General features: G+C 40.0%; 2 protein-coding genes across 7 annotated transcripts; both read right to left on the bottom strand.

Moving 5' to 3' along the window:
- Positions 1-48,800: 48,800 nt before the first annotated feature.
- Positions 48,801-96,167, bottom strand: LOC121876028 ((E3-independent) E2 ubiquitin-conjugating enzyme UBE2O-like). Of its 6 annotated transcripts, none has more exons than XM_042380891.1 (27): positions 95,511-96,167; positions 93,042-93,215; positions 90,513-90,671; positions 83,741-83,899; positions 82,964-83,067; positions 81,873-82,057; positions 77,138-77,185; positions 74,829-74,867; positions 74,160-74,327; positions 73,475-73,641; positions 71,823-72,031; positions 71,153-71,312; positions 70,669-70,823; positions 69,278-69,442; positions 67,683-68,078; positions 66,270-66,423; positions 64,863-65,024; positions 64,628-64,750; positions 63,292-63,646; positions 62,012-62,059; positions 60,059-60,222; positions 58,616-58,783; positions 58,153-58,246; positions 56,483-56,684; positions 55,414-55,520; positions 55,263-55,304; positions 48,801-54,969 (listed from the first exon to the last, which is right to left on the bottom strand). In XM_042380891.1, exons 1-27 carry the CDS (start codon positions 95,718-95,720, stop codon positions 54,707-54,709), a joined length of 4,380 nt encoding a protein of 1,459 aa, XP_042236825.1. In that variant the 5' UTR covers positions 95,721-96,167; the 3' UTR covers positions 48,801-54,706. The 6 variants fall into 6 exon arrangements, with proteins under 6 accessions (XP_042236825.1, XP_042236824.1, XP_042236828.1 ...); XM_042380890.1 differs by having other exon boundaries at positions 90,504-90,671; XM_042380894.1 differs by lacking the exon at positions 77,138-77,185 and having other exon boundaries at positions 90,504-90,671.
- Positions 96,168-98,371: 2,204 nt separating this feature from the next.
- On the bottom strand, positions 98,372-110,736 carry LOC121876014 (sialin-like). Its single transcript, XM_042380861.1, has 12 exons — positions 110,288-110,736; positions 107,097-107,278; positions 106,268-106,381; positions 105,598-105,666; positions 104,154-104,309; positions 103,170-103,257; positions 102,723-102,943; positions 102,360-102,509; positions 101,627-101,759; positions 99,912-100,067; positions 99,410-99,495; positions 98,372-99,298 (listed from the first exon to the last, which is right to left on the bottom strand). The coding sequence occupies exons 1-12, from the start codon at positions 110,313-110,315 to the stop codon at positions 99,080-99,082; spliced, it is 1,602 nt and encodes a 533-aa protein (XP_042236795.1). The 5' UTR covers positions 110,316-110,736; the 3' UTR covers positions 98,372-99,079.
- Positions 110,737-112,500: the final 1,764 nt, after the last annotated feature.

The raw sequence follows: 112,500 nt of genomic DNA on the forward strand, positions 1-112,500 counted from the left end.
ACACACACGGCGAGATACGCACATGCTGAGACATGTACACGATGTAGATTTAGCACTTTACCACACGATCCGTACACGGCCTTGTAACACGTACACACTGTAGGACATGCACATGCAACGAGACACATACAGTCATCTGACACGTACACACTGTAGGACACGTACACACTATAGGACACGTACACACATTAGGACACGTACACAGTGTAGGACACGTACACACTGTAGAACACGTACATACTGTAAGAAACACACACACACACTATCAGACGTTCATAAAGGTGTATGCCCCGTGAATGCATGGTGAGAAATGCAATTTACATGACACCTGCAAGTTGCATGGCGCCCACATGTTGCATGACAACTGAATGTTACATGTCCGGTTTACACAGCAGGACACACAGACTATACTTGACACAGAAGACGTATTGTGTATGTGTGGGGTACAGGCGTCGTGTATACATGTTGTATGGCTTACGTACACAGTTACACACACACACAGTAATAATCAATGTACACCAAGAGACGGTAATACTTTATGACTGTGTACACTTTATGGCAAGACTACACACGCTTCCAGAGGCGAAAGACGACGAAGACCAGAGTTGAGGACAGACAGACAGACGGACAGACAGACAGGAATGTGTTAAGTGGTGGTGCTGGGTTAATGACCTCCAACAAGGCCGCCTAATGGGTTATGGCAGCCGGAATGGGGAAGAGAGGGAGAGTGGGGAAGGGAGGGTGGATGGGGAGGAGGTAGCAGCTAATGGTATGGGGGAAAGGTGGTTTGAGAGTGTGTGGGGGGGAGGCAGTTAGGTGTGGGGGGATATGTGGGAGAGGCAGCAGTGAGAGGCATTAATGAGGGGTGATGGGGAGAGGCAGCAGCGAGAGGTGATGGGGAGAGGCAGCAGTGAGAGGCATTAGTGAGGGGTGATGGGGAGAGGCAGCAGCGAGAGGTGATGGGGAGAGGCAGTAGTCAGAGGTGATGGAATAGAAGCAGGAACTGGACACCATCAACCAGTGACCACAAATAGCTCTCCTGCAGCAGTAAGTGGCCACTGCCTCTTAGGGAAGCGTAAATTGAAGGCCACTTTACCTATCAAGGAAAAGTAATTGGCCACAACTTTCCTCATCATTGAGAACTAGAGCTTGGCCATAGGAATAAATGGCAATAAGTGGACAAAACGAATAAATGCCACTTCCTTGACAAATGCCACTTACTTAATAATGTCTCATGGTAAGTAGTAAGGGGTCGTCATTATTGGGAGCAGTAAGTAGTAGGGGGCAGTAGCATTATTTTACAACGAAAGCCAGTGGCTAAAACGTATTAAAGGAGGTAAGTAGCTGTCACTGTCTTAACAAAGTATCAAGGAGGTGGACTGGACAGGGAGAATATGTGCCACTGTCTTAAGAAAGTAGGTGGCACTGTCTTTAGAAAGTACCAGGGAGAGGGACAGTAGATGACGGGGACTTCACAAAAGAGACTCATCAATATGGAGATCGAGTCGCCGGGTTGTAAATGACTACTTAATACTCAGTTAGGTAGTCATCCCCCCCACCCCTCCACATACCCTTCCACCCCTCCACACACCTCTCCACCCCTCCACACACCCTTCCACCCCTCCACACACCCTTCCACCCCTCCACACACCACCCCTCCACACACCCTTCCACCCCTCCACACACACCTCCACCTGATCCCGAGTGGTGGTGCAGGTCTGAGGACGTGTGAGGGAAACCTGAAGGAGGAAGGATATAATCAGATGAGGGAGATGAGGGAGAGGGGGTGTGAAGGAAGGGTAAGGGGGGTGAAGGAAGGATAAGGGGGGCGTGAGGGGAGGGGAGGAAGGGTCAGGGGTCAGGTGAGGGAGACAAAAGGAAGGGAGGGAGGAAGGGAGGGAGGCTGATGAGAGGGGGGAAGGGAGGATAGGTGAAGGAGGTAGTAAGGAGGAAGGGAAACACTGAATGAGGGAGGAAGAAGGGAGTGGCTCCCTTTAATGCCATAAAGGGAGAGGGAGGGAGATGAACTGACAGGGAGGGAAGGGAGGCTTAGTGAGGGAACCTGACAAGGGGGAAATGAGGAGGGGGAAGGATTCTGTCTCCATCACCAACACAATACACACCATCACCAACACAATACACACCATCACCAACACAATACACACCATCACCAACACAATACACACCATCAACACAATACACACCATCAACACAAAACACACTATCACCAACACAATACACACTATCACCAACACAATACACACCAACACACACACCATCACCAAACACAATACACAAACCATCACCAACACATAACACACACCACCACCAACACAATACACACACCAACACAATACACACCATCACCAACACAATACACACCATCACCACACAATACACACCAACACAATACACACCATCACCAACACAATACACACCATCACCAACACAATACACACCATCACCAACAATACCACCATCACCAACACAATACACACCATCACCAACACAATACCACCATCGTCACACATTCATCTTATCAGAATCGAAGCTGTCGAGTACAATGGTTCGACTTTACCTCCCCCTCTCCTGTCAGTGTGTTGGTCTGTCAAACACCCAATATAAACTCCAGGTGTGTGTGTGTGTGTGTGTGCATGAAGGGTAGTGAAAGTTTGAAACAATACAAGTCACACCACCACTATTATCATTACTTCTGACCTGACCTGACCTGACCTGACCTGACCTAACCTAACCTAACCTAACCTAACCTGACCTAACCTGACCTGACCTAACCTGACCTATCCTAACCTGACCTGACCTGACCTAACCTAACCTAACATCATATCTCAGACAGTCAGGAGAGGCGAACGCGAACTGAATATCGCAGTCACTGATCAATAATGGTTAGGTTAGGTGAGGGCATAGATGCTCTGTCCTCAGTCGCCCCACCCACCAAACTCCCTCACCCACCCACCCAACCAACTTCCTCACCCACCCACCCAACCCCCTCATCCACTCACCCACCTTACTCAATTACAAAACTAAAAAAAAAATCACAATTCAAGAGAGATGAACTATAGTTGTAACATTAACTAGCTACATCCCCCAATCACGGCACAATCACAGAATAATCACAGCGCAATCACAGCGCCAATAACTTCAACAGTATTGTAATAGTAATTAATTTTCCAATGCTAGGGACCAGGGGCCATTCTCACACCCTCACTTCCCATAACGAAATATTACCTAGATATTGTTTTGTTTTTTTACTTGGTACCATAAGTACAGTGCCAACCCCTCTGAGTACAATACCAACCTCTTGATGCCAACCACACGAGTATAGTGCCAACTCCTGAGTACAATACCAACCTCTTGATGCCAACCACATGAGTACAGTGCCAACTCCTCTGAGTACAATACCAACCTCTTGATGCCAACCACACGAGTACAGTGCCAACTCCTGAGTACAATACCAACCTCTTGATGCCAACCACATGAGTACAGTGCCAACTCCTCTGAGTACAATACCAACCTCTTGATGCCAACCACATGAGTACAGTGCCAACTCCTCTGAGTACAATACCAGCCTCTTGATGCCACCACACCAACTCCAGTGCCAACTACCAACAATACCATGACCTCTTGACTGAGCACAATACCAAGTACAGATGCCAACCCTACTGAGTACCATATGAGTAGCAGTGCCAACCCCTCTGAGTACAATACCAACCTCTTGATGCCAACCACACGAGTACAGTGCCAACCCCTCTGAGTACAATACCAACCTCTTGATGCCAACCACATGAGTACAGTGCCAATTCCTTCGAGTACAGTGCCAATCACTTGAGTACAGTTAACTGGCGGCGATTAAAACATCCTGACCCCGTGTGTGATATTCCTTGTGTTAGGTTAGGTTAGGTTAGTACGAGTGAAGCTGTGTATGACCCTCGCTCCATAGACTAATAACATACTGACCCGGTTCTTTGATTCAGTTATTGTCATGAAGCGAGTGTTTTGGTTATCATGGTGAAGGGGAGGCTATCGTTGACTGGCTGGAGGTTGGGTTGCGTTGAATCCGCCAGCCTTTCCAAAGAATATTTAGGCCAGCTTATAGGTTCGTCTCTCTCCCTATTGTACTTGGCGCGCGCGCGCGCACACACGCACACGCACACAGAATAACGGAGCAATCATTAGCTAGACCACCCACTGAGTCGCTCTTGAATACCTCCTCTTAAGGTGGTGGATTAAGGCCTCTAGTGTCAACAACATTCACGCCGACGACCCCACCGCCTAAACACACACACACACAGACACACTTTCTTATATTTTACACCATCTTCCCTCATTACCCAACTCCCCCTCCCATCGTCCACTGCCTAACCCGCCACTTCCCACCAGCCAGGGATGTTAAAAGTCTTCCACAGACGGAGGAGGGTCGTCCTCACCACCAGGGGCGCGCTCCCATCTACCGCCTTCTACGGTAGCGCTGCACCAAACAAAAGCCAAGTCTTCAATAAGTACTCCCCGGGACACAAGTTCGCTCGCTGCCTCGCCATTTCATCATAAGCGCCGTAAACCGCTATCAAAGCGTCCGAAACCCGGTGGAAATGTGTGAGGATCAACGGGCGTAGGCTCTCCCCGGGTAGACAAGAGGAGAGGTTGGGTGTTGGGAGTCGGGGTGGGGAGAGGGGTAACGGGGGGAGGGGGTGTAAATGGTGTATGGAGGACACCGGGCCAATTAACACAGTTTGTGCTAAAGTCCCTGCCACCCACCACCACCCTCCTGCCACCCACCACGATACACCCCCACCCTCCCCGCCCCCAACACACAGAAAGCACCAACACGGGAGAACAAATTACCTTGAAACATTAAGCAATTCAAAGACAAATTTCACCTTTAACCTTTACCTGTGACCTTCAACTATCGTAACAGAGCCTCAACTTGTACCTGATCTCAGCACTTTAGTCAGACGAGATGCGTATTTAGGCGTCACACACAATGAGGCTCACCCCTCACCCACAGGAGTAAACGCCTCGGACAAGCATCAGGTCGAGACAGTGGCATCAAGAACGCATCCCTCAGTAGAACTCTCCACAGCGAAAGGCCCAAAGACACGTCAAAAAATATGGGAAATTGACTCTTGAAAGATTTAACTGTAACGTCGTGTTCTTTATGTGATGATTATGGCTTGAAATAGAAAAAAAATATTATCGATGATGGAGGGTAGCGTGTTGTACCACAGCTCACGCGAAGGACACACACACACACACACTACTACGACCACACACAAACACAATCAATAGCGGTACAGTCATGACGGTATCATCAATAAAGGAGCCAAAGCCTTAACACAGTGATAGATATTAAGTACAGCCAGCATGTGTACCCGGCCCTACACACCCTGTATCATCAGCCACTCACACACACTGTATCATCAGCCTCACACACTGTATCATGTATTAATGTATTCACGGTGGTGAAGGCGGCCCCGCACACCACCTGTAGTGCTCGATCTATACTGGTGACCCGCCTCGCTCACCACCACTCCCTGTACTGGTGACCCGCCTCGCTCACCACCACTCCCTGTACTGGTGACCCGCCTCGCTCACCACCACTCCCTGTACTGGTGACCCGGCTCACCACCACCCCTGTACTGGTGGCCCTCGCTCACCACCACCCCTGTACTGGTGACCCACCCGCACCACCACTCCCCTGTACTGGTACCCGCCTCGGTGACCCGCCTCGCTCACCACCACTCCCTGCTGGTGACCCGCCTCGCTCACCACCACTCCCTGTACTGGTGACCCGCCTCACCACCACTCCTTGTGCCTGGTGACCCACCTGCTCCCACCACTCCCTGTGCCCTGCTCACCACCCTCCCTGTACTGACCCGCCTCGCACACCACCACTCCCTGTACTGGTGACCCGCCTCGCACACCACCACTCCCTGTACTGGTGACCCGCCTCGCACACCACCACTCCCTGTACTGGTGACCCGCCTCGCTCACCACCACTCCCTGTACTGGTGACCCGCCTCGCTCACCACCACTCCCTGTACTGGTGACCGCTATATAAACATTCACTCCCGAAGACCACTTTTACGCAACCTAAAATAGACCGAACGAAACCTAACCTAACCTAACCTGACCTAATGTAGATATAACACGCTGTAAACAAACCTAACCAACTAATCACCATTAACAAAAAACTTACCAATAATATCCCCACATTCAGTCAGTAGTATTATCTTATCGGCGACAACATCTACAGGTATAGTTACTCAGAGTGTAATACATAACAAACCTCACCAATTTAGCCTACAGCTGACGGAGGAGAGGACACAGAAGGCCTCACATAACAAGGAGAGGAACCGTGACGTGGCAAAACTCTACGGTCTCCTGTCGCCACGTTTCACAACCAACACCCACCTGAAGAAGAGGAGAATGAGAGGTTTAATTAATTACACCTCATACCTGGCCATACAGTAATGAGTAAAATATATATCATGAGTTTTATTTCATCTTAGAGTACAAGAATTATTACGTTGTATGGTTTATTTAGGCTTTAATCAGTAAGGAAAAGTCTAATTCGGTTTATATAAGACTAAAACAATTTAATTAATGGTAGGTGAAATAATTATCTTCTGGTGTGACATGACTGGTAAGGAGTTGATATATCAGCCAGTGTTTACAGAATTAATTATTGTTTTTGTGTTTTTGGGGGGAGGTGGGGGAGGGAGGGGGAGGGGGAGGTGGGAGGTGGGGGGAGGGAGTTAAAGTGTTGACAGGCCAACGACCCCGCGACCTCAACCACACGGCGTCCAGCTCCCAATGGGTTAATTAAGGTGCACACAACTACGGCTCATGGCACTGAAGGCATTATTAAACTTTGTCAACTGCGACGCTCACCATCACTCGTCAACACCCATAAAAACATACCTACACCAACACTCAAAACATCCACCACCACTCACCAACACCCTACACCAACACTCAAAACATCCACCACCACTCACCAACACCCCCCATCAACACCTAAAACATTCACCAACACTCGCCAACACAGACCTGCACCCCCAACACCGACCTACACCACCAACACCCACCAACAATCGCCAACATTCACCAACACCCAGAAAACACATTATACCTCTGCGACAATTTTTTGTTTATTGCAACACTGCGACAGCCCACCACCTAACACCCTTCCTCCCTCCCCCCTCTCCCTTCCTCTCTCCCCACCACCACCACCTAACACCCTCTCTCCTTCTCTCCCCACACCACCACCTCTCCCTCCCCTCTCTCCACCCTCCCTCCCTCCCTCCTCTCCATCACCACCTAACACCCTCTCCCCCACCACCACCACCTAACACCTCTCTCCTCCTCTCTCCCCCCACCACCACCACCTAACACCCTCCCTCCCTCCCTCACTCTCCATCACCACCTACACTCTCCCTCAGTAGGAATAAAGTCTAATCATTGTGTATCTTCTCCAGACTTTATTTCTAGTTATTTTAAGGTTTCTATTTATTACAAATCTTAAAATATAATAATTATTTAAGGATCTCGAATAAAAAAATAACCATATACAGTAAAACTTCCATCTAACGAGCTATTTAGATATGAGAGTCCGCTATATCGAGGGTCCGTCTGATTTGAAACCTCCCTCTAATAGCTTATATGGAGAGAGAAGTTCGTTATATGGAGGTTTAACTGTATAATATAAAAGGAATAAGGAACCATTTGTGGAGTTGTTTACGGGTCGATATGTGCAGGCGACAGTGAGGCTCAGGTGGTATACAAGTCTTTTATTAGGGATAGGAACCAACTTAACTTAACCTAACCTAACCTAACCTAACCTAACCATCTTAAAATAGTCTTTAGTTAAATTAGAAAAGGTTAGGTAAGGTTAAAATGGGGTTGGTTGGGGCGTTTTGTTGGTTTTAAAAGAAATTGAGTTAGAATTTCTAACCAAAACATACTTTAACAACAAAAACACCATAAATAATAGTTCCAAGGAAGGATATTGACAACTTTGAAGGTAAAAAAAAAGTAAATACACAAAAGCTTTTTTCGTTCATACAAAAAGTTTCTGAAGAACGAGAAATTATTTACCTTCTATTATACACAATTACAGGGTGCGGATGACGAATGGATACATCGCTCACCTACCGTCCTAAGGGTACCTGGTTCGATCCCACATACACACAGTATACAGAAACATACATACATACATACACCTCCCTCCAATCCACCCATGTGTAAAAAAAAAAAAAAAGTCCCTAACTTTACCAATTAGGAAGCAAAGGTGGTCGAGTGCAGTACCGGCCATGCTGCCTCCTTGTGTACCGAATGTGAAGTATATATAATGTTTAGAATCAAGACCAACAAACACTACAAACACACCTTTTAATTAAACCACTAAAAACAAACAAACAAACAAACACAAACATCAAGACAATATGATTTCAATTCATTTTGTTAACGAGAAGCAAAGTTGTTATTCTTCGCCCGCTACACCATTACAGTATATAACACTCGACTCCTAACAACTATACTGTCTGACAGCCTCCATTAAAACATGTACACAACCTGAGAACTTTGGTCATTGTGAGAGGCGGCGAGGTCAAAGGTCAAAATGAACACACAAAGGTCAACATGCCTATTAAGATAATTCGCAGCACAACACAGTACAACACATCACGGCACACTACAGCACAACGCAACACGGTACACCATAACACAGCACATCACAACACACCGCAACACAACTCACAACACACCGCAACACAGTCACTCTGGCCACAGTTTGCTCATCTCATGCTGAGGATTAAATGCAAACAAAGAAGATTTTTGTGGTGGCGGGAGAGGGTGACCTGAGCCACACACACACACACACACGTTTACAAAGTGCGTGTGTGTGCGTGTGTGTGTGTGAGGGGGGGGGGGTAACACTGCAATCTATTTACTGCCGAGCCCAACACTAACAACACCTGTCATTAAATTAAGGTAATATTTATCAGGTGAGAGAACAAGCTGTCGAGTTTCTTGACTTACCTGTCACTCTCTGTTTTATCTGCCGTCACGATATTATTCTGTCATTTATTGTGCTGTACATATCTACACACGTACATACATAAACGTACACACATATACACACAAATACACATACAAACGAGTCCTCAAACACCATCCACACACACACAAACATGTACACTCACACACAAACCGGAACACACACACACCTTCCCCAAAACACCCCTAACACACATACACGCACATATATATCCCCTCTCACACACACACACTTCCCACCCAAACACCTCCAGCAACACCCACCCCCCCACCTCAGACAGGCACCAGGGTGAAGGGAAGATAAAGACACCGAACTGTTGAGTGGCACCAATTTGTCGAGCTTTACGCGCCTTAATAGTTGGCGTCTGTGTAAGTTCATCCCTCATCTTCCCGGAACTCTTGTGTTATGCAAATCAGTTGAGAGATTGTCTGTTTCATCTGTAATATGTGTGGGTAGGAGGAGGAGGAGGAGGGGGGGGAGAGAAGGTAGGTGGGGTGGGAAAGGGTGGATGGAGGGAGCTAGAGAAGATAGGGGGAGAGGATGGAGTGGAAAGGGTGGAGGGGAGAGGGTGGAGGGGAGGAGAGAAGGTAAGGGAATAGGGTGGAGGGGAGGAGAGAAGGTGAGGTGAAGTGAAGGTGGGGAGAGAGAGAGAGAGAGAGACGGATTAAGCCAACAAGGGTGAGAGAGGAATTAGTCACAGTAGTGTTAAAGCAGGACTAATCTTACGTCTGGCAGCATATATAACAATCTTCTGGTATAAGCAACACCCCCACGAGTAAAAACTTCTTCAGATAGTCAGTTGGTAAGGGTGTGTAGCCTGCTAGTGTAGTGTGTGTGTGTAAGACTGTACCGTGGAATATGTGTATGTGTGGGTGGCATGTGTGGGTGGCATGTGTGGGTTGCATGTGTGGGTGGCAGTGTGGGTGGCCAGATGACCCAGCAAATTAGGCCACACTCTATAGACAGTGAAGCTTACTACCTGGGTCTTATTTCAGCTTACTCACACCACCTTACCAGCCAAGAGTCGCAAGGTACACACACACACACACACACACACACACACACACACACACACACACACAAAACTCCCTATCTCTCAGAAATAAACAAATCGCTGACGCTGGCAATAGTCTAGGGTTTAAATAAGTTGGCATTGTATATTAGAAAATCTCCTCCCTATGACCCGGAAATATCAGGAAAAATACGACAGATGTACTCAATTCCCCTTCCACGAAAAAAAGCTCGAGAATGTTGTTATTTGAGTCTAGTGGAAGAGATGTACTCAATTCTCGTGTTTCTCTTCCACAACAAAGGTTCGATCCCCGGCACTATCCCTTGTTTTAACCCGCCACCTTACACCATCACCACACAGCCATTGTGCCGCCAAGCTTTCCAGTCATTCAGACACACACACACACACCGTTGCCTCTGGGATGATCAGATTTCTTTAAAGTTCCTTCATCCTTTCCTTTGTCTCTGTCTCTCTCTCCCTTCCTTCGACTGTCTCTCCCTTCCTTCCTCCTTCCTTCCTTCCTCCTTCCTTCCCCTTTTCCCACCTACCTCCCTTGCCATCCTTTCTCTTACCTTCCCTCCCACCTTTCCTTCTCCCTTCCTCCCCCTCACCCTCCTCCTGTACCCGTGGTCACTCAAATACCGCCGGGACATAAACGCATTACAAAGACATAACTCAATACAGAAGCTACAAGAGTCCATTACAGAGATTACAGTGTGGTACAATACTTAGAGGTGGAATACTTAGTACCAGAACAATACGTGATAGATATGAACAATAGGAAGAAGAAACATGAAAACAATAAAAATAATAACAAAATGGACAAAAGAGAGAGAGAGAGAGAGAGAGAGAGAGACTGAAGCACTCGAGAAGAACAGCAAGAGAATAAAGGAAACAGAAAAGGAGAAAGAGAGAAGAATAAAGAAGAGAACGCATGGAGTGAAAATGACTCTAAAGAGGAGGTGGTGATGAAAGAGGTAGATAGCACAGATGCAAAGAATCAAGAGGAGATTATAAGAGATGAATGACAGGTAGGTTAGGTTAGGTTCTCAGGCTTCAGACAGGTAAACTCAGGGCAATAAAGGTGACTGCTCGGGTTAATGTAAGGGAGGACTCGCTTTGCCCCAAGGATTTAACACACCGTAGGATATCCTGTTATTGCCCCAAAGGATTTAACAGAGCGTAGGATATCCTGTTATTGCCCCAAAGGATTTAACACACCGTAGGATATCCTGTTATTGCCCCAAAGGATTTAACACAGCGTAGGATATCCTGTTATTGCCCCAAAGGATTTAACACACCGTAGGATATCCTGTTATTGCCCCAAAGGATTTAACACATCGTAGGATATCCTGTTATTGCCCCAAAGGATTTAACACATCGTAGGATATCCTGTTATTGCTCGCAAGGGGTTATCACAGCTTAAGATGAGGATGGGGATAATAATGAGGAGTCGTGGTGGAAGGATTGGAGGATGGACGAGAAAATATCCTCCTTCCCTCCCTTTCCATCCATTCTTCCTTTTGTCCCTCAATTCTACCTACCATCCTTCCATTTCCTCTCTCTCCTTCCTTCCACAAAGAAAAAATAGTAGACAAATATATCATCTTTAAGTCAATAGGGAAGGAAGTGAAGCTTTAATAGGGAAGGAAGTGAAGCTTTAATAGGGAAGGAAGTGAAGCTTTAATAGGGAGGGAAGTGAAGCTTTAATAGGGAGGGAAGTGAAGCTTTAATAGGGAGGGAAGTGAAGCTTTAATAGAGTGATTAAAGAAGCATCCCACACGACTCTCTCCTCTTCCTCCTCCTCCTCACTTCCGCCCCCTACTGATCCTTCTCCCTCCCCTGCTTCTCTCACTTGTCCTCCCGGCTATCTCCCTCCCCCCCCCCAGGCTGGTGCTGACGGCGACCTCCCCAATACCTTAGTTTAGACATAAATATTTACTTAGCAGTGCCACACATAGTAACATCCCGTCAACCACACCGGCTGGGGGAAGGAAGGAGGGAGAGGAGGGAGGGAGGAGGAGGGAGAGGGAGGAGGTCAGACAGTGGGGAGGGATGAGAGGAGAGGGAGGGAGGGAGAAAAGATCACATACAGTATACACCCAAGTGGAAGCAGTAAATAGTGGTGAAGGGTGGCGATGCAGGGTGGCGGAGCTGGGTGAGTGGGGAGCTGGGTGGTGGGAGGCAGGTTGGCGGGGGCTGGGTGGCGAGCTGGGTTGCGTGGCTGGGTGCTTGAGGGGATGGGTGGCGGGGATGGTGGCGGGGATGGGTGGTGGGATGGGTGGCAGGAGCAGGTTGGCGGGGCTGGGTGGCGAGGCTGGGTGGCGGGGATGGTGGCGAGGCTGGGTGGCGGGGATGGGTGGCAGGGGGCAGGCCCTAGTGGCAAGCTGGTACACACAATGATTTTTAATGCTCATTAGTGAGCTCTACTACAAGTTTCATGGATGGTCAACCCTTGATTGTTGGTCTGGGGAGGAGGGAGGGAGGAGGGAATGGGGGCTGTGGAGGGGGACAGGTGTGGTGGTTCCCCCCCTCCTAGTTACGTCCAGGTCTGGCTGCAAGAGAGGTGGTTACTGCCCCAATGCATTTCTTACCTTTCCTGGGCTGATTTTACTGTGTTAGGGGAAGAGGAGGGTCCAGGGCACTATTGACAGGCCCCACACCACACTCCTACACACTACCCACACTATACCATCCCCTCACACCACCCCTACAGAACACCCCTACACACCACCCCTACGTACCACCCCAACTCCCCCAGCTGCTGACTGAACAGACCGGTGACTGTCCTTATAGACTACCGACTGGTGTACACTGACCTACACACACACACAGATTGAAAGTGTGTGTGTGTGTGTGTGTGCCAACATGTATGATAAATAGCGAATCATAGCAACATTTACCGAGCGCTGAGGGCAATGATTGGCCCAAAATGAGGTACAGTATTATACTAACTGTTTCACTTTATTACATTACGTAGTGTAGGCTGCCGGCGACATACTGACTGACAGACAGACAGACACTACCGTACGTATCAGACCATTTATCTCAACGTGTTTGTTACCACCGCATATGAAAACCTTAACTGGAGAATATTCTAAAATGAAAATGAAAACAAGTCGACAGAATTTCGAAGTATGTAGGTGGAAAAAAACAGACACACACACGAGTCAAAAATCGTGGTGGCTGGCTGGACGGAGGCGCTATGGATTTTTCTTCTACGGCCACCCTAATAAAACACGTCCCAGGAACACCAGTGACCTTTCCCTCTCCCTTCTCTCTCCCCTCCTCTCTCTCACCCATTTATTCAACCTAACTAACATTTCCTTCCACTACACAACTCACCACACTCCTCGATACGGTGACCACTTATCGGCCTCCTAGAAACTTTCTCCTCCGACCCATCACGGTTGAGAGAGCCCCTGTGACACCAAGGGGCCTGTGTGTGTTAGTCTGGGGGCCCCGCAGTACACCAGACACGGGAGAGGGTGGGGGGTGGAAGCTTGAGGGTGGCCTCGTGGGTGGGTGGGTGGCCAAGAGAGTGGGTAAGCCAGATGGGTGAATAGCTGGCAGGTGGGTGGGTGGGTGGGTGGGTGGGTGGGTGGGTGGGTGGGTGGATGGATGGGCAGAAGAGTGGGTAGGCCAATTGGGTGAATAGCTAGGCAGGTGGATGGATGGACAGGCAGGTGGATGGCCTAGTGGAATAGAGGCTGGCCAGGTGACTATTGGGTGGCCACCAGCGAGGAGGAGAAGAACAGGATAGAGCAGCGGACACATGGCCAGAAATTTGACCCCTAGCCGTGGGGAAATATCAGGCAAATGGGCCATAGTAACGACATCCAGCCTTGATATAAGAAGCTATCAGAGTAGGTAATGGGCTGTCGCTCCCCGGTAATTACACTAACGAGCTTCTCTCTATAACCGGGTCACGCTGTTGCTAGAATGGGGTTTACAAGTCCTCTCTCGGGGACCCAGTGATGATTCGACGTGGCAGTGACCAAAAATTACCAACCCGAGAGAGAGAGAGAGAGAGAGAGAGAGAGAGAGAGAGAGAGCGCACATCCACTTTCCTCAGATAAAAAATCAGTCTTAGTACAAAAGATATTTACCAAAACAAACAAAAAAGTAAAATAAAATAAACAAAAGCATCAAATCTGCCCCACAAAAGACACCTAATCAAGAATCAAAACAAGAAATAACGAAAAAATAATAATAATTCACCAGAAAGATTAAAATAAAACAATAATAAAATATTTCTTGGATCACCTGAAGCTTAGTTCCCAGCTTATATCACCTGATCATTAAACACCCTCAAGCTTACCTCGTGGGTTGGGTTAGGTCAAAATCAAATATACTGCAGTACTTGTTTACGTCACCAGCTTATTACACTATATATACCCAGCACCATAACATACCGCCACGGGACGTCTTGCAAAACACAGATGACTTGTGTAAGATTTCTAAAAGGACGTCACCGCTGCCGCCTCTGTCTCTCCTGGCAAACAATACCAGCGACTACATCACGATAAATCTTGGCAGGAAGCGTTTCACCGCGAACAAAAGCCACTATTGAATATCTCTCTCTCTCTCTCTCTCTCTCTCAGGTAGGAAGCGGCCACATTAGTGTAGTGTATATAGAGTTACCACCATCATCTGCATCCTTCATTAGGTAACTCCTACAGGTAAGAGACTCCTACCCACTATAGTCTATCCTACCCATTCCTCCTTTCTCTCCCCATTCCTCTTTTCTCTCCCCACTCCTCCTTTCTCTCCATATTCCTCCTTTCTCTCCATATTCCTCCTTTCTCTCCCCATTCCTCCTTCTCCCTCCTCCTTTCCCCTCCCCCGCCCTTCCTCGTTAGCCTCCTATTGCTCAACTACCCCCGCCCTCCTTCCCTCTTAATACACCATCTCTTCTCCTGCTTTCCTTTCATCCTCTTCCTTCCTCCATTCTATCCTCTTCCATCCCCCTCCACATCTAAGCCTTCCCTCTACTTGCCTCCTCCCACCAACCCCGTCGGCCCCTCCCCCAAGCCCTCATCCGTCACCTATGATACATCACCTTACCACCATCACTCGGTCTTAACAACGCCTCTACAACATTATGCACGTGTTGCGCTCTTCATGTGCCACCCCCCCCCCACCTCAAAGGCACAATCAAGCTACCATGTATTGATTTAGAGTCTTAAGTTAATCTGCCGTCACACATTAATTGCCTGATCGTGTTGTAGTGAACATTGTTTACTAAGTTGACGGAGTGACATTCTCTGAGGGACGATGGCGGAAGGGGAAGGTGGAAGGGGGAGGTGGGAGAAGAGAAGGACATCGTGTGACCCTAACAAATAGTATTGCAATTCCAGGTCGCGTGTGTGTGTGTGTGTGTGTGTGTCATGCCAACAAGTCGTAAATTAGGTCACTCTGGCAGCACTTTTCTGATCACATCATATATGTATGCACACGGTGGAAGCGCTTTCCCCTGGGTGACCACCACTGACTCACCACTCGCCTGTCACCCCTCTAACACCACTCGCTTTTCTAACACCACTCGCCTGTCACCCCTCTAACACCACTCACTCTTCTAACACCACTCACTCTTCTAACACCACTCGCCTGTCACCCCTCTAACACCACTCGCTTTTCTAACACCACTCACTCTTCTAACACCACTCCCCAATCGATCCTCTAACAGTCTAACACCACTCACCTCTCTAATACTTACTACCAGTCCCCACACACAGTCACCCTTCTAACTCCACTCACACTGGGCCTCTCTACCGTGTGTGTGTGTGTGTTGGTGTGTTGGTGTGTGTGTGTGTTGGTGTGTGTGTGTTGGTGTGTGTGTGTGTGTGTGTGTTGGTGTGTGTGTGTGTGTGCAGCAAATCGTTAGAAACAGTAGACGCTCTCATCACCCACACGACAATGTTACCTGGTCCACTTTGAGCCAATCAGGGGAGTCCTTTGAGGAACATCCACCTGTAATGAGGCTTCTCACCTGTCCCGCCAACTGTGACGTGATTTGTTGTGTTTGTTTGTTTGTTTTTGTTGTTGCTGTTTAGGGTAAAGGAGGTTATGACTGAGTGGTTCTTGTTTACGGACTGTGGCCAACTGAAGACCCTGGCCCAGTGAAGATCCTGGTCCAGTGAAGATCATGGCCCAGTGAAGAAAATCCTGGCCCAGTGAAGAAGATCCTGGCCCACTGAAGAAGATCCTGGCCCAGTGAAGAAGATCCTGGCCCAGTGAAGAAGATCCTGGCCCACTGAAGAAGATCCTGGCCCACTGAAGAAGATCCTGGCCCACTGAAGAAGATCCTGGCCCAGTGAAGAAGATCCTGGCCCACTGAAGAAGATCCTGGCCCACTGAAGACCTCACACCCTTGAAAATTCTGACCGCAGAAGCACGCACGTAAACACACCAAAACAACAACAACAACTGAGATATTTTACTCCTAGTGTGCGTGTCGAGGCAGGAGGAAAGAGCGCCAAGAATTCTATACGAAGTTGAGAGAGAGAGAGAGAGAGAGAGTTAAGTGGAGGCAACATAGGCTCCAACACCATCACGTTTCCAGGTAACTTTACGCGTATTTTGATGTGGTTGGGGTGGGGGGGTGGGGGTGAGGTGGGTGAGGGTGAGTGGTGGTGGGGTGAGGTCGACAGTAGTGTAAGCTGAAGTGTGCTGCAAGTGACATTATCCTACGTGGCGACCCTTGTACCCATTCCACCACCTAGCAGAGGGAGGTGGAAAGGGGGGGTAGATGAAGGATAGGGGAGGTTAAGGGGAAATGTAAGGGAAATGTAAAGGAGGAAAAGGTGGAGGCTGGTAGGGCGAGGATGGTTGAAGGTAGAGGGAGGGTGAGGAGGAAAGTGGAGGGTAAGAAGGAGGAGGAGGATGGAAATGAGGGAAAGGAAAAGGATGGAAAGGGGAAGAAGGGGAAGGAAGGGGAGGAGAGACCCAGCCACCCGCGCCTTCAGAGCCTCAAGTATATAAGAAGTTGATTGAACGGGAATTTCGCCAACTTTCCAACTCTTTAACCTGCAACAAAAAACCCCCCTTCACTCCCTCCTTCACTCTCTCCTTCACCCCTCCTTCACTCCCTCCTTCAGACCTCCAAAAAAGGTGTTTCCGAGTTAAGAAAAATTTACCGAATTGTGAGGTAAAGATTGTCAGAGTTAGTGTGGTAATTAGATCATAATATTAGCGGTATAATATCTGATGCACCTGGGGATTAGACACCCCTTTTCATCTGACGATTAGACACCCTGACATACTTTAACCTGACCTGACCTGACCTGACCTAACCTGACCTGACCTGACCTGACCTAACCTACCCCCTCTAGAGGCATTGGGACGTTTAAATCACCTGCTGAAATAAAACTAGGGTGCCTAATCTTCACCTGCTTCTGTTTGTATCCTACTCAATGGTCAGGAATAAAAAAATAAAAATAAAATAAAAAAGCAATATTTCCTCAAACTCTTCTTAATATCTGTCAGTGAAGGCGACCGACCTGACACACACCCCTGATAACGAGTGAATGATGGCCCCAAACACACACACACACACTACACACACACACTACACACACACACACACACACACACACACACACACACACACCCCATAATACCACAGTGTACGTGTTGTGTTATTGGTCATAATTTAAGCTCTCAGTTACCATAATAATTCCCTACTAATCCCGGGTATGTGGGTTCGAATCCCCGCCAATATACATGCCATGTTGAATGTTAAATCCCGTTTGTATTGGATTTTAAACCCTCCGAGGGGAAAAAAATGGCCAATGGCATAAAACTAGTGACGGCTTTACCCTATTGGCTGGTTTTAATTCTCCTCCCGACCTATAGGAACCGATGTGGTGACGTCATTGTGATGTAACAGCTGACGTCATGTGGAATTGCCAGATCTCGCCAGTACAGATTTTTTTTTTCAATTGACAAAGTTTATTCATGGAATCTGTCACTTTTGTTGTTTGTTTACTATATTTCGTTTATTCGTTCGAATCGTTTTTTTTGTTTTGTCTTTGAGGGAGATATAGCCTTTATATAATATGTCAGATGGAGTTAAGGGGTAAAATAATATTGTTTCACTATACGAACCTTTGAGAGTACACACACAAGCACACACACACACACCTTTTATATTCAACCATACAGTTTTATCTGACGTCGGGAGGAAGAGAAATGGGGGGTGGTAGGAACTTTCCCCCCCTCTTCTCATGTCCCTCCCCCACTAAATTCATCCATCAATTTCCTTCCCATCCTCTCTCTCTCTCTCTCTCTCTCTCTCTCTCTCTCTGTCTCTCTCCCAATACAAGATAATTAACGGCAATGTCAACACCAGTGATATGTGCTGATGAAGTGTGTGTGTGTGTGTGTGTGTGTGTGTGTGTGTGTGTTACTATTTACTACATTACCTGAGAGGACTATAGTTTGACCACAACACACCTGTACACTGCCCAGGTAAATTATCACGGTATTTTGTCCACGAGGAAAGTAATCAAATGAGGATAACCTACCTGTTTAAGGGGGTAAGTAAGTTAAAGATAGAGAGAGGAGGGGGGAAAATGAAGAAAGGAAGGAAAAAGGAGAGGGAAGAGAAAGAACGGGAAGGAAAAAAGAAGGAAAATATAAAAAATAATGGAAATTGTAGGAAGGGAGGGTCAGAACACCCAAAAAATTGGCCACCTGAGGTACAATTTAATCTAAGGTGTAGTGTTATTGTTACAGGTGTGGTGCTCCAGGTGTGTTGTTACAGGTGTGGTGTTGTTACAGGTGTGGTGCTCCAGGTGTGGTGTTAGAGTGTGCTATTACAGGTGTGGTGTTACAGGTGTGGTGTTACAGGTGTTGTTACAGGTGTGGTGTTACAAGTGTGTTATTGCAGATGTGGTGTTATTACAGGTGTGGTGTTATTACAGGTGTGGTGTTACAGGTGTGGTGTTACAGGTGTGGTGCTCCAGGTGTGGTGTTACAGTGTGATATTACAGGTGTGGTGTTACAGGTGTGGTGGTGTTACAGGTGTGGTGGTGTTACAGGTGTGGTGGTGTTACAGGTGTGGTGGTGTTACAGGTGTGGTGTTATTGCTGTAAGGGGAGAAGACACCCGAGTGACCACTGCCTTAGTGTCATCACTCAGACACAGGTAAGCCACAGGTAAAAGGTCCATTACCAAAATGAGTGTGCGTGTGTGTATGGATAAATACGTGTGGAAATATGTGTAGGAGGATGGTGTGTGCATTTAAACCTCAAACTGACTGACACACACACACACACAAATTATATAAAAAAAATCACCATACGTTTAATATACAACAAACGACCATAATCACCTCAACACGACTCCATCCATAACCACCATTTGTGTGACGAGCGGCGTGAAAAAATCCATTGTTTCTACTAACGACAAAAATTAAATAACTCTTACACATCATAAACTACGAAAAAACAAAACACAAAAAATAGCGAATTAACACAAATCCTAAACATTTCTACAGCGAGTTAATTTTTATGTAAACATTTATAAACTCGTGCGATACTTTAGGACAATTTAGCTGGAGTAGGTTAACAAATGGATTCGAATCAATTATATCTGAACTATTTACTAACATAACTCTACCCAATATATATACGTGTGTGTGTGTGTGTGTCTTATGGATTAATACACTCAAATGTTGTTATATTACCTACGAGTACGTTAGGTAATGTTGAATTAGAAGCACTATTTAATGTAACTTGGCAGGACGCTATGGTAAGGTATTTGCAGGAGGTGTAAGTTAAGTTTTATTTTTTTCTAACTTAAGTCGCTATTATTTGGGTGATTTCGTTTAGGATTACTGTATTAACATCTATCGCTTAAAGGAACCACCAGGATAGTCTCAATGGTTCCTTAGCTAATTTTTCCTCTTAACTGGCACACACACACACACACGCACACATACTGTATACTTTGGCACGAGTTTTAGCGTTATAAATATTAACTGTTTAGATTAAGGAATATAATCTATTGGGTTAAAGCGTCATACATGTTCACACTGGGTTCATCATGTATACAAAGGAGGTATATATAGAGAGTTATATAAACAAATGGCGTAACCAATGATGTCGTTCACTAGTTACTAGCGTATTACTATTATGGTCTTTCATATTTTGAAGAGAATCGTACGACACATACTCAATTTAACCACTACTACAGATTATTCCACAACAAATAATAATGAAAATATACTCACTGTACCTAAAATGCATTCAATTATTACGTGTTAGTTAAGAATGCTGACCGTCGCGAAATTTAAATCCTACTAACCAACAAGCCATCTTTCCTGGACAATGCTGCTAGATCACACAAATCTTCTATCCATAGTTCCCGATTAATTCTTCTGTTTACTTAAGAGTTTAGAATTTGTGATATTTATGAAACACAAGACCTAAAATTCATCATCCAGTGCCTTGAATTATGAGCAAGTAATGGCCATGTTAATGCTGTGTCACCAACAAACTCACCTCTGTTCACTTCGTCGACCTTCTGACCATATCCTATTCCTCCGCCGCTTAAACATTACTAAAGTATGTATCATTATCGTCACTTTCTTTTGTCCTTCAGTCATTGTATATATAAAAAAAATCACTGGGAATTTATTTCTTTAATTATTTTCCCTTTCGGTATTGTGTATATAAAAATATTCCACGGAAAGAGCACTAGACAATACTACACTGTGCACCCTAGCTTACCTCGACTTGCACTGACGCTGTGTAAGTGGCTGAGTGTGTGGTTACCGGTGTTTCCCGACGATCTTACATCAACAACAATATCCCTCCTCATGATTGGTCATTACTACTACTTTAATAGGTAACTGGTAACTTTCATTAGTTCTGATTGGTCACTGGTACCACACATCAGCCCTGATTGGTCACTGCAGTCACTCTCGGGTTAATGCACGTCCCCACAAAACTCGTCCATTCCTCGTTGTCAAAAGTAATTACATCGTTTCTTTGACTTTTATTAATATAGGAAATAATTTAAGTAACCAGTGTCATCTTTTTCATGTCTTTTCGTAATCTAGAACACCTTTCATGACCATAACACACACACACGCACACACAGATACACACACACACAGGGGCTTTAGAGACAGCGCTGTGAAACCTCTTTGACAGCACCGCCTTAAGGCACAGGAACTGAGGAAAGGTTGGAAGATGCAGGAAATCTAATTTGCCATCACGCCAGACCCACACCATCACCTCTTAATGGATACTGGAGAATAGACGTTGTAAATAGTATGGATAGGGACGTCAGCACCACCACAGCCTCTCCACGTCAGCACCCCGTCCTCGCTACTATTGCCGCTCCAAAATAAACCACGTCAGCACCCCGTCCTCGCTACTACTGCCTCTCCAAAATAAACCACGTCAGCACCCAAAATAAACCACGTCAGCACCCCGTCCTCGCTACTATTGCCTCTCCAAAAAGAAACCACGTCAGCACCCCATCCTCGCTACTATTGCCTCTCCAAAAATAAACCACGTCTCTCACACTATTAAACAAATTAGCATATACCTTGCGAGTGACTTAACCCATTTACAGGGAGCTAATTACCCAGCCTACCTACTGCTATCCCGTTGACTGAGGAAACTCTCTCAGACAACTTCCCTACTACTACTACTTACGGTACTTATCTCACTGTTGCCTACGGATTAAGTCTATGTGAGAGAGAGAGAGAGAGAGAGAGAGAGAGAGAGAGAGAATGATAAATATTCCTCACATCTGAATCAGATTTACAAAACAACCAATCTTTCTAATCACTGACACGTTGTTAATTATCTCCAGGTGAACGAATAACTACACCAGTTCATTGTAGACCACGAATTAATCTTCACTACACAAGAGACACGACACTCACACCATTCGCTAAGATAAACAATGTCCCCGCGCATTTCTATAATAAACATCATTATCCCGGTAATGTGAGGTAAACATCATCCCGGTAATGTGAGGTAAACATTATCCCGGTAATGTGAGGTAAACATCATCCCGGTAATGTGAGGTAAACATTATCCCGGTAATGTGAGGTAAACATCATCCCGGTAATGTGAGGTAAACATTATCCCGGTAATGGTAAAATAAACAATAACATCTAAAGAACAACAATAATATGGAGAAAATCCGCTAGAGGGCCACGCTGCTAAGGACTTGAGGGAGGGGAGGACTGAAGAGGTGAGGGAGGGGAGGACTGAAGAGGTGAGGGAGACAGAGGGAGTAAGGTGAGGCTGAGGGAGGCAGGGAGGGAGTGAGGGAGTGAGGGAGGAGAGAGAGGGAGGAGAGAGAGGGAGGAGAGAGAGGGAGGGAGGGAGGCGACACTCACATTGTAGCTGGAAACGATGAATTAACAAATGTGTGTGTGTGTGTGTGTGTGTGTGTGTGTAAAATAGCGAGTGATTAAGCTTGGAAATGATCGTGTCACTAGGAAAGACCGCGAATTATTTTTAGGGGATTAGAAGATAACAAACCAATCCCTCAAAGCAGCACAATACTCGTTAAAGCTGTACAGAACTCGTTAAAGCTGTACAATACTCGTTAAAGCTGTACAATACTCGTTAAAGCTGTACAGAACTAGTTAAAGCTGTACAGAACTCGTTAAAGCTGTACAGAACTCGTTAAAGCTGTACAGAACCCGCTAAAGCTGCACAATACTCGTTAAAGCTGTACAATACTCGTTAAAGCTGTACAGAACTAGTTAAAGCTGTACAATACTCGTTAAAGCTGTACAGAACTCGGTAAAAGTCAGACCCGCAAAGAAGCCAATTTCATAGATAGAATTAAATGAGTGACGAAACAAGACATGAGAGAGAGAGAGAGAGAGAGAGAGAGAGAGAGAGAGAGAGAGAGAGAGAGAGAGAGAGAGAGAGAGAGAGATGTCTTATGATGTGTTTATCAAAAATTATCTGAAGGAAATCATTGTAGATTTTATTCTCTAATATATGAATTCTTCCTTCATATCTATACACTATCTTCTTTCATCACTATACTGCTTCTTTCACCATCACACTATACCTTCTTTCACCACCACAGACTCGAAACCTCCACCATTATCACCAACAGTAACTTTCTACCATTTTATCTTCACCATCACCACAACTAACACCATCAATATCACCACCACAATCCCTCCACCTCCACCATCAATACTTCCCTCCCCCTCTACTTCCACCACCATTTCCCTCCCCCTCCACCCCCACCACCACTTCCCTCCACCTCCACCACCACTTCCCTCCCCCTTCTACCACCACTTCCCTCACCCTTCCACCACTCTTCCCCTCCTCCCCCCACCACCACTCCACTTCCCTCCACCACCACCACTTCTCCCACCACCACACTCACTTCCTCCACCACCACACACTCACTTCCTCTCCACCACCACCATTTCCCTCCACCATCACACTCACTTCCCTCCACCATCACACTCACTTCCCTCCACCACCACCACTTCCCTCCACCACCACCACTTCCCTCCACCACCACACTCATTTCCCTCCACCACCACCCTCCCTCCCCTAATATTGATACAATCAGCGTAAAATTTCAGAAAAATATCAATTAACCGTCAACAGATGAATCTTTATCGCAAGAACATGATATACAGTATATTTTTTCCAGTACAACCAAACATCATCGTAGAGTAAGCTAGGCTACCACACACTCTAGTCATTACTAACCTAACCTAACCAAACAAACTATGGTGGGTTATATTATAGAACAAACATAAATAAAAAAATCTGTGTTTATTAAAAGAGTAAAAATAAAAACACTCCATTATATATCATTAATAAATATATAAAATTCAATAAACCTTAATTTTTTTTTCAGCGCGGTAAAGCCAAAATTTTATTTTCCCTGACGCTGAAAAATTCCCGGCGAAATAGACTGAAAGATTAAACACCTTCGCTTATTTCACGTGATGATTAAACTCCCTAACACAAAGCTACCCTAACCAAACCTAACCAAACCTAACCTAACCTAACCTAACCAAACCTAACCTACCCTAACCTCACCAAACCAAACCTAACCTACCCTAACCTAACCTAACCTCCTCGGGTAACGTTAAGGTGCGTAATCATCTGGTGAAATAAGCAGGAGTGTTTAATCTTCAGGTGAACCATTTTTTTTCGCTAACAATGAATCCTCCATTTTCAAAACTATCCACGGCTTTATCCTATTAAGTATCTGAGACTAACAGGCCAGTTGGGTGATTTAGCCAAGCATATCAGGTCAACTATATAAGGTATACCCATCATTAAGGCACGGCTCGCTATCCCTGCCAAGCAACTGATGCCTTAATATAGCCAGCCGGGGCCGCTAAACATAGTCAACACCTCTAAACAAGCCAAACCAGTTGACCCATCTAATATAAACAAGACCGGACACCCCTTCCAACCCCTCCATACACCGCTCAACACCTCACAACCCCACCTACACCTCCCCTAGCCCCACCTATACCTCCCCTAACCCCACTCCCCACACCTCTTTCAACCCCACCTCCATGCACCTCTTCCAACCCCACTCCACACCTCCTCTTCCAACCCCATCTACACCTCCCCTAGCCCCACCTACCTCCCTCCAGCTCCACCCACACCTCCCCTAGCCCCACCCACACCTCCCCCAACCCCACCCATACCTCTTCCAACCCCACCCACACCCTCCCCAACCCCACCCATACCTCCTCCACCTCCACCTACACCTCCTCCAGCTCCACCCACACCTCCCCTAGCCCCACCTACACCTCATCCAACCCACCCCACACCCTCCCCCCCCAACCCCACCCATACCTCCTCCACCTCCACCCACACCTCCCTCCAGCCCACCCACACCTCTAGCCCCACCTACACACCCCCCTAACCCCACCTACACCCTCTTCCAACTCCACCTACACCTCCCCTAACCCCACCTATTCCTCCACCACCTCCACCTACACCTCCCCCAACCCCACTACACCTCCTTCAACGCCTTCTACACCCTGCAGTACTTGGTGAGAGAGAGACTAGACAACACCTGCTTCGCCTACACACACACACGACGCTCTCTAGTGACCCGTGTACCGTAGGGTCATGAGAACACTCGATTAGGCACCTCGATTAAACTAGTTAAATCACCCGAGTCAATTCCGTTCATCTCAACCAACCCATATGATCACCTGCCCAGCCTAGACAATAAACTAATCCCCGTCAACTAGGTCCTCCCCGACAACACTGCCAGCCCGACCTGACAGCACTGCCAAACAGGACCCGACCGCACTGACAGCCCGAAAACACCCCTAAACACGACCCGACAGCACTGCCAACCCGACCCGACAACACTCCCAAACCCGACCCGACGGCACTACCAACCCGACAACACTTCGATGAATTTCAAAATGAACACTGCAACTCCTATTGTCTCGGTAGGGTTGTCAAAATCCTTCGTCCGTTGTGTCATATTGTCTCACATATGAGCATATTTTTTGAGGAGTGTAGTACGTGGAACAAAGTATACCTTATAAGGCTCAGTGGAACAGTACATCCTTGTGAGGTTGGGTGATCATCTTAATTCATTAGTCGTTTTTACATTAATCTTCATAACAAGGGCGACATCTTTATTCTAAGCGGATCATCTGAAGATTACACACCCCAGGTTTTATTAATTTTCACCTGAATAGCCAATTTAACGCTAACCTAAATCACCCCTAGGTATCGTTAGGGTGAAATAAAGCTGGGGTGTCTAAGCTTCAGGTGATCCATTCTAAGCTACTGACTATGACATTATATCGATATCACATTGGAGTTATTTCTTGCTTCTGCCAACACCTGGTCCAAAAGACTTGACGATGATCACACAACTACAAGTGTCACAGTATATCATTATTAGGTTTAGGTGGATCGTAATTTACTGAAAGACGTAAACACAAAAATCATTACTGCGGTACCAGCGATCTTACACTAACGAGAACAAGGCAGTTAGTTATATAAAAAATCTGACCCCATGGAAAACTGAATCCCAGGTCAGTTTTCTAGTTTATATACAGTAGTTGCCCCCTTTGTGGAAAAATGCCTCTGTCCCATTTACATACATACACATGCTGTATAGATTACTGTATGTATATTTCATGGTGTAGGCACTATAGGCTAAATAGTTTCTGCTTTAATTTGTAGAATGTGCACATTGTTTAGATAACTAAGTATTAGGTTAGGTTAGGTTAGGTTAGGTTAGGTTAGGTTATTTTATGAATATTCTGTATCTTTCTTATAAGTATAATGAATAAACTGTGGATATATTCAGCTTTCCACAATAGAGAACTGACCCGTGGGTAACTTTTCCATAGGGGTCAATATTCTATCTGACACCGGCTATTGGTTTAATATTGACCTTCATTGTACAACAAACGCCCTTTACAATTGTTGCTAATGGCTTAACATGGTAATTCACAGCAGGTAAAAACTCAACCTTCCAGAACCACGAGACAGAAAAGTCAACAGCTAACGGGACTTAACACGATAAGGCAATGTCACTCTTATCGATCTTAACGCTAAGGGTGATATTATGGTCGCTCTTACCTTGTGAAAAAACATTAAATTACCCAAACACTCAATCCAAACGACCTTGCATATAGGGCTGTAGGGTCGCTATTCCCTTAACATGAAGAAAACCTTGAAGAAAATAGCTCGTGACAACTTTTCATTAATAGTAAGCACACCAAGCTGTCAATACTCCTCTCTGTGATTACAATTTATTACACTTAATGATGAGTTGCTTGGAGTACAGCGGTAGGAACGTCGTCTGCTATGGTCGAGCTTCACACACCACCACTGACGGTCGTTTTGGTAGTCTATACTAAAAACGCTACAGTAAGCTGCAACTACCACGGAGCATAAAGAAAGCCGCCACCTTAGCTTGAACTGGATGCCACCGCTACCCAGCTACAAGATAAACCTTCACCCACGACACTACTATAAAGTTCTTGAAAAGATGTCTACAAGAATCTAGAGACAAGAGTTCCATATATACTGTATAAGCTCTAAAACAGATTACCATCACCATCCGTAAATAATAAATGTTTCTGCAATACACAATCAGTCTCTGAAATGATACAGCCATAGACTCAGTTAATATATCGCACAATCAACTACGACGGGTCAACTACGACGGGTCAACTACGACGGGTCTTGGCTCAACTCATACGCCCATCAGAAGATCTACAAAGGGACCTGATTGTTTCTCTTGTTGAACACTTACATTTTAAAACAAGTGTTCAATGATGATTCCTGTACCCAGACAGAACGAGGATTCCCATTTGATGTTTTGCACATAAATTTTAAAACAAGACCTCTCAGTATTGATCAGTCTACAGTATCAGTGAACCTAACCTAACCTAACCTATTACCAGTACTAAGAGAGTGCGTCTGACTCACACAACACAGCGAAGCATACAGACGATCAGCAAGTCTTGAGGAAGAGGAAACAGTGATTATAATCGACTGTAGATTCAGTTGGTTGTGTCGTACATATAATCTACACCATCTCGTTACATAACATACTATATAATGTGACAAGTGGATCGTAACAAACATCGTGGCGTTTAAATAGCCCACTGGTAAACCTGAACAACCTGAGCAACATTATTTTTGACTTCTCAGAGAATCAGTCCAACATAATGCAAAAAGATCCACAAGTTGCAAATCATATGACAAAGAAAGACGATCTGTACCACAAAGACCAGAACCTCAGCTCTTTATAACCATTCTCACCCATCCAACACTCAACGTAATTTAGTAACATCCTAATGAAGATAATCCCTCGTTGATTATGCTTCCCAGTATCTAATAAGAGACTACTTGGATAAGCCTAACAGGGCCAATACTAGTTACGTATCTACTTGGTAAAGACACGGAGCTCCACCTCATTAGTGAATGGTTTCCGAGAAGAGTTACCTTACCCTCTTTATTACTTAATGGCTGAGTAAAGATGTATCTACCCACTGACGCATTAAAAAATAAATAAAATAACATGAAATAAAAAACCCGTCTACCTACTTCCTCCTCCCAGTGTAGAGCGAGATGTAGTAGGTAGCTCACTGACCAACTAGGCTCCTCGTCTACACCATAGTACTACTACAGTACTCTACAACCCTACTTTAAAGGTCCTAGTCGATGGTACCAAAGGCGTGAACTACTCTAGGAGATGAAGCACTTGACGTCGCCACACATCACTAGGGGGTTTACATGCCTTATTACACAGTAGGTTAACTTACCTCGCACATTGTGAAGATTACACAGTACTCGTTCGTTCCTCGCCTCCCGTTGTGCTCTAGATAATGTTATTCCTCCTTTAAATCTTCCACTAATATACCCTTCTCCTCCCTCGTTTTACAGCCTTATTTATATCTTTCTCTATTCATGAGTTCCTCTTAATGGACACTTGTGGTATTGCTTGATCATGTCGGATTATCACTCGAGATTATAACATCAAATTACACGGACACGAGTTTTGCGGTTGTTACAGTCCACCGAGGCATGATACAACAGCTTATTCTAGCACCATTACACTACATTGCTGACCTGGAATTGGTCGAGAATTACTGGTAATAACGATGAAGGCCACTTCGTTACCTTTTTATCAGACTGGTATCTATATATTTGATATCCGGTATGCTATCTAAGGAGCCTTGATATTTGCTGTGGAAGGCGAAACTAGGCAGAGACGGCCTGGCATTAGGTATAGGAGCCAGCTACGAGGTTATTAGTGTGCTTTAAGATATGTAGGCCTGGTAGAAGGCGAACTGCGGGAACGCTCACACCCGTCCTTGTCCTGGGGTCTCACCACACTGAGCCACAGCTGCTGGTTGGCTGCCACCTTCCCTTCCTCCTCGCCCGCTATAGGATGTCATACACACCATCTACTTCTCCTTCCTCTTTATTCATATTATCCCCATTACCGCACTCTGTTAAGTGATGATTTTACACAGATAAGGGATTCATTTTCGATAGGACATACGATTTAGAGAACTCGGAAGAGAGATAGGGGAAGAAATTGGAGTAAAGCCGTGAGTAGAGTGGCGTGGTGGTGCAGCCGGAAGCCAGGTGCTCATGCGCAGCCGGAGTATGCTTGGTAACACGGACGCGCCGCCCCTTTTTCACTCCATTGTGCAAGTGCTGCTACCCACTGCAGCCTCGAGGGTTCCCTGCCTTACCTTCTTCCTACCCACACTCCTTTCCTGACCTCCTCTCCACACTCCTTCTTGACCTCCTCTCCACACTCCTTTCCTGACCTCCTCTCCACACTCCTTCCTGACCTCCTCTCCACACTCCTTCCTGACCTCCTCTCCACACTCCTTCCTGACCTCCTCTCCACACTCCTTCCTGACATCCTCTCCACACTCCTTCCTGACCTCCTCTCCACACTCCTGCATCACCTTCTCTCCACACTCCTCCGTGACCTCCTCCACGCTCCTTCTGCCTCCTCCTCACTCCTTCTGACCTCCTCTCACCTCCTTCCTGACCTCCTCTCCCCTCCTTACAGCCTCCTCTCCCCTCCTTGGCCCTCCTCCCCAGCCTCCTCTCCACACTCCTTCCTGACATCCTCTCCACACTCCTTCCTGACCTCCTCTCCACACTCCTGCATCACCTTCTCTCCACACTCCTCCGTGACCTCCTCCCCACACTCCTTCCTGACCTCCTGACCCTTAACAAACTCGTGTCACCGATTTATTCTGAAACAAACCTGCGTCACCGATATATTTTGTAACATTTAAGGGACTCCCCGATATCGTTTAACATAATTCAATTTTTTTTTATTTCGTTGCATCAAAATTGAACGTTGACTATTTCTTTCAAAGTGGAATAATGTTTTGTGTCAGTTTTCATACATTTCTTCGTTAAACTTCACATCAGAGCTGACTTATTGAGCTACAGGAAGGACTTGACTCACCTACAGGAAGGACTTGACTCACCTACAGGAAGGACTTCACTCACCTACAGGAAGGACTCGTCAAAACAACCAAGATACAAAGGTTAACAGTCACATAATACCGACCCCTTTCCACCCTTTCCAACCAACCAAACCAAACAAAGGAAAATAAGCAAAGGAAAACAAAGGAGAACAAAGCAAAATAAAGCAAAGCAAAACAAAACAAAGCAAAATAAAGCAAAGAAAATCAAACAATATCCCGATAAACAATAGCGTAAGTCATCGTCAAGCAAACAATCAAACTGTTGGCTCTCATCCCAGGAAGGAGGACAAAGTTTTCTCCGTTTTAACCCCCCCTTCCCCCTCCCCCAACCCCCTTCCCCCCTCCCCTACCCCTGCCCCCTCCCCCTCTCCCCCCCAAAAAAAAATAGAATCGGGATACAGTTCTTTGCTCTGGTTCAATTATCGACAGAATAAACTCTCATGATGGGCAAGAAGTGGGTGGAAGTCTAAGAAGGAGGAGGAAGAGGAGGGGTAGAAGGAGAAATGAAGAGAGAGAGAGAGATACAATTAGACAAAGAGAGATGGAGAAACAGTGAGAGAGACAAAGAGAGAGAGAGATACAATGAGATAGATAAAAAGAGAGGGAGAGAGACATAGGAGACAGATAAATGTATATACTGTCTCAAGTTCTCTACATGTTACTATCTCTCTACAGATACCGCGCGGTGTATCATGGTTGAGGAAGACTGTACAGTACATAATGTGTACTACTTCAACAGTACATGTACCACGAGATTACAAAGTACAGTACATGTTAATAATGTTCCCAGAGTCACCGAGGTGGACCTGCATTATAAAACTTTAATTAGTGTGTGTATGTACAAGACTATACATACATACACAGCTACGTACACTCACATACATATACACACATATAGTACAGCACACACACACACACACACACACACACACACACACTCACTCACACTCCACACACACACACACATTAAGAGCCTCGCACACTGGTCTAGCGAACACAAAGGATCGACAGGAAATCCTTGAATGAATCTTTAATCGTGTCCCCCTCCCCTCCTTCTCCCCCCCTCCCCCCTCCTTCTCCCCTCCTCCCCCCTCCTTCTCCCCCTCCCTCCCTCCCTCCGCTGGTTGGTGAGGCTGTGGAATCCTCGCAGCTGCCTTCACCACGTTTAGTCTGGGTGAGTCAACGATAAAAGGCTGAAGAAAATATTAAATGATAATGAATGCGGATCTGACAGTAGGAGTGGTGTTAATCTCAGGGGAGGGGGAAGGAGAGGGGGAAGGGGAGGGGGAGGACAGGGAGAGGAGGAGGTGAGATGTGTGTGTGTGTGTGTGTGTGTGATTGATACAGTTGTCGACGCCTACAGTAAACAATGACAGTGTGTTGTGGTTAGGTTAGGTTAGGTTTGGTATTCAAAACAACAACTACTTTTCAATCTCAGGCTTAAATTTTTCTTCCATTCAATTTATATAAAAAAAGGGGAGACGAAATTTTGATCATCGGTTAAGTATATAATCCTGAGATGCCTTAAACATCCATCAGCCGGATAACAGAAGGCTCTCGGCCGTATAAAAGAAGGCTTTCGGCCGGGTAACAGAAAGCTCTCGGCCGGATAACAGAAGGGCCTCGACCGGATAATAGAAAGCTCTCGGCCGGATAACAGAAAGCTCTCGGCCGGATAACAGAAGGGCCTCGACCGGATAACAGAAAGCTCTCAGCCGGATAACACAAGGCTCTCGGTCGGATAACAGAAAGCTCTCATTACACTGGCTAAACACACCCGATCGAGATCTTTGGACCACATCATCAACAAACATTCCGTCACCACCGTCTTGTTCACACTCTCGGACTGACACACGAAACAGCTGACACATCAGAACCTCGTTGGCACTACAGCGTGACAACATCCCTCTCAGCCCCTCCTTCTGTCTCCTTACACCTCTCAGCCCCTCCTTCTGTCCCCTTACACCTCCCAGCCTCTCCTTCTGTCTCCTTACACCTCTCAGCCCCTCCTTCTGTCTTCTTACACCTCCCAGCCCCTCCTTCTGTCTCCTTACACCTCTCAGCCCCTCCTGTCTCCTTACACCTCTCAGCCCTTCCTTCTCTCCCCTTACACCTCCCAGCCCTTCCTTCTCTCCCCTTACACCACAGGAAAAAACAAAACAATATAACATAATCCAATTAGCTGGGAGGACAACAACCAGGGGAAAAAAATACCTTTATCATATTATCCAGGAAATGTGTCTTGTAGAAATGCCGTCGTTGAAATGTTTATAAAATGTTATCGGGAAAACATTAAATGAGAAATGTTTTTAATGTTATCGACCAGGAGTTCCAGTGAAAAGTATACCAAGTCTGTGAGGGATGTTTATTTGGGAAGAGTCACCAGAGAATATATGGAAGGATGCCTAGCCCTTTGAAGATGATGTTTAACCGTTTGAAGACAATGGCTTAATCCTTTAAAGACGGTGGCTTAAACTTTTAAAGACGATGAATTAATCCTTTAAAAATCAATGGCTTAATCCTTTAAAGACGATGACCTAACCATTTTAAAGACTACATGACTCAATCCTTTAAAAAACAATGGCTTAATCCTTTAAAGACGATAGCCTAATCCCTTAAAGAGGATGGCTTAACCCTTTTTAAAGACGATGCTTTAACCCTTCTTGGAGGCTCCCCACACACAGACTTTACACAATCAACAACAAGTGTGATGAGGTCAGTAACACGTAGCTTACCACCAGAGGAACCATCTGAGCAGAGGAAAGAGGAGAAAGTATCCATATTCGATACCATATTTAGGATGAGATACCAAAACACCTCAAAACATGACCACGTTACATTTCTTCTTCATCTATTGCGTGGAATTTTATTAAGAAATGATTTTTTTTTTTTTTGTAAGTCAAGATTGAAAAATAAACAATATCAATAATGAATAATATTTAATAAGGAATTTCTTATATTAAAGGAGATCTTTTTTTTCACGACTGTAGTTCCTTCAGTCAGATCGGTATCGTCGACCCAACTGACCTTCTTTGAATAGGAATTTCCCAACTTAGTTCCTCAGACACGACAAGAAAAAAAACTTTCCCGCCGTCGATGTTGCATCTCACGTCAAAGTCGAAACTCACTTTAGACAGAGAGACACAAGTTACGGTGGTGATGGAACGGAGGCTGAGACACATGCAAAACATCGAGATGCCAGTGACGGAGGGTGAAGACAGAGGAACGTGACGGAAGATGAAGACAGAGGAACGTGACGGAGGCTTTAGAGAGAGGAACGTGACGGAGGGTGAAGACAGAGGAACGTGACGGAGGCTTTAGAGAGAGGAACGTGACGTTGTAACATTTGAATCACATAAATGTTCTTATCTAATTAACAAGTCTATTGAAAAAAATAATGTTTTCTTGGAATCAATTATTATTTTCCAGCATTTCACATTACAGGTGTTATGTTATGTTATGGGCAAGTTGAGAAACAGTGGTAATCATGCTCATACCAACCACAAACAATTGTAGATTTCCAAAGAGGAAAGAGGAGGAGAGGAGAAGAGGAAAAGGAGTAAGAGGAGAAGGAAGAGAAGGAGGAGGAGGAGGAGAAGGAGGAGATAAGGGAGGAGGAGGAGGATATAAAGGAACAGGAGATGGAGGATGAATAGATGGAATAAGGTAGGCGGAGAAAGAAGTGGAGGAGAGGGAGGAGGAGGAGAGGAAGGAGGGCAGGAGGAAGAGAGGGAGGAGAAGGAGGAAGAGAAAGAGGAGGAGGAGGAGGGTCAGGACGAGAGAGAGAGAGAGAGAGAGAGAGCTGTTAATAAATACAACAACAGCCATTCCAAACTCGAGAGTAATTAACACGTGGACAATAACGAGGTCCCTTCCATTTCAAACTGCTGAGCAAAGTCTGGAACTGCGTCAGCGAATAACCGTGAACATCATTTAGCTGCAGAAGGTAATAATATATACTATACGCCCGCCCGTCATTTTCTCTCTCCCATCCATCCCAATAAACTCTACGGAATTCCCAACCATTATTTCACTTACTCTCATAATCACATATTTTTCGTAGTTTTAGTGGTAGGCTTTACATCTCGCAAGCCAAGAGACCCGGTTTGGATTCTGGGTTGTGTTTACAGATGGTGGGATAACCCTTGGGTGGACCAGTATCTTGTCAAGGTAGTGGAGTAACTAGTATCCCATCTTAACCAAAACAACTCCTTGCCACCGACACCCCGAGCTTATATTACCTGATGCTAACCTAACCTAACCAAACCTAACCTAATTAAACCCCCAGGTACCGTGAGAGTTTTTAATCATCAGGTAAAAATGAACTATGGTGTATAATCTTCATGTGATAAAAACTAAAAACTGACAAATTATAAGATGGACAAAAAAAATAGATCTCTAATAACATAAATGATAATGATGGTAAAAATAAAAATAAATAAATAACATTATCCTTTACGTCCAGAAACTGAATGACAAAATTATGAGGTGACACAATTAATACAGAGAAAATTTTCCGAGCTTAAATCCTTTGAAATTTCCTCGTTAATGAGAAGAGGTGAATTATTACACACACACACACTCACACCTTTCTCTCTCTCTCTCTCTCTCTCTCTCTCAAACATGACTATTATCTCTCTCACACACACTCTTACACCCTCCACCACCACCACCTCACCCCCTACCCACCACCACCTCACACCCTACCCACCACCACCTCACCCCCTACCCACCACCACCTCACACCCTACTCACCACCACCTCACACCCCCCACCCTCTCTCACCTCCACGACCTCACGCCCACCCTCTCTGATGAACTGGTTCTCATTTGTCACATCACGAGTCACCCCTTTGATGAAAACGTGAAGCCACTCTCGGTAAGTACACAAATCCGAATTATATTACATGGATCTATCATCTCCTCACTCTCCCCACGTCCCTCTATAATTCCCTCTCGTTTCCATACTATAACTACCCCCCTCCCTCCCCCTCCACCTATCATCATCTCCCTAACGATAGTGTGAGGGTGTTTGAATATCACGTCATCATCTTATACAGGAACAAGTGACAGATTACCACAACTAGACAGGAAAGACAAACAATGAAATTCTCTTCTTTTCTTTTTTTATGTCATTTGGAGAAACTATTATAGCAGTCTGACTTGAGAATGAAATCCCTGAGACAGATTACCCCGATATTTTTTCCAAACCTTTGAGGAGGACAAGTTTCAAGTTTTTCCTCACAAACACTTCGTCTAATTTCGTCTCGGGAAGGTTTAAATTATTAACACCTGTCGCTTCCACTCATCCATCATCACGTTCTTCTTCCTCCGCCTCCTCCTCCCTCTTCCTCTCTTATCACCGTTCATTTTATCGCCCCTCTTCCTTCACAACAAATCACCGGAATAAGATTTACGAAGGGTATGAGCTGGGTGATGGCCTGAGGGTGAGGGAGGGAGGGAAGGAAGGCGGGAAAGAAGGTAGGAGGGAGGGAGGGAGGGAAGGAAGGCGTGAGGGAGGGAAGAAAAAAAAGGAAGGAGAGAAAGGTAGAAGAGGGAGAGAGGGATGGACGGAGGGAGGGAAAGAAGGAGAGGAAGGAGAGAAAAAGGAAGGAAAGGAAGGAGAAAAAAGGAAGGAAAGGAAGGAAGGAGAGAAAGATGAAGAAAGGAAGGAAGGACGCTTAGGTTTCTTACACACCATTCATTTAATATCGGAGGTAATTATTAAACACCTTTATCATATTATCGTTGAGGTGATCACAGTAATCGACTCTCATATACTAATCGATCATGTTTCCCGTTGTCGCGCGTGTGTGTGTGTGTGTGTGTGTGTGTGTGTGTGTGTGTGTGTGTGTGTGTGTGTGTGTGTGTGTGTGTGTGTGTGTGTGTGTGTGTGTGTGTGTGTGTGTGTGTGTGTGTTGGACTTGAATATTTTGTTTCCATTTGCCTCAGAGATCATAGACGCCCTTTTTCCTACATCAAGTTCTCTCTCCGCACTAACATTCTCTCCCCATTCTCTCTCACCAACACACACCTCCATCACCAACACACTCCCCATCACCAACACACTCCCACACACCCCCATCCAACACACTCCCCATCACCAACACACTCCCCCATCACACACCAACACCTCCCCACACACACTCCCCATCACACTCCCCCCATCACACACTCCCCACACACTCCCCCCATCACCAACACTCCCCCATCATACACATTATTACCGTAGCTAATAAGTGATGTGGTAATACTGAACTTCACTAATGCGAGACTGCCTTTGTATTTTTCCCTCGTCAAACTTTTAACACGGAAAGTTGTTATAATTATCGAGATTCGTTGAAATCCGTGGCAGGAAATTCAAACTCAAACCTTAATTTAAATTCAGTTCCGCAGACAATTTAAATTTCTGGAAGTAGATCCCATTGAAAGTAGATAATTAGATTTTTTTAATATTCAGTGAAACCTCCATATAACGAACGTCTCTCTCCATATAACCAGTTAGATAGGGGAGGAGGAGGGGGGTTCACATCTAAGGGATCCTCGATATAACGAACTTCTATCAATATAATGCGTTAGATGAAGTTTTTATAAAATTGTAAGACTCGAACTGTATACTGTTGGAGCTCCTGAGGTAATGTTCCGCCCCAACAGTTACCAACACGGATATACTGCCTCGATGGTTATTATATTTACACTGTTATTTTGGAATTAGTTTAGTTTTCAGTTATATATATTGTTTTACTTTTTACCTAACACTTACACGGTCGCGATAATGTGTACTTTTATTCTTAGACATTGAGAGAGAATCATTGTTTTGATATGTAGCAAAGTGGCACTATATCTAATCAAGGAATTTTAGTCTCTCCAATACACACAAAGACGATGGGATACAAGTAAAGGGTAAAAATATGCTCACACGGTATATACCTGTTTATATACCAACCAGAGCTCAATATAAGGCTCGCAAATATCACACATGGGGCTCTTTTAGTTAGTTTGTATATACTACCTCACGACTCAAATAAGCTGGACTGATCACTTTACAAAAGAGATAGAGATGTAGTTTTTGTTGCACCTCATACTACAGGTTAATTAGTGTTCAACACAGATAAGCGGAGAATGGCTGCTACTTCATTAGCACTAATAACCTACCGCTTCACCAAGATACGGGCGGTGATCACCAGGGTGAGAAGCACTTGATCAAACCCTTGCTAACAAAGACAGCAGTTGTTGTCAAGCTTAATATGGCAAATATCATGTCCTAATTCACTATTTCTTAAAGAAGAATGACTACAAGACATGTACGCCAACCACAATGTTACTGACAAACTGTGGACCTGCCATTGTACTTAAATTAGAACTAACTCTACCGTATGCCTCGGTTCCCTCAGCGAGCACCTCTCAACAAAGCTCTGGCACACCCAAACCTTCAGATTTGTGATCTCCAGCTAGCAATCTTTTTAGCCTGTTTCACCAGCTGCAGGTGAACAGTGTCCCAGGTTTCAGAGCGAAGCCATTTGGCTGCAGTTGTCCCCCGGTTCGCTCAAAACTTGGCAAGCGGGTATGCAAATACAGTGAATATATTTTCCATCGTAAATAGCAGTAAAATGCCAACGAAGAACTCGCTCATCTGAGAGAGGCAGAGCAAGGAGACCAGTTTTGACTCTTTCTCAAGATCTTGAAATGGAAGAAGACACAAATGAGTCAGATGACAATAAAACAGTGTGTACGTCAGTGTAGTCTGGTGGTGTGCCAGTTGTGGGCGACAGGTCTTTGGAGATGATAAAGAAAAGTTTTCCTTGTGGAGAAATATTTGAATGCAAGTGAGACGTAAACCTAGTGTATGTGTGTTTGTGTTCGTTGCAGCAGGTGTGTGCTATTATTATTATTATTATTATTATTATATATATATATATATATATATATATATATATATATATATATATATATATATATATATATATATATATATATATATATATATATATGAATAAAAGTAAGAGACAAATTAAGTTCTCACATACAGTACTCGTTTTTTCGTTTTATTCATTGACACACAAAACAACGCCTGCAGTAGGGCTGTATGGCGCGCGCGCGCGCGTGTGTGTGTGTGTGTGTGTGTGTGTGTGTGTGTGTTTTCTGGTAAGTATAGAGTGTGCCCGGGTCTTCTCTGCACACACAGACTGAGGGTGTTGGACGCGGACTGATCTGGAAACTTTGTGTGGAAGTTACCGTTGACGACCTTGTGTTTCAGCTACGCTCTATCCGTTGAGTCCCTGAGTCCGGATGAAGGCAATGGAGTGTTGGGTAACCTAACTTTAGCCTTTATCTTAGGTGAAATAGACGGAAGATTATTTCATCTCCTGGTTAAACTTCCTCACGCTACCTGGGAGGTCGTAAGGTTACACTAGGTTAGCTTAAGTTTAGTTAGGATAGGTGAAGGGTAGGCGGTGGTGTGGGAGGTCGGCTACCACACCACTGGGACAGATGGTCGTCTACCACACCACTGGGGCAGGTGGTCGTCTACCACACCACTGAGGCAGGTGGTCGTCCACCACACCACTGAGGCAGGTGGTCGTCCACCACATCACTGGGGCAGGTGGTCGTCCACCACACCACTGGGGCAGGTGGTCGTTTACCCATTATCTCTGGGTGTCCAACATTCAGGGAAGGAAAGTTTGAGTGTGCTGATCAAAAATCAATAGTGAGAGCTTGCCACCCACCCCCTCCCTGCCTCCTGTTGGACGCTGTCCAAACCCGTAAATTCACCAGTCCAAAGGAACCTAGTGTCTGATAATTCCTCTCTGCCAGTCTGCGGGTTCTCACAGATAGGAAAGACCAATGTTTACCTTTGGTCATATGTGTCTTTGTTCTTCACCACATCGCTCGGGGCACCTCGCCAAAGATAGGACAACGGCCCTCATTATCTTGAGTTTAAAGCCATCATTTTTTTCCACTAATGGTCCTGCATCAACGACTACACGGCCCTGGTCCCCACACACTCAGACACCATCTTAATAAAACTGTTCACCGTCATTTCTTCAGACCAACAAAGTTTAAATGAGATCAACAAAATGTGTTCCGTACAGTCCTTCAGTTAGACAAGATAATCAGAAAGTTGTATCTCTTATTATCTTTTATTGTTGATGAACTAGATTAATTATCACTGCTGTTACACGCTTAAAGACCTTAGTTGTTGAAGCGTAGTAGTAACATTATAACTTAAACGACAGAATAACAACGAGTAGTAGTTAGTATGGGTTAGAGAACACCACACACACACACACACTTGTCTTCATTCACGATCATCCAGTTGTACTCTACTAGCTTTGTTCGTCAAGTAAAACGTTTAAATTACTTCAGAAAAACACATCCCACGACCAGCTCCATTAACTGACCCACGACCAGCTCCATTAACTGACCCACGACCAGCTCCATTAACTGTCCCACGACCAGCTCCATTAACTGTCCCACGACCAGCTCCATTAACTGACCCACGACCAGCTCCATTAACCTGCTCCATTAACTGACACACGACCAGCTCCATTAACTGACCCACGACCAGCTCCATTAACTGACCCACGACCAGCTCCATTAACTGTCCCACGACCAGCTCCATTAATTGTCCCACGACCAGCTCCATAAACTGTCCCACGACCAGCTCCATTAACTGACCCACGACCAGCTCCATTAACTGTCCCACGACCAGCTCCATTAACTGACCCACGACCAGCACCATTAACTGTCCCACGACCAGCTCCATTAACTGTCCCACGACCAGCTCCATTAACTGACCCACGACCAGCTCCATTAACTGACCCACGACCAGCTCCATTAACTGTCCCACGACCAGCTCCATTAACTGACACACGACCAGCTCCATTAACTGACCCGACCAGCTCCATTAACTGACCCACGACCAGCTCCATTAACTGACCACGACCAGCTCCATTAACTGACCCACGGACCCACGACCAGCTCCATTAACTGACCCACGACCAGCTCCATTAACTGTCCCACGACCATCTACATAACTCCCAGATCAGTGTGTTGTTCTGGCGCTTCTGTACTGTACAGTGTTGACAGGAGTGATGTCATTATCCCCCCCCCCAGGTTCACTTAACTCCTACAGTAACTACAGCAACGCATAACGACTTTTCCATGTTATATACAACGTTTTTTCAAGGCTGATATTATTAGCGTAATTTCACGCCAAGAAAAATCACTGAATATACAACCACTTTTTTTCAGAATGTGCATTTTTGCTTAATTTAATTTTGGAAAAGTTTCTGTCATTTGTTCGACCAAGCTCTGACGTCATTAGAGGTGTAAAAATAAATAATGTTTTAATATTTTTCACTCCATGTAGCTATTTTAATAATGTCAATATGATTATGACATCTGATTCATTTACATAATGTAGGTAACACTGTAGTGGAGGTAAACACGGATATACTCGTAAGTTATAAACTATCCCTCAAAAAATAAACCCGAGCAACGCCGGTACACCAACTACGGTATTAATGTTTGTCTGAATCAAATATGGCAGGGCGGGGCGGGGCGGGGCGGGGCGGAGCAGGGCGGGGATGTACCGAAGAGGCGCAGGGTTCTCACATGTCATCTTTTTACGTCATTTGCCTCTGTCTACCAAGCAGTAATTGGGAACCTGGATGTTCATCGATATGCGGATCGTGTTCCGGGGTAATGGTTAGCCAGTGTAGTTGGCGAGTTATCCGGTCTTCTCGGACTGTTTCTTGACACTGGGTCATGCAGCTCGTTAACTATAGGGTGTGGTTGTTGTGTTGGCGACAGCTTCTACACCTTAAACAAATTCACGCGCCTAGATGGCCCTGGAGCCGGCCATCTTCGTACACGAGGCAACCATTATATTTATTTGAGTTCTATTATTTTTCTTCCATCATCTAAATTCGTAAATGAACACCAAGTACCAGACAGTCATGTATCTCAGAAGCGTTTAACTATCACCAACCCTCAACACCACCTGTGGATAAAGTCGTTTGGTTTCACCTGTGTCTGTCTGTCTGCCTGTGCCGAAACTCAATAACAAATTATATCAGCACTATCAGGCTGACCAAGACGCACTATATTTATACTTTTCTTTCAGGGTACAAGTTTCAATAATAATATGCCGAGGGTGTGGCCTTCAGGTGCCTCCTACCTGGTGACCCACCGTGTTATGAGTGCTCGTGTCTCTCTACAGGTGTACTACACACACTCACCTGTAGCACCAACCATATACTGTACACTTACACACCATCATACACCCGCCACTGTAGCTACACCTGAATACACCCAAACGTCTAAATATCATAAAAAATATAATACACAGGTGTTGCCTTATCATGTATCTAATGCGGTCAGGTGTAGGTTACTTCATCGAGCCAGGTGTTAGTGTGGGTGTGTCAGGGAAGAGTTTGCGTGATGACCCTCTGATGAGTCTATTGCGTGTAGCCTACCTGACCCCACCACCACCCAAGACCTCCCCTACCACCCCCTCCCTCCTATCCCCCACATCACCCCTCTCTCCCTCCCCCACCTTTTCATCCCCCCTCTCTCACACACACTTACAATACTCTTCTCCATTACACCCTACCTCACACTTACCTCACTCTCCCTCTTTCTCTTCCACCTCGCCACACCCTCCACTATCTCCCCAGGTCACTAACGATCCTCACTTCTGGCTCTCACCCTAAATGAGGTCACCCACGACCACACCAACAGTAGGTCAGCAGCGACAATAAGAAACATTTAAAACCACTTATCATTTTAACACAAGAGATAACATCTGTCTTAATATATACTGTTTAGTTTAGCGACTTCGTTCACGTAGCTGCTTGAAGATTTGAGTTGTTGGAGGGCAGGAATATATGAAATACCTAAAACAACACTCACTCTAAGGTTAAGTTAGGTTAGGTAAGGTTAGGCAAGGCAAGGTTAGGTTAACGTGAGGGAGGTTATTCTTAAGATAAATAAGCTGGGCCTAATCTTCACGTGATCCAAGTTTTGTTTTGTCTCAGATTAACAGAACTGAAAAATGAGGAGTAAACTAGACACGCTCCTAACTTCATCTTAGTATAAATAATACCAACACAAACAGTGAGGCAGACCTGTATGTTTCGCTGCTTATACAGAGTTAACGTTAATACATCATCAATACTTTATTACACAATTTTATAAGAATATAAATTAACACCATAACAAAGCACTAACACTAGACAATAAAGGTCGTGACAAAAAAGACATCTAACAAATAAAACAAAAGACTCAGAATATCACCATTTACAAATAATTCGTTTCTAAAAAAAAATCCATAAATACTTTTTTAATTAATTTTTTTACAGATTAAAAGTGCAACGATATATCAAACACGTTTCTTTATTCACCGAGCCGTCCCCAAAGACCGACCAAAGATATTTAAAGCTGGATGCTGTGAACTGATGGAGGTTATATGACGAAAAACGCTCTGTGGCAGGGAGGTCCGGGGAAAGGAATAAGTTTTGGTGGTTGAGATTCTGGCAATGTACACTAAATAAACCAAGACTACAGTAAACCTGCCTACTGGATTCTTGGAACCTACCATGAAAATCTGTCGAGCCGTCACAGTGAAAAAGAGACTCTAAACTCTTTCTTTCAGCAACATCAAAGGAAGAAAGATGCGATGACACCTGGGAAGAGATGATGCTGGTGTTTGGTAGCGAGCGGCAGCCAAACCAACGTAACACGAGGGCGCACTGGATAATATCTGAAAAACGTATTAATAATAATAATAAATACATTACGCCGTGGTAAATGCCCGAGAATTGGTATAACTGCTAATGTCTAACTTCTCTTCAAAAAGAAAACAAAGTACAAGGTATACTAAGACATCTTAATCATGGCATAATGTTCAATGTTCATCATACTCGGCAGAATAACGAACACGAATACAGAATACAACAGCAGAGAGAAACGTCAGAATATAAGCGCTGAAAGTGAACTTGACCAAAACTAAAGTAATTTCAACAGGTTTACAACTGCCCAGGTAACACTGGAGGGCCAACAATCTGAATTTGGAGAATGTCACTGAATATACGCACCTCAGACAGATGGCATAACTAGTTGAAAATTAATTAAAGTAATTGTTAAAATAAGCTGGACTGGTTTGGGGAGCTAATCAATATACTATACTATGAACCAACATAACTCTTGTCCAAGCATAAAATAAAAACTATGAATCTCCAGATATAAACATTGTCAGCTGAATGTAAAATAATAGAAAATTCAATACTCACAAACAAATAGAAATGTACTCTGCTGTGGCCAATTAAATGAACAAGCAGAGACAGTTTAGGATATCCAAAATGCTTCATGTGAGGGACTCGATGAGCAGAGATGAAGACCCTATTGTTCTCACATCATAAGACAAGGGCAACCATCACCTCAGCACCTGACCATCACCTCATCACCTCTATCATCAGTGTATGCTGGAGGTGTGTGTGGTAGACTGAAGGACGAGCACCAACAGACACATCAATGCACACTGGCCTCTCACTTGTCGTATTTTAAGTAAGTGTAAGCGTCTTGAGGTAAGTGTGAGCATCTTGAATAAGTGTTTTGAGGTAAATATTAGTGCAGTAAAGTAGGTATGAACACCTTGAAGTACTGGGACCTATGTTGTTTGTTTGCTTCATAAATCATAAAGATATTCCAGACGCTATACACTCCTCTATACTAAAGTTTTCGGATGGCGCTAAGTTCTTCAGAGAAATTAAAAACCAAATGGACTGTGAAGCGTTACAGGATGATCTTGTCGGCTTCAAGAGTAGTCGAAGGAATGGCTGTTCTGGTTCAAAGTCACGAAATGCAAAAGGATGTGCCGAGGTCGTATCAATGGTAAGGAGGTGTATTACATGTCCCAGCGTGTCGAGGAAAGATAAGGTAAATTTGTATTGTCACACCGTTCACTTTTAGCAAGTAAAAAATATATTTTTCTAGTGCATTTGTGTGTGTTTAGACCGAATATAACCTTCATTTTTGGCGGAAATTAGCTGTTTTTTTGTTAGCGATTTTTTTCGTTTGACGTTTTCTGAAAAAAAAAGTGGCTAAGCGACTAAAAAATAAAAAAAAATAGAAAAACAAAAACCTAACCGAACCTAACTTAACTGACTCACTATATGATGGAATCACCTATTTCTTACCTTATTGGCCTGGTTCTTGTTCATCATTGCATTCTGAGATTCTTACCCAACGCCACATGTGTTGGTCTTTGCGATATTTACATTCAGTCTTGCTCTTAGTACACTTTACTGAGGTTGGAAGAACACCATGCAATCGAACAAATGCTATAGTTTCTACGTTTTTATCCCAAAAACTCGCAATCAGCTCCATATACTTTAAGTGACATGCATCGCAGACTTCCATGGTCGGAACTGAACTTGAATTTCAAAATATGAGACCCAAAATAAAACTCGATTTTGATTTGGCCAAATATTCTCTGAATTAAACCCAAAATAATTTTAATTGGTTCCAAAAGCAAAAACGCTTTTGACTGGCCGCGTGACGTGTACGGTTACCATGCCGTGATGATTTATGAAGGAAACGCGAGAGAGAGAGCAGTGTTGGGTGAGAGGCAGACGATAATGGCGGGAGGTTAATGGAAGAAAGTAGATTTTTTTTGGAAAAACTATCTCCGTTATTATACATTTCCGCCGGTAATGTAGGCTAATAGATGAAAATTATCTTATAATTAGACGTCTTATTCGAATATGATAATAGATTAGTGGTAGGAATGAACGGTGTGTAAATGCAATAATACCAAAGATACACTCTAGTCTCACTACAGGAAAACAAACAAAACTTACCTTTGGTTAACTGTAGATCCATCCCATAACGGTGGTGACACTGTTAAGTTACGGGACATGTCAAGTGTTATTATGGTGTGTAACTTTGAACTAATGACACTGTTCCTGATAGACGGTGAAAGGTGTGTTGGCCTTCCCTCGATGACACCCAAGCAAAGACTTTGTCACTGTCCAAGGCCCAAGCCAGAAACTGTACCACACACAGAAGGTACAAGGTACGTGCACAACCCTAAGTCATACCTCCAGCAACTAGTTCGATGGTTCTATTAAGAATATGATATCCAAAATTTACAAATAACAAAATGTCCACCATCAAACGAACAAATACAGCATTGTACAACAGTTTTATTAAGCTACTTAAACTATATAAAATGAGTTACTGGTATAATAATAAACATACATACCAGAATCACCTATTCACCAATAACGTGGTAACTGTCCACAATGATGAATTAATGAGCTTGTCTGTCACCTAAGTTTTACAAATATTTGGGTTTGACACTAACATGCCGCAATGGACTTATTAATGTTAATAAACTCAGTTAATGGCTTTTATATTTTGATAAATTACTTTTGTAACCAAAAATATATTTAACCAAGTCATATATTGTCTATCGTTGTTAGAAAGGTTAATGGGTGTTGAAGGTCCAGTGAGTGATGGTACAGTGTGCATCTCTCACTATAGTGTCCTGGGATCGAGTACCATCACAAGACACGGGTTGGAAGGCATATCCAGTGACACTAATAATTGCAGGTTTCCTCCTGTACTAACACTGAACAATAATGTTAATAACAAAAGAAGGGACCAACCGCCTGAACGGCTTGTAAACTGATTAATGGTAAATTAAATCTTAATCAGAGTACCGTCCTCATAATCTAGTTCTAGGGGTTGGCGACCACAGTCCTCCGATAAATGTATTGGGGCTGTTTACCAACCCTACAAGATTTTACATCTGTAGGGTTTTTGAATTTAATTCATCCATCAGTCCCTGCTTTCCCCTGGCCCTCCAACCCTCAACTTTACTCATTTTCTTTTTTGTAAGTTTCAAGAATTTCCCTTGAAGATTTTGCTAACCTTAGTACTTCATTTGCTTTCCGGTCTGTGTAAATTATTTGTAACATTTGCCTAAAACACATTTCAAAGGCCTTTAACCTCATTGTGCTGCATGGTAAATGTTATAAACTACAGGTAGATTATGCAGCCTGTCTGCATGATAGTGTGTAGACTAAAACTTATAGTAGCACGTAGGGAGATTTATCAAATAATTAGGTGAAAAAAATCCTAATACAACAGCCTTCTCAATCTGAAGTGGTGGGATGGGTCCTTGCTGCTCACTCTAAGAAGGTTTCAATAGGCCATTGTCACAATCTTTGTATTCATTCACTGACAATGTTCCTGCCCGGGGTTTTTTCATGACCTTTCATGTTGCTTCAGCGTGGTAAACGGGGAGTGCTTCAAGGACGAGAGAGAGGACAGGAAAGCTCCCCAACTGCCGTGTCTCACATATCACTAAACTCTTCAACCTCCACTGTGATGCAAATGACGTCAGTACACCTGGGCCTCCATCAGTGTTTTTTTATCACTCTGTATACACACACACTAAGTATATCGCATGGCTGCTGAACAGTGAATATTACCACAGTACACTTTTATTCACCCAAAAGGTTTCATGAGTTTATTATGATCAGTCTACTACTTCCTAGAACCGTCCCTTAGTAAAGAATCATTGGCTGGAGTGTTAGCCGATAGGTTCACCCGACACACCTGTACACTGACGGTTCAGTACATTAATAATATTAATTGATATTCAGTCTATTTGACCAAGCACAGCTAACAAAGCCATGAGAGGTTTGTTTCCAGTAGAGTTCATATGCCAGCAGCATCTGGTTTTTTTTAGGGCCAGGCAGTCTCCCAGCAAACCAAATGGAGCTTCCATCATGGTACTACTTGTTGCGCAATGAAACTGCTTTCAGGAACTAGCAATAGCCGCATTAAATGCTTATTGTTTGCCATTAAGTAATGAGGTCGTTTAACATATATTTTCACGTTACAAAGTAACATACGAAATAAACTCAACCAATTTATTATGTTATCCTAAGAATCAAAACAAGACCACTTCAATAACAACTATTGAAAGATTTCAGTGTACAACATCTGCAAGTTTTGGTATCAACAGCAATCAACGCTGACAACAATGATGATTTTTATGATAATCGGAGTGCCCTTATAGCCAATGGCGAGTGTTAAAATTTGTTTTGAATACACTGTAATAATTCCCAATAAATATTATACTGTAATAATTACATTTTAAATTACTGTACTGTATTCTAGTCAAATATAAAAAGAAATGTATATTCTGTACCTCTATTCAGTAATATCTCCGTTAGATGGAATCCCTCCCAGAACTCTAGGATAGCCGGAATTGAAATTTCTCAGCAAATTGTTCCCAAAGCCAGAATTTTCCAGCTTTAGGAACGATATTCTGAGGAGCACATTTTCCAAAAAATTCCGATAAAATTTTCCAGATACCTGGATAATTACATGGGATTTGTTTATTTTTGTGTTACGGGTTTGAGAAATGAAAATCAGGTGAATTTTCTGGAAATTACAAGAAAAATTTTATGGTACCCAGAATATTCCGGGGTTGGGGTATATTATTCTGGGTTCGAGAGATGATGTAATAGGCAATTTCTGGAAATTCCCAGAACATTTTCCGTTACCCGGAAAATTCCGGGGAATTTTTTTCTGGTTTTGAGTCGTCCCATTACCCGGAAATCTCTCATTACCGGAAGTGCTCTGCAACAATTATTCCGGCTAATGGAGATATCACTGCACTGAATATTGGTTATATTGTTCCAAGTAACGATTTGGCATTTTAGAGTGATGTGTTTGGCTATTTTCCTATAAAATCAACATCGCAACCCTGGCTCGAGCCACAAAATTCACCACACTTTAAACTAAGTCCCAAGTGTTATTTGCCATTTTGGCGAGGTTTTGTTGTCCAATTTCACCAAGAAAATACGCTTCAACTTTTTCACCTCTTCCAGCAAAGCTAAAACCTGTTAATAAATCTTGCGCCCTCAACTAGCTGATATCCTTAGCTTGCGATTGATCGGTATGTTTTAAAAGCGTAACTGTAATTGGCCGACTGGCCCGCAGGAAGACTCATTGTCAGAATTTATATTTGAGTTATAATACCTTAATAACAATGCAAAATAGTTTTGAGTATGAGGGATTTACAATGTTGTATGCAGTTTAAAAGTTTGTTACCATAAATCAGTTACAAGATCACCGGAATGTAACTTACGAGGAGTTCTGAGTACCCAGGCCCAGTTACTTTGGCATGTATTTATTGACTTCCTTGTGAGGATGGTTCAGTAAACAAGCCACACATAACCCTGTCTTTAATAGCTTGTAGAACATACAACCATGTTTGTCAACTGTTGAAATTATAAGGTTTTATTATGGAGAAAATTTATATAGCAATGGCATGATAACCAAGTTTACATTATGGCCAAGGTAAATGAAATATTATTATTATTATTATGCATATGACATTAAAACTGAGAAGAATTTATATACAGTACTCTGTATATATATATATATATATATATATATATATATATATATATATATATATATATATATATATATATATATATATATATATATATATATATATATATATATATATATATATATATATATATATATATATATACACACACACACTTATCACATCAGCTGCTTAATTTTGAAAGCAACTATCAACCTTTTTTCAAAAACCAACAGTTTTATGCTGTGACACACTGTCAATATATACGAACTATTGTTCCTTCTGGAAATGCTGAAGAAAACCATTTCACCTCAGGGTAAATTGCATGAAATTTTTTTGATAATAAAGTTACATAAAATGACATTAGTCTCAATAAACAGAAGTGACTTTCAAATTTTTTAGCAACTTAACTACAGTACAGTACTGTAGTGGTAAAATACGAGACATCCACTTATTTTAATTTATGTCATGAATCATAGTGTGTACTGTAGGCTGATGTATGGATGTCCAAAGACAACTAGTTCTGTACTGTATAATGGTAAAGTGATGTTCAATTAGTTACAATCAGTGAAGAAACCACATGCAACATCAATTACTTTATACAAATACTGTAGTGCTCAGTAAAGGAAACAATATTTTTACAATATGACATTACTGTGGTCAAATCTTCAAATTCAAAACTTATTCAGTGTATTATGAAAATAATTATATTTTTTTGTTTGTTTTTTACACGTATTTCTACTTGGCCAGAGATTGATATTTTAGGTCTTATTTATGAAAAAGAAAAACTCACAATCTTGTCTGCAAAGACAATGACACAAATTTACAAACAAATCTTACACACATTCACATATGCAAAAACATTACATTGACATACATATTCAGTAATTAACAAACCATATAAAATTACATTGTAATTGATTGCTTAAGTCAAGTAATAATATATTAGACCTCTGGTTTTACGAGCATCAAACTATTTAAATGTCAAGAAATTGTAGTACAGTATTAATAATAACAGGGATAAAAAATACAAACCCATAATGTAATATCACAACAATGACCACTGACAGTCTGTTCCCAGATACCTTAACCTATACTTCTCAATCGCCTTGACAAAGTCCCTCACATACAAATTCAATTCTTCAAAACTTTTATTGTGCATAGACATATACTTGCAGAAGCATCAACATACACTCACATTATCATTAAAAGTGGAAGTGTATTATTTCTCTTCTCATGTGGACACATATTTTTACACTGATCAGCATAGTTAGGTAATTTCTTCAGTATAGCAACCATATCTTACAATAAATTTTATTTAGTAAGACGTCCACTTGAGGGAGAGCTCTGACTAGAAAAATGATGGGCAACATAATGTCAGCTGAGGTTATATCATGAGAGCAGCAGCTGAAGATTTAAACAGATTTTTTAAGTTATTTGATCAGCTTGTCGTCTTGAAGGATGTAATTTTTGTGAGTTCTGGAGTAAGGAGAACAAACCAGTAAGAGGAATGCATACAGTGTAATGTCCAAATGTTCTTTCATCTCAAATATAGTACTGTATTCATAATGAAAATAATTTAAGGTTGTATTACAACTAAGCTCTAGAAATTGTAATTTATTTCAAAGTACAGTAATCAATAATTTGGATTTAAATAAGGAACCAATGTTCTGGCATTCAAATTATTTAATTATTAAATATACCATCTGGTATAACTGCATTTGCATAAGTACACTATTAAAACCACATGTCCCTTTATGAAATAGACTGTGTCAAACAAGATTTCTTGGTGCAAGATTACATCATATCTATTTTGCAAAGCAAATGCTTCACCTTCTTCTTCTACAAGATCTAATCTTCTTAAAACACGTTCTTTTGAAGAACTCAAACACAATGGATTAATAATGCAACATACAAGTAAGGCTTGTATGTATGAAAAACTACTGCATTCACTACTATGGCCTGAGCTGCCTTCTCCTCAGCAAAATCCATACCAGAAATTTATCTCAGCTTAGACAAGTTACACATACTGGAAATATGAAGTACAATTTAAGATGCCATTTGTTAATTCTCACCACTGTGCAAAAATTATGGGATTGTGATCATTTTCATGTGCAGCCTTAAAGTACAAAGTGGTATCTGTGCTGGCCCCGATTTAGTCCACAATGAATACAATGCAACATGTAGATAAAACAGCCAATCTAAGCCCTAATTTTCCCCTTCAATAAGACACAAGTCACTCAAAATATAAGACAAAGCCTAATGAGGGAATGACAGCTGGACTGGCTATTTTGGTTACAAATGTTCATGATACAAACATTAAACAGCTGTCATTTTGGTAACAGAGATTGCTAAATCTGAGTTCTATTCTTGAAATGAATGGATTGGAGCATTAAATCTTAAACTCAATAATTGTTTTTAATATAAACTTTTTATGACTATCAATTATAGCAAGTTTAATATCATGATGAATGAGGATTCAATCTAGAATCCTTAAAAATACTGGTATTAATTACCCTGTAAATATACATCACAGGATACACAACAATATAACTTTTTACAATACTGTATAGGCTTTTAAAATAGAATCTTATTACCACAACCAATTTTATTCTTAGCAATCTACCTTAATGCCTTATTGATAAATTATACTTATAATGCTCCAAACCAACAAATTTAGCACCTATAAGCAGTAGCATTGACGCTTCCCGACAATGTAGCACAAAGTAAAATGTCGAGGTCCAACATGCCCTGCCATTTTGAGGGGATGGGGTAGGATGGGCTCATGATCACTCTGCTGCGGTAGGAGATACCTATGTCCACAGTGAAACTTGCAGCTCGAACCCATCATGATACTCGTACGTTTTGTCATCAAATTCCATTCTTAACTGCATAGGATGACTTGACCCTAATGTGATTTGGTTTCATTATATATTTATCACAATTATCACACAATTTTTGTATTCTTACATATTGTAATCTAATTTTAATATGAATCAGTAATTTCGATCTGGAATATTAATTAAGTACTCGTACATTTGGGTTTACTGTACTGTACGAGAGCAGCTTAAAAAATTTTCCTTTACTCATCTCTTAACATTAATTCATGGTTATGTATGAGTATTTCTCAGTTCAATACATTACTAATAATTGTTTCTCACCGACTTTAATGAAAACATTTTCAAGTGGCCCAAAGAAAAATTTTGTTTTCTGATCAGTCATAGGATAATCCTAATAGACTCCAAACTGGCCAAATCCTACCATTAGGACTGATGCTCAGGTCTAAAGGGCCTCAATCCTTATGGTTAGATGTGGTTGGGCCTATTAGCACTATGGCCGAATGGAGCCGCAAACTTCTGATGTTTACACACAAAAACTTATTACTTACAGTAGAGCCTTCATTGAATGTGTTACTTTCTTGTATAAATACAGTACAACAATAACATTTTCCATTATAAAAGAAATCAATCTTTCCAATTAAATGTTACTGCTATGGGACATTATAATTATATTTTCCAGTATTTTTAAAACTAGATTTCCAGTCAAAATCAGCATGTGCGGTTTAATTAAGAAGTTTTAGAACAAGGCCACTGACGTAAACTAACCTGGTCAACATATGCCAATAATATTGATGGCGTTCATCATATTCCTCAACGACACACGACCTTATAAAACCGACGATAAAAACGTTAAATATTTTTGTCACTTAATTTCTTATGATGAAGATAATGCGTTCATAGGTTTGTCACTTTTCACCTTAATACCATTAATAGTAGCTAGTCACTTCAAAAATACCTGTTATCAGTTTCCAGGCTTGATTATTTTTTTCATTTAATCCCAATTTGCACTTTATCATACTAGTAATATTTAGTCAAAAGGCAACATGGATAAATTTCAGACAACAAACTGAAACTTCTGCACAAGTGACTAACAGTATCAAAATTTTGGCTTAATCCCAACATCCATTATTGTTCTTGAGGGGATGTGGGGAAGGCTGGAACCCATATCACCATGGATGTGCTCTTAATAATAATAATAATAATAATAATAATAATAATAATAATAATAATAATAATAATAATAATAAAAATATTAATAATAAAAATAAAAATAATAATAATAATCATCATCATCATCCCAAAAAATTACTTTTCTACACTTATAGATCACTCAAGAAAATTAAAGCAAACAAAGTTACAAAAGTGAATTTCCTTATTTCTTAGAATTGTTCCAACAAAATTACACTTGTCACCCATCCCCTTCCTTTTCAATGTATTTCATATAACCCTACAGGTGCAATATGTCAGTGCAGCTGTGTAAAAGCATATGATGTTGAACAACAATCTAGAGTTCAATAATTAACCTTAGGGATCAGCCATGCATAAGTCCTCTTTCAGCAGTTAATATCATCTCTCCCTAAGGCATATTACGAACCATAACATGACATGCAACAATGACTAGCTCTGGCTGTGGTGTTTGTTTGTAAATATCTATGTAAATACAGTAAGCAAACAAGTACAGTACATTAAACTGATTTATCAATTGTGGTCCTAACAAACACAAAAACTTTGTTAATTAGGCTATATATTGCCAATATCAGTTGGGAACACTATAGGTATTAATTCATGGGTGCTGGGGTTATGTGCACCAATTAGAGAAAATAAAATACATGTGCTTTAATAAAGACGAATTTAAAAAATAATAATACACATAAATATAACAACGGGAGGTTTCTAATGGCTGATAGGAGCAGGCACATTGATTAACAATGACAAAATATTTACGAGATATTGGTGGTATCCTGAATGCTTACCCAATTCATTTACATTTCAAATACTTTTAACGAGGTACAAATGAAAACACCAAGTGGTCTATAAAGCAAAAACTTAAAATACTGATAAATTCTAGATGTAACTTGTACTACGCAAGACTGGCTTCACACCGTGAAGCATATTAGGTGTACTGTACTGCCTCAGTAGTCTTCAACAATAATGACATTCTACCGGCTTTGAGATTCCTTTCATCATATTTACAAGAACGGATATGTAAGTAAAGTAATATACAAAACATCCAAATACAATAATCTTCCTGATAACTATTGCTGATGGTGGGACAAAACCTTACATAGACAGCGGCATCTCGATCATCAAGAACTCTATTCGCATTAACTGCATAAATCTCAAGAATCAAATTTCGTATATTATAAATTATACCCCAAAAATCTGACATCCTGCATGACAATAACAAGGATTAATTAAGTGTAGATGATCAAGACATTGCAATAATAAACAAATGAGGCACTTGAAAAGAATCCCTTCGAGGACGTCGATAAATAGTTCGGCACGGCAAATACCGGTAACCATAAAAAATTATCGAAAGTAAATAAATAAACAATTGCATTCAAAGAGTCAAGCAAAAAATATTCAATGAAGAAAACTTTGACATATCCCAGTTTCTCAGCTGTCTGCAGTATAATATTTGAACACTGAAGAAATATTTTTGGTCCTCACTTAAATTACAAAGAACATACACTCAGACCTTTAAGCCATACCACATTGTCAGAGCAATAAAGTCTGTATCAGCCATGATTCAAAGTGAAGAACTTAACACTCAAAATAACCTGCAACTGATAACTCATATCAACAACAAGTTAATAGTCCTTGGGCAAAGTGAAGCTCCAAATTTATGAAAACATCTACATCTAAGTCACTTCAAGTGATAAAATATTCCATTTCTAATTTCTTTCAATACCTGTATCTACAAGTCCTTGTTTGTGCAGGAGCTTTAGATACTGGGATACTAACTACAATACAGGATACACTAACTATAATACAACTCGGTTACTAAATAAATAACAACAGAAATATACCATATACTGTAATTATAAATTACACCAAACACACGTTATATAAGAAAGATCGTTAAGGAAAATAGTTCGTCAAGAAAGCTGAGCGTACGAAACTTTAAATGTTTTGGTAAAAGTTAAATATAGTCTTTGGAATAACAAAAACATAGCTGGGATGGCAATATATCATCTCCTTTTAGACTCATTACAAAAAGGATAAATATCTAAGTTATTACTGGAGAGGATCGGAATTTGATAATGTCCACAACTTGCAAAACCTAACGAACACCACAACCTGCACAGGCACTGAATATTAACATTAATAAATACATTAATAATAACTGGGATAAATGGGCTAGAATTGGACAATAGCTACGAGTTACGACCAACAATATTTTCTGTCTCCGTCTCGACAGATGGAACTTTGGTGGCTTTTACTTCGCTGTTAGGCGTGTTAACCGATGTTGTGGGCCTCTTGCCGTCTGCTATACTTAAACCAGGGGGTGCTTGATGATCCGTTGATACTCCAACTGAATCTAGGATGCCCTTAAACTGTTGAAGTGTTTTTCGTAAGGTGATACAAAAGCCTTTTGAAGCTGGAATTAGGGGAAACTCGGGCAAATCAACTTTGGTATCTGTGGGAGACAAATAAATTCATCAAAATTATATCCAGTTAAATAAACTTTAATACCTGCGTGATCATAAAATATTCTTAGACTTCAGGTTTGATTGTTTGGAGGAGCAGATTTTGGTTGGGTTAGGAATATTAGTGTTTGTTTAATTAAATTTAGTGTCTAATAATGCTCAGAAATTAAATGATAGATAAGTGTTTATTGTGAGCAGGACCAACCATTTAGTGAATTCATAATTGGTGGATGAGTGAGATAGAGAAAGATTAGTTTACATTTGTTTTTAAAATTAAACTTACCGTATTGCCGTGTGTGAATTTCATGTACGCCCCATGGAGTTCCTGTAATAAATTGCACCCGTGACCATAACAATACAACTGATAGTGTTGACAAAGATATGGAATACAGTACTGAAAAATTTTAAAAAGAAAGAAAGAAATGTTTTAATACCTGGATTATGTATCTCTCTGAAGGTGGTGGGAGTCGTTGGTGAAAGAGGGTGACAAATATTATAGTTTTCTGATATCTCAAGCCAGCACTCCAGCCTCTGCACTTGTCTGCAAAGAAATTATTGTCACTAAACCTTTACCTGTACTGTACAGTTCTAATATCAACATTTACAGCAACATGGTAGATGGAGAACCTTCTATGACAGCCTGGCCATGGACAGTCCTGAAAAAAGTATCATTACCTTTCTGTGTTTACAATTTGAAATGGTGGACGAAATGCTTTGATATATTCTCCAGTCCATTGTATCATGTTGATATGCCTGGTTCCCATGTTGGTAACAACAATGTAATAAACAAACAGATAAAGATGCAAGAAAAGATGGCAAAATATTGATATAGCAATATCAGAAAGATTGAGCTGGATAGAAGAATACTGTATGTGAAAAACAAGTGACTAGGACAGCACTTAATATTTACCAAAAGATGATTAACAGGTACAGTCTCCTTCAAGATCCTTCTAACACTGCTGGAGACAGCTGGCAACTCAAGGCCGTTTGTTTACTATAGTACATAGTATAATATAATACGAAACAACAAAGCCCAACCATTAAATTAAGAAACGGGGAACTAAATTACCAATCGCCGATCCCTTTTACATTTATTCATAATTTTTACTGCGTACTATAGTAAACAGACGGCCTTGAGTTGCCAGCTGTCCCCAGCAGAGTTCGAAGAATCTTGAACGAGACTGTACATCATGAAAATATGAAGGTCAAAAAAAGATAATGGTTTCCACTGAAAAGTGTGTTTTTCTACTAGCAGCTGATAGGGTAAGGGATGCAACGTGATACAGAGTTACGGTATTCTGTGAGGGAAAGACTATGACAGAGTACTACAGTATGTTGATGACTTATTACTGAACAGGATTTTTTTTCCAGGTGTATGATGTGAATCAGTATCACAATACTATACTGTACATGTGGATAGTAAATGTTTGTTAAGAAAAAATATATATATATATATACAGTATTGCTTTCTGATATTAAATGCAAGGGACCAATAAAACTTACCTAAAAGCTTTCACATGAAAATGATGAATTATTTCATTTTTAAAGATGTCTGGGGGCGCCTGAATCACTTTAGCCATTGCCTGAATTAGTTTGAGGACTACCATTTCGTTGTACATGCGAGAGTTTTCTCGTCCCTGCTGTGTGCCTTTCTGACGCTCATACCCGGCTTCATTGAAGTATGGTTCACTCACCAGGATCAAACCTAAGGGAAGAAAACAATTACAAAATATACAGTAAATCCTCTCAATAATGGAATTGTGATAATCGGTATTGGGAATGGATTCTGGTGAGAAAAGTCTAAAATTCCGTTTTAGCATAACCCTTTCCACAACCCACATGCATAGTTGTTTACATGAAACTGCCTGAGTGCCCACTAGTAGTCACCCTTTCACACCAACACTTCTACTGATGAGCTGCATAAGAGAAAGGTTGTCATTGGCTGCCTCATTACCCCTCACCCTCACCTCCCCAACATCATTAGTCTCTCTCTTTCTCTGTATGAATGTGTTAATACAATCTGCATATTACTGCATCATTTTTATGGACTTAACATATACTTTATAAACATTTCACTACTCTGCCTAAAGTGTTGCATAAGAGTGGTAAGAGGTTGGGAAAGGTGTAAACATATTGATGTGAACAAAGAGCTTGAAATCTTAGAAAACTCACTAAAAAAGTGCCGGTGAAAGATGTAAAATATAGAAAGGAAATATTAATGAAGCATGTTGCATGGACAGTGTCCAACTTATCGAGCAAGTGTACAGTACTGTACCTGTATTAATTTTGTAGTGCAATTAATTAATTTTGTACAGTACTGAAGTGAATTTATTACAATACATTATTGTAATGTGAAGACATGTATTTGGGATCTGTTTGTGTATATTATAGTACAGTATTACAGTACTAACTTTGGGAATACAGTACAGTACATTACTTTACTGTATTGTTTTATTTTTTCGGGAGATGTGGTATTGTTTTACGAGAACTTAACAGAATGTTAGTAGTTCAAGAAAACAGAATTTTTATGATATTTAGAGTATACAGATATCTCTGGTTACTGGAAGTATCCGAGAGGATTTAATGACCTGTACAGTATATAAAATGGATATGGATATTCACAAGTCACAATTTACCATTCTAATTATATGCTACACCCCAATCTGGCTCATCAACTAAGAAGCAGCAGGACGTTGTCATAATAATAATAATAATAATAATAATAATAATAATAATAATAATAACAACAAAATAAAAACGAATGTCGTAAAGGTATGAAGATATAAGACTGAGTTGGTTGGTTTGTGATATTAAGATGGTCAACAGATGCTTAAATTTTACTTTGAAAAATTAATCTACCCCTCAAGATATATCAAGATTTTATTATGGGGCAGGAAGAGGGTTGTGATACGATCGTGCAGCGAATGAGACACATCTTACAGGGAGACAAACTGATGGACAGCATCACTGAGTAAGGACAAAAGGGGAAGACCTTGAGTAAGACTAAGAATAGGTACATTGGAGAAACTGAAGAGAAGGTCATATAAGGAACAGCAGTATTGTTATTAGGATAAAAAGGATAGTGTGGAAGGCTGAAACCTGTAACTATGCAGAAAAACAATGAAGAGATCCAGGACACTGCTGCCCTAAAATGTCATACACTTAGTACTAACCCTGTATTGATATGATGACTTGGAGGAGGTTACTCTGGCTGGTCCACACTTCCGTGCCTTTGCCACTCCAGGTGCCAAGAAGAGATACACACACCTACAAATGAGGAAACGCAACCAATTCAATTTATGTAGAGAAACTCATATCAAGTAAATAATTTAAAAAGCATTACACAAAAATAAAATGCATTGCTAAATCTTTTTTCATATAATTTGGATTACGGGTATATAAAAAAAAAAAAAAAAATAGAAGTCACAAAGAATAAACTCAAAGGAAACCTATCTTTCAATTGATGACAACAGAGATTCCTCCTTCATCAAACATAATGTACAGAAATCTTTTAATGTCACGTCCAGTTTAAGAGAAACAATACTTAACTTTACATTCAAAATCTTCAGTCTTGCTGAAACATTTTGATTTACCAAATTAACCAACAGATACACTTGAGGCTTCCCCAAGACTTACCTTACCATCCTCATAAAGGTTTGGATTGAGTTTGTCAGAGCAATAAGTAACATAGTGACATAGTGGAGGAGCACGGGGGTAATCTGCTGAAAGTTGAAAGTCAAAAAAGAAGAGGCCATCTTCATATGGAGTTCGCTCTGGTCCTCGAATCATAACAGAGTACAGGTCCTGTCATAAAATAAACATCGATAAGCACTGCTTTATTTCAGGCTCTCAATTTAGTGAGTCTTAATATTAGTCAATATAAAGCATGCTTACAGAAATATGACATTCCCTCAAATACTGTTCTGTAACTTAAAAAATATAATAATAATACAACTATACTGTATAATAAAATAAAAGCAGTATAAAATTTTATAATAATTAAAAATAGACTCACAGTTGAATTTGTTTAACACGGCCCCCGGTGGAACAAAATTAACTTGAAAATCTCCTCAGGGTATATAAACAAACCTATAAACTTGACAACCCTACAATGAATACCTTTCAAAACAGTCTTGGGCCAGGTGTATAGAAATTCCTTACTTGTATAAAAGATAACATATCAACCAACTGGAGCAGTCTATTCCATCATCTCCATCCTCATCTTTTAAAGGTTAAGTGTCTCTTAACTTCCATAATTCACAAGTATTCAATTAAATTTCTGTACCAGGTTAGTTCATCAAGTAAGACGTGAAACTTCATTCATGCATCCATGGTACAGTTCATGCCACTTATAAGCCACAGAGTGGTAGCCTCAAAACCTCTCTTCCCCACCTCCCGAAACATACAAACCAGGCAATTAATCGGTGGTCAGCCAAGCTGTAAAGTCACCTGATGCTTCTAACATTTCCTCTTTCTACAGTGTTCTTAAGAAACACAGAAAAAATAATAAACCAAATAATGACCTGAGAAGAAAATTTTCTGCATTGCACATTTGCTGGGACATTCCTTTGTTTTTGGTAGTCTATAGACAATTATACAGTCCAATATCAGATAAGCTGCAATCAATAATGCTATCACAACACACACACATATACTCCACTCATCTATGAGAGCATCTGGGAGGGCACACATTATTTGTGTTGAAATTCCAATGTCCAACTCCCGGCCACATTGAATTTATTGTTATATAATCTCCACAGAGACTCTGTTTTCCTGATCTTTAATAGCATTCAAGAACTTCAGTCAAACAAGAACTTCAGTTAACAAAAGCTGCAGTCAAACAAGGGGTTCAATCAAACAAGAGTTTCAGCCAAACAAAGGCTTAAGTCAATAAGAGAGCTTCATTTTTCTTTAAATATGTGAGTTTACACCAAAGTGGATGACATTATTCACATCTAAATTAAAGTTGTAAACTACAGGAATAAGAAAATTCAAACATACCAAAACTGTGGTTATACCTAGAGATGAATTTTCACTGTGGCAAAAATATAAATAAATCAACTGTGAGCAAAAACCTACCATCCTGTCCTCGTAGCCCCTGACCCAGATGCCTGGTGGAAGGGAAGTTTTCAATAGTTTCATCTCTTTGCGAACTGTTCTGTAGAAATGTGGGGGATCGGTTGGCTGGAACATTGTCAGTTTAAACTTATGACTATCAGGTGCAGCTTCCAAAACCAAGAAACCTGAAAAGAACCAATACAATTCTTACTATATATTGTGCCCATCACAATGAAATAACTAACAACACAGATTCAACAAGTCTGATTTAACTTGCATCACAACACTGCTTCTGAAGAGGAACAAGAAAGTGTAAAGAAAGGAAGAGGATATACTGATACAGTATTAACATATGCATTATATACACAGTGGAAAAAAAAAAAGGTAAATAGTGTAAGACTGAAATACGAAATCCAATTTTATGGTTCAGGGGAAGAAAAATATGACTTGTGAAACCAGCACCAGCTAAACATCTCCTGGTCAAGCCTGCCTCTGATACAGGACATGGCATGTTTAATCACAGGTTCTCTATCTGCATGGATAAAGTTTTCACTGAAATGCAGTATTGTAACTCAACTGAAGCAGGGCTGAAGTTCAGATCCCATTTGATCCAATGATTATTTCAAGGACTCAATGAAGCTTAAGGTTACTGTATAGAATATTTGAGTTAACTATTAGAATCCCATGTTCTAAACCCCTTTGGAAATAAAAATTATTTCATACAAGTCCTATGATCCTGTCTCGTTATCAAATTTACTTCCTTGTGGGAAGTAACCAGGTTACTTGTTTCTTCCTTGTCATAATAAAATGGGACATCATAATTTAATCTTTCAACATTTAGACAACTGCAAGTTTTTAAACCAACTAAGCTATGTTGAGCTATCAAATGATGGGTGATAAGCAAACCCCAACTTTAACACAAACTGCAATGATACATACTGTATAACAAATGCAATGAGTCGCAGTAGTGTGGATACATACTGTACAGATCTTGTCTGCTGGTTGGATCAGTCAGATGAACCCGGCTGTGCTGTCTATGCAGCTGAACCTGTAACTCTTATATCTTTTACTGAAAAATCTCTTTGTTTTGTTTTTGCACTACCAGATACTGCTTCTAATGATCTACAACATATATAAATTGTCAAGTACGAATGACCATTTTTTCTTTAGGATGCAATGACAGGCACTCATGCTATACATTGGTTGATAACTATTCCCAAAAGAGAAATATGACTTGAACAATTCTACATTCACAATTCAATGATTAATGGTAAAGGGTGTGAAAATGATGGAGACATAATGGGTTGGAAGATCTGTTCCATTCAATACTGTTAAAGATGCAAAACATATAGTAGTTAAAAATATAATTATGTTGGGAGAGATGTTATACCCATCACACCTGAATTTTGTATGTTCAGGAATTCAAACTTGGCATGACACTTATTTTTAGACCCAAAAGAACCATCTTTTTTATGCCATGCATGCATGCACCCCCTCACACATAGACACAGACACATACACATTCGTTTGTAAACCAGTATCATGCCAACTTTGAATCCCTAAATTGACCTCTTAATAACAGAGTAAAGTTGACTTAGATAATAATCAGTGCAAATATTTTTTTTTAAGTTAATTCCAATATTAAACAAAACTATGAGCTCATTCTACATATCTCTTAAAAAATTAAGGGAATATTAAAGCTACTGTACTAATTAAGCTTCTATATGAAATAATACAAATATGAGAGGTATAAGGGGGGGGATGGAAAGATTTCCGAATATTAATTACCTGACTGCATAAGAACTCAACTTTGAGCAGGTTTGAAGAGACATCATCATTGAAAACAGAAATTACCGGGTAAGAGTTTATAATACAGTACTGTACAATCAAGCCAATGAAAGGTGATATGTACAGTATACTACAGTCTACTAGCCCAAGCTGCTACTCCATGAAACCACAATGAATAATTCTCACCGTCTGGCTCAGAGCTGGGAAGACAGTTCCCAAGTGCTTGTCCACAACCTAGGAAAGCAGCATGTGGAAAAGGTCTGCATTAAACTTTCTATTACACTAAGCATAACAAAAACTTACTCATATTAACTACAATATTTCAGTATACAATACAATACTGATTATTATTACACAGCAAGTATGTATGTTAGGTATATTCGTAGACAACTGTAATATTAATAAAAAAAGATAAATAAAACAAAAATTCTTCTTATGGTATTGTCTTCACCTGTACTCAAAGCAGAATGGAGATGCATGAAGTAGAACCTTTTTCAGGGTTACCAGAATTTTGCAAACAGTACTGTATTGCTTAGCTACGTGTACCTAATAGATGACACAGACTATATACCGAGTCATCACAATTAATGTAACTTCTTTAACACTAGAAAAAATACAATACAGGTATATAATTTGTAAATTGACTTGAAAAAAAAAAATATAAGCTGTATCAGAAGGTAATCACTCAAGATGCATTCCTGAAGAGAGAACTTTTGGTAAATCACCTGACAACAAAGCCATTGTAACTTACTGTATAGTATTTGATATGGAGATGCCTTCCTAACAACATTATTTATTACCTTTGAGTGATACATGATGGCTCGATTCGACTACTTGTGCACTTAAGAGAACTGATTAATGAATAAATCACGGAATATGCACTCATAGTACACTATACATTATTATTTATTTACACTACAATATTATTTACTAAGTGCTGAAGACAGATGTTGTGATAAGAATGGGAGATCAAGAAAACTATTAACATGGTGAAGGAGAGTGAGAGTGATCAGCTGTTCACATTTTGTTAACAAGGAATTTAATATCTTACAATGACTCTTCTAGGGTTGAGTGTGGGAATTTTTTGGGGAGAAGGCTGATTATTTTATGATAATGTTATATCAACCCGCCACCAAACGAACGTAAATAACATAAGAATTATGGTGAACTTGCATAAAGATGTGTTAAAACAGTCCTGAAGGAGGGAGCCACCCACCTGCACTATCTCCTGCCTACAGAAATGTGTTGTGTTTTAGAATGCCTGAAACAACTATGCAACACTATAATGTGAATGTATCCACAAAATGAACCCTAACCGATAATTTATTAGTGCAAATGATAAACAGCAGTACAAAGCGGTTTACTTTTACTGAAATAAGTAAAGTATGCCAATGAAACAAATCATTCAGCACTTACGTGACTTAAAATATAAAGAGTGCTCACCTTTTACTACATTCAACACTCACCTTCTGTTGGACTAATTGCAATTTCTGGACCACAGGTTTCAGTGGCAGCAGCAGTAACCTCTCCATTGACTGCTTCTACAAGACTAGCTAAAATGGCGTCAACAAGCTCGTCATTCCTCGAATCTTCTGAGGATACGTTTCTGTTGCTGATTTCACTATCATTCCCATTATTAGTTATTATGCTGCCATTTGTTGTTGGTGATGAAGTTACAGCTGGAGAAATATATGAAGGAGACAGTTCTGAAGCATCTTCAAAGTCATTCTTCAGATCATTTTCATCCTCTTTATTTTCTTTTTTCTCTTCTTTCTCTAATACTAAAGCTTCTGTCGTTGGCTTCACAAATTGCTGAATCCCCTGCAAAGAAAATACAACTATAACATTACACTTTTAATAGTATTGAATTAATAAATTATTGTCAAATATGTAAAAAAGTTCCTGCTGACTGAGTAACCTATAAATAAGAATTCAGTTTTTCAAGCTTCGTGTTTCAAGGTATGAAAACTCAATGAGTGAACTTCTATTTGATTTAATGAGCTCACAGTATAAATCTTGAAGCGGGGTTTGTCATGCTTTGTCCTTGGCTGAGTGGCCAGCTGGGCTATTGCACTCTCAGACTTGTTTTCTATAGTCTGGAGTGAAGTCGGTACAAACCTGCCTAACGAATGAGCCTACTAGACTTGTTTTTTGGGGTGCAGTTGTGTTGACTACATTACTGTCATCACTCAGAATGCATTGTGGCTTCTAACCACTTTAATTGTCTCAAAACAAACAAATAAGTGATGGTAGTGAGTGCAGTAGTACAAAAAGAACACAAAGTGTTGAAGGAAAAGTGGAAATGCAGTCCATGACCAGAATGGTACAGCAACCACAACAATTTATAACTTAAAGAAGAAACCTCTTAAGTAATTAGGATACAATATAAAAATAAATAATGAGTAGATAAAATAAGACTGTAGTATTTTGATCTCCATATAAAACTTAGTGGCCTGACTGGCAGTGGGTGACCGACATTGTTTACTGCTCACAAGATGATTGTACTGTAATTACAGAATTTGCTGGTACTTAAAAAAATGCTATAGATAAATTCAATTTAAATACCATTAAACAGCTTTAGTCTTTGTATTACAATATGCGGTAAACTGATGAGATTGTAAGTACTGTACAGTATACGTTTTTGTTTCCTGCCTCCATCTAAACATTCTGCGAGCTGACACATAAGTAGTGTTTTCATTATCTCTATCTGCTTAATAAATCCAGCACTGAAAATTTCTTGATGACAATCTTTTGTATGTCTGAGGATTATTTCCTGTAACTCAAATACGTATGTGATCTCACCTGTGCCAGAGATTCAGTTGTTGTGTTTTCATTAACAAGATCTTCAGCAATGAATATAGGAATGTTTTCTTTATTTTCACTCTGCAAGTTCTCCTTGTTCTCTCCATGAGCTCCTTCAGTGTCCTGCAGCACGAAAGGATAAGGGTATTGTTGTTTAATTTCCATCTCATATTTCGTATAGAATTAAATTAACAAAACACAGAAATAATTTATGCCCAACCAGCAATGTTCTCACCTGACATGCCTGCATGAGACTCATGTCAAAATGTCCACCAAAACGGAAAACAACTTCCTCATAAGTCTTTAACAGCTGAGCCTTCATGAGTGAGCAGAGTTGGGCACACATGTGGGATGTTCGGATTTCTTCTGTTACACCACTCAGAGTCTCAGATGATACCTGAAAAGACAGAAGAGTATGTCGAGTTACTTGTTATTGATAACCTGATGATTCATTTTAACAACCTTTCAACTATTTGGTTGCCCATATTATTCAGCCGGCCAAGATCATGGCTAAATCTTACAAGATTTAGTTATATATACACGGGGAGAATACTGTGGGGGAATTAATCTATATGGCATTCAGAGATAAGAATACTGTAGGCGACAAGACACATAAACAAACATACAGACAAACTTATGCATACCTACACTACAACTGATATTTTGTCATATAGCAACAATATTTAGAGTTGGAACAATATATCACAAACATTCTTTTATTGATGATGGTCTTCTGAAGCCCTACTGAAAGATAGATGAAGATGTGAAAATGATGGGCAGCCAAATATTTACCAAAGTCTGCCTATGTCATTCTGTCCAGTGTGGGAGGAATACAGTATACTCTCTCTATACTGAATCCCTTCTCAGATTCCAGTAGAATCTCTCTATTCCAAATGAATCTGCCATACAGTATACTGAACCCCTCCTCAAAAATTCAAATATAATATAATTTTCTAATGTGTCTTTGAAAATATAATACAAACACTATAAAATAAGAAAAATGAGTAGGAGGAAGTTAATTCAGTGTGGGAGAGGCAGATTGCTGGCTGGACCGCTTTAAAACGACAGTAGCTATGTAATTTCACCATAATTCTCATCTTATTTATGTTAATTTACTTCCGGGTTAATAAAATAATAATGTAAATTAATCAGTTTCCCCCCAAAAAACTATCCCACACTCAACCCCAGATGAATTAATATGTCCTATTAAATTCCTGATGCCTTATTTACATATATGAACAGCTGACCATCCAGCCATTGAGTCAGGGAGGCTGTTTATGTAATACAGAACTACATATTTGTACAATGTGTGTTACTGTACTTTCTGAGGTATTATGTATGATATTTAGTGTTTATTGAAGTCTTGAGTAACCAAACCTTATCTTATTATAAAAAGATTCTGAAAAAGTACTGACTCTATCCAAGCTAAAAATAACAAACTTTTTCACATACTATACCAAACAAAGTTCAGCATGGAGAGAGTTTTTTGGAATCATTTTATACCGAAAAACTCCCTATACCGAACTGGCTGCTCAACAATTATTTTGGTAGAGAAAAGTAATACAGTAAGTCAAGAAAACATCAGCAGAAGCTTATTGTAGTTACAGTACCTCTAATATTATTTTTTTCCAAGTTAACGTACCTTCAGATCATTACAACTCTTGGAGTCCTTTAAACGTGAGTCGGAATATGTCTTATCATGAAGGGTCATATCAGTCTCACTCATCCTCTTGTGGCGCAGTTCCCCTCCCCTACTACGCCCTCCATCAAGCAGCTTGTCTGACTTACTGGCTTTACTGAAAAATGGAATCATAAAAACATAAATACTGAGACATATCAATGGGGATATTTAAAGTAATTTATATATGTACATCTCAAGTACCTATCATGTCTTTTCTTTGTATTGCATCCCAAGTTCATAATTCGTTCCCATACAGTCATGTCTACTCTTATGATTCCTCTGTATGTTTTCATTTTATATTTCTTTAACACATTTCTCTCCTTAAATCATTTCTCAATCCATCCCTTATTTTCCTCACATCACCATAATGTACTGCTGGATGTATTCTACTCATATTGTCTCAACATTTTCTTCAAACAAAATTGTGATATGATTTATTTGTGAGACCATGATTTATGATGGACAATGATCTGTTAACATAAAACAGACACTTATTCTTTATATTTTTTGGTAATTCTTTAATACCATACAAGCATTTACAATTTATCATCACAAAGATTTTTATTGATTAACAACCTTCTTCTCTGAATTTAATTTCTACCTTGTCTCCTTCTTTTAGTTTTAGCTGTATGTTCATATCACAAAAGCATAATATACACTGTTACCCAACCTGTTCCCTTTTACAACTGCTCAGGAGTTCAATATTTTGTGCTATCTTCATGTGCCAACCCTCCCTCATGCTTCACGCTTAGGTGCCAATACCAGCAACCCTTTCTCGACTCATAAAATTCACATTTGACATTATTCAATATCTTTTATATGTTTGTACACTATTCCAAGCACTTTTACCCACTGCAATCCTATCAAACTTACATCACTTATATTTAACAGCCTGCAAACTCCTCTTTCCTTCCATTTTTCTATGACCACAAAAGCTGACACCCAGAGCACATTATATTTAGCTACTGCCTACCAACTCAGTTCACAGTTGAAAACATCAATAACTCTTACACTTACTAAACTATTTTTACCAACAAACTGTGACATGTAATTAGACAAACATATTCTGAAAGACACATAGCCTTTGAAATTCTTTTAAATTAATTTCTGAACATTCTAACTACTACAGTAGTCAACAATCCGAAGTATAATATAAAGGTGAACTATTATTTCTGCCCAGTGCTAGTTGATGTATGAATGCAGCCATTATGTCTCCTATTTACCATAATTAATTCTTCTTTTTCATCACATTATCAACCTGCCTATAACATAGGATACAAAAAAAAAAAAAAAAATCCAAACCTGTTATATTCAATTTGCAAAAATCAGATTTATATTTAAAAAAATAATTAATATCGATAAATTGATACAAACCACTGAGACAAGCTGAGGTTTGCCAAATTTTCTGACAATGTTGCAGAGCTGCTTAGTATAGCATTTTTGGAGGACAAGATGTCACTGTCTGCATTGCAACAGCCCCCACATTCTTTGCTATTCTTGATATCCTTATTGCTTGGATTACCTTTATTAGATTTTGCTATATCAAGTTTCAAAGCATCAGATTTTCCAGCATCAGGTTTACTTTCTTCTCCACAGTTCACTGGTGAATTGAGTGGACCAGCTTCAGTGTCTGAAGTTGAAAAGAGGCGGTTGATCTGTTCTGTCATACGCTGGGTGGTAGATGCTCGACCGCGTTCACGAACTTTCTCTATGAGGCCCTGAAAATTACTTTCATGGAAGAAACTAGTTCCCATCAGCTTGTCCATGTATCTAGAAAGAGAGGTCAAACTAAAATAGTGTACATACATATGGTGGATTGATAAAATATTGCAAGCAAAGGAAGAGAATTTGTGTATTGTTCCATTTCTTTGCATTTTTAATACAGTATTGTTATTTTCATTACAAAACTCTTATGTATCACCAAAGCTGCCTATCTATTCTGTTCCTACCTTCAACTGTATTATCTCACGTACTGCATTTCACTCCTCTTACCACAAGCACATCCATGTAATCAAACTTTCATCAGGGTTGACAAAAACCACTTTTTTGTTTTTGTTTTAATGCTATTATGTTGGTTTTCATAAGTTTTAAGCAATTTTAGCCCTTTAAATAACTTTTTAATATGCTATTAATCATAAACATTACATATAGGATGATTTAGCAATCATCTATACTCTTTTCCGTCTAAAAAAATCACCGTGAAAGGCCCAATATTTGTCAAACACAAGCTTTGATCAGTCACCCGGACTCATCCTACTTGTTTAAAGACAAAAACTAAGTTTAAGTTCATCTTAATGCATGGAAAACTATTCTACTTTTACAGCTGAAAGTTTAAAGAATTCATTAAAGTATAGCTGGAGAGAGAGAGAGAGAGATGGGCAGTGACAACTTGGCTCCCCTGGACCAGTATTATACGTGATCTGAACAAATTAGAGTCAGCGTCTTAAGAGCCCAACCATTAACAGGTCTGGCTTAACAATAAATGGCCACACAGCTCTACTAAAAAGCAAAGTTGAACCATCTTGACAGATACACACACTTATGGATACAAACTAATTTTGATTACACAAACACACAAAAACAAGCATACATACACACTCTCTTCATCCTGCTTCCCTGACCAGTAGTTACCTTCAATTTTGTTTCTTTGTCAGTTGCAGTTTTAAGTTATACAACCCATGCAAATGTGGAAAATGATGATGATGGTGAACAGTGTGGTGCTATAATTGCACAGTATTAACATAACAATAATAATAACAGTAATTGATATTTAGTCTATATGACCAAGAATAGCTAAAGAGAGATATCAAATGTTTATTTCCAGTAGGGTCCTTATGTCAACAGCAAATGATGTCCCCAGTTGCTTTGCGTTGCTTAACTTCACTGGTCAGACGAGAAGCAGTCATACTTAATCAACTAGAAAGAAGTCATCAACCACCTACAGAAATTGGACTCTAGTGTCACCTCACCTGCACTCTTTATAACAATCCAAAAGTTGCTTCATGACAGCAGTTGTTTGGAGGGCTGGGTTCTGAGTGAAAATTTCTTCAAGTCTACTCATGGCTATCCGTGCCTTTTCAATGTTGGCCACCAACCTTGTCTTAAGCAATCCCTCACTTTCACTCTCACTTTCTCTGTTAAAAAATCTGAATTAGTATTAGTGTAGCAATTTAATTATTAAAATATGATGATAAATGAGTATAAAGAAACTGTGGGTTTGTAAAATGCCAACATATCAAAATATTTACAGGTTGATCATCCTTTATCCAAAAAATGAGGCTGGTTGCATTTAAATTTTTATAAATTTTTGGGTTTTCAGATATACTGTATAGCCCTAATTCAACTTATTACAGCTGTTGTTTTATTGCATTATTTGTAATAGTTGTGAGTTTAATATACTGCATAGGGGGTCCCAATGAATTGCGGGGGTTACATACAGGTTCAAGTAAGAGCCCATTGTATCTTCACGCTACATAGCATCGTGGTGAAAATGCATGGTTTTCTCCCATCCCAGTTTCCTCACAACTGGATTTTATATGTTAAACCTGTACAGTACTGACATACACACACAGCTTTTCACTTTTCTAAATTAATGATGTAAAGTTTATAGAGTATCTTTATCTTTTTATACAAGATACTGCATATATGTCTTTATGCTCACATACAGTAGGCATTTGGATAAAGGATGCTTGACCTGTAACAGATCTTATTCCTAATAAAACTACATACATTTAATACATATCCAAGTATTATCTATTGCCTAACTGTTGATGCTTATTGCACATTATGTCTAAATGAAATCTTGCAATGGATAATGAAATAATTTAATATTTTTCATTAGAAGGCTTCACAAAGATTCATTCAAATGTAGTTGACAAAAAGTACAGTATGGCTTCCTTTAGCTAACTGTATACATAGTATACATTCATCCTGGTGAGACACCTTCATTTATGAAATGCAAATGGATGTAGCAAGAGGTACAGTATTGGCTAACCAGCTGGCTATGAAGTAAGGTCAAGGATAAAGGCAAGATATGTTGACTAATCTGCTACTTAGGTAGGACTCACAGCCATCATTATAGCTCTGGTAGTGTTTCACTTTGAGCTTAACTCCTGAACAAGTATCTCAGTAGGCTACAGGAATAACCAATACACCACTGGATACCTTACAACAGTCTAAGTGTAACAGCACAAAGAGTAGCACAAACAGCGATTGCATTCTTCTCTTAGATAATACTTGTCACTTAACTATTATGCCCCATGATAAAGGAGGTGCTCTGGTCAATGAGTGATCACCAACCTGTGATCTCAATGTCTGAAGGCTGTAAATAATGGATGTTATAAAGGGCAGCAACACTTACTCTGCAATAACTGAATGTTCACTTTCAGTCTCCCAGGATTCATCTGAGGCCGTGTCATCCCATAATTCACCCTCATCCGAATCATATTCACCAACCTTGTAAAGATCTTGAGGGTAACACACCGACTTCCGTCCATCCACCCACCATACACTCACCTGTATTGGGATCTTACAGTTAGGCGGTGGACCACCACATAAATTACAATGACAATTCACACATATCACACATTTCAGTATTCAATTTAACTGATAGTCTAAAGCTTACATAAAATTTACCAAAGTGATAAGTTTTATAAAAAATTCAATTATGAAAAGTTTGACAAAAAGTAAACCTACTGAATCAAAAATTAAAGTTAATATAAAACTTTTAGGTAAAATTAATTCTTTGTAACACCAACACACAAAAAATCATTAAGTGTAATTTATATCCATAGCAATAAATTAATTTTAATAAAGTAAAAATACTAAAGTTAATCTGTACCTACTTCTCCTGAGGGAAAATTGTCCAGCACTTGTCCAGTGAAACAAGTTTGGTCATTTTCAAAGTTAGCTACCCGTATGACTACTGAGCCAGGGCGATAACGGAAGTCTGGGTGATCCCGCAGGTCATACACACTCATTTCTTGCTCACACAGGAACTGAGGTCTAAAATTAAAAATAAATTTTAAGATGAAAGGTATTAAACTATTCATAATACCTAGGTCACCTCTTCCACTCCACCTAATTGAAAATGAAACACTGATATTATAAGGAATGTAAGACTCTTTCAAAACACATAATGAACAACTTGTTCCACAATATCCCTAACACTGAAGGTGATGTTTGTCCCCCAACCCAAATTTCTAACTCAAACAGGAACCATAAACTCTGATAAATAGCTGAAAATGATGATTCTTAAGAGCTCGCTTAGATACTCTGAACATGAAGCTACCACCTAATATTCTACAGAAGAAAAAAAAAAAAAAAAAAACATATTAAACAATTATCTGGTTTGGCTAATCAAACAGCTTCAAATGTTTATTATCATGACACTAAATGAAATCAAAGCTTCCATAATTAATGCTCAATTTTGGAGCTATATACTGTACTAGCTTTGAAAACAAGCTTCATCCTTTTAAATGAATCATCTTCACAACATATTAAAAAGCTGCTTACCGTGGTTCACTGCCAGCAGTGTAAGTTCTAAACCATTTAACAATGGAAGTCCTTCCCCCATGATCAACCTTCTGAACAACACCATATTCGTGAGGATCAATAGAATCTTTCTGTTCCACTACAAAGTCTCCAGGAAAGAATTCTTGGTCATCTAAGTGGTGGATAGGGTAGAGCACTGTAGAAAGAATGGACTTTTCCAATGTTCCATCCTGCAAAGATAATATATACTGTATTCCCATTAAACATTATCTATTATTCAATATTGAAACACATACTCATGAACTTATATAATTACTTCTCTATTTACTGGTTCAACAACACAAACAGAACATCAGTAGACAGCTTCTATCAAGTTGGTTGACTTATTGAATGTGTCAGCAATATCTTTCTTCCTGTAATTCTCAGGAGCACATCATCCTGCTCATCAGTGTTTTACAGCCATTTTCCTCACTTGCATGAGTTAGATACAATTACCTGATGGTAATCTCCATCCTGCATGGTCTCTTGCAGCCTCCCTTGTCAGTCTTTTTAACTCTAATGTCATTCTTGACCTGCCCCTGCCCCTCATCCCCTCCACATTTAGAATTTGTGTATCTCTTGACCCAGTTAAGTCTCATCCACTCTCTCCACATGACCAAACCATCTCAACTTGCCTCTACGCAAAACTTCACCAACACTCTCAATACCCAGCTGCCCTCTTAGCTCTAAACAAGGTTTCTAGTGCACCCTTCACCTATATCCTTTTCTCCCTCCCCCTGCTGGGTCTTCCTCTTTTGCTTACCATCCACCTGTGAAGTATATGCTCTTTTACTAATCCTTCGTCCCATCCTCTCGGTACCTCCATAACACCTGTGGAGATCCTAATTCACTCTCTACCTAATGCTTCTTTTACTTCCAAGCTCCATTTTGTACATTCTATTCTCTTCATTCTATTTAATATATATAATACAGTAAACACTCATGCACATCATATCCATTGTTTCTCACTTCTTCCTTCCTCTTACGTTTAGAGTCCATGCTTCACTGTTACTGTCAGCTCAGTGTACAGTACACCATGTCCCCATCTTTGCCTCATTTATATGGTTCTCTCAGAATAGTTTTCAAAGCATCTATTTTTTCTGCTACTCAGTTCCATTCATCACAAAATACTGTATGTGCCAAGATAATCCTTCAGACAAACGTTTACTTCTCCCTGTCTCCCTTCTAAAAATAATCATTTCGTTTATTTACTTTTCCTCTCATTCACTATCAATTTTAAAAAAACACTTCCAAACTCTTTCACCGATAATTTTAACTCTTCCAAATTTCTCACTGCAGTCGAGTAAATTAATTTGCAAATAACATGACTCACCTTCCATTTATATCCCATATCATCATTCACTATCTTGTATCCCTCTCTCCTTTACTTTTACTTTCACCTCCAACTTTTACTTTCCCCTCCTTACTTTTATTTTCACCTCCTTACTTTTACTTTCAATTCCTTACTTTTACTTTCACCTCCAAATTTTCCATCCCCATACTGTAAATATTAGAACCATGGTGATATTTACACCCTCGTTGTAGATGTACTTTTACAGGGATCCAGTTTCCCTCTCCCCACTTTATGCAAGGGATAAATAAATACAGGACTAGAAATAGACCCACCCACCCACCTGCCAAACAACATCTGCCTTGGAGGTGGTCATCAGTGTTTCTACCACCAACTTGTCTCCAGGCTTGATGATGGTTCTCTCGTTTGATGACCTTCGCTTAGCCCGTTTTAGTTTACACTTCTTCATCATCCTGGTCATGAGTGCTGGACCCTTTTTGTTCCGTTTTCCTGTAGATGGAATTTATCAATCATTAACAGATCTTCTAACATCATTTTTTGTATTCTTGGTGCAAAAAATGGTAAGTCAACTTGCATCATACTTCACCTATGCATCATAAAACAATAGCAATTTGAAAAATATCTTATTGTACAGTACAGGTATCTCCCCATCTTAATCAGATAGTTAGATGTGTTGAAGACTGTAAGTTCCTCTCATATACAGTAAGAGTATGATGTGAGGAAGCCATCCATTATAAAGATGTAAATTAAAACCAAGTGCATTTCTTAAGATCAATGCAACTCTTTTATAGGTCCAAAACAATGTCAAAATTATTCAGGCACAAATGATATGATACAGGAAGGATGAGTAATTCTAAAGGTAGGGCCATTGTTATTTACATACTCTTTTAGTTAGGAGAATAAGTCATACACAAGCTAAGAAAATCAATTACATAACACTTTGGTTATTTTAAGACAAATAATGAAACTTCCCTCTATTATATCTGGTAAGCTGTACACACACTCACCTAGAGACCCTGTAGATGCCCCACTACTGATTGATGCTGTATCAGAACAGTCATCAGTATCTAAGTCAATATAACCATCACTATCAGCAGTGTCATCATCTTTGGAGTTTTCTCGAGGTACTCCTCCCTCAGCACCCCGGACTTCTTTACACACGGCCGTATTAGATTCTACAACAGGAGAGAAATTTTATAAATTATTATTCAGTACATTACTGCTATGATTATTATGATCTTCACAGCAGACAAACCCTGTAAAATCTTAACCAAACAAAGAGGTAAAGACAATTTTTCATACTACAGTACTACCTATATCATCCTGCCTGACAGCCCTAAGATACAATTATTGTACATAACTGTATTGACACTAAACAAGTGACCATATTTTGGGCGATTTTTATTTTATTGGAGAAATAAAGGATCTTTTAACCCCTAAAGTTTGCAAATCACCCCCAATAGCATACCCTTGGGTTAGGTTAAATTTTCTTCCCTTGCTTAGCCAAGTTTTGTTCTCATAAAAGCCTAATATTCTTCTGATATATTTGAGCTGTCCAAATTCTGATGAATGTGTTAGGATAAACATATACATGGGCAGAAATCCTTGAAAATTAAAGATCTGGTTAAGAAGACCTTAGAGAATGTATCACACAAGTCATTAAGTATGATAGCTACCTTCAGTTCCACTTGGTTGTGATGAAGTGACAGGGGGATCTGCAAATGAATAAAGGCAAGCAATAAGCCGATAAACAGGACAAATGCTCATGCAATATAAATTTGAGTTTAGTAATAAATTCACACTATGAATACTCATTACCATGCATTGTTTATTATTCATATACTGTACAGTACAGCACTATATTTCTACCTCAAGTAACACAACATTTTACATTTTCTATAATTATGCAACCTCAAAACACACACACACACACACTACTCTGCACTACAGGATCACACTCCTAAAAAAACACTGCGTATCCATGAAGGTGACACTCACATTGAGTGACTAAAATGGTGGATGAGATAATGACGAGTCTATCCTATCACTTACACCAAAACAACATTACTTGTCAACCTGAGTGTGTGTCCTCAAGTAAACAATAAGTTTATCCACTGACACTCAAACACTACAGTATTTATTTGACACATCTATCTACAAATAAATACACAGTACAGTATGTATACTATACTGTAAAACTAATCATGTCCAAATCTGCAATTTCCCATAATCACCACAGGGTAACTGAAATCACATTACAGTACAACATCTCCAGTCTGAATTCATAAGGAATGAGCAGTTAAAATTATTAATAGCTTTGGATTACAGATACAGTACTGATTCTTCTACTGTCCCAAACATTTCATCACTTAACAGTAAATTTTTATATTACAGTACATTATGTCCAATTTAAATGTTCCCTGTATGTAATACTGTACTGTCCACTATTTGTATATACCAAATAAAATGCAGTATTTAAAGAACACAAATTTTTAACTTATGATGAAACTGTTCAGCCTTTTCATGTAAAAGTGGCCAAGATATGCGTGTGCCTTCATCGTGACACTGCTCAACCCTTACACTGCGGCCAATGTAAAATTTCTGTGTTCTGTTTAATGGCAAGAGTACTATAACACTTCCTCTTCACTTCACTGAGTACCATCACTTAGATGCTTGTTGGTTGCCATTATAAGAACAGAATAAGAACAAAATCAAGTGAAAAGAGAAAAACATGGAACCAACCACCTGTAGTTCAAGATGGAACACACTGAATAAAAAACAAAAACACACAGCCATCTTCAGAAAGTCACATGTCATTTTGGTAGGATTGTTGAATGCAGACATATGAATCTTGGATGGTCATCCTACCTTGAAAATGGGGGGAAAAAACATTTCTGAAATATACTGTGTAACTGATGAGTCCACATCTTTTGAGAATAATTTTTTTCAATACATATAGTCAAAAGAAAATACCCAAGACAGAATAACATGCAATGAATAAACTGATATTTTTTACACTATCAAGTTGCAATTCCTATCTAGAAGACAGATGACTGGAATTGAACAACACACAAAAATGCTAAATTCTTATACATACTGTACTTTATATAGTACAATACAGCATAGCTACAGAATATTCTCTAATATTCAAAAACAACATCAGCAAAATTTCAACCTCAAGAAGATGCAGGTACAGTATACACAAACAATGCTGAAAGGATGCACAGTAATAATCTTTCGTATGTTTCACTTTTCTACAGATTACAGTAGCTGTATATGACAGTACAGTACTGTTATTAAAGATGCACTAATTATATTGCATACAATTTATTTTACACTTTTTTTTTTAAGAGCTTGGCCATGGTGTTCAGTTAAGATGCAGAAAAGGAACCTGGCACACTCTAAATCAAAATAGCTAAAATTCTTCCAATGAAAGACTGAAGTTTGAAATTCCATTTTACTGTCAATGGGAAGAAATGAATGAGCTACGAGATTTATCACCATCAAACACCCCCCCCCCCAGCCATCCCCAGGAGCTTGTACTGTTTAATGGCAGGCAACATCACCCGTGTGTTCAGTGTCATTGTTGTAAGCAGCTACTATACTAACCTGGCCATATCAGGATTCCAAACCTCTGATTAAGTGGTTTTCTTATTTGGTTAGTGGCTTGTGTATATAAACCACCCTAAGCCATTTCCAAACCAAAACCTGCTCAGGATATTTCTCTTGGCCATGAAATGTGACTTAATAATTTCAGTCCTTTATTTATGGTTCATAGGTCAACAATGAGTGATCTGATAATTTTAAACCTGCTTTGGAATGGGAGAACCTTTAAAAAAAGTTTCCACGAATGTACTATGTAGCATAAACTCCAGGCACTGGCAGGCTCTACCAACAATGTTTGATGGTGTTAGATCTTGTAGATCACACATCAAAGATCCTTTGACCTTAAAATTAAAATGAAAGTCATTGTTTCTCATCATACCTGTAGTTACTTTTACAGCATCAGCTAAAACAGACCGTACTTTTCTCTCTGAAAAGCAATTCATTAGGAAATGAAAACAACAAAATATAGAAAGCTTGAAAGAAGATAAAAAAATCAAGTCTAAAGTACTTATCGCAAAAAAATATGACAGCAATTTATAAAAAATATACAGTATATTAAAAACAAGGAGTGTGCAAAAGACTGTGATCACAAGGCATAAAAAAGTTGACAGCATACAGCAGAAAACTCAGATCCATCTTTATGCAATACATTTTCCATAATAGAAACACAATTCTATTAGTAATCTGAGAGTAAATAAAATAACTACAATAGTTCTTTAGCAGTGATGTGGGAAGTTGAAAACCCACAACTATCGGGTAAGTTGATATTCTGTCTGCATGAACAGTCAATGTTGCACCTACTGTACAAGTACTGTATACTATACCAGAAACTCGTCATCGTCCTAACATTCATTTTTTAAGAGCATCACTTTCTCTCTCTCCATCAAATTTGTCAAAAATAATTATTAATTATTTTTAATTAATATCAAAGCTATTATAACCTCATATCTCCCATAAAATAAAATAAAGAAGCATTGCCTTCTTGATGCAACACCTTGGATTTCATTTGTCACATCAAATCGCTGACTCAACTTGGACTAGACAGCTCATATAACATCAAATTATTTACCTGCTAGCACATCTTCTTTTAACAATACAGACATGGAGAAAGAGGAACACTATCTATGGAAGATTTAACTGTAATCTACTGTAACTAAGGGAAACTACTGTAATCTGTCATAAGATACTGAATACATGTATCTCTCATGGCTAGAGTACAGGCAAGAGTTTCAAAATCCTAATAGAACCAAAAAGAGCCATTCAAGGTCACTAATTCTATAGGAAAAATATCAGTAAGACTATTACCCAACTATGAAGGCCAGTCACAAATGTATATTTGACCCAAGTTAGGGAAATGGTCATTATAAAACCTCTACTTTAGACTAAAAACTAGATAAAGAGGGGCTCCAACAGTCACCAGTTTGACCAAAAATATGAATGAATTGTACTGTTGGATTCTCTCGATCCACCAAAGCTGCCAAAAATTCAACATTTAACAAGATCTTATAGTCTCAGGTTACAGTATACTGCAATTTCAACTGAGAACATAGGATTCCTAAAGTGAGCCACCAGTCATGGAGAAATTTACATCAGGAAGCATAACAAAAGTAGAGTGAAAATTGCTGCTGGGGATTTTGGGGGACACAGAAGGCTTGTGTGGGTTGTAGTGTAGTACTGTACAGTAATTTATTGGCTTTCAGAGCCTTTATATTTTTATAAAATCATATTTATGGGGTATGCACAAATTTCTGGGATCCAGGAACACAACCTTTTCCTCACATAGGAATTTACCTTCAACAGGGGATGATTTGCTTGAGAGTGAGACCCTAGAGAACCAAACCTTGGTCTCTTCCAAGGGCCTCCTGTAAATGAAGTCAAAGACTCTAATGACATGAGAAATTTTCTAAAAGGAGTAACTCAAACATTGCAACAGCTATCAAAAGATATACTACTACCATATTACTTATCATTAAAACAGTAAATTCAATGGTTGATTTATGGGCACTTTTTTTTTTTTTTTTTTAATGGGAGTTAGCTCACCCGGGCACAGGTCAAACGACCCACAACGGGGCCAGGGGGGGCTTTTGTGACTTCATTGGCAGAACACAGTTATCTTGTGCATTTAAACTTTAAGCACGCTGCCCTCTCCTGACCTAACACTTGGTTTACTGACCAATTCAAGAGCCAAACAGGCCTGGAGTTGTCTCAGCACACCCCTGAGATAGATAGAAATGTCACCTCCTTTTACATGAAAATATGAGCGAGGTGTGACTGTGTGGAAAGCTTGTTCAACCCAGATATAGTAATAAAAGACATTTCCTTGCCACTAATAATTTAAACCCAGGCACAATGAACTGGTGGGTCAGTGGGGAAACCATAATTCCTTATCCACTTCTTAAAAGTTATTAAACAAAAAAATTTAAAAAGGTTTACACCACAATTTTTTTTAGGGAAAACCAATGGATCCACAAATCAATAATATGAATAAAAGACATTTGAAAGTCCCAAATATTTGAGTAAAAAGTATAATTACCCAAGATATAATATAAAAGTAAATGGCAATGTCATTAAACAAGTTAAAAGCAACTGAGTACAGATGGTGATAACAGTAGGGAAGTGCAGGAGAGGATGCAAACATGAGCATTATCACAAAACAGTTGAAGGAAGTACCATGTGGGGATAGATAAAGAAATAATTGAAAGGAGACACACTGAATATAGTTACAGTAGGTGTAATGACATTAATGGGGGCAAGAATTAGGTACAGTATAGTGATATATTAATGGGGACAAGAATTAGGTATACTAGTGGCATTAATGGAAAGACAAGAAAAGACACTACAGGTCACAAAACAACTGGGTTAGAAAACTATGTGGAGTACAAAGGGAGAGGGAGGCTGATGGCGACAATGGAAAAATGGGGATGAAAAAGAAACTCAGAAGAAAGCTGGTTGGTAGTACAGTACAGTAGTTTGAAGTGGGTAGTACCTGTACAATGAACGGAGGAGGAGAGGCTGTCAAAAGAGAATAAAACTGGTAGTGGAGAGCAGATGGATGAGATAAACCACAAACAAGTTGGAGACACACAGTGAAGAAACTTGGAGAGGGCAGAGAAGTGGTACAAAGGATAGACGACAGTGGCAGAAGAGCAGCCAAGATGAAAAAGGACTGTAGAAGAGACAAAGTGGTCTGTGGCATAGAACCGAACACCAAAGAGAAACAAAGGGAAGAAGAAATTATTGCAAATATTTCTTGGGTGATCAAGACGAACCAAAATCAAAGGCAATCAAACCTGCAGTTCTTTAAGAGTAATAAGGAAACCACAGAGCAATTAGCACTGAAGAAGGCCAGCAATACTAGAATGAATATTTCACATTCTGTGGGAAACTGCATAAATAATGTTAGTTTTCTCGCTCTAATACCTATGATATCACTGCATTTTATAAGTCTACAAAGAACTCCTAAACCCTATCAACCAAAGGTGAATGTGCCTCACAGAAGCCTTCATGCTAAAGAGATGAGTGTTTACTAGTACTTTTAAAATATCAGTGATCATCCCTATCTTAAAGAACAAGAAAAACAAAATCTGCAATACATATTACAGTATAAAGTACTTTAGAATGAAGCATTTAGATTTTTGCAAGAATTCATATTGTTCATAAAATTAAATAAGTGTTTAAATTAAGTAATTAATGTGAAAAAGAGAGATGCCAAATACAGTACATCAAAAATGAAAAAATAAATAAATGTTTTAAAAATATAAAGATAAAAAGCAACAAAAACTCCTGCAATAAAAATACACATGTACAGTACTGTAGTGCCGACATTAACCCAAATAACTGGTAAGTGGCTGGCCCAGTTAACCGAGGATTTCAGTTTATAAATTATGTCCCCCAAACCACCTTAAAAAAAATTAAACAAATGGACCACCTTAATCCATTACAACCACCAGTAACCATTAGTATTATCTACAGTACAGTCTCCCATACCCCAAAATGATACCCTAAGATACACACACACACACCATACATCCTTTAACACCCTAACCTTGAAAATACCCTCAAATACCTTCTAAATAAACAGTACAGTACTCTAAAATGTGGGCTTAACCAAAATACACCCATAAAAAAAACCTAGTTAACAGAATCATAATTAATACAAGAACAGCTTCATTAGGTTAGAGAAATCTATATAAGAGGCACTAACAGATCTTCTCTTCCAGCCTTTCCCTCTATAGTGCAGGATGGCCAGAATAAAACAATCACATGCATACACATTCTCCCTTCACTTGTTATCCTTCAGTCATTCAGTCCTAGCATTGTAATATGTGTTCTGCTAGGATATTTCAATTCAACAATATGACCCCAAACAATCATCTGTTCTGATTTATCCGTAACTTCACACAGCCTACTAAGCATCATACATCAGAAGTACATCCTTCCCTAGACCTTACTAAACACTTTACTCTCCACTAAAACACACACACACACACACAAAATTGATGTTACCTGCATGTTCTAGTGCATTTTTCACCCCCATCTGTCAATCTCCTTGGTCTGCCACGCTAACTCCTAAATTATAGTACCATTTAACTCTTAAATTATATCATTCTTCACCTATCTTTCACTTCAAAGTCTCTTAATATGTCTTTACCGCAAGTTAAACCTGCATCCACTCTTTTACTAATACTTCTTTCACTTCCATATTCTTCTATTTTTGTATTTCTTATTTCCATTATTGTTAATTTGTTGCGTCCTTGTGCACTCAAGATTCCATGCTTCAAAACCATATAATTTCAGACACCCCTGACTACATTCACCTCACTTTTCCTCGGTTCACCTCTACTTTGCCCTTCTGCTCGTTTCACACAAATCCATGACATCCATTTTCCTTTCACTCACTTTAGTTCTCAATCACTGTTTTGGTTACCACTCTGATTACAAGCACAAACATTAAAACATCCTAATTTCCTTTGCTCTTTCTTCTTTTTTAGTAACCGAATATACGAGGATGGGGTTGTATGGCCCACACTCCTGGACCAGAAAGGAGGTAATGTACACCACAAAAACTAAAAATTTTCACGATCAAAAATTTTTGGAGATGGTTAATTTCTTACTGGACTTATTCTTTGCAGGTCGTGGTCGTAGGGGACAGGGATTAGTGTGGTCTGCTGATAGCTGGACTGCCATAAGCTTTCTCCATTGTTCCCGGGTCATGATTACATCTCCTTCTTTTGAAGAATAATAGTTACGATCACCTAGCTGAAGGGTGCAAGGCTCAAATACATTCAGCATTTTCACTCTGAAAAAAAAAAATATATATATATAATAAAAAATATATAAAGAGGACTGACACAATGAAGAGTCCTACCCACCTAAATCTAACCTAACCTCTGGACTAACTTTCTAAAACTGTCCTGAGACGTGGCACAATTAATATGAGATGACCCCCTCAAAAGGCAGAACAAAGCTTAGTAAGTTAAACAAATATAAGTACATATACCTGTACAAAATCTTTACTTTCTAAGGGTCTGTGTAGACTGACTCCCACACTCATTCACATGCTGATTAAAATGCCCTCAACATTCAAGTTTAAAATTAACTGGCTACACATTTACCTAACAAGCTTTCTTCATTCAAACAGAATTTAGGTAAAATACAGGTGCAAACTGTACAAGAAATTAAATAAATTTATTATTTTTAACAACTCACACTGATTTAAACAATGTTATACAGGAATAGGATTATGCAATAGGATTATACAATATAATATACCTGTACTGTACATGATCCTATGCAAATAAGAAGAGAAGAAGTGATGCTGTTATTTCAATGTGTTCTGAAAATGACAGGTTCTCTAAACTGAGTGACAACAGACAGGGCTCAACACTGTACAGGTGCCCAGGGCAACCAAAATGTAGTGCTGGCCATTTTTCTTTAACACTAAGCACTTTTTCTTTTTACACTTCAGCACTAAACAGTGGCTGAAAGAGTGAAGGATAGAGAGGGTGTTAAGATGATATGATTATGAGGAGAGAATGAAGATGCACAGGCTGGAGAAGAGATGTATGTGCAAGGTGAAAGGGAGGTGAGGGTGGAGACCTGAGTACAGGGTGTAAATAGAGAATAACGGGATGCTTAGGGAATCTCTGCATCTATTGACCAGCTGGATTGTGAGAAATGATGTCCTGGACACAATAAGATTTACCTCTTTAAATCTTCTCCTTGAACAAGATATTTCGGTTGCTCTTTGTCTACATTCGAGTCATTGGAAAATGCACGGCACTGCCAACGTACTCCAAGTTGCACCACCTGTGAAGAAATTTAAAGTCCAAATAAACAGTAGTACTGTACTATTTTTAATAAGGGCATCCAGGGTAAGAAGGTTTAATAAATTTAATCTACATATCTCATAAACTTCAGTGGAATAACAATAATAGTAATGTACAAAATAGAGTGAAAGCCTAGAAACCCAGCACTGCTGGGAACAAGAGCATGCCAGATCTGTGAATGCTCTCATTTTTGCCCCTCCCCTTGATATCTTAAGTATTTCTAAGTTCCTGGTATTAAGCGTATAGTTCGTGTGTTGTATTCTTGAAATGATCCACCACCCTTGGATAGTCCACGTGCAATGCAATGTTTCTTGTATTTATAAAAAAAAAAAAATCACCCTTACTCCTGTAGATATACTATTACTGATCAAAGACTAAGCATATGCCTAAACAAAGAACCCTCCTGGAAATAGACACCTAACAGCTTTGTCAGCTATCCTGGGTCAAGTTGCCTTACTGTTTACCATTGTCGTATACTTTAACAAGCCTTTATGCAATTTTACCATAGCTCTACTATATAGTACTGTATAAGACAGCATCAGCAACCTATATCACATCTTTCAATCAGAATATTTCCAGGCACTAGCCTGCCCCAAGTATTTCCATTCTAAATACCCTGTACAAAAATACTCTAAAATTATCTCTGTGCTTACCTGAACTTGTTCAACAGAGACCTTAATTGACTTATGAGGCTTGGATAACGCAACTTCCATCTCTCGTGTGCGGTGGATCCATTCCACATCTTCAAATGCCCGTGAGCATCCAACTAGCTGCTGTCCCGGGTAGAAATCATATCGCCGAAACTCCGAGTCCTTGGGGGAAAAAATACCAGAAGTTAGAAACAGTCACCATACATATAAAACTGATGAAGTAATCTTTCCAAACACAATCACAGAAAAAAAATCTAAACATTGTTTGAGTTTTCTTAACTGACAACAAAAACTGATAAAGCATCCTGAGAACTTCAGCAAGTAAGCTGGGGAATACTGTGATAAATAATTATTAAAAACTCAACTCATTTATTAGACATAACTATAAGGGCAAGTGAATTTCTACTGTGTAATAATACTGTATACCTAAGCAAGTGCATATTTTACTGTGTGAAGAACAGTGTAAGGAATCTTTAAAATTATTTCAGAAAGTAGGTTTTCATATACAGTGAACCCTCACCTTACGCGGTTAATTCAACCCACGGCGGCCCGCGTAAAGTGAGAAACGCGTAAAGTGAACAACCTAACATATGGGATTAATTGAAATAAGAGACCGGGCCTACCCCCAAACTCCACTTTTTCAGACACAATACCTACGTTGTAGTAAAAATAACTTCTTAATTTTATGATGGTATGCACACACAATTAATAATTAAGAGAAATATCAATAATATTAGGTTTTTTAACACTTACATTAGAAGAAAAGATGACTGGGCACACGGGGATGGGGGGTTGGTTCCGAGGCAGAGGGCAGATTACTGGCCCTCACCTGTATCACTTGTATCAATTGTATCACTATCCACCACAGAGGCTTGCAGGGCCTCTTTGTCAAACCCCTCAAAGTCCATATAAGTCCATATCCTCACTATAATTATCACTATCACTGACTTGGGCCGGCTGTGGTGGGTGGCGGGCGAAGAACTCGATAATGTTTTGATGACTGGGCGACCTTATGCGCACCCTGCTCGCGCCGCTTACACAACATGGCGGATGGCTTGGATCCAAAAATGGCGCGGCTCACCAGCCGCTCTCCGCATAAAGGGGTACACGCACCGAGGAATGTGAGCATTCCGGTTTCGGCAGGGTACCGCGTAAACGCGGAATGTGGGACCGCGTAAAGCGAGGGTTGACTGTACTGTATTGTGACAAAATTGTTTCATAATGATGTAATAGCTAATAATGAGTACAAGATGAACAGGTAAAAATCCCAGGAGGGTGAGAATAGTGTCTGTACTACAGGTATGCCTCACTATAGGAATGGTTAGATTCCTTGAAAACAATTTGTTAAGTGAATATTGTACAATATATCATAAGCTCAAAATAAAATGCAATAGTTTACATGATAGTTAAAAGAAATTCATTCCATAGAATGCATTGGAATCATTCACAGATAATTTGGTATTATAGTAATCTTAGTTTGTTAACTCATGAGTTCTGTCAACTCTCACAAAGTAAATTTATCTTTTCTCTTTCTGTGCAGTACAGTGTTATAAGTTCTTGAGGCTATGTTTTATACAGCAATATGAAGAGCTCAGAGTGCTTTAATCAATATTCTGTAGTACTAATTTGTTAACTTTATAATCCTCTCTTACATTTATGACACACATATCTGGTCCATTCACTAAAATGAACATCAAAATACCAAAAAATCTTGTAGGTAACACTTAGTTAAATTAAAGCAACTCAGGTGTCTTAAAGGGGAAGCATTCAAAACTAAAGAAAATTTAATAAAAAAAATAACAAATACAAGCTCAGGATAACCTTTGTTTTGTTCATGTAATTGTATTTTGTTTAGAAAATAAAATATTGTCAAGGAAGTCTTTGCTGCAGTTTCATAGTGATGGTACAAATTAATGCTTAAATAATAAAGAAAATATTCATAAGATTAAAAATACATGTCTTGTGGCACTGACAGCCATTAAAAGTATCAAAAGTTTCACTGAAAATATCGAGGATTGATTCTGAAATCCCTTTTTCTGGTGGGGAGCACAGCCAGGTAGCTCTTATAGTACAGGGTGTCTTACTAGTGGGCCCACAAACCCTTAGACAGATCTCTTAACACCAGTCAGGGTTAATTTGTAAATACATATTCATGCCTCAACCACACATTCTTCCCCACCGCACCAAGAGGGAAACACACCAGCTGCCATAAAAGACGAAATATTATTAAAGCCATGACTCCCTAATCAGAACTCAATGCTTAAAAGTTTATGCCTGCCATCCTTGAATAAAATAAATACGGATCAAACCACCCAGTATTTCAGTTCTGGTGCCTAATCGTGAACCCAAGGGAAGAGGGAGGGTTTCTGAGTTGTTAGCTATGGGCTTCATCAGAAGAAGGCATAAGGAATTTGAGGATCAACCCCTCCATTTCTGACTACCGCCCTTATGGCAGGCAGCACTTATAATACAACCCCTGTAAAAATAAAAAGGTGGAGGAGGTGCTAAAAACTTCCAGGACTGGACAGCCACACTCCCATGAGAGATGGCCTGCAATATTCACAGGCTAGGGAGGTTAATAACCCTCAATTCTCTTACAGTACTTGGTGATCATCAAAGCACTTGGTGTTGATCGAAATACCTGTCTTACTTAGCATGATTATGAGCACCTCGAACCACATACCAGGCATACTTGAAGTCATTATGAGAATCTGAGAGGCCCCCAGTAGTATTTACAACATCTGTGAGATGCAGGTATCTCACTGGCAAAATTAAGAGCACAGGTGACATCTATTATCATTTTAAGTACCTGAGGTCCTTATTAGAACCTATGGGACACCTGGTTTCATTATAAATAACTGTGTATCCCTTAGGGTCATTAATCAACTGGGGTCACTACAATCACCTAAGAGTCACTTGGTATTTTAAATACCTTCAACTCATTTGGAGGTGTCACAATAAGAACCTGTAAGTCATAGTGGGCACACGTGTTACTTGGAGTCATAATAGGCCAAGAAATTACCCAGTGACAGTTAAAATAATTGAATAAGAAAATTAATATTACACATACAATAAAAGCCGACTAGCATGGGACCTTTCATGGGTCGGATAATCGAAAAAGTCGGATAACTGGCCAAACAAATAAAACAAAAATCAAATAGCAGCATAATGTTCGAGTGTAAATAAAATGCAATGTAATCATATTTCAATTCTTAAGGGATTTTTTTAAGACTGTTTGTTTCGTTAAATATGTTTTTAAAGGTTACACAAATAAATATCAAATGAAGAGTCAATCAACATGAGTGGGTACATTGTCTGCTAGCAGAGGCCAGCAGGCAGACGCCCAACTACATCCAAGTCAAACAAGACTCAAGGAGTGTTATAATTTGTGAAAGTGTTTTAAAATGATAGAATTAGTGTTGAAGTGAGAAAAGATGATGTCTTAAGAATTGTTTATTTTATACTATTCCTCACTTGTTGTTTGACTAACTCCACTGTAACTTACCCTCATCCCCTTTGGTGTAAGAATATCATTAAATGTATCTTGTATACTTCATTTCTCAGAGAAACATTAAATAATTTTCATGCTGTTTGTTTCATTGTATAAATTTTTTTTAAGATTCAATAAATATATATAAAACAAAGACAGTCAATCAGCTGATGAAAACATAAGTTTTCCTGACCTCAATAGATGGCAGCATGGCAAGCAGGAAATCTGCTTGCAGATACAGTATTTAAAAATTACTGTACAGTAATTTGCTTCTTTGTGATCCCTTGCAACACATCACATGACTTTGTAGTACAATTCTTACCTAACATGGTTAAGGAGTTCTTATTTTTCAGACAAAAATTTATGCAACAAACTTGGGACGCACCGAGGTCGATTGTCTGGAATTTTTTATTTTTTTTTATCTGACGGGACATACATAAAAAAAGTTGGATACCCTGAAGTTGGACTAGTCGTTTATGTGGATGGTTAACCATAATGTTTATGAACCACATAAAACTCATGAGCTAGCACAATCATGAAAATTGGTATATACTCCTTCTGTGTACAAATAACCTGAAAGATGGTTAACACTGATTATTGAGTGTTCTGAACCATTAAAGGGGCCCAATATGTCAGCAGTAAAAAGTTGAAAGTGAGGGATAGTGTCAGGAACTCGCATGCCTAAACGGGAACACATGCATTAATGGGACTACAGGTATTACCGTACATCTTTTCTGGGACCTTTATCTTTGACGTAATTACACGGGTGTTGTCGCAACACGTCTTCTAGTGATGGTACAGTTGCCCGCGTATGTCATGTGCCTCGGTACATGTGGCAATACTGCAGTGATAGTCAAGGTACCACAACTAAAGGGGGGGAGTGGTGGTGATGGGGAGGGAGGGAGGATAACAGAGCTCAACAGCCTATCTGTAATAGAGACATATAACATCCAAAGGACAATTAATGTAAAGTCCCCACCAACCCCCAGTTGTGGTACCTTGACTATTACTGAAGTGTTGTCATATGTGCCAAGTCTCTTGTGAGGCGAAGAAGATATAACACATGCGGGCAAATGGACCTACAGTATTTATAAAATTTCACTTCTTTTCTTTTTTTACTTTCTTTTTTTACATCACTTAAGAAGTCATGAAGCAGACATTGTAAGTTTAAAAAAGATAATGCCTTTACATAATATGTTCCATTAAGATGGGTGACTAGAAAATAGGGAAGGATTCTGGAAGCTCTGGTAACTCTGGTCATATACGGTAATGGCACAAGGCTCGTATTACCATGGCCTTCCAATTGGACATCTTTTGATAAGAATCACATTTAAATCTAGTTATTGATATGTGATACTCCTGGGAACTTATAAACCCCTCAATTAGCTACATCTATAAAAAACTAAAATTATACCAGCAGCATATACACAGCTTCCACACCTACTCACATATGGAAATTTTAGCAAAGAACATTCAACACACACAGATCAAAACATCTCTTAAACACTTCTTCTTTTCCATGTAAAATCGAACAGTGAACAAATCTCTAATGCAGATCATCAAAAATGTAAAAAAAATTACAAATATTACTGCAACCAAGGATACATAATACTTTACAGTACAGTACTGTGCAAATAGAAATGAGAATGAAGGTCCTTTCAGTGAGAAAAACAAAAACCCTGCTCTACCATAATCAGTGTTTATAGACTGAGAATATACTGTACAAAATGACCTCCAGTACTTTGTGAGATAAAGCCCACACCTTGCAAAATTTTAATAATATTAACTCCTATTTAACCTTCTTTTATCATACATTAAAAAAAATATCAATACATTCCAATATAATGTTTTGTGTGCTATAGTCTATCCAAAAGGTCATCAAATACAGTACAGTACTCACTCCCTTACATTGGAGCTTGGTGTAGACAGTGTAGCTAGCAAGCATATCATCATCTCACTCAACTAGGTATTGTACTGTATTAGCACACGAACGAGCCTGATGCCGTAGCAGAAACAGTCCCGAGGCTTCAGGGTGACCCAATGCACTAGAGAGAGCAATACGTCTTTCCTCCAGTAAATATGCCCAATTCTTCTCTGTCGTTTCACCTCTATGTATGCATATGGGTTTATTTATTTTAAAATTCATGTGTTGCTACTATCAAACCTCCCTCAGCAAAAATATCAATCTGCCTCCCTCCACGTACATATTCCTGGCACTCCATATTCCCCTACATTCCCTGACACTTCCCAATCACAAACTGTAATAGCAATATCTCTTTTCAGTATCACTTAATTTCTCACACTAATATTTTCAATATAAATATCCAAGCCTTCCCAGAACCTTAACCCTTCTTACTTTTCTCATTCCCTGGTGTGTGTGTTCAGTATACAGGACTTACTAACTGTAGCCCACTCTTCCCCTCCTACTTTAAATCTGATCCAAACTATTCAAGTAACTCCACACTTCATCACTCAATAACATGCTCTCATCCCCCTTTATATTATTTCAGACACCCCTCACCCAACTTGTCCTTACCTCACCTTACTTTAACTCTTAAAAAAAAAAAAAAAGTACAAGTTTTTCTGAACACTCTGGTGATATCCAAACATATCACACACCCTGTTTTTAATAGTTAATTTCTTTCTATTAAATGAACACTGTACAAGAAGGTGGAGTTACCATCCCAACACCCCCAGATTTGGATGTGGGATGACTCCAGCTATGAACAGATAATCTGCTCCAATGGCACCTACCATAATCCTTGTACAGTATACTGTATTTATTGAATCCCTTACTTAGTTATATGCTTTTCCATATGTTAAATGTCACCACTTGTACACATACACAGCTCCTCTGGTATCCCATATTACAAAGTACTTGTTTCAGATACTATAGAATATGAAACATCACAACACATCAATTATGCCAAAATATATAAATACTGTACAAGCTTAGCATAAAATAGTATGATGTGGAACTCAAAGTACATAAAATCTTGCATGAACAGTAATTCCTGATTCTACTTCTAAATCAACAATAGCTGTAAATGTTCCAACCACGTGGGTACCTATCTATAATATATACAACCTATCTGCCTTTACTAGCAGTACAGTACCATACAGCAATATGCTCAGTCTAGTTACACTAGGAGCAAAACACCAATCTTAAAACATCCTTAACACATTTTATAAGAAAATATAAAAGCAGCTTGGGAAGTACACACAGTGACATCAAGCGATATAAGTGAGGTTACCGTGAGCTTGATTGACAGTTACCAATCTAACCCTATCTCGTGTATCCCGCATATCATCCAACTCCAGAGCTTCGCCATCGGACATAATGCATCTTGAGCCATCAGCACACAGCATCACCAGCCGACACTTGACCATGTGCACCATTCCTACCCAGGAGTCTAAGGCTACAGCAATGTCTGTTGTAAACTCCTAAAAGACAAAAACACAAATCATATTAGATACAATAACTCATAAAAATTATAAATTTCCTCTTCTATAACACATTCAATGACAAGTTATCTAAAATATATAAAAATAATAACAGGAGTATGGAGACAGCATTTTCAAGAAGTACAAGATACCAATTATAAGTAGTAAATCTTCCTCCATAAACTATGTACAAGTAAATCTGGTACATTCTTATAAGATCTTCGCAGTTATCGAGTACTGTACTGTAAACAGAATCAAGCAAGGGTCCCAGAATGAGAGGGCAGTATGGCTTCACCTATGAATACAAGGCATAATTCAATGCCTGGATTGACATTCTACTTTGTGACAAATGCCCATAACTACTTAACATCATCAACTTAGATACCATGTATATAAGGTGATAAAGAAAAGAAGTAGCTGTGACATTTTAATGTAACAAACATCATGCTAAGAATCAACATCTATTCCATACTAAGTGCCTTAGTGCAGAAGAATGCAATCCTACAGGTAGATCAACTATGCACATACAAAAGGTGAATAATTATAAAAACTTCATGGGGATGAGGTTACTATAACATAAGTAAGGTAGAGATAAGCGTATGAAAGCACAGCTACCCTATGGTAACAGTAATGGAAGAGGACACATTTGTAGGCAGTGGATTTTTTCCCCAGAAATAGTCACTAAAATAAAACAGTGACAGTCTTGATGTATAAAAAACATATGAAGTTTCTTGTGGTAGGATCCTTGGCACTTAAAAATATCTTCCCAAGGCAAGCAGTGCAGGAAGAATAGCACATACTGTATACAGTAGTTAACAGTTTTGTAAAGTTGAGGTTAGTGGTACTTCATCATAAGGTTATCACAACTACCATCATCATCACCATTTTACAGCCATTTCCTACACATGTATGGATTATCTGAAATGCTGCATGGTCTCCTGCAGCCTCTCATCACGTTCTCATCTCTCGGGCAAATTCTTACAACCTCTCCTCATGTCATTCTTGGCCTCCCTCCATTCAAATTCATGCATCTCTTAATCCATTTGATCTCCTCCAATCTCTTCACAAATTGTCTACCTCTTTGCAAAACCTCACCAATACTCTCAATACCCAACTGCCCTCTCAGCTCTGAAGAGGGTTTCCTATCTTTCAATGTTACTTTACAAATCTATCTTGCCATTCTCATTCCAGCTAACTCAAGCCTGTGTATGCTATCCTCTCTTACAGCCCATGTTTTGCTGTCATACATCACACTTTCTTATGCCAGTTCCATACATACAATATTTCACTTCGCATCAAGACAAAGTCCTCTCACCACCAATAATGGCAGTAACTCCTTAAACTTTTTCCCACCACTTCTGACTCATGCAACCAAGTGTGGGAGTATTGGAGATGTGGTCACAGCAACTTCATTTTTAGTCAAAGTGAAGGTTGCAGGCAAAATGCATATCGGTATCTACCTCATGGTATGACAGACATCCTTAGTGTAGATCAAGTAGTCCTGGAGCATTGTGTGTATGATTTTGTGCAAATGGGGTCAAAGTAATCGTATTGAAATGGGAGTGCAAGGTAAGGTCAGAATGCAATTCTATCCAAAGGACATCACCCAAGGTCAAGAGAGTGAATAAAAGACATAGTTAGATGGAGAATAAGGCTCTAAATGCAAGAGAGAAAAGTCAATTAGAAGCTAATTAAATTACTAGCTTGACAGTAATAGCCATTGTGAATTGGATGCAAAGAATAGGCCTATGAAATATAAAAATTAGATGTGGATATGAAAGAAGTGCAAGAGAGAATGTCTGACGAGGGTCTGTCAAAGTGTTAGGAGCATATGGAGAGAATATCAGTTAAAGACTCGCCATACAGCTTCACAGATGTAAACCATAGATATGCAAAACTTTATACCTTATGATAACTGTTTCTTTTATTTCTTTTTGCATTTTCTGTATGTAGGATTGTGTATGCATGTAACCAAGTATAAAAAAAACAAAAACAAAAAAACAATTACATATACCGTATCTACCCAAAATTACGAGTTGAAAAAATACTTTAGCTATACCTTATGATAATTATTTCTTTTTCACTTTCTATGTGTAAGATTGAGTGTGTCTGTAAATGAATAAAGAAAACTACATATATCTACCAAAAAATTACTAGTACAAAAATAAGCATAACATAACATATAGTTAACAGGTGAGGAATGGTTGGAAAAATCCCCACTTCACCAGGGAATTACTTCTGGCGCTCATTTTAAATAATTTGTTCCGGAACATACGAATAAGCACACTACAGTATATTTCAACTGGTTAAAGGTATGAGTAGTACAAACTATTAATCCCACAAGAAAATCAAATGACGTTTGGGAAATACCTCAAGTGGAGTAAGGTCATTGCTGTCAACATTCAATATCACATGCTTTGTTCCCACGACTTGCACGCTGGAGGTTACGTGCACTTGGCGGCAGTAACCACGCTGAGTGTCCTTTCCTCGGATCAAGCGACGTACGACATCGCCAGGCATTAGTGACCGATCTGCCAATCCCACCTGCAAAAACATACATGGCAACTTGAGAAACATGTTCTATACAAACCTCAGTACAGTATTAATGAAAGAACAATTATTCATAAAACAAGTAATATGCCCCTCTTATTATATCTATAACCAATGGCATGTCTCCAGCAGGATGGTTCATACAGTCTCTTTCACTCCATTATATCCAGACACATTCCAAGGACACCTACAAAACTCCCTATTACAGTAAACCTTCGATAACTCGGCACGGATATGGTCTCAGAGTGTATTATTATAGCATAACTCGGGAAATGCTGATATATATAAAATTTGTTGCAGTAAAGTAGTAGTAAAATTTTCAAAGTAGACCAATGTAGATTAGTGAGTTAGGTAGAGTTTTATTTGGTTGGAACACTAATAGTTTTCCTAAATAACAACCAAATAGCCATAATACTGTGTACAAAAGACTGTCTGTACATAATTAAGAACAAGGGCCCGGGTTAACCAGCTAGCTACCAACAAAAAATATCTACGTACAGAAAACTTATTTCCTATATACCTAATGCACATGAACTACAACACTAGAAATTGTGAAATTGCCGACAAAACAGTACGAGAAGAGGTTGTGGACAGTGCCTGGCTGATGATGACACCACAGTGGTCATGTTTAGGACCACATAATACAGTAATGTACTGTACACTATCATGACATCCCTCAGTACAGGCTGTGCAGATTATGTGGAAGACATATTTGTGCTTGGATTTACAGTATACTATATATTTTTGAGTAATACTGAAGCAGATGGCTAACACCAGATGGAGTTGTTCGATTTCATTAATTTTTTCAACAGATGTTCTTTGGACGATAATAATAAAAATGATACATCTTTTTATTTTAATTATAAATTTATATATTTTAGTTCTTCTCTCTATCTACAATCACAAATCACCAGTAGTGGGCAGGGAACAAAGGATGAGGGATATTGTGGGGGTAAAACACAGCAAAAAAACTGATAATTCGACACTAAAATGATGTCTCTATGTGCTTTGTAAATGAAGAAATTAATTATTTGCCATATATATTTAGCCAAAAAATCTGCCATGTCGGCACTTGTTGTCATCAGCTCTTCATTTGGTTACTCTCGGACCGAGTGAGTGTACTCTCAAATGCACAAAAAAATTTAAATTACACCATGCAGCTTCAAGAAAGTTACTTTAATTGGTACCACATATTAAAATAAGTACTTTCTGTTTAATGTGGCGAGGGATACGATCCCCGGCGAGGAAGTTAGGTAAAGTTAGGTAGGTTTCTTTGGTTGGTTTCGTCAGTTTCTATTATATTCTATTAATATCACCTCGTTTAAAATGCTTACCATAATGATAAGATCATGTGGAAAAAGAGGAACAAAATTGAACAATGCCTTCTGGTGTTAGCCATCTCCTCCAGTATTACTCATGTATTTTGTTATGATTATGTTGTACAGTATAAGTACAACACACATCAACCTAACCTAACCTACCAAGTTACAAGATAGTATGGTTAGGTCAGGTTGGTTCATGTTGTCTGCAATCATAAATAATTTGTGAACATACCATCCCCAACTAACAGGTTCTGGCCAGTTTATAATCATCTGGCTAAGACAATTTATTTTATCATGCCATACAGTTTTAAGAATAAACCAATAACACACATGTCTGTTTCAGCCACTGGTTTAAATCATTCCCAGATGTTTCTAACTGTGCATCAATATATCTAATGGGTGTCTCTCAAAGATGTGGAGTTATAAATTTAAGTCATATCTATTCCTAAACTAACTGTACTATATAACATATTAACTACCCTGAGTCATAGTGTTACCAATATGTTCAGACCAACTTAGAATATATACTATCAAAAGTACTTTACAATATGTGTTTACATTATTTTTACATATATTTTATTTCAATCATACATACAATTAATTCCTAATAAATAAATCAATTAGATTATATTTTTATAAATCTGTTTCTATGACTCAACTCTCCACCATTGTTGTAACTCATGGTCAAACATTCCACACTTTACAGCTGTCTTAAACCTCACATATTATAGCTAAGAAAACATATTAATGTGTGGATGATGAGTTAGATACATATAATAGATTAATTAACTCACAAACCATCACTGGAAACACTAACTACCATCACTTACTTTTTTTTCATATATATACAATTACCACATGAAATATAATTAATCTAACGTTTAAATTAAGGTTCATTGATCATTCTGGTTGATCTTTTGCTAGTGTTAAGGTTAATAAGGGTTGTAAATGAGAGGATGTATCTTACCTTTCTTTCAGGGAGAACTTGCTCCTCGCCCTTGGGGTACCATGCCACCCGTATACTGCCTTTGGTCACCTTGTCTTCCTCATCTACATCAGATTCCTCATCACTGGATACAAATTCTGCATTCTCCAGTACCATACCAAGCTCCAAGTTTCCCTTTTTATTGAATCTGTAGACTTCATCCTCGTAAAAGTATTGATACTCCTGCGCCATGTTGGACTGAGTGTGTTTAGTCAACTGAAAAACTGAACTAGTAAAATATTTGACTTAAAATTTTAATTTGTTCTTTATTTACTCAATGGAAAATGTTAATATATTTTTCAAAATAAATATAACACCAAAAAATTTTTGACATAAAGGATAATATATATTAGGTAGGAAACTATAGATTCATATTAGGCAGCGAGTAGCAGACGACAGCAGCAGGTGACAGTAGACGGGAGGGACTGGCTCACTGTCCCCTCACCACACGTGTCTACTGAACACCTGTTTCTCTACGTGGCTATGAGCAAGGTCTACTGTATATAGACCTTGGCTTCGAGGGAATCATGATACATGCAAACAACACATCGCTGTTCTTAGTTACCATATAACTTAAATATCATATGACTCCTTCATGGGCTATAATTTTACACCCCCGTGGCAAACAAGGAGATTTTGTTCAGAGTATATATATATATATATATATATATATATATATATATACTATATATATATATATACACAGAGAGGGTATATTTATTTATTTACTAAGAAATACAAATTGAAACAAAATATTTTATGACATTGTTTTTCATCAATTACAATCAAATTATTGTTCCTGAACAAATTGTTAAAAATTACTCATCCATGATTCATAAATAGATGGTATTTCAATAGAACCCTGAACATTATTACATGCTTTAATGAATCAATAATAACAACAGCTAGGAGACCTGACTTCATCGGTGGTGTAAAGAGGCATAAGTAATATACTTTTACTTTTATCCTCTTCACCACTGATCGGCTCGTTAGCCGCTTGGGCGATCGGTCACGTCTCTGTCTCTGTCACGCACTGTTGGCAAGTACTGGGGATGCACCGGCTCCTGAATGTACCTGAACCTGCTCCAGTGTTGGTCAAGTCTGGTCTTGAAAGAGCTCACACTCAGTGCCGTTACAACGCCCTGACATTTTTTTTAACTTGTGGTTTCTTCTACCTTAAGCTGGACAGTTGCAGGTGTTCTAATTTCTCTGAGTAATTGAGGTGCCGTAGCCCGCCTTTGGAAGTTTCCAATAAACTGGTGTAAATAACCACACCCCTCTTGAAAATGCCCGAGAAAGGTTCGTAAATAAGTCATATATTCCTCTGCATTAAACTCCCTCGTCGTGGTCACGTACAGTACCTCTAATGGGCAGCTATTAGGTAAGTAAGGTAGAATTTGAATCAGAATAACAACTATTATTTTCTTATAATTCGTCACCACGTGTGTGTGTGGTGAAATGGCTTCCCCATCTGGAGTACTGTCACCCCATCTGGTCCCCGAGATATGCTAGGGACTGTTAGTTGGTTGAAAATGTTCAAAGGAGGGCCACCAGACTGGTGCCTGCACTTCGGCACCTCAGCTACCCTAAGAGATTGGAGCGCAGCAACTTGCCTAGCTTATACTACAGACGGGCAAGGGGTGACCTAGTTGAGGTGTATAAGCATCTCAGGGGGCACTACTCAGTTGAGTGTCCTTACTTGGAGCTGGCGGACGCTCGCCCCACAAGGGGTCACAGCTCAAGATTGAAGAAGCCGCAAGTCCAGCAAACCGTGAGGGCAAACTTTTTCGGAGTGAGGGTTGTAAACTCTTGGAACAATCTACCAGAGAGTGTTGTGGTGGCACCGAGTGTGAGCTCTTTCAAGACCAGACTTGACCAACACTGGAGCAGGTTCAGGTACATTCAGGAGCCGGTGCATCCCCAGTATTTGCCAACAGTGCGTGACAGAGACGTGACCGATCGCCCGGGCGACTAGCGAGCCGATCTTTTGGTGAAGAAGATAAATGAAAAGGAAAAGTAATCAGAGACGTGATCGATCGCCCAAGCGGCTAACAAGCAGATCAGTGGCGAAGAGGATAAAAGTATTACGGTGATGCAGCAATAACAAGTGCATCTCTCGCCAAAGTGTCAAAGGGTTCGATCCCGGACTTACGGGAGAAGGGTGTTATCCAGAGGGTGATAAAACATCACATGTTTCCCGGCCTTCGGATTCCTCCTGTCAATCTAACACTGGATAGACTAACCGGAAAAACGGCTAGTAAGCTTAAAAGGGGTAAAACAAAAGCTGTATAGTGTTAGTACAGGAGGAAACCGGGGACGGGAAACATGTGATGTTTTATCACTAGATAACACCTTTCTTTTGCGAGTCTGGGATGGAACCCTTGATATTTTGGCGAGAGATACACGTTACCGCCACACCACCGTTATATTTGAGTTAATTTTTATACGTCATTTCACCACGTATCTTACCAGCCATTAAGGTGGTCGCTCGTCTACTTATGTCATCCTCTTTTACTGCCCGTTTCACTGTTATGCAACATCACACTTCTAACACTGTACTGTGGGATAGTACTAGTTATCTGTCATCTCTTATGATTTTATAGTACAGCTGCATTTCACGAAAACTCTGTCTTAGTGTACTGTAATATGTAAGTCTCCCATTGCAGTGTGAAACGCGCCACAGAAAACGTAACTGGCGGGGGGACTCCTATAGCAAGAAATTGCAAGTTTTGACCATCCCGTGTTTTTTTTGTTTTTTTTTTTTACCGGGAATTAGCCCACCCGGGCACAGGTCAAACGACCCACAACGGGGCCTGGGGAGCGAAAAAAAAAAAGAACAGAAAGAAATTGAAAATAGAGAACAAAAAGGTTATATTGTGTGAATCTACACCACGAAGATGCCGGAAAACCAGCTTTTTAAAGTGAGACAGATTGTATAAGTATAAGTATGTTTGATACCATACAAACTTAGACAAAACTACATTATTTACAATAGGAAAAAACAACTCTGTATTTTAATATTGAAGGTACAGTACCTCAATGTAGCAAAAGACTAAACCAACAATTATATCAGTCTGTAATACAGTAAAGACAAATACATAATATCCACTACATGTTAAAAAGAATGTTTTAAATTTTTTACATTTATTTATTGAAATCCATTGTTTAAAATATTATCGTGTATGCCATATGGTTTAGGGTAAGCCTCCACTATAACTTAAAAAGGCAATGAACTTTTTTTGTGAAATGAGGATAATTTTTTGTTCATATTTCTCATATGTAATTCTATGTAATAAGTGCATTTCTGGTATATATGACTTCATATTTAAATTAAGATGTCATTCATTTTCTTATGACCAAACTTTGCATAAATTAGAATAGATGAAGTTAGGTTAGGTTAATACTGATGTTCTAACATATTGTAATATGTATTATCCCCAAAATGCATGACATACAAACACTTCACAGTCTGCTCTACCAATGGCGTCCTTCCTCTCTTGTTACATCGTCAACATGATCATAATTTACAGACTAAATTTGTGTTCAGTTTTCTAAGCCTCAGCCTGGCTATCGCTTGCCACAACTTGGGGATTCTTCTCTGGTTTAAGGAACTTGGTCTCCTTCCCCGTTGGCTGTTGCTGCTGCTGCTCCACGACAGTGCTGTAGTTCCACGGCTGGATTTCTGTCGACCCGAAGACGGTGAACACCATCCACGAAGACACATACATGACGGCAGTCAGCCAAAACACCGCCTGCCACTCCTTCAGGTTCTGGTGGGGGATAAACAAGGTGTTGGATGATGAAGTGACATAAAGAAGAGATTTTGGAAGTTTTGGTGAGAATAAACAAGAGAGATAATATGAAGATAGTGAGTTACTGACCTGGTGTGGGGTCATGGCACCGACGATGACTGGCACGCATATCGACACCATGTAGGCCAGGGTGTTGCTCACGCCCAGAATAGTTCCTGAAGCAACAAACATAATATTACATTCTAAGTGATAAACAAGTATAAGAAATAGTAATTAACAAAAACTGTAGGAGAAAAACAGCTAAGGTACATCACATTACGTTTAAATTAGTATGATAAAGATATAGATTTATGGAATTGTAAAAGTATACCATAGTTTACGTTAACCAATGCCATAACATATAGCACAACATCACAACTCTGGCCAGTGAGATAAAATACTCATCATTGAACTCATGTAACTAATTTTTACTGTTTATTTATATTTGTGTTAATGTATTCATAATTTCAGAACACCAATAAAAGAGTATATGTTCTTCTTTCGCCGCCATTGACGTCTGAGAACAAAAAATCAACAATAATCGTGTAATTTATTCTCAGCTATACATATTTACCTGTTTTACGATGCTTACCTGCAAAGTTAGGGGCGAGGTCAAGGTGATTTGCGAGGTGACCGGAACAAATGGCCCCACTGAAGGCTGTACTAACGGGGAAGAGTGCCACTGCCAAGGTGATGTCACAGCCTACATAACCCACTATCACCAGCACTATTCCCGGCAACACCAGAGCTGTAGATGGTTCACCAGGTAGAGTTGTAGTGTACCCTACTCCAAGGCTGTACTATGGAACCTTTCTGTGTTTTTACTTTACGTGAGTGATAAGCTTAATGGTGAAAGACTTTGTAATTAGTACTTAATGGTGAGGTGTAGACAACAGTAATTATGATAGGAAATTAATTGTAGTGCTGTGATGATAATATAAGTAACATTAGTGATGACGATAATGATTATTGTGGTGGCTAAGGTGGTGAAATAATTATAAAGGAATTCATAAAGGTTTTATTACAGTAGAGATGATCATAACGGTTAAGTAACTATAGTAATGTGAACAGGAAACAATATGATGTAAAAATGTATCATCTCATTAAGGTTGATTCAATGACATGTGCAAGTATTGTACTACAGTAGGCTCTCGCCAATAACGTTTAACAGGTGCCTGAAAAACGCCGTTATTAGCGAAAACGTTATTTGTGTGACATTAAAATACATGTAAAAAGGGTTTAGTGGTGCAGCCGCCCCAAGAATTTCACCTAGTTTTTCACCTTAGAAGCCCTCCTAACACTTTTTGTTCGCTGAAATAAAAAGAATTGTTATTCAATCATCAAAATAAAGAGTGAGTAATATAACACTTAGCTTGGGGGAGTTTTTGAGGTGCTTGGTGTGATGATTGTTCCGTATCTGAGGGCCGCTAACACTTGCACTGTCTTTCATTCTACAAGCTAACCATTTCACAAGAACTTGCTCTGTTATCACTAACAACCTGTTTCTATCGCCTTTATCGTTCATAGCTCGCCTCGCATTTCCATCACCACCGAAATATTTTTAGCCAGCGCAATACTCTTCTTGGTCTCTTCTACGTTCCTCTTAATATTTCGCACTGTAGACTCAGGACAGTTAAATTTCCTCACTTTAAAAGTTCCCAGTCATTCAGGTGGCAAATCACTCCCTCCACCACTTCCCCTAGCCCCTACAGGCAAAAATGAGGGAGCCATTATTGATCACCGACCCTAACAACCACTGGTTATAGTGGCGAAAATCTCACACGTGGGCACAGCGCTGTATTCCACTGAGCGTGTGTGAGAGTGAGAGTGAGGCGGAGAGGACAACTACGTCATCAACATGGCAGCAAACAAACGCTATCATTGATGCGCTCGGACGCTTCCGCGAAATTTCCGTTATTCAAGAGAATTCAGAAGTTATTATCGAAAATGGGTATCTAATGAAACTTACCGTTATTGTCGAAAACGTTATTGTGGAAGTCGTTATTGGCGAGAGCCTACTGTACACCGGAATTACCTTTAGTAAAATATTACATGATTTTGAATTTTTACTTTGTTTTAATCCTATCTCATTCACCCGTAGACGTCTCTGTTTTAAGTAAAGTATTATTGTAAGTCCAATACCACTTTTATGAGGTTACTTCTGTGTTTTGGGGGAAAGTTTGAACAATATTAGGGTCAGTTTTACACATTAAATTACGAGGAAACAGTCATGGTAAGAACCTCTAACAATGCAGAGAGAGAGAGAGAGAGAGAGAGAGAGAGAGAGTAAACATACAAGTTACTCACAGATGGTGGAGAAGATCCGCCTGGAGGTAAACACAGTCATGTATTTGTGGGTAAGCAACCAAGTGACCCACATCCCTGATAGTATACTGCCCAGGAACTGTGTGACGAAGGGTATGGCGGAGAGCAGGCCGTTCTAAGAAGAGAGGAGGAAAACTATTACATTAAGAAAGGAATCGAGAGTTGACAGGCTGGTTTGAAGATTGAAGACGTCATAAGAATGGTAATAATAATAATAATAATAATAATACGATATTGTGGGGTAAACAAAAAAAAAATTATATATATATATATATATATATATATATATATATATATATATATATATATATATATATATATATATATATATATATATATATATATATATATATATATATATATTGAAAAATGGAAGGAGGGCAGCAAGACAATAATGAGGTAGAAAATATTTGAATACCAAGAGGATAAACCAGACCTTACGAACGACAGGTTGGAGTATATAGCCTAGTCTAAAATAACGAACAAAAATAACATACAAGAAACAAGTGAGGTTGGTTGCATTAGTAAACATACATAATGCATTAAAACTAAATTATCAGGATCTCTTAACAATCCATATTAAAATTACTAGTATTGTGCATTAATTAGCAGACAGACATAAAAACATTTAACGGCATAATAAAAGTTCCTATGTGACGCCTGCGTATACTACTAGACTTGCAAGGGTTAGGTGAAAAAAATCATATAATCTCACTGTTTTGATGGAGAAGCCAAGGATGCTGCTCATGTAGGTGGGTAGTTGTGTGAGTAAGAGGTTGAAGCCGAACATAGAGCCGATATGAGCCACGTGTGTTGCCCACAGAGGTACGCTCGTCAGGATACTCCGCCACGGGGTCCTGCTTGGCTGAAGGGAAAAATACTTAATTGCAATTTACATATTTATCCCCCAACAGTGAGAGTAATTGAGTATATTATTGATTTTTTCCTTCGTCTATGTGTGTGTGTGTGTGTGTGTGTGTGTGTGTGTGTGTGTGTGTGTGTGTGTGTGTGTGTGTGTGTGTGTGTGTGTGTAACTTTCCTGTTTGTGGGGAAAAAATAGAAAAAATGGTTGCCTCACCTTGTTATGCGTGGTTCCATCCTGGATGGCGTGCAGGATGTAGCTCCTCTCCTCGAGGCTGATTTTAGGGTGCTGGTCGGGAGAGTCGTGCATGAACAGCGCCCACACCACCACCCACACCAGAGAGACGCCCCCGGTCACGTAGAACACGGCTGGCCACCCCACCTCCGCGATGATCATCCCACACAGGGGCATGGTGATAATGGTGCCCAGGGTGTTGGCTGGTGGTGGTGCAGTTATGGTGGTACAGTTATGGTGCTGGCTGTAGTGTTAAATGATGGTTCAACTCGTCTTTATTTTTTACAGCTTCTTTAGGAATACAAAACTCTGCTTATTGTGTTTCTTCAATACATTAATTTATCATTACTAAAAAGAATTAATCTTAACTTGGATATGCATGTAGAGACTATACATATATACTATACATATAAATACACATATACTTACACATATAAGTGAAGGACATGAACCTGGGTCGTTCAAGAGGCGGGATCCACCTGGCCACCATAGTGTTCAAGGACGGATACACCACACCCTGTACAACACAATACCACACCCTGTACAACACAATACCACACCCTGTATAACACAATACCACACCCTGTACAACACAATACCACACCCTGTATAACACAATACCACACCCTGTACAACACAACAACAACCATCATTAGTATATCTTAACTACAGTATAAGTCACCTTATCATCATTATCTTGTGTTGTTAAGTTTGGATTCTCTAGTTTTATATATTCAAGTCAATAAAATGTATGAGAAGGATTATAACTTGCTCACTAAATAAGAAAATTATATACATTTATCTAATTTGTTGCATGAAAAAAATCATTCGTGTTGTTTGTACTCGTGACGTTACTTGTACTATAAATGACAGCAGTGCATCGCCTGGTTGTCAGAAATCAAATCAAACACAAGGACTCATTGGAACTTCAAGACTATGACGGACTATGGACTGTAACCACCACTGATATCTACGTTTCGTGAGTGGCAGAGGAAGTTTCAGGAGACAGATATAGTGTTCTGTAGAGAGAAGGGGGCAGGTCGGTGAACATAAGTGATGAGGATGGTGAAAGTATACGGGAATTGCTCGACTACAGTCAACGCAAGTCCACTGGGGCGCTAAGGTCTTCTATACCTTACTGGGCTGCCACCAAGGACTGCAGTAATCGCCTCAGCGTTACATAAGGTCTTACACAAACGGACGACCTTTCACGAACTGCGGGTCTTGATGGGAGCTTCCTTCCTCAAGTCATCTTAAGGTTTCGTGTAATTTGTGTATCTGATTTAGTGCCTGCAACCTGGCAACACACCACAATGGGATGTAAAAAAAAAAAAATTGCATTAGTTTCAACCATTCCTTACCTTATAAAATATCTGAATTCCCTGACCACTACTTCTAATTAAAACATCTTACGTGAGCCAGACCAATGGCAGCTCTAAGCAGGATGAGGACAACGTAGTGGGCTCGGGCGGCCAGTGGGGTGAAGAGGGTGAGGACGCCGCCAATCAGGATGGCCCCACCGAACACCCGCTTCGTCCCGTACAGCTCTGCCAGCCGCCCACCAGGTATCTAAGAGGCGAGTGTGTCACAGGTCAGAAACATTCTGTGAGATCTACTGCAGTGTTGATTCTCTTTCCCTAGTCTACTGTTGGCTCTGTAATAAGGTAATGTTGTATCTATCAGCTGAGGGTTGTATAAGTCTCCCGAGTGTGTTTTGTTTCTATCATGTTTATTCAATCACATGATGGGAGGATTTATTATAAACGTTAATAAATATAGACGTGTAAATTCATTTATTCGATGCTCTTTTGTTTCTTCTGTTCATCTTGGTGTTTCTGGCGTTTATACTGGAGTTAATATGAGTCAAGACACAGTCAACCCTAACTATAAACGTAGCCCAATTAACAGTAGCACTAATATTAACTTCAAAGATAATATACAAAGAGTAAATGAGACTCTACACTAAGATACTATGAGCACTTGTTATTCTAGAACAATTCCCTGGCGTTAGTTACACAGCCAATCCTAATGCTGGGAGGATCAAAGCCTCTATACCAGTATTATGTAAACATCATCTATTCACACGAGGTCAGTCACTTCTAGACTAAGTAAACGGACCAAACAGCTGTGAGCAAGGAGGGGTGTGAGAGGGATGTGAGGAAGAGGAGGGTGAGAGGGATGTGAGGAAGAGGAAGGTGAGAGGGATGTGAGATAAAGGGTGAGAGATGTGAGGTAGAAGAGTGTGAGGTGCCTAAGACTCTCGACCTGAATAATACTGTGATGACTATTAACCTTTTTATCACTTGTTAGTTTATGTATTATTAACCCACAAACACAGATCATTTACCATTTTATCACTTTATTAACTCTCTATGTACTGGAGGTTTATTGTGACTCCAAATAGCTTGATAGTGTTGATGGGCGAGTCACCAAGACCCTATCTGAAACTTGAATCTTTAAATCAGTGTGAGGGTCATGTAACGCGACTGAGGGTGGTTTGCTTGGTGAGGTGTCCAGCTGCCTTGTTCCACTCTTTTTCATAACTGTGGTAATGTGGGTAGAAAGTGGGTGAGTAAACTAGCACACTGAGGATCTGTGGGTGGGTGGGCGGGTGAAGGCGGTGCTAAGAGGTAGTATAAAACGTCAACACACACACACACAACAATGGCAGGCCGGTCCTGGTGTCAAGGAATAATCCAAGAAGATCGGACAACTCGCCACCTGCACTGGCTAACCAGTTAGGTTAGGTTGGGTCAGGGTCGACCTGGCCCCTCCTCTTAAAGAGAAGTTAAAGAGATGCGTAAATGAGCGTCAGGTGAGCCTCTCAATAGGTGGTAATAATCAACAGGTGACTCACGTTTGTGGCGAAATACCCGTAGAAGAAGGCGCCCAGGACCATCCCCTTCTCCGCCCCCGTCAACACCATCTGCAGGAGGAGATACACTTCACTGTTTACATAGAATCACCCGAAGATTAAACACCCTAGCCTAATTAACCTGAAGATTTACCTCTGAGATCTACCTGGGGGGGGGGGGCTCCTTTCTCTTCATTAAGCTTTGGATTTGGTCACACATCTTATAATAAACATAACAGGTGAACTAGGCACTTACCTCAACATACCTCGTTATATCTCGAGTATATAAATGTAAGCTGTGTTATGTCTCCCTCCATGATACTTGTTGTTCAGTTTATTTCTAGATTGGGTTAACTTTGTGTTGGGACTTAATAAATTAAATGAAGCTCCATTTTTATTCGCGAGTTTAAGGTTCCATTACTCTCATCAACTGGACCACCAAGCATGGACAAACATCCACTCTGTCTCACTTTAACCACTCAACAGTCATACCACTCAACAGTCATACCACTCAACAGTCATACCACTCAACAGTCATACCACTCAACAGTCATACACAAAAGGATATATAAAAAGATATGCCCCCAGAACCTCTCAACTTCTACCTCTTCACTATGTTCATTTACGTTACCTTAAGGTTCTGTAGAGGTAACCTATAATGCCTCGTATATACCTTATTAGTGAGTGGGTCTTCCTCCGTCAGGTAGTCTTCAGGTAAGGTGGAGTTATCTGCTCCTGCTGTCTTCTTCCCCTTCAATGTCTCCTCCATCAGTATTGTCTGGTTCTCCTGTGTGTTATTGATACTATTTAATGCACACACACACACACACACACACTGCTACTCGAAGGCTAGACTCCAGGAGACTCACGTTGGAAAGATACCACACGCTCGCCTCTTGTCGGAATTTCTTACTTACAAACAACTTGAAGGTCATGTACTGTGTTGTAAGTATTGTTGTAGTTAACGTTAGCTTCGTCTCTCGTGTCAGTTTGGTGTCAGTGTGATAAAGGAAAAAGTGTCGCTTTGGTTGATAAGTACAAGTAATCTTAAGTATTCCTAATAAGTTAATAAGTGGTCTAATCGGTTTATAAGTATGAGTAATCTTAAGTAGTTATGATAAAAGTATTAAGTGGTCCTATGGTTAACAAGTAAAGTTAAGTAAATTTAAGCATTCGTGATAAACTAATAAGATGGTATAAGTGGTTAAAAAGTAAACTTAAATATTCCTAGTAAAGTAAAAAGTAGTGGTTGACAAGTAGTAGTAAACTTAAGTACTCATCATAAAGTACAAGTCCAAATCGAAAGTTTTTGTACTCAAATTAAATTACTGAGTCTAAACGATTACATTTAAATTAATATTGGAAATAATTTGTCCTCGAAAACAAAAGCTGATAAATTACCTGTTAAACTAAAGATGAAAAAATAAAAAAAATGTGTAAAAATAATAATTAACACACACAAATATCCCTTACACACATTACACAACACTAGTACAGTATACCTGGTTATATGACACACAGTAGGCGGTAGTGTGGGCGTGGGTAGTGGTGTTGGAGTTCCCGGAAGTGGGCGTGGGTGTGTGAGCCATAGCTACTATCGCTACGGACATGTTAATCCTCAGCATGTACAGCACTGCCACGCCCGCTGACGTCAATAGTGCTAGGGAGTGTCGTGCCGGAACAGCTGTTGGGAGAATGGGAATCATTAGGGTTGCCGTACGTCCGTATTTTCCCGGACATGTCCTCCATTTAGGTCTCGAAATCTTCATCCGGAAGGAATTTTTAAAATTCTTCAAAAGTCCGGAATTTCATCTTCCATCATTTTCTCCACGGAAAAAAACATGAAACTGTAATGACGAGAGAGAGAGAGAGAGAGAGCGAGAGGGGGAAGGTGGAAACCGTAGAGATCTCGTTCAGTTTTCGTCAGCTGATAAGTCACTTGTACGCCTGTTCGGTGTTGTCAACTTAGCTGTCAAATATTTGATTGATAAGGGGGTAGAAGTTGATGAAGTGTCTTGACCAAGTTAGTAACCTGAAGCAGTTTGTGGAAAATTACAAGAGTGATGAAGAATTTAGTAATCTGCCAACACATAAAAAGTGGACCAGATACTTTGAAAAATCAAAGAACATTGAATGCCACTCAGAATTGCTAAGAATTGCACAATTCTTCTTTGCTATATCTCACAATGCAAATATAGAAAGAGTTTTTTCACTGATGCAAAGTCAATGGACAAAGGAAAGGAACAAATTGAGTGTTGAAACAATGAAAGGCATTCTGACTGTACAGTACAGCTTCCGAGAAACATCTTGCAGTGACTTCTATACCTTTCTAAAGAGCAATCAGCCAATACTGAGAAAGATCCGATCTACAGAAAAGTATGCATGGGCACATCAAGTCACACACACAGTGGGGGAAGAAGACTGCAGCTAAAGGAATGAAGATGTTCAGCCTTAAGCAAAAGTATTTTTTTTTTTTTTAAGATTTCTATACCATGTATGTTGTATATTAGCCTGTGTGTGCCGGGCGGGGGGGGGTCTTCGGGAGCGTCCTCTTTTTTTAATGTTCAGATATGGCAACCCTAAATGGGATACCAACGCCGTTTAAAAAAGTACAAAAGTAATCATAAGTATACAAAAGTAATTATAAGTAGACAGGGGATCGATATAACAGTTTTTATAAAGTGAAAAGTCTAAGTGGGTTTTTTGGTTTGGTTAGATTAGGTTCTAACCATCTTGGCCCAAAACGACTCTTTAGCAGGAGTCGAGAGCTGTATCCCATTGGCTGCCACGCTAACTAATCTAATATTAACATAATAACTTGAAAATTATGAAGTGCTCCCTTCCCTCCCCTTCCCTTCCCTTCCCTACACAGTCCAGTGGTGCATCATCGTGAGTAGTAACATTATAAACAAAATGATTTGTGGAGCATTACAGAGGTCACACACACACACACACACACACACACACACACACACACACGGGCTACATAAGCAGTATCATGCCACTTTCTGGACCCTTTATTATGTCCCAAATTTAGTAACAAGATTAACTAAATCAGGGTTAAATAGACACCAGTTAAAGGTGACTTGGAGTTTTGTTTTGGTGTCGTTATTCTTTTGTTTTGTTATTGGTGGCGTTATTCTTTTGTCATTTTGGTGGAATTAGAGGAGAAAATTGCGCCTAATCTTTAAGGAGGCGTCCAATGTGTGTGTGTGTGTGTGTGTGTGTGTGTGTGTGTGTCGTTTGCTTTTATTGGTGGTGATTAGCTGTCATGGAAGAGCTCCTTCACCTCACAGTAACCGATACCACCTCCCCTCACACACAACCTAGTTTCAGCACTTTAATACGTCAACTAAACTGTACTTTTGACAAACATCTAAAGGTCAAGCATAACATATCACACTCAATAAAAGGTAACCTGGATAAATGATCCTTCAGGAGGTCGACCTTGAGCTAACAGGAGGTGTGGAGTGTGTTGTGGGGTGACTGATAATAACAGGTCGAGGCAAAGAGAGGCTCAGTGTTTCAATGTTGTCTTTACTATTGTTTTCTTTACTATTGTTTTCTTTATCTTTCGTTTATTTTTACCTAACCTAACCTAACCTAACCTAACCTAATTCCCCAGGTAAAACTATATTGTCTTTACTCTTGAAAACAAAAGGAAAATAAAAATAAGGAGCCTCGAATTATCTTACGTCAGAAACTATCAAGATAATTCTTAATAATTCACTCGGATTATATTTGTACACGTAGTTCGACACCTGAAGAAAAATATAGTGTATTTACTATCCTAACTACGCACTTGAAGATCGTAAGTTATTGAAGCGTAGTTATGTTCTATGACGGAACTCCAAAACAATCTTGAGACATTTTTACTCGTGAGGAAAGTATAGATAACTTAATTGTTTATCTTATCACTGATCCTCTTTTGTTTGTCATCAGTCTATTGTTTTAGGAGTGTGTAGGTGTGTGTGTAGGGGCGCTCTCATGACGACTAATCCCCATAACTGAAACCAAACGTTCTTATCGTCAGTACTCCCCCACACCTACAACGCCCCCACAACACCCACCCCACACAACACCCCCACAACGCCCCCCCACACAACACACTCGTCACACATAAAAGATAAGAAAGACACGTGTCACCCCGTCATATTCTCAACACTTTACAGACACATTCGTATTCTGTTAACACATAACCTCGTATAAGATGAGTCAAGGTGAGGGATCATGTCTGTGTCACCTAAACTGATTCTCTAACTGACTTTAATAGTATAAGTTAAGTGGTTGTGTTTGTTAAGTGTTTGTGTTAAGTGTTTGTTTGTTATCCATGTGTGTGTATGCATGTGTGTTTATTGATCGCTAGTGTTGACAGTAAACCATAAAGACTTCATCATTACCACTAGTGACATCATAACACTACAATGATGTCATAACACCATAGATGACGCCAATCTAAAATATGACTGGATAACACCTCACATGTCTTGGGCCAGGACTCGAACCCATGATATAATGGTGAGAGATAGGCGCGTTACCTCTCTACCGCCAACACCTTCAATAAGAACACTATATCACTAATGACGTCAAGAGCAAACGTGATGTCATAATAACTGATGTCCTCATATCACAATAGAGATGTCACTGATGTAAGAGGTCACTATAACACAACGGAAGTCACTATAAGGCTCACCACATGTTCCTGTCTTGGTATTGGTCATTCTGTTGAGTCTCCCTATGATGAGGCTCAGGGGGTGTATAGAGAGGGAGATACGGAGTCTACCAGGAGGGAGGTACAGGGAGAGTATAACGAGGGAGATACAGAGAGTCTATCACGACCCAAAGACTCTATCATAAGGGAGTCTACCAGGAGGGAGATGCAGGGAGTTTATCACGACCCAAAGACTCTATCATAAGGGAGTCTACCAGGAAGGAGATACAGGGAGTTTAACACGAAGGAGATACAGGGAGTTTAACACGAAGGAGATACAGGGAGTTTACCACTACCTAGACGCTATCATAAGAGAGTCTACCAGGAGGGAGATACAGGGAGTCTACCAGGAGGGAGATACAGGGAGAATACCAAACAGAGGGGAAGGGGGACACAGGGTGACAAGACCCTCACTCTTACAAGGTGTTGGACATACTGAACCTGACCACGACAACCCTCCCTCCCTTAACACCAGGCATGGTGGGGGGGGGGGGGATGGGGAGGGGGGTGAGGGAAGTTGGTGGGGAGGGGTGAGAGGGACTGTTGGTATCATGTATTAATACGACTCAATACAGGTCAGCAAACAGGTATTCTGGGCTAATTTATACACCTGATATATATCTTTGTTTTGGTTGTAAGTGAGGGGGGAGGAGGGAGATGGGAGGGGGGAGATGGGAGGGGGGAGGGGGAGGGAGGATGAGTTTGTGAGATTGATAATTTTAAGACTATGGTATCATTAGTTATTACATTAATAAGTACAACAACACTATCAATAAAAACAATCCCATATACAAAACAAAGAACAAACATCCTGTAGTGATCGAGTTAATAGCATAAGAGATTAATAGTAAACACAATAGTAAAGCAACATGTGTTCAGAATAGGGGACGTAGTCGTGATATTTTTCCACCACTCACTAATGGTTCCAGGCCACTGACTAAACCTGTTTCAGTATAGCGAATAATAATTGCTCAGGTCCCTCACACTGCTTTACCAATATTAACATTAATTCTCTTAATTATGGACAGAAACAGGTATCACAGGTGAGATAGGTTTGGTTACACCTGTTGATATATGAGATTGTGTCACTGTCCCCGTGTCACTGTCTCCGCGTCACTGTCCCTGTGTCTATGTCCCATGTCACTGTCCACGTCTCTTCCTCATGTCCTCATATTTCCTTGTTTGCTATGTCCCTTTCCTTCATTATGTCTCTCTTCCCCTACCCCCCCCGTGTCGTCTCTCAATGCTCAGCTATGTGTCTCATCTACTTCCCGTGTCCCATGAGGTGAGGTACTGAGGAATAATTATCCAAGTACAGGTTTCTGGCGAAGTTGGGTGATGTTGGAGGTCATTTCGACTCGGTATCTAATAAGTTTACTCAACATCACTTTACGAAACCTAAATCAACCGATTGGACGTAACCTAACCTAACTAAATCCAACACCACCATCACCACCACTATTACCGTCACCACCACTACCACCACCATCACCACCACCACCACCACCACTATTACCGTCACCACCACTACCACCACCACCACCACCATCATTATCAAACCATCTTCACTAACATCACCATCATCACCAACATCATTACCACCACCGCCACCAACACCACCAAATTGACCTTGGCGCTAACTTACGGCCACTTGTGTGAGACCGGCTGGAGAAAAGTTTATATTCATCACTACATTCTCTTCCCTTAACACCATGAATGCACAGGATGTCTCATTTTTTCCACACTTCCTTCACCACACACAACCACTGCACTTCCTACACCACACACACACTACCAGACTTCCTACACCACACACACACTACCAGACTTCCTACACCACACACACACACACAGCCACCGGCTGCAACTCTATTAATAAACCGTTTATTATTATTATTATTATTATTATTATTACACACAACACCTCAGCTCACATGATCTACGTGTGTAAACATTAGTCTGTATGTTCACTGTATGTTCCTTCACCTTTCTCTAATGAAGGCTTTTGTTAAACCACCAATGTATGTAATAAGTCATTTATGTCCAATGTATATTTTCAGCCTTCGGGCTGCAAACTTTTTCAATAAACCGTTAATTATTATTATTATTTATTACACACACCCTGCACCCCCCACACATACAGTACACAGCTCCTACACCCACCGGCCACCACACTCCACCACACTTCCTATAGG

Source organism: Homarus americanus, unplaced genomic scaffold (assembly GCF_018991925.1).
Source record: "Homarus americanus isolate GMGI-L3 unplaced genomic scaffold, GMGI_Hamer_2.0 scaffold40047, whole genome shotgun sequence".
Taxonomy (NCBI): domain Eukaryota; kingdom Metazoa; phylum Arthropoda; class Malacostraca; order Decapoda; family Nephropidae; genus Homarus; species Homarus americanus.

Excerpts from the sequence above, each read along its gene's own strand:
- LOC121876028 (XM_042380890.1), bottom strand. The coding sequence starts at position 95,720 with ATGGCGCAGGAGTATCAATACTTTTACGAGGATGAAGTCTACAGATTC. Across the intron at positions 66,424-67,682 it reads AACCTCAGCTTGTCTCAGTG|TAAAGCCAGTAAGTCAGACA; the intron begins GTTTGTATCAAT and ends TCCATTTTTCAG. Across the intron at positions 55,305-55,413 it reads CAGAGAGATACATAATCCAG|GAACTCCATGGGGCGTACAT; the intron begins GTATTAAAACAT and ends AATTTATTACAG.
- LOC121876014 (XM_042380861.1), bottom strand. The coding sequence starts at position 110,315 with ATGACCAATACCAAGACAGGAACATGTG. Across the intron at positions 100,068-101,626 it reads GCGGATCTTCTCCACCATCT|CTCTGGTGTTGCCGGGAATA; the intron begins GTGAGTAACTTG and ends AACCATCTACAG. Across the intron at positions 99,299-99,409 it reads GTGCCATGACCCCACACCAG|AACCTGAAGGAGTGGCAGGC; the intron begins GTCAGTAACTCA and ends ATCCCCCACCAG.